We start from the raw sequence: 104,979 nt of genomic DNA on the forward strand, positions 1-104,979 counted from the left end.
CCCTGATGGGAAGGCACCCACCCAGAGCATTGTTCGGGGCTCCCTTTTATTGTCAAACTTCTCAGAATACAAAAAGCTCATTGGACAGAAAATCCACTTGGCAACTATTGATTGGTTTACAGATGCATGCTTTTCCGCATGGACACTTCATGATGAAGATATGTGACTCTCTACTAGTTACTATTCTGCTGCATGGAATGTGATGTCTACGCGTAAATTCCATAAGCAAAGGATTAAGAGGAAGGAATGTGGACTTTGATTAATCAGTGTGGTTTGCCAACTGAGTAACCAATTAACTCCACAATGTTTACATTGAATTAATTTAGTTTCGTGTTTGCTTCTGTGTGTTTACAATATGAAATAGGTTTCTAATGATTCCTTGTGTTTGCTGGGGTTTAAAGGATTTTTTTGATATCACTTGCTGGCTCCGCCTCCATCCAACTTCCACCCCTTCGATCCATTAACCAGTTACTTTGTTGGAGTCCTGGTTTTGTCATTGTATGATTTCCTATACAGCATTTCTAATACAGTTACACAAATTTGTAAATTCTCCCCACAGTACCAATATGCAAACATTCCCTCTGTGTTTCTATTTTGTTAGCATCCTCCCATTCCTCTTAAGAATTTGTTTTCTCCACAATATAATTATTACTCAGATTTGGGGGTTGAAGTCTATTTGAGGTCATGGATTTCAGTGATGGGATCCTCCTGGTTTAAAAACTTTGTTATTGCTAACCTTCTTCTTACTTAAGATGACCAACTTTTTTACAATGAAAAGGAGGACAAAACACGTTCTGTTGTCCAAAATGCTAAGGTGACCAACTTTTTTACAATGAAAAGCAACAATAATACACTAAAATATGATATATGCATAATAAAAACATTTGCAACATTTTATATTGTAATTATGCTTACATGCCTGTTAATTATTATTTAAATGAGTACTTTGAATTAATATTTTTTGTCAATGTATCATCTTCTAACAATATATTGGAAATATCTGAACAAGAAATATCCTTCATATTGAATTTTATGGCAAGTGCTGCAGCTAGAGTATCAACATTCAATCTCGATTTCTCACTTGTCGAAAAATCATTGGCAATTGAAAAAAACTCTTTCAACTGCTGCATTAGTTCCAGGGCAGCACAACGTAAATTGAACAAGTATAAATAAATGTTCACATGGAATATGTTCATTTTTGTAATGGCTGAAAATATCCACCCATCTTTTATCAATTTCAACATGTTGATTTTCCCATTGTATTAATTTTTCAGAATTTAAATATACATTCAATCTTCTAATTTCTTCAAAGAGACAATTGTCGTCTATTTTAATGTCTAGCATTTCTTTAGATAAAAATTCAACACAAGATTCAATATCTGTTCAATATACTTGTGATGAAGTAAAAAAAACACCATTAAAAACTGTTTAATAAAATATGTCACATAACACGCAACAGATTAGCCTTCAAATATCAAAAAGGAGGACATGTAGGAGGACACTTTTCGAGGGAGAACAGAACTTACAAAAGAAGGACTGTCCTCCCTAAAGGAGGACGGTTGGTCACCTTATCTTACTAACATTTACACCAGTGACGTGCGGTGACGTTTATGACTGATGAGGCTGGTGACGTCATCAAACCACGTGGTTGCTCCGATCGCAGGGGCGCAGCCCAAACGGAGAAATTTCTTCAGCTCCAGCCTCAATCAGCGCAGCCGCGGTCCCCTTCATCTTGCCTCAGGAAGGAGGGGAATGGGACCACGTGTGCAGGGGAAGGGGATCGCGGCTCTGCTAATCTGAGGCTGTGCGCTGAGGAGCCGCCTGCACACGTGGTCCCATTCCCCTTGCAAGGATCCCGGGCTCGCCCAATGCAAAAAATGCCTGGGTACCGTGTTTCCCCGAAAATACAACCTGTCCTGCGCTCACTGACCTAGCATTATCCCGAAAGCGCCAAGTTACAGGAGCCGGGGGTGGGGGGAGCGCTCACGTTGCTTGCCGCCTTCGGTATACCGCTAGGTTGGGGAGTGGCGTTCTGTCCGGCCAGAGGGGAGAGTTGCCGGAAAACTCTCCAGCCGGGAAAAGCGCCATTCACTGACCTCAGCAGCCGCCCCGCAAATCCCCTCTCCAGCCAGGAAAAGCGCCATTCACTGACCTGAGCAGCCGCCCGACAAATCCCCTCTCCAGCCGGGAAACGCACCATTCACTGACCTCAGCAGCCGCCCCGCAAATCCCCTCTCCAGCCGGGAAAAGCACCATTCACTGACCTCAGCAGCCGCCCCGCAAATCCCCTCTCCAGCCGGGAAAAGCGCCATTCACTGACCTCAGCAACCGCCCCGCAAATCCCCTCTCCAGCCGGGAAAAGCGCCATTCACCAAGCCCTTGCGCAGCTCTCCCAGGCGACCGCTGCTGGCTGTTGCTGCCCGCCGCCGCCCCGCTCCGCTCCGTGCATAACTTCCAAACTCCAAAACTTCCAGCATCGGCCGCTCTAGGAGTGCTCTCTATGGTGGGCCGGCTGCTGGACAGAGAGTTTTCCGGACAGTCTTCCAGCAGCCGGCCAACCATAGAGAGCACTCCTAGAGCGGGCGATGCTGGAAGTTTTGGAGTTTGGAAGTTATGCACGGAGCGGAGCGGCGGGGCGGCGGGCGGCGGCAGGCAGTAGCAGCCAGCGGCGGTCGCCTGGGAGAGCTGCGCAAGGGCTTGGTGAATGGCGCTTTTCCCGGCTGGAGAGGGGATTTGCCGGGCGGCTGCTCAGGTCAGTGAATGGCGCTTTTCCCGGCTAGAGAGGGGATTTTCCGAGCGGCTGCTAGTGAGCATAGTTACCTCATGGCTGCTTCGCCCCTGAGGCTGTTCCCGGCTCTTCGGGAGCCAGTTCACAAGAGAGCAGCCGCCCGGCAACTCTCCCCTCTGGCCGGACAGAACGCCACTCCCCAACCTAGCGGTATATTGAAGGCGGCAAGCAACGTGAGCGCTCCCCCCACCCCCGGCTCCTGTAACTTGGTGCTTTCGGGATAACGCTAGGTCAGTGAGCGCAGGACAGGTTGTATTTTCGGGGAAACATGGTACCTAGGCATTTTTTGCATTGGGCGAGCCTGTGATCCTTGCAAGGGAAATGGGACCACGTGTGCAGGAGGCTCCTCAGCACACAGCCTCAGATTAGCAGAGCCGCGATCCCCTTCCCCTGCACACGTGGTCCCATTCCCCTCCTTCCTGAGGCAAGATGAAGGGGACCGCGGCTGCGCTGATTGAGGCTGGAGCTGAGGAGCCTCCTGCACACGTCCCATTCCCCTTGCAAGGATCCTGGGCTCGCCTGATATAAAAAATGGCGAGATCGGCACACTTGGGGCTGCTGCTGAGATGTCCAGGGAGGCTAAACCAAGCCGCGCGCCTCTCCCAGCCACTTTCACGGCTTCCTGGAGTAATTCTTTTTTATTTTCATGACGAGAGTGGTGAGGCTCCGCCTCCCCTGCCTCTCCTGACTGCACGTCACTGATTTACACCCAATTCCTTGCTTAATGTTTCCAAAAGGGTTCTAAGGTTACACAGAGGATAAATATGGTGTTTCTATTGTTCTTCTTTTTACAGGAATAATTCTTATTTCTCTTACTCCACTTGTGAGAGTCTTAGTAACTTTTTCACCTTCTCCCTGCCATTTTACAAAATTGGAATCAGAAGTAGTATTCAGACGGTTTGCATTGGTTTGGGTGAACCATTAAGGGAAATTTAGTCTGGTTCACCGAAGTGGTAGTGACCTCTGGCTGACCCTGCCCCCAGCCCCCCACTCGGTTGCCCACTCACCACTTGCTTGGCCCACCCACCCGGTCCCTGCTCATTCACCCCACCCGCTCGCTCCATCCACTCACTTGCCCTACCCACCCGCCCTGCCCACCAGCCCCACCCAGTCACTCCTCACCTCCCGGGCAGCATAGCACACTATGTAGCACTTGCGCATGCGCACAGTCTGCTCTGCATTTTGCCTGCCTACGCTGCCTTCCCATGTGGTACCTGCCCTGCGCCCCAACTGAGCTGCCTCCTCCTGCCTACAGATAAGCCTGCGAGTCGTGCCATCCCCCCATCCCCGGAGCTTGCCGCATACCCCCATTTCCACTGGGTTCACGTGACTGGCTAAGCTGCCGTGGCTGGTGCGGCTCCATTCAAGGCCGCACTGCCTGTGGCCTAGCTTGCCACGCCCCCCCCCAGCGTCCCCACCGGGTTTGCGACCTTACCTCCCTCCCACAGCTGGTGGCAGAGGGGAAGGCAAGCCAGCACCCACGAGGAACCGAGGCTTGGTGTAGTTTTGGAGCTTGTTAAGAAGGACAGCTTCTCGGCCCCAGCCATGCATTTTCAAGCCCAGGCTGCTTGGAGTGCAAAGCTATTGCAATAACCTGGGCTTGAAAATGCATGGCTGGGGCCGAGGAGTGGTCCTCCTTAACAAGCTCCAAAACTGCTCCAAGCCTCAACCCCAAAGTACAGTGTTGCGAAAGACTCTCTCTCTCTCCCAGTAAGAGAGTGTTGGAGAGAAAACAAGTTGCCGGAAAACACGTGGAGCGGCTCCATGTGCTTTCCAGTCAGTGGCTGCTTCTCTTCCCTGCTGCTCTTGCTGGGAATGGGAAAATGTCTTTTGCAGGACAACAAAATTGGAGTCTGACTTCCCTCCCATCAGGAAAGTGCTGCAGGCAGCAGAGAAAAGCTCTGCCACCCGCAGCGTTTTCCAGACTGGGACTTACAGGAGGACCCAAAGCGGCAACTCCTTGCTGTGCACTCCCCTAGGCACCGAGGGCTGCCTTCCTGTAGCGCTGCTGCTGTTGCTCTGGACCTTTCCTTCTGCCACTGCTGCTGTGGCTGGAGCTCGCCATCAGAATCGCAAGCAGGCAAGCTGGACTGGCCACATGACTGCCGGGAAGGCTGCGTGGATGACAGGCAAGCATGTTGGGGCCACCTGGCTGTGGGCCGCGAAGAAGGGAGCTAGCAGCCTATTCCCTTCCCTACGGCCCTGCCATGCTTGCCTGCCTTCCCCGCGGCCTTCCTGGCAGACTCCCACATCGACTTGCCTTCCAAGGTCTGATCCCCCATCCAGCCTATGATGGGAGACGCAGCCGCTGTACTAGGGTAAGAGGAGCGAGGCTGGCAGAGCTCCGGGAGGGCTGGAAGATGTCCGGGGGCTGCACATGCGGTCTGCATCTGCTCACCCTCCCGGAGTGCCGCTGCCACCTGGAGCTCGCCTTGGAGGCACCCCTTGACGTGAGCGATGTCAGGTTGGCCATGGCCACCCAGTTACATGACCAGCCAGCCATGCCCACCAAACAAGCAACACCCACCAAGCAAGCCACACCCGCAGAACCGGTAGTAAAAAAAATAATTAATCCCACCACTGATTGGAATAGTTTTTAAAAAACCAGGTCCTCTCACTAAAGTCCAATATTTTGCAAATAAATACAGCTTCTTCAGAAAGGGCCCCGTGATCCAATGGAGCAATTGCACCCAGTCTGCAAATGTGTCAGATGAATTCGCTGGCAGACAAACCAACCTTGTTAAGTGATAGGCTCAGCCTGGGAAAACAGCTACAGTGGGAGTGAAATAGATACGGTTTTCATTCTCAAGCAGTTCTCATCTTGGGGGAGGACAAGGTTGAAATTAGCTAAATTGCTGGCAGGGAGATTGCTCTTGACTCTGAAACAAAAAGATATGCAATCAAACAGGATTGCAGAAAACCCTACTTACAATCTCATCCTCAGTGCTACTGTGAGAGAAAGGCCTTGTTATGGTAATAAAAGTGTAAAAAAATATTTGTGATTAAGAATGTTCCAGCTGTAATCGGGAAAGGCTATGATAAGCAAGAGTTACAAAGTAGGTAAGAATGCACGCAATTACCTGCTTGTGTCATCTTCATATTTTAAACATCCAGGACATGAAATCTTTTAATATTTTTAAAATTATGACATAGGTCACATTTGCTAACATTTTGCAGTAACTTTTGGAGATTATTCAAAACAGGTTGAGAGCAGTCTGTGTTGAAAACCAAGATTAAAATATGAAAAGTGCCTTCTTGTCTCAGTTGCCAAGGTTAAAAAGCATTGTCTTAGACCAGTGGTGGGCAACCTTTTTTTTCAACTGAGCCAAATCTCACCAAAACCATGATTGAAATTTATTTTGAGAGCCACATTTTTAAAACTGAAAATACATAGGATGGTACACTGTTTTTAGTTTCAATAAGTTTTTATTGAGAATATTCTGCATGCAAGTATCCACATAGGTCGGGAGGATACAAATAACACAACTAATAAAACAAAAACTAAATAATGATATTATTTATCGATAACGTTAAATTCCGTAAAATTTGCCTTACAATGTAGAGAAAATTACATCCTGACAATGACTGACAAAGTCACAACCACTAATGTGAACATTGGCCTTGCATTTCCTTGGATAGTTTGAGTAAGTCAGGTTTGTATGTTGTTGTTTTTAATTTCATCTTTCTCTCCCACTTTCTTTTTTTCTTTTTCTTTCTCTCTCTCTCTCTCTGGCTCTTTGTCTCTCCCTCCCTCCCTCCCTCTCTGTCTCCCTCTGTCATTTTCTCTGGGTGTCTATCTGTCTGTCTCTCTCTCTGTATCTCTGTCTCTCTCTCCTCCTTCCCCCATCTCTGTCACTCTGTGTGTGTGTCTGTCTCTCACTCACTCTCTGTGTGTGTGTGTCTGTCTCTGTCTCTCCCTCTGCCTATTTATTTGCTGCCGAAGGGGAGGCGACAGTCACCGCACCGAGCTCCGACACAGCGACTCCCAGAGTTTCCTCCTGCCTGACGAAAACGAGTTTTCTCTATCAAAGAAGCTTTGCCTGAACATATGGTGGGAAATCGCCTCCCCCGCCCCCATTCTTCGGAACTTGGACATTCCTGTCGATCGGAGAGCCATTCGACGCGCTTAGACGGCGGATCGTGTCCTTCAGAGCGGGGGGAGAAGGCGGCTCCTCCCTAATCTCTCCCACCACCATCACCGCCACGCTTCCCGTTCCCCTCCTTTATGACAAACAACTTCGTGCGCAGAGAAACGCCGTCTTGGCCTCCATGTCCTGGAGCACAGGCGGATTTTCGCCCGTCCTTCTTCCGTCCACTTGTTTTAGCATCCCGAAAACCAGTGTGTCGTCCCCCCGACACACACACACCAGAGGCTGGCTAACCGATCGGCCCAGCTCCTCTCCAATGACCGGGGAAATCTGCGAGCAGCTCGTTCCCTTCCCGTACAACGCGGCTTGCACACAGTGTGCTTACATAAACACACACACACATGCACGCGGGTCGGATTCCTTCACTACAGCCGCCCCGCTTCTCTTTCTTCCTCGCCGCCTTCTGCTGCTGCTTCTTCCCCCTTGCGGTTTCCTCTTCTCCCCTCGCCGCCCGCCGGCCCCGTCCTCTCTCCAGGGGCGCCCTCCCATTGCCGTGAAAGAGGCAGGATCGTGCCCTTTTCCTCCTTACCTGAACTTTCTGTTTCTCGACCCCCGGAATGCGGGCGAGTCTGTGTGTCTGTCTGTCTGTCTCTCACTCACTCTGTGTGTGTGTGTGTCTGTCTCTGTCTCTCCCTCCGGCACACAGAAGAGCCGCATTAAAGGGTGTAAAGAGCCGCATGTGGCTCGCGAGCCGTGGCTTGCCGATCACTGTCTTAGACCAAGATAATTTAAAGAAGCTATAATGCACTTTTGCAATGTACTTTCACACACACACACATATCTCACTGTTCTAGAACTGATGTTGCTTGTCCAGAAGAAACAAACATATAAAAAATGCTTAGGAGTAATCTGAGGTATTTGCAACATGCACTATGTTCGTCACAAAGACGAAGCAGGGTTGTGCTCCGGGTGTGACATCACAACACACATCTAGGATATCAGGAATGGAGCTTTTCTCCTTGACCTCCTTGAAAGCAAAACAAGGCATGCAACTTTATTCATCTGACATTCAGTGGGCAATCCGATAGGTAGATATTTCAGTAAGGTCAAGCAATAACATCCAAACTTGAAAACCAGAATAGGCCACTTGGAAAGCTTTGGAAGAGTTTTGAAACAGATGTAGAGCTCCACTTCTATTTCAGGGGAAGATCTGCACCTGTATGGATGGACAACTGGGTTCTAGAGGGAGCTAAAAGGATGCCTGTGTTGAATCTGCCTGGAAAAATGATTGGGTGGGCCTCAGCAATCTTGTCTCACAGCAAAAATATGAAATGGTGCAGGGCAGTGGTGGGTTGCCAATCATTTTACTACCGGTTTGGGCATGCGCACAACACTTTTGTGCATGCGCAGAAGTGTCTGGGCGTGTGTGGGCAGAGCCTCTGATCACTGCTACTACCGGTTCGCCCGATCCAGGCCGAACTGGGAGCAACCCACCTCTGGTGCAGGGGTTCTGACTAGAGGAGCCAGGAAGAGGGCAGAAAACAAAAGGCAGTAGAGAATGTGAATATCTCATGGGGTGATGAATAATAGTACCTTGGATCAGAGGTGGCATTCAGCTGGTTCTCTTCAGTTCGGCTGAACCGGTAGCACTGACTGTGGAAGGCTCTTCCCACCCGCCCTGACGTCATGCGCAAGCACTGCATATGTGCAGAAAGCAGTGTGCATGCGCAGACGTGGTACATGCGCTCACATTTGCGAACCGGTAGGGAAGATAAGGGGATCCCACTGTTGTCTTGGATCAGTTTGTACATCCAAGTGCAGACTAAGATGATTAAAAGTTTGGAGACTAAAACAAACGAAGAATAGTTGCAGGATTTGGGTTTGGCTAATCTAGAGAAAAGAAGGAGTAGGGGAGACGTGGTAGTATTCCAGTATTTGAGAAGCTGGCACAAAGAGGAGGATCAATTTATTTTCTAAAGCACCAGAGGGGAGGGCAAGAAACCATGGGTGGAAAGTAATCAAGGAGAGAAGCAACCTGGAATTGAGGAGAAACTTCCTAATAGTGAGGACAATTAATTAACCAGTGGAACAGCTTGCCTTAAGACTTTGCTTCATCACTGGAGGTCTTTAACAAAGAGCCTGGACAATCACTTGTCCGAAATGGTATATGTGTAGGATCTCCTGCCTAAGCAGGTGGACTAGAAGACCTCCAAGGTCCCTTCCAGCTCGATTCTGATACTGAAAGACTGAATCTACTTAACAATAGAAGCTACACTCTTCTGGCTATGGTTGTCTTGACTGTGTTTGAGCAGATTCTTCCTGGTAGGCTATTCCTTTGTTGCAGTAAATTAAGGGACTCAGACTTCAGAACCAAAAGTAGTCTTTATTTGTGTTAGATTGGGTAATGAAAGGCACAAAAGGCTAAGATAACAGCAGCTCTTTATTTAGTCAAGTACAGGCATCCACTGAGTGAGAGGTCTGGCAGCTCCCTTTTTAAAGGGGAGCTGGCTAGCGCTTCAGCCAATCAGGTCTCCCTCTGTTCCCGCTTGAAAACAGAGGACCTGACTGGAAACTACTATTGTCCTTGCAACAACTAGAGGGGGGAGTACCTAACACCCCTCCCCTCTAGAATGGAACATCCTAACGAGTGACGTAGTCACGCAGGTAGACGGGCCTCTGGATCGACCTGCTGGACCTGCGCAGTTCAGACAGTGGGGTTTCTCTGTGCTGGGCGATTGGACCTGTTGCTTCTCCGGACTCGTTGGGTGGAAACTCCTGGAAGCTTTCGGAGGCCTCGGTTGGCACCGTTGGCGGAGGACTCGCCCGTGCTCCGTCGGAGTCAGATAAGTCCCTGGGTTTCTCTGTAGTGGTCTGTGGTTGGTGCGGCTCAGCCTGTGATAGTGTTGGTGGCGTTGGCCGGAGTGGGGAGTTCTCCACTCATCCCCGGAGTTGGTCGATGTGCCACCTCCAATGTCGTCTGTCCTCGAGCCTGACAGAGTAGGATCGCGGGCCCGAAACTCCGACGATGGTTGCGGGTAACCACAGGGTCCCCTCTGTGTAATTGTGGGCATAGACCGAGTCGCCTATGGTAAATGTCCGGATCTTTCCGGTGGAGTCGGGAGGTGTGTCGGAAGAGTAGTTGGGCTGCAGCTGGTCTAAGTGGGACCTGAGTTGGCATCCCATGAGTAGCTCCTCTGGGCTCCTGCCAGTGGTGGCGCTCGGCGTGATGTGTTGGACCAGGAGGTAGTAGTCTATTCGTGTTTTCCAGTTGCCCGGGCCCATTCTGCTTAAGACCTCCTTGGTAGACCTTACCATCCGTTCCGCCTGGCTATTGGATGCCGGGTGGAACGGGGCGACGAGGGCATGCCGGATTCCCTGTGCCGCTAGGAACTCTTCGAATGATTTGGCCATGAACTGTAGGCCATTATCCAACATGAGCACGTCGGGGAACCCGTGGGTCGCGAACAGCCTCCGTAGTGCCCTGATGACAGTGTCTGTGGTGGTGGATGTCATCAGGACTACCTCCAACCACTTCGAGAACGTGTCCACAACTATGAAGAAGGTTTGCCCGTGCACTGGCCCTGCGAAGTCTATGTGGACTCTGGACCACAGTGCTTGGGGTCACTCCCATTCTTTTGCCGGTGCCTCTGGGGAAGCTGGCCTGGACTCTTGGCATGGTGTGCATGTGGCCACCCACTCCTGAATGTCTCTGTCCACATTGGGACACCACACATAGCTTCATTCCAACGCCTTCATTCTTACTATCCTAGGGTGACCCTTGTGGAGAGCCTCCAGCACGGCTACTCGCAGTTGTTTCGGGATGACCACCCGGTCCCCCCACGATAGACAGCCCCGGATGGCGGACAATTGGTCGTGTTTCGTGATAAAAGGGTTGAGTTCTGTTTCCACCGGTCCTTTCAGCCACCCCCTCCACACCCAGTTCAAATCTGCTTGGTGATGGGGTCTTTTTCGGAATGGTGTGCGACGTCTCTGGAGGAGATGGGTCCCGAGTCTAGGCGTCGATCAGGAATACCACGGCCTCGGGTGTCAGGTTGGTGAGCAGCTCCGGTAGGGGGCATCGACTCAGTGCGTCTGTGTGCCCCAATGTAGTGCCCGGACGCTGGATGAGCTGATATGAGTATTCTGCCAGGAAGATCGTCCAATGGGTCATGCGGGGGGAGAGTGACACCGGGGTCGGGCGGTCTCCAGCCTGTAGTCCCAGTAGCGGCTTGTGGTCCGTCACCAGGTCGAAGTCCCTGCCGTACAGGTATTCGTGGAACCGCTTGACCTCCGCCACTGCGGCCAGCACTTCCCGGTCCAGTTGGCTGTAGTTCCGTTCAGCAGCGGACAGCGTCCTTGAATAGAATGCGATGGGAGCTTCTGTGCCATTTGGCATCCGGTGGCTTACGACAGTGCCAACTCCAGCACCAGTGGCAGGATTTGACTGTATTGGACCAGGAAGGAGTCTGCTGATAAAAGTCCCTTTACCGCGGCGAACACCTTGGCTTCGGCTTTCCCCCATGTCCACTCCATGTTCTTTGCTAGCAGGTGGTGTAGTGGTTCAGCAACTGTTGCTTTCTGCTTGAGGAACACGCTATAAAAGTTAAGGAGTCCGAGGAACGCCTGGAGTTCGGTCTGATTTTTTGGAGTGGGGGCTTCCCTAATGGCCCTGATTTTCTGGTCGGTCAGGTGAATCCCGGAGCCATCGATCATGTAGCCTAAGAACTCCACTCTGGGTATGTTTATTTTGCACTTTTTCTTTTTTAAACAGAGGTCCTTCGATCAGATTCTGTCCAATACAGCGCGAACCCTTTTTAAAAGTTGCACTTCATTTGCGGCGGATACCAATATGTCGTCAAAATGGGGGATGACTCCTGATATCCCTTGCAACAGTCGTTCCATGATACTTTGGAACAGCCCCGGGGCAATACTAACTCCAAATTGTAGGCGGTTGCGCTTGAACACCTGAAGGAATGAGAGGTAAACTTATGTAAAGACATGTGTAGGAAGCTACCATGATCTCAGTAGCTGGTTATCTTGGATACCTACAAGCTCACCTAATTAGCAGAACCAGATGTTGGAATAAAGGAAAGGTTACGCACAGACATATGCATTACAGCTATGGTCTCGAGTAGCCTGTTATCTTTTAGCCCCTATCTCACCAAGTAGAGACGGGCCGTATCAGGGAGTTATGTGAGATTCAACCTTGGCCTGAATAGCATTCTGGATTCACTAGGGAAAAAATGGGGGAGTAAACCAAAACAATATATTGTTGCTCTGTGCTTTGCTTGTTAAAACTGTATAAAAGCCAAATAAACTCTGCGAAGGCAGACAGACATTTTTGACACCACTGCTTGACGGATTTCTGAAATCTACATCTGGTGCCGAATCCCGGGAACAAAGACACCCTTCGGGAACAAAGACACCCTTCGGGGGAGCAACAGCCAACATACTTACCTCCCGTCTGGAACAGACCCCAAAGCGCGCTTCGTCCTACGGGACCCCTCAGAGGTAAGTATGGGTTACAATCTGTCTCACCAGCAGCAAAAACATGTTCAAGAACTTAAATTCTTGTTACAGAAGTCAGGTGTTACCACACCTGAGGCAGAAGTAAGGAAGCTAGTTGGTGAGATAGGGAAACATTGTTTTTGGTACCCCGAATGGGGAACACTTCATTTATGTGACTGGGAAAAAATAGGGCAAACTTTACATCTTGAACCCAGAGCCCCAGTAGAGATCTTACAACTATGATTACAGTGCCGTCATGCAGTGGAAAAATTTGGCTCTAAGGTTTTGGCAGAACAACAATTGACCACAGAGCCTCCACCTAATTGTGAGCAAATAAAAATTCTTCCCCCAAAATCATCTTTAATTGGACTTTCAGCTCCTCATGGAGAGGTTAATTCTGCTGCTTCTCCACAGTCACAGGAACAATTAGGAAAAGAGAAGGGGAAGAAAGAAGATATGTTTTCTGTCTGTCCACCTAAATTGATTCCACAAGATCATGAAGTAATTGGCTTAAAGGATTGCTTTTCTTCTATCCTTCTTTGCCCCACTTTGCAGGAAAAGTTTGACTGTACTGCTGGTTAGGAAAAGTCCGTTTTCTCTGTGCCTGCCGCTTCCCTTCCCCCACCTTCCTCTCTTCAGGAAGAGTCTGTGCCAGTTTATGGCAAGCCTCAGCAGCCCTTCTATAATATCAGGCAAAAGGCTACTGAACCATATCCTCGTTTTGTTATCAGATTGTAGGATGCTTTAAAACAACAAATAGAAAATTCTGAGGCTCAGATGGAGTTGTTGATGTTATTAGCAAAGGAGAATGCTACTTCCAAATGCCGGAGGGCAATTATTGGTCTTGGGAATTATCCTGATTTGGTAGATATGATTAAAGCGTGTCAAGATATAGGAACATCTTGTCCAACTAATTTGGAATTCCAAAATCCAGGGAGGGTAATAATAATAATAATAATAATAATAATAATAATAATAATAATAATAATAATAATAATAATAATAATAATAATAATTTCTTAGCCGCACCCTCTCCCGAAGGACTCAGGGCGGCGTACAGTAAAACACATAAAAATACAGATATGGATAAAACATACATATAATATAGACGTATACAAAGAGGAGGTGGACAAATGGATGGAAACAATTAAAATCGCAATATTAATAATCCCCTAAATAAATTAAATAAATTACAAAAATAAAAAACCCGTCAGGAGCGATATGATCAGACTATGGTTGAGCCAGGCCAGCTACTTGGAATAGGTGGGTCTTGAGCTTTATACGGAAGGAGCAGAGGTCAGAAGTAGTCCTAATATCCGGAGGGAGGTCATTCCACAGGGCTGGGCCCGCCACAGAGAAGGCTCTACTCCTAGGCGCCGCCCCTCGGCACTGTCTGGTGGACGGCACCTGGAGGAGTCCCTCTCTGTGCGAGCGAATTGGTCGCAGGGATGTATGGGGCAGGATACGATCCCGTAAGTAACTAGGTCCTGAGCCATGGAGCGCTTTAAAGATCGTTATCAAAACCTTGAAACGCACCCGATAGACCACAGGAAGCCAGTGCAGGTCGCGCAGGAAAGGTGTTACATGGGAGTACCTGGTACTCCCCATAATTACCCGCGCGGCCACATTCTGGACCAACTGTAGCCTCCGGGTGCATTTCAAGGGAAGCCCCATGTAGAGAGCGTTACAGTAGTCCAGGCGAGACATCACCAGCGCATGAGTGACTGTGCGTAAGGCGTCCCGGTCCAGTAGGGGGCACAATTGGCGCACCAGGCGAACCTGGTGGAATGCCCCCCTTGCCACGGCTGTCACATGGTCATCCATGGACAGCCGGGCATCCAGGAGGATGCCCAAATTGCGCGCCCGCTCCACGGGGGCAAGTTGTACGCCCCCGATGGCCAAAGATGGAATTAATTGGCTGAACCGGGGAGCTGGTACCCACAGCCACTCCGTCTTGGAGGGGTTGAGCTTGAGTCGGTTGTCATCCATCCAGACCCGTACGGCTTCCACACACCGGGACATCACTTCGACGGCCTCATTGGGGTGGTTCGGGGTGGAAATGTACAGCTGAGTATCATCAGCGTACAGATGATATCCCACCCCGAAACCACGGATGATCTCACCCAACGGCTTCATATATGTGTTGAACAGGAGTGGCGAGAGGACCGACCCCTGTGGCACCCCACAAGTAAGGGGGCTTAGGGTCGACCTCTGCTCTCCTGCCAACACACGTTGCGTCCGGCCGGAAAGGTAGGAGCCGAACCACCGCAAAACGGTGCCCCGGACCCCCAACCCCTCCAGTCGGCGCAACAGGATACCATGGTCGATGGTATCAAAAGCCGCCGAGAGGTCTAATAGGACCAGGATAGAGGAACAACCCCTATCTCTGGCCCTCCAGAGATCATCTACCAACGCGACCAAGGCCGTCTCCATGCTGTGCCCGGGGCAGAAGCCGGACTGGCACGGATCTAGATAATCATCTTCCTCCAGATGTCGTGGAAACTGATAAGCCACCACACTCTCTACAACCTTCGCCAAGAAGGGAAGGTTGGAGACAGGACGATAATTGGCCAGCTCCATAGGGTCCAGGGAAGGCTTCTTGAGCAAGGGTCTCACCACCGCCTCTTTCAAGGAGGCCGGGAGAGACCCCTCACTCAACGAATTATGTCTGCAACCTCCCACAGCCCTTTCCATCAAGGGTTGAAGCTAAAAGCAAAATGTCCAAAGTTATTTCGTTGGTTGATTTATACATTTCTTAGTCCTTTTTTGATTCAGATTTATGTTGCAGAATTGAATCCTTTTCATAAGCGTTATCCATTGGCTTTGGTAAATCATTATATGGATGATATTTTTATTGGAGCCTCAAAGATACAACCTAATTGGCTTTCAGAAATAAGAAAATGATTTAAGTGTTTATGAATTGCAGATTGCTCCAGAAAAGGTATAGCTTCATGAAATGTTACACTCTTTTTTGCTCCAGTTTTTTCTTTGTTTAAATGTACACGAAGGTATTTTGCTAATTAATTTATGGCAGTTGTTGGGGACCTTTACTTGGGTTCCTCCGTAATTTTTCTCTGCCGGCATATGACCAAAAGAAAACAGTCCGGTGATCTCATTCCGATGTTTTTTCTTTTCCACATCCCTTGCCACAGTTGAAAAGATTCATGAGATTTTGAGCATTCTGTTTGTGAATCGTATAAATTGTTAGTTAATTATTTTGATGTTTTTTAAACTGCCTACAAGAACGTTATCTGCATTAGAGGACAAATAGATCCCTTTTAAAATGTTTTTTTCTAGGCCGCTGCTGAATCGATGGCCTTGGGACATAGAAATTAGACTGATTTAATTAATATTATTTTTCCTATTCCAAAATCTGATTTTCAATTTTATTTTCAGAATAATTTATCTCTTCAGTGTGCTTTAGCTGACTACGTGGGCTGTATTTCATATCATTTGCCTAAAGATCTTCGGCTTGCATGTTTAATGACTTTTCTTTTCCTATTCGTCTATTGCTTTCGTTTCTCTGCTTTCACAAGACTGTTTTTTCAGATAGATGGTGAACGAGAGGAGCAATTGCTTATAAGGACTCTCATGAAAGTTTCCTACCCTGCAATACAGTTGTTCCTGCAACACTTAAAATTGTTTGTTGCTATTTTAGCTTTTCACATATTTTCTCAACAAGCTTTTAAACTACATTTCTGACTTTCATTATGTGTGTCAACTTATTTTTGATTTTCCAGGTACTTACATCATACCCAGAATGGATTCTAATCTTATGGCTTTGTTTTTAACTTTGTAGCAACTATTATAAGACTGAAAGCATTTATGTTTTGTTTCTCACATACGCAATCATTTGTTTTTTCCAGGACCTTTTTTCTTAAAGCAACAGGTATGCAACTCAGATGCAGCTGTTCATATTTTACCTACTTTTTTTTTCAGATTCATTTTTCGATTACTTTTTTTCCCCATCAGAATGCCAGAGGGCTGGCACAAACTTGCCAGATTCCAATCGACCAGGCCAAGCAGATTGTTTCATCTTGTCCCCAATGTTCTGGGGCATCCCCCTCTGGGGACACGGAAGTTAATCCCCGTGGTTTGGCCTCTAATCAACTATGGCAAATGTATGTCACCTATGGTCCTTCTCTGGCTCCTTGGAACTATATTCATGTTTTTATTGTTACCTATTCAGGAGTGTTTTGGCCACATTTTAACGAAGGGAAACAGTTAATCATGTTATTTTTCATCCTTTTTCAGCCATTACTGCCTTGGGCAAACCTTTCTTTTTAAAGACTGGCCTAAAAAATGGCCTGGCCTATTTTTCATTGGCTGTTTGCAATTTTGTAGAAATTGAAACATTGCTTTAATTTTTGGGCTTTTTTTTACAATCCCAAAGGTCAAGCCATTGTAAAATATGCTAATTGGTCCTTTAAGGACTGTCTTCTCAAACAAATAAAAAAGGAGGGATCTCGGGTACCCAACAATTTGGCGTACCCAAATTTGGCTAATTTGGCATGGGTAACATAACAGGTTTAAAAAGTTTGTTTGCCTCCCCCTCTAGGGGGATGAGGATATGCTATGCTTGCTTCTACAGGTCTTTGTGGATTCTAGCACGTGGTGTTTGTCTAGCTAAGGATATCGTGGTACCAGTTCCCAAATCCAGTTCCCGTCTGAAAAGAGAGGACCTGACTGGAAACTACTATTGTCCTTGCAACAACTAGAGGGGGGAGTATCTAACAATTTGTGCAAAGGTTCAGAGCAAGATTGCCAAAGCAGACATCTAAACATCTGAACACCAACTTATAGAAAAGACAGTTCTTATATATCTTTCAAAAGCAGCAGAACACGGGAATGTAACATGTTGGGTTCATAGTTCCTGTTACTAAATATCTTGCCTAAGTTTTCCAGCAACTTTTTGTGGTTAGCTGTACTCTTGACTCATATGTGTGAACTTTAGCTGAACTTACAGTTAAGCTTTTTGAAATTTCCTGTTCTTGTACACTTCTCAAAAGCAAGTTTTCATTCCTTCTTTCTTTCATCTCACTTTTGTATCCTGATTCATTTTATGTCCTGCCTCACCTTGAGGTTGTAGCTTGGTCTTTGATCAATAGACCATCTCTGTAGGAGGACTATGGTTTGCTTATATAACTTTCACCAGAAGGTGGAGTTTCATTGTCCTTGTCCCAGTATAAACAAGTCTCTCTGTGACCATTTAAGGTCATATTCTTCTTTGGTGTGGATTTCTGATTACTTGTTTATACATATTTCTTTCCCCCAAATCCATACAATTCATGCGCACAATATTCTCCATTGTACTCTGGCCTCTTCTTCATAAGGAGTAATGTGCTTCACCATTAACCTTTAAGATAAGCTCAGTAACGTTGTTTGGATGATCCACTGTCAGCCCAGAAAGTTTCAAAAACATTTGAACAAACTTTTCAATCACTGTTTTCAAATATATTTTCCTGTTTCTAATACTAGAATGTTGAAAGACCCTAATCTTGCATTTCTTTTCCTCGGTCCATTTTCAGAAAGGATAGGACTGTGATGGTGAACATGTGCACTCGTCGGGGCCACAACCTGGAAGAGGAGCTGCCCAGGGGCCATGCACACACCAGAAAATGAACTTCTGGTTTCCGCCGTGCGAATCCGCACTGGCAAGCTAGTCTTTTGGTTATTCTTCCAGTTTCCAGCACTGCTGCACATACGAAGGCCAGCTGATTGTTATGTGTGCATACGCGCAGGGACCCAAAAGAGGAATGGGCGATGCAAGGCGATATGACTCCGCGTGCCACTTCAGGCACACATGCCATAGGTTCACCATCATAGAGCTAGGACATACTTTAATAGACCTTGTTATCAATCAATAACTAACACCTAACTCTAAGTCAACAATCACATGAATAGAACCACCTTTTCTTAATAAGTTATCCGTTATGCAACTATCAAAAAACAACAACACAAATCACATAGGAATCAATCACCACAGTGATAAAACAGGTCTACAGTCTTTTCAGGCAAATAAATCATCTATTAACAACACGATATCCATCACTTGAATAACAACATTTACCTAAAGGATCAAAGCTGTATATCACTTCACTTAGTTTGATATTATGAAAGTTAGACATGCTATCTCAATCAGTAAGGATGATTGCAGACCACACACATCCTACTCAGAAATCCAGGTTGAAGGACAATTCTTATAGGTTTTTTCCACACAACACTGTACCCCCTCTGTTCTGGCCCTCCTCCGTCCAGTAATGAACGCCGACACAGGCTTAGCTGTTCGCCACTCTTTATTTACAGTAATTATAATTCCTGTTGACTGAAAGCCCAAACACGACTCACAGGCAAGACGTTGGCAGCAACCCAGACTCCAACAGATACAGACAAGAGCTTCTCCAGATTGTTACGAATGATTGTGTCCTGCAAAAGGACTCCTCCCAAAGTCTCTTCTTATATACTCTCTTGGGAGGGGCCAAGCCATAACCACCTGGGCTTGATTATCTCTTATGAGTCTGTCTCCGTAAGTACTGCCTCCGTTTCTCCAACCTCCGTTGCCTGGCGTCATGGACCAACTCCCTTTGATCTTCCCCACTGCTCCATGTCTCAGGTGCCTCCTGGTGGCCAACCAGCCTCTGGTTCCTGCTCTGAGTCAGAACCCTGCCCAGAGTCCTCCACATCTTTCATAGCCAACTCATAGGGATCGTTACTATCTGAGTCCCTCAGCAGCTCCAATGGATCCTGCTGGGCCACAACACCCCTCCATGGCCATCACAACTCTAGAACGGTAGAAATGGGTTTATACTTTGGAAGCAAGTTTATTCTTTGGGGAAGAGGCTTTATAGCAGGGCCGTCAAACTTGTGGCCCATGGGTTGGATGTCCCATGCCCACGCCCGGTTTAGCAAATGGGAAAAAAGTCCCAAAATGTCACATGACAGTGCCGTGACGATGCACATTTGACACCCCTGCTTTATAGGAACCACAAGCTGCTACTAAGCAGCATCTTATTGGAGTAACATTGATTCTTGGCTAGCTTTTTCTGTCTTATTTTTGAAGAAGGAATCAATGAAAGTAAATAGAATTGTAACTATTTTATGTTAGGTTGGCAACTGAGGATTAACATAAAGTCTTTGTGGGAAACGGATGTTTAAATAGGAAGTTAAGAAGAAGCAGATGATCAAAATTCAAATAAAAATAAATACAGTTACTAGTTCCTTGATACTTCCGTAAATATTTAATGCCAAACAGTTGCGGACAGAAAAATATATGCCTTTTGCTTGGGTGATGATAGGCAAGTCTCTTGTTTTAGTTCTCTTCTATTTTATAAAATATGGAAAATACATTGATTTGACTAATCAAACAAAGTGTCCCATTGTTAATGTCCTAGTCAGCAAATCAAAAAGAATCTAATGAATCTGTTTTTCTTTCTTTCCTTAGTGGAACGATAAAGGTACAGTCAAGTTTCCAACAATTATGCTGTTGGTGACATAGAAATGAGGAAACAGACAGGAATCAAGTTGTTGGGAAGGCACCCAGAGCATTGTTCGGATCACGTCGGGGTCACCAGATGTTGGTAACGTAGAAAAGCAGATGCAGACAGGAGTAAGGTTGTGATGGAAGGCACACCGAGTATTTCCCCAGTGCTCCCTTTTATTGTCAAGCTTCTCGGAATAGCAAAAGCTCATTGGAAAGAAAATCCACTTGGCAAATACTGATTGGTTTACAGATACATGCTCTCCTCATGAATAATTCATGATATAGATATGTGACTCTCTACGAGTTAATCTTCTGCTGTATCAATGTGTCTATGTGCAAATTCCATCCTACCTTCTTGTAAGCAAAAGATTAAGAGGAAGAAATGTGGACTTTGATTGATCCTGCAGTGCGGTTTGCCAGCTACTGAGTAACCAATTAACTCCACATATGCCATTGTAATAATTAGAATTGTAAGAGAAAATCTCTTTTGGAAAACCAAAATTGAATTCTATCTATAGGTGTTTCCCATCATGGAATGAACTTGTTGAAAAGTTTAGGGGGCACTGTTGTTCCATTCCAGAAATTTAGGAATTTGTCACAATACTTAAGCTATTTTTAGATCACATTATTCTATGAGTCAGTGTCTTGTAACTTATTTTAGTATTGATTCCCACTAGGGAATCCTGGGAGTTGAAGTCCACAAGTCTTAAAGTGGCCCAGGTTGGACAGCCTCTGCTCTACCGTATTACTTGGATACATCAATGTTTCTTTCTTAGGTCTTTTCTGTCTTAAGTCCCCTCTCTCCAAGATTTCTTTTCTTTTTTTCTGTTAAAGTAAAGCTCTTACACCTTTTTTTACACTGCACTTTATCTTGCTGGTCATCTGAATTCTTCTCTTTTGGACCATCCACTCCTGAAAAAATACACGCCTTCTTTCATTTGGCTGATGTACTCCATTTGCTGATGATTGCACAGCTCTTCTCCCACACCTGTACCAAGTTGCTGCTTTATTGGCAATTCTGCTGTGCTGACACCTGGGTGGAGGTGTTGCAGCCAATCTCGTTACCAATTCAGGCCACAAGGCCACAAAGGGTTGGAGAACTAAGGTTTATTTGCGCAATGGTTCAGAGCATTAACATGACAAATTCTGAACCCCGGGCTACATGCAAGGTGTTGCTTTTATATATTTCGCAAAGCCAACACCGCCCAGGCGTTATGCTTCGTTAGCTTTTTATCAGTGCAAAACATAGTGAAAGGAGAAGTCCAACAAAAGAGAACTTCAATAACTGATGAATTTGCTACAGTTCCACATATGGGTCTTATCTTACACCATCTGTTAGTTTTGGTCCACATCCCTTGCACATACCATATGTTCGGTTACAGAAATTATCTAGTACATAGGTCATTATTGGTTACATTAAGCAAGGTCTCTTTCCTATAAGCAAGTTGCAACATATAAGCAAATTAACTTCTACATTTTATAGTATTTTCCCACTCCGCCTCAGAGGGAGGGGGGAAGCTCTGGTTGGAAGGAAAGAAAACAGCACAGGTGCCTGCAATTTTGTTCAAGTAGCCTCCTTTTCCACAAAGCTATACAGAACCCATGTTCTATTAATTCCCTAAATTCCCTGATGGCCTGGAACCCTTTTGTAGTTTGTTTATCCAGTGCAGTGGGCTAATTATTCACGCTGAGTGGAAGAAAGTGGAATTCAAACATTTTATTTCTGCACAGATGAGGCACATCTGCTGAATACTTTCAGCAAAAAGAAGAGAGATGAGAGTCAGGTTTACATCCGATTTTTATACTGTTTGCACAAGGAAGTACAAGATTACTTTACTCATTGGTTATGCACTACTTCCTGGGTGTACTGGCTGCACAGACACTTAGGTTCTGGTACCTAATACTCTTGGCATGATCTCTAAATTGGTCATTTTAATATTTAGAGATCGTATTTATAGGATACTGATGGTGAACTTTTGCTCATTTCTGAACCCCTCATGGGATATTTTGCCCATAGCTTTTAAGCTGAATGTCACGCTACCTTTCTTTATTCCAGTAACAGGCACACTTGCAACATTTTCTAGAACTGTTTTCTTACCACATCCTTTCACACTTGTGCTGATTTTTATCTTTAGTTAACACCTGTCGCCAAGCTTATGTTTATGTGATCTGGGTTGCTGGTTGTTGAATCTTAGCAGAAGCTTCTGTTTAACTAGCAATTCACTATGGAGTAACTTGAGGTATAGCTCTGACAGATGCTCTTTTAGAAGCTAAATTACCTGGCCTTCACTGACCAAGCTTTCACTGGTCTAAAGTGCCAGGTCTTCATTCCCAATTTTCTTTTTTTGCTCTGTAGGAAGTTATCACCCAGCCCTCTCCCAGAAAAATGAAACCTCATAGGAAATATTGAAAAGGCAGAATATTATATTTTCCTGGATGTGAAAAAGGGAGAAACACATTTTAAACACAAAGTAAATTCCTGCAGCTTCCTGCCCAGCCTCCTTTTGTCAATGGGCCATTAAGAAGGCCAAGCTAGTCCACTTTACATAATAAAGAGTTCTCCTCTTCAGCTCCAGAGTGATGGGATTAAGGCAGGATAATATTGCCTTTTACTCAACTGACCACATGGGATCGCATCCTACTACACACTTCCCTGTGACCGATTCGCTCTCACAGGGAAGGACTCCTCCGGGTGCCGTCCACTAAGCAATGCCAACGGGCGGCGCCTAGGAGTAGAGCCTTCTCTGTGATGGGCCCAACCCTCTGGAATGACCTCCCCCCCGATATCAGAACCACCACCGACTTCCGCTCCTTCCGACAAAAACTGAAGACTCACCTGTTCCGTTTAGCCGGCCTGGCCCATTCATAGTTTATTCTACCCCCTGGCAGATATTTTAATTGGGTATTTTTAGGGTTATTTAAATATTGTTTTTAACTGCTTTGCTTTTTTGTACAGTTTCTTATTGCCTCCTCTTTTATGTTTGTATTTATGTTTGTATTTTCTATCTATTGATGTGTTTTATCTGACTGTACACCGCCCCGAGTCCCTTTGGGGAGAGGGGGCGGTATAAAAGTCTAAATAAAAGTAAGTAAAGTAAAGTAAAGTAAATCTGAGAACTCAACCAAACCTGGATTCAAAACTCAGCCTAGAGGGTTGCCCTTGCCCGGGCCCATGTGAGTCTGACAACCAATCAGAATACATTTCTTACACAGGAACAGGAAACAGATAGGTGGGGCCGAACAGATTATAAAAAGCCCTGCAAGCCTTTCTTCACGCTCTTCTCTTTTCTTCCCTTCCCTTCTCTTCTTCTCCACCAACATTGAAGCATGTGATCACCTTTTCTGTTCAGGACTCAAGCCATGTGGTCCTGTCCACCATTAAAACCATCTTTCCAAGCAGCCTCCATGTCTCCAGTGTCTTTTTCCCCACTTGGAGCCGAACCCAGAAGGACATTTCTTCCAACAGCTCCTAACCTTCTTATCTTGCATGCACAGTGACAGTCTCATATAGATGACTTCATAGTCATGCTTGTCCAGCTTTATCTCTCTCTCTCTCTCTCTCTCTCTCTCTCTCTCTCTCACACACACACACACACACACACACACACACAGTATATCAATGTTGAATGCTGCTGCTTAATCTTCCCCTGTTTTTTAAAGATGCATGATGTTCTGAAAAATATTAGAATAAAGAAATAAGAAACAATGTCTATGGAGATTCTCAATTATCCAGGTCATGGTTATCCCAAAGGTGCTTTTTTTCAAGAGGCAACTGGACTTTCTGGTTTTTCTTTGAAGACGTTTTGCTTCTCACCCAAGAAGCTTCTTCAGAGCTGGAGAAGCTTTTTGGATGAGAAGCGAAACATCTTTCAAGGAAAAACCAGAAAGTCCAGTTGCCTCTTGGGAAAAAAGCACCTTCTGAATGTCAGGGACAAAATGCAATAATCTTTTTTTATAAACCCAAGAAGATAAGATTTTACTCTGCATACTTTTCTACAAGCTATTGTGGTTAAATCAGGCATCCTTGGAGCTGCAGAAGCTTCCTATCAGTTTACTTTTTACCCTTTTCTTAGTACTTTCAGCCACATCAACTTCTGAGTGCACATTCGTAAAGGCCGGTCAGATGTGACTGATGCAAAAACAACACTTCACTATTTTCCACAGCGTGTTCCGTTGGGCTGATGGAAGAAATTTCCTGGTTCCTTTCCCAGCTGGGAGTCATCACCGATGCTAGAAGAAAGATTATGCCGAAGCCAGCTGTCTGAAATCTATGATCTTTAATTGGGGAGGAAAAAAGCGGGAAAGCAGGAATGCAGCCCACATGTTCGGTGTCTGCAGACAAATTGTACAGATATTGGTTTCCCAGTTTTTTTCTCTTTGTGTGAGTTTTTGTGTGAGTTATGGGTTACAAAGGTTTCTTTATTTTCGGTGATTGCTTCGATTTTGGGTTCTTGTCTCTTGATCCAATCTTGCCTGGTATCTTGTCCTGGGGCTAATCTCATCAAAAGAAGGGAAGGGAGTTTTCCTTGTGGGTATTTGTGAGTAAATGTCTACCTTTGTATAGCTTATGTAAATGATCATGGGTAATATTTACCTTTTTGTATAGATTAGAATCTATGCCTTTGTTATTTCTAATGGTGGTTTCTGGCAGTTTCAGGGCTTCCCTTCTGTTTTGTTATTCCTAATCTTTGTACTATATTTCCTTTTGTGATTAAATGTAAGTTTGGTATCTGGTTTCCTCTGATTATGGCTTCCTCTCCTTTATACAATACAATACAATAGTAGAGTTGGAAGGGACCTTGGAGGTCTTCTAGTCCAACCCACTGCCTAGGCAGGAGACCCTATACCTTTCCAGATAGATGGCTATCCAACATCTTCTTAAAGACTTCCAGTGTTGGGGCATTCACAACTTCTGGAGGCAAGCTGTTCCACTGATTAATTGTTCTAACTGTCAGGAAGTTTCTCCTCAGTTCTAAGTTGCTTCTCTCCTTGATTAGTTTCCACCCATTGCTTCTTGTTCTGTCCTCAGGTGCCTTGGAGAATAGCTTGACTCCCTCTTCTTTGTGGCAACCCCTGAGATATTGGAACACTGCTATCATGTCTCCCCTAGTCCTTCTTTCTCTTAAGCTAAACATACCCAGTTCCTGCAACCATTCTTCATATGTTTTAGCCCCCAGTCCCCTAATCATCTTTGTTGCTCTTCTCTGCACTCTTTCTAGAGTCTCCACATCTTTTTTACATCGTGGCGACCAGAAGTGAATGCAGTATTCCAAGTGTGGCCTTACCAAGGCATTATAAAGTGGTATTAACACTTCATGTGATCTTGATTCTTTCCCTCTGTTGATGCAGCCTAGAACTGTGTTGGCTTTTGGGGCAGCTGCTGCACACTGCTGGCTCATATTTAAATGGTTGTCCACTAGAACTCCAAGATCCCTCTCACAGTTACTACTATTGAGCACGGTACCACCTATACTGTACCTGTGCATTCCGTTTTTGTTGCCTAAATGTAGAACCTTACTCTTTTCACCATTGAATTTCATTGTGTTTGGTTCTGTGCCTCCATTTTAGTTCTAATTTGTAATAATCCTGGTTATATCTCCTCATAATTTACTACAGGGATTCAGCACCCCCAGGCAAAACGCAGTCTTCTTCTCAAAAGTGCATTGATCAATTTGCAAGCAAACTCCAGAATCAAACCATCAGCAACAATACTGATTATCTTAAAAGACAATTATCATGTAGATAACATTGAATTGAAAAAAAAAGTCTAAAAGATGGTTTGAGCCTAAAGCAGTGTTAATCTACAAGATAAAAGACAGAAGTTTCTGCACAATGAAAACTTTTGCAATTCAGTTAAGAGGATGTGGGTGCTAATTTGGTTGGTGGGAGAGAACAGGGAAGGAAGCAGGCTCTGATCTCAGAATATTGAGTTAGTGGTGTGGCAAAGAAAAGAGATGAGTAAAAAAAAAACATTATGGCAATTAAACTTTCTAATGAGCCTCCTGAGAAACAAGGCTCAAAGTTAATTTTAAAATAAATTTTAAAATAAGAAAAGATACCCAAACAAGATAAAAGATTATTGGTTTAAAATCCACTAGAACAATATTTCAAACACTATGATACTGAAAGAAAAAGCCCAAATCTCCAATAAAATCTTACTCCAAGTTTTGGGAGAAGACAGAGATCTTAGCTAGCAAAATGGAACCCCAAACATGTGGCTGTACAAGGCACAGGCAGAAAAGAAAAAAGAATTATCATAGCTAAATATAACTTGCTGAAATAAGTTTTCTGATGAGATAGCTATCTTACGAATAGATCAACACAGGTTACAAACATTTGTTATGATTTGTAGTTAAGGTCTGTCCAAGTTAAATTTTTTGGCTGTTCCACAGCTTTGCATAAGCAGCTGTTGTTTTGAAATGTCTTGTGACATTAGCTTTGCTGTGGTAAATAGTGCATAAAACCACTATGTGAGCACTGCCTGGTGGGCAAGGTTTAGGAGAGATATCCTTGTACAGAATAAAATCTACTTTTACAATTCCCACCTCAGTGTGTTTAATTTGGGCAAGGGGCACACCAGGCAAAGGTTCTCTGTGTTGAGCTGGGACAACACTACAAGCAACAAAAGAACGAAGAAAAAGGAAACAGAAACTCAAGCAGATCTAATACTATGTTTTTAGCAAAAGCATGGGCCCACTTTTTTAAAGATATGAAATGGGGAGCCGGAGCAGGGAAGGATTCTGGACTGAAATTCATGCCATTATTGGAAATTAACAAATCACCCCAATCACCCCAATCATTCTAAAGTTAAGTCTTAACTAAAGATTACTCTCTTTTTTTTTGGAAATTTTGGGCTTAGACAATTTAGAACTTCGCCGTCTTCGGCCTAAGTGTAGTACATAAAAGTATCTGCTACAATGTCCTACCTGTCAATGACTACTTCCGCTTCAAACACAACAACACACAAGCACACCATATATACAAACTTAGGTAAACCGCTCCAAACTTGATTGCAGAAAATACGACTTCAGTAACAGAGTGGTCAACGCCTGGAATGCACTACCTGATACTGTGGTTTCTTCCCCAAACCCCCAAAACTTTAACCTTAGACAGTCTACTGTTGACCTCACCCCATTCCTAAGAGGTCTTTAAGGGGCATGCATAAGCGCACCAGCGTGCCTACCGTCCCTGTCCTAATATTCCCTTGTATTCGTATTCATTTCATGTACCGTATTTTTCGTAGTATAAGATGCACCGGAGTATAAGACGTACCAAGATTTTGAAGAGGTAAATTAAAAAAAAAAAGATTTTGCTCTCCCTGGCCCCCAGGAGCACTCTGCACTCCGTTTTTTGGTGGAAAATGGAGGGTGCAGAGAGTTTGGGAGGCCTGGAAAGTTCTAGGGGCCGGGGAGGGCAAAAACACAACACAAGGGGGCTCGATCTTCCTAAAGGGGAAGGCTTTTATCGATCTCAAATCCACTTTTTTCTACTCCTCCCATGGCAGGGCAGGACTAAACATATCTCCTCACACTTTTTTCCCCTTCCCTCCGACCGGCGACAACGCGGAGCCACTTGGCCCAAGGAGCAGCAGTTGGCTCGCTTCTTCTCTTCAGTAAGGAGGGAAAGACATGTGTGGGCTGCTGAACGGCTCGACCGGGAATGGCCCATTGGGCGAGAAGGGGTGGGGATCCCTTCCATTTGGATTAACGGTTCCTCGCGGTGTCACCTGAGTGGCAAAAGGGAAGCCCAAAGTAAACAACCCAGCAAGTTTGCCTCCTTGAACAACCGGGCTTGTTCACAGCCCTCTTGACAACCCTGCTTCCTTAGTGTCAGGGCAAAAGCAGGTGCCAGGCTGCAGGGAGACTCCTGACCTGGCGCTCCTGCATTCCGAAGTTTCCTTTCCATCCTGCACTTCTTCCACTAGCCAAGATCCCAATGATGCCAATAGCTTTTCCCGGAGAGAAAGTGAAGATTTAGCATCTTGAAAAAAGCCTTCATGGCGAGGAGACTGGTCCTCTTTCCCTCCTCCACCCCACCCACCCAATTCCCCCGGATCTGTCATGCAGTGCTTATTGCTATTGCTGCTATTGCGCCCAGCTACCATATCTCTTTGCTGCATGACAGATCCAAGCGGATTGGGTGTGTGTGTGTGGAGGAAGGAAAGAGGTACGATCTCCTTTCCACAAAGGCTTTTCCCAGGATGCTAGATTGGGAAGATAAAACCTGGAATGGGATACAATCAAGGTTGATTCAAAGGCTTTGGCTCCTCAGATTGCTGTGCTGCCACTCGAAAATGCTATTACTGTGATCTCTGCTGCCTGGAACCGCCCGAGAAGGGGCAGGTAAAGCGGGCGCTGCAGAGATCGCAGTACCAGCATTTTGGGTGGCAGCACAGTGATCACATAAGCCAAAGCCTTTGAATCAAGCTTGATTGTACCCCCAGGTTTCTAACTTCCCAATCTAGCATCCTGAGAAAAGTCTTTGTAGAGAGGAGATTGTTCCTCTTCCCTTCCCTTCCCTTCCTCACCTGCTCCCCCCAATCTCTCTGGATCTGCTTATTGCTATTGCTGCTATTGCGCCTAGCTACCGTATCTCTTTGCTGCATGACAGGTCCGGGCGGATTGGGGAGGGGGTGGAGGAAGGGAAGAGAAATGATCTCCTCTCCACGAAGGCTTTTCTCAGGAGCCAAAGCCTTTGAATCAAGCTTGATTGTACCCCATTCCAGGTTTTTAAATTCCCGATCTAGCGCTCTGAGAAATCTAGCATCTCTGAGGCACCTTTTGTTTACAGGAGGAGGAGGAGGGTGGCATAAAGCAGCGCCTCATTAAACCAAAGCCTCTGAGTAACTGGGAAAGAAAGCCGTGCTTTTCGGGTAGCAGTTTTCAGCAGGTTCCAAGCGCGCTTTCTTTCCCAATTACTCAGAGGCTTTCGTATACTCCATCCTCGCCCTCCTCCTCCTCCTGCAAGCGAAAGGTGCCTCAGAGACTCGGCAGGCAGCTCAGGGGAGACAATGGCCACAATGACTTCATTCCCCAGCAATGTGAGGAGCCGCTACCACCTCCGCCACCGCCTAAGCCAGTGATGGCGAACCTATGGCACGCGTGCCACAGGTGGCACGTGGAGCCATTTGTCAGGGCACGCAAGGCGCTGCCCTGTCAGCTGGCCAGCGCGCATGTGCGTGCTGGCCAGCTGAGTTCACCTTTTTAAAAGCCATTTTTCGCCCTCCCCAGGCTCCAGAGTCTTTTAGGAGCCTGGGGAGGGCGAAAAGAGCCCCCCCGCCCCCCAGAGGCCCCCCAGAGGCTTCAGGGACTGTCTGGAGGCTTCCCTGATGCCTTCGGAGCGCTTAAAACGACCCTCCGAGCAAACCGGAAGTCACTTTTTCTCGAAGGGTCGTTTTAAGTGTTCCGAAGTCACTTCCGGTTTGCTCGGAGGGTCGTTTTAAGCATTCCGAAGGCTTCAGGGAAGCCTCCGGACCGTCCCTGAAGCCTCCGGGGGGGGCGAGGGAGGCTCTTTTCACCCTCCCCAGGCTCCTATAAAGCCTCTGGAGCCTGGGAAGGGCGAAAAAAGCATGTAAAAATGGGAGGGGTTTGTGCCTGTAGTGTGCGCGTGCGCACTGGCAGGTCACGCATTGCATTATGGGTGCGGCACGCTCGTACACGACCCCCCCTGTGCTCCCCCCCTCATGGCACACGAGCCAAAAAAGGTTCGCCATCGCTGGCCTAAGCCTTCCCAGGAGCCAAGCCGAGGGAGCCCTGAAAGTAAAACATCTCTCCTTTCCAGCCACCGCAATCTTTGCAATGCCCGCTTCACCTGCCCCTTTTTCAGATGACCCAGGCGGCTACATTTGGAGTATAAGACGCACCCAGAGGTCATCCTCTTTTTGGGGGGGAAAAGGTGCATTTTATACTTTGAAAAATACGGTAATCATAATCATGTCTGTACTTATATCTGTTATCTAATTCATACTTAACGAAATAAATAAATAAAAAATAAATAAAATAATTTCTCCAGCCCTTGATTGTGAATTGTGATTCTCTTATTGACAGGAGAGGATTTCTCTTAAGGGAGTCCTTAATGCTCTCTGAGCTTGCTTGTTTTCTTTCGGAAGTTTCATTAACCAAATTAGGTAACATCATCAATGCTAGTAAGGAGTGCAGTTTTCTATCAGTTTTGTATTCTGGTGCCTTGCCCTGTCAGTGGTGTGTATGTGTGTGTGTGTGTGTGTGTGTGTGTGTCTTAGAGATTCTTTGCTGTTTACCATCCGTTCTAAGGCAGTTTCTTGATTAGGGCATTGTTTACTTGATTGTTGCTCTGAGATTAACCTTGGAGTTAATCTTTGCTGATATGGGTGTTGATTGCCGGTGGAGAAATGTATGGGTCTTTTTGTTCTTTTTTGGGCTCGGTGATAATCTCTTTTGCATAGTCTATAGATGTTGATAATGTCTATGTGTCTATTGATTGCTGATTTGTCAGAGTTAAGAAATTCCCTGACATTTTTGGACTTGACTTGGTCTAGGATGGTTACCTTTTCCCAATTGAAATTCTGGTTAAATCTGTCTATATGTTATGAAATGAAATAATCTTCATCATGTCTTCTGACTGCTACTTGATGTCCATGGATGTGTTCTACAGACTGCAGTCAGAAGACATGCTGAAAATTCTTTAATTTCACAACATATACATTTTCTAAGATAACAATTTGACATCCAAGACTAAGGAGAACAGGTTATCTTGCTTGTAACTGAAATACACACAAATAATACTGATCAATACCAATACATTTGGCTCAGTCCACCTTGTGAGTACCTTTATATACCACTTTGGCTATAAAAGGACTTTAGCTAATCCCAAACTGAACTAACAACATTGTCTACCACCATGATACAAAAGCTCTTCTGACTTCTCCAAGCCATCTGAAACAGTTGTGCTTATTCTCAGTTTAGCTCTCATCACAATTCCCTTTTACAAGGTAGTGTGCGTTCTTTGAGCCCGAGGGCTCTGGATGTTTGTGTTGGATTGGAAGTGTCTTGGCAATAAATCACTGTCTAACATTGGATCAAGAAGGGCTTGGATATTTGCTGCAGACTATTTGTTACATAAGCGGAAGGAGGATATGAAGCCTTGAGAATGAAACAAGCTGTACTGGATTAGTTAAGAAAAAAAGTGAATAGTTCTCTGAAAACTGTGAGAAGTTGACTTGGACAGGAAGAAAGAAATGAACTTGGCAAGATTTCCCTTTTGTATCCCCAGTTTTTTATTCTTTCCAGATTTGGCAACTTTAAGATGTATGAACTCCAAATCAAGAGTCGCCTTGGACAACAAGATGGGCTGCATATACCTTTCATAAATAAATAAATAAATAAACTTACAGAATTCTGCAGCCAGCACACTTCTGGGAGTTGAAGGCCACACATCTTAAAGTTGTCAAGTTTGAAACTAGTTTGGGCTAGTTCAGGGGTGTCAAACTTGCATCATCACGGTGGTGACTTCCTCCCCTTTGCTAAACTGGGTGTGGGTGTGGCCAGTGCATGATCCATCCGTCCCGTGGGCCGCAAGTTTGACAGCCCTGCTCTAGAGGATTGTTTTTTGGGTGAGACTGATTCAGCTTTGTAACCCTACTTTATATTTTGCTCTTAATCTCAGCTTGATGCCCTGCCATTTCCAATAAATGCTTCTAGACCAGTGTTTCTCAATCTTGAGTGCTTGAAGTGGCTAGCTGTGCTGTAACTTCCCTTTTCTCTTGTCTTCCTGTTAAAAACTGGTTCTTTTTTTGTTGTTCTTAATGGTTTTACTTACGTTGCATTTCCTGGTTTCTCTTCATGATTTATATCTTTTTAGGTCCTACAAAAAAAAGTTCTTTTCTTTCACACTTGTGGTTGGCAGCCCACAGCCTGAGGGTTAAGTAACATAACCTAATCAGTGCCATTATGTTTTTGTGATGATATCTCACATCCTGAAGATTTCCTGCTTGCGTTTTGGATGCTAACTTTTTGTTCTTTCAAGTCTTGTTCCAGGCACTGTTGGTCAGGTCCAGCTTGAGCTTTTAGTTGCAAAAGTTTTATCAAAAGTATGCAAGCTAGATTGTATTTTATCTAGATGGCTTTTAAAATCTGTTTTCTAGTTTTTAGTCATCTGTATCTTGGGAGCATGCCTATACTTCAAAGTTCCTCTTTTGTGCTAGCAGTTACCCAACAAGAAAAGCAGAACTTTCCCATAGCCATTCTTTCCAGATTTTGTTCATCAAAAAGAGAAGTCCTATTGCATCTTCAATGTGGTGTGTAACCATTTATATTGGTTGCAAGCATTGTCACAGCACAGTGGTCCCGAGGAGGGAAGGGAAATGCAGCTGCAATTGAGATATCCTCTTATTCGTACGTGGTTTATAGACAGACGCTTTTGAAAAGATATATCTCTGTTGGGCTCCATTTTGCCTTCTGCATGTGGAGTGCCATGATGGAGGAGAAGTGCCAGGGTCAATGTGTTTTAATTTATGTCTCTTCTCTCTGTGGTTATTGGTAACAGGCAAAATTAATGATCTTCTTGTCTAGGATGTAAGGCCTTAGCATAAATTTTATCTTTAATAAGTGCTGATTTTTTTTTTAAAAAGAAGTTAATACTGTATATCTGTGTTTATCTTGTCGATTTATCAACACTGAACAAGCATATATAGCGGGGTGGGCAATTAATTTTCCTAGGGACCACAAGAGAAACTGGGACCGCCATTTCCCTGCTGCTGCTGCCCCAAAACCACTGCTCCACCGCCTGCCGCCACTGCTCCGCCCCCTCACTGCCACCCTACTCACTGCGGCTGAAGCTGCACCACTGCACTGCCCTTTGCCAGGAAATATTAAGTTTAATATTTAAAGTTTAATTTAAATTTTAAATTAAAATTTAATTTAATTAAAATAAATTTAATTAAAACAATAGTAAACAATAGTAAAAGATTGAAATTAATTTTTAACATTGCTTAATTTAACAGATTGTTTAATTTTTAGAATTCTAGCTGACATTGTATGTTAAATAAAATTAAACATTGTTAATCACATGAAGCTGGTGAAGGAGGTAATCTGATGATTTTACTTGTCTGAAGCTGGCTGTGAAGATTGAAAAAAATGACTTCTCATTTGGTGAATGCTGGAACTTAGGGCAATGCTGAAAAAGGGGATTTTTGATCGGTCCTCAAACTTGTGGCTAACCCTAACCCCAAAGTCACATGATTACGATTGGGGGGTGGTGGTGAGTGGCAACCAGCACACATTTATGAGCATCATAGCTTCCTAAGTTTACAGGATCATCATTTTGCAATCTTCACAGCCAGCTTCGGACAAGCAAAATGGAGAAATCGGCAAGAAGTCAGAAGTCATTGTCACGTGACGTTCCACTTCATGATCTGTGTTGATTTGCTTAACATGTCAGGAGAGCCACGGTGGCACAGTAGTTAGAGTGTAGTACTGCAGGCTACTTCTGCTGAGTGCCGGCTGGCAGTTCAAATTGGCAGTTCAAATCTCACCAGGTTCAAAGTTGACTCAGCCTTCCATCCTTCTGAGGTTGGTAAAATGAGGACCCAGATTGTTAGGGGCAATTTGCTGACCCTGTAAACTGCTAAGAGAGGGCCGTAAAGCACTGTGAAGCTGTATATAAGTCTACGTGCTATTGCTATTGCTAAGTCAAGTGCAGTCTCATGACTTTATGACTGAATTGTTTAGCAACAGAGTTGCCAGTTTTCCTCTTTTCCCAAATCTAAGCCGTGGTGACGCATTGGTTAGAATGCAGTATTGCAACCTAATTCTGCTGACTGCCGACTGCCAGCAGTTCAATTCTGACCAGCTCAAGGTTGATTCAGCCTTCAGGCCTATCTGCTTTTAGGTTTTGACTTCTTAATATAAATGTCAACTTTGAAACGGACCAGGCCTGCCACAGCCATCTATCAATTTCTCAGCTGCTATATAAGTATTGGGGGGGGGGGGGGAGATGTTTGGAATGTCAGACCAGACAATAACAATGCATCTAATGCAGGGATCGGCAACCTTAAACACTCAAAGAGCCACAAAGGTCCTAACCGGTAGCACCCCGTTCAATTCTGGAGCCGACCGGAAGTCTGCTTTCCTCATCAGACTCTCCTCCTAGCACGGCGTCTTTTTTCCTCTGCCAACCAGAAGTCCGGTTCCCCCCACCAGAGTCTCCTCCTAGCGTGGTGTTGGTGACGTAGAAATGAGGAAACAGACAGGAATCAGGTTGATGGGAAAAAAACACTTGATGGGAAGGCATACCTGAACACTCAAGGAGCTCCCATTTATTGTAATTCTTCTCCACACAGCAAAAGCTCATTGGACAACATAATACATTTGGCAAAAGCTGATTGGTACATAAACGCATGGTAGCCTCGTGGACAACTCATAGCATAGCTACGTGATTCACATGTTTACTGACTGAATTCCTGTTGCCTGCTATGTGCTAAATCTATCGTTCCTTCTCTTAAGGGAAGAGATTAGATAAGGAAGAAGTATGGACTTTAGTCCCCCAGCGTGGTTTGCCAACTACTGAGTAACTAATTTCTCCACAGCGTGGCATCCTTTTTCCTCTACCTGTCCTATCTGAAAGCCCTATCAATTGTGGAGCCAACCGGCGATAGGGAGCCACAGCAGAGGGATGAAAGAGCCACATGCAGCTCCAGAGCCATGGGTTGTCGACCCTTGGTGTAATGGGAACCACGATTATCTCAATAGGTCCTGGCCAGAGACTGAGTGGAGTTACCAGGGAAATGCCAGAATACCTAATTGGACAATGTGACCCGTGACAATGGGGAATGGAGCTAGTTATTTTTTAATTATGTTGAAACCGTGGGAAATAGAGTTGGTTTTGTTTTCATTCATGTCCAAATGATGTACTCAAAATAAGTTCTTTGAGGAAGTTTCATGTCTCGGAGTGCTGAATTGGTTGAATTCATTAGTTGGAACCTTGACAATAAAGATTGTTGGTAACGTAGAAAAGCAGATGCAGACAGGAGTAAGGTTGTGATGGGAAGGCACCCACCCCGAGAATCTCTCCAGTGCTCCCTTTTATTGTCAAGCTTCTCGGAATAGCAAAAGCTCATTGGAAAGAAAATCCACTTGGCAAATACTGATTGGTTTACAAATACATGCTTTCCTCATGGACACTTCATGATATAGATACGTGACTCTCTACTAGTTAATATTTTGCTGCATGGAATGTGTCTATGTGCAAATTCCATCATCTCTTCTTGTAAGTAAAGGATTAAGAGGAAGGAATGTGGACTTTGACTGATTAATCAGTGTGGTTTGCCAGCTACTGAGTAACCAATTAACTCCACAAAAGATATTACAGGAAAGGGTTCTTAGCCTTTCCATCATAAGTAATTGGTTACCAGGGTCTTACCTATCATCTTGACAAGTAGACATTTCTAAAGATAAAGGCAGATAGTCTGGTTTCCCTGTCATCATATATGCCTAACAAGTTAACCAGCAGAATAAATACAAAATATCAGAGCTATAATTACATTCTAAATAATAAGCAATACATAAATTTAAATGAATTAAAGTGGGCTTTCTCATAATCTCTGCTGTTGTTCCACCGCGGCTCCTCAAAGCTGAACAGAGAGGTGTTATCATCTTGCCTAGTATGTTATGGTTTTTTTATTCCGTTTAAATCTACTTGCTAAAGTAAACAATAAATCTTTAAATCTCTTTACTCAACTGGTGTGTATGTTTTGGTCTTTTAAAAAAAACCAATTATTCGGCAATACGCTTCCTTGAAGAATCTTCAGAATCACAGCAGAATAATTTTGGATTAAAAACAAAACAAAACTGGATGCGAGATTTAAATTTCTCAACTTGAATCAAGAGGAGACACTGTGAACAATACAATAGCTTTATTTGAACTTTTGGAAAAGTTGGCTCCTTGTACTCATGTAGGTAGAGTCACAGAAGAGCAATGATACAAAGGAGTACATGAGTTAAATACAGTTCCTAAATCCATACCCCCATAACTGCCCCTCCATCATTAATGGTCAGTTATAATACAATACAATAGCAGAGTTGGAAGGGACCTTGGAGGTCTTCTAGTCCAACCTCCTACCTAGGCAGGAAACCCTATGGGATGATTTTGGGGTGCACAATCTTCCCAGAAATTCTATCCCTTTGACAGTTGCTATGTCCTATTATTATTTGCACTATTAATTTTAGCAGGACAACCGGCTTCCTGACCTTTAATGTGCTAATGGATTTATAGCCTTTTATAGCCTTGTTATTTCCTTACAGCTAACATTTGCACGCAAGACCTTGCATAATTTGCCAGCAGCCGGCTCCTTAGGTTACACAGAGGATAAATGTGGTGTTACTATTGCTCTTTCTTTTACAGGAATAATTCTCATTTCTCTCACAGGGAAAGGAAAGAAACACTCTTGCTGCTGTTATTCTACAGATATTGCAAATTTAGCTTCAGTCTCTCCCCCCCCCCCCCTTTAGCGCCCTTGCTTTCTTCTGCCTTCGAAGTGGGGAAAGGAAGTCACCTACCAGCGGTTCCCAAATGATTCGGAATCCGACATATTTTTTTTAAAAAAAACACCCTTTACTGATTTCAAACAATATTGAGCAGGCTAGTCAGAAGCTCCAGAGGCCGGATCATCGACGGTTCAATTCCCTGGCTGGGGGCTCTTCTACCCTCCGTCGTGTTTTCAGTCCAAAGGCTTCTCTCGGCTTCCAGCAACGTCTCCGCAAGAGGGGGAAAATAAATAAAATGCCCTCAGCAAAACATGGACGTGTCCTCACAACCTCTTTCCACGCTCATTCCGGTTTTTAAGTTATTCTTTTCCCCAAGCTCCTGCGTGTCGCTTAACATCCGCGGACCTGCGCGGTATTCAAGAACCGACGATTTGGTCTGGGCTCAGCCCGGTTCTAAACCCGCCCGCCCGCCAGCCTCTGGAGGGGTCGGGCTCAGGGCGACCTTCCTTTTCACCGCCCCCTTTCCCAAGATCGCTCCAAGGGAGGAGGAATGCGCGGCCGCGGCAGCAGAGAGCGCTCGCGGAGCGCGGCAAAGATGAGGGCTCCGCCAGCGCCTCCAGGCTCTCCCCGAGGCGGCTTGTTTTTCTCCTCCCTCGCCTCGTGGGCGGCCCCACCTGAAGCTTTGGGGGCGGTACAGCGAAGGGGACCTTTTCGGGGGCCGAACCTCGCTGCTCAGTGCAGGAGCGGCGGCTCGCAACGCGGAGAGCGGGACGCTTTCTAAGAAGCCGCGGCTCCTTGTTTTCATCGCCTTTCCTCGGCGCACGACCGCCTTTCCTCGCTCGGCCGGCGGAGTCGAACCTTCCTCGTCTCGGCGCTGGGCTGAAAAGGGGCGCGCTCCCTTTTTGGAAAAGCGACTCTCGCCGCGGGAGCCTCGGACGGAGAATTCCCCGCCACCGCCGCCGCCCTTGTCTTTGGAAACTTGGCCTCCGGGGGGGAGGTGTAGCTGGGCTGGCCGTGCCCGAGCGCGCCCTCCTTTCTACTGCGTCGGTGGGGAGCCCCGCTTGGCGACCAAGGGGGTAGGTAGGTGGCGCCTCTCAGCCCGGCGAGCTTCCAAGGAAGACCCGAGGCGAGCGGTGGGGAGGCCGGGTTTGTGGGAGAAAGGAAAAGGCTTTGGGGGTATCGGAAATGACGAACGGGGAGAAGGAAAGGCTCACTCTTTTAATAGCAGCGAGCGGGGAAGGAGGCGCGTCGCTGCCGGGCTTGCTGGCCCTCCCTTAGCCGTCCCTTAGCGGGGCTGCTCCGTCCCTGGTGCGAAACAGTAAGCCGGGCTTGGGAATAGCAGAAGAAGAAGAAGAAGAAGAAAATGATTTCAGGCAAAGGAAGCCCGAGCTGATTCCCCCCCCCCTTCCTTCCTTCCTTCCTTCCTTTCCTTCCTTCCCCCCCCCCCCCCCCGGCTTTGCTGCTTCTTCTTAACTTCCCAGTTAGAAGAAAGTGACTGGGAATCCTGGATGCTGATTTCGCTGATCTCCAGAAGTGGAAGAGTATAATTGATTGGAACTCTTCTCTCTTTTTCTCTCTCTCTCTTTTGTTTCTTTTTGCCCCTCCGCAGTTTGTGGAGAGAATTAGAGAGCCGGGCCAGGGGGCCTCTGGCTTTACCTGGAGCAGAAGCCTGCAGACCAGCGAGACCACCACCCCAGCTGGAGGATTACTGGTGCCTGAAGGATAGAAATGATGTGCCTCTGAAATTTGGTGCTGCTTTGGAGAATGGGTAGAAAGTGAGTGGCTATATATATATATCCGGTCAGTTATACTCTTGCTTGAAAGGTTTTCCCCTCCTGGTGTCCCTTGATTGCCAGGAGATGAAATAGCTGCAGCCCTAGTAAACAGGTAGTCCTTGACTTAAAACAGTTCTTTTAGTGACCGTTCAAAGTTACAATGGCCCTGGAAAAAAGTGAACTTATGATGGTTTTTTCACACTTAACGACCATTGCAGCATCCCTATAGTTACGTGATCAAAATTCAGGTGCTTGGCAACTTGTTCATATTTATGACGGTTGCAGTGTCCTGGGTTCATGTGATCCCCTTTTGCGACCTGACAAGCAAAGTCAGCGGGGAAGCCAGGTTCACTTAACAACGGTTTTACTAACTAAACAACTGAAATGAATCACCTAACAACAGTGGCAAGTAAAGTCATAAAATGGGGCAAAACCCACTAAATTGCTTCACTTTAGCGACATAAATTTTGGGCTCAATTGTGATCATAATTCGAGGACTACCTGTATCTGGAGGATTGGGAAAAGTGGAATGGAATATGAAGTTACGTGGTGCCTTTGCAGCTTAAGATACATAGCTATATAGTAGGACGTTTTTAAAGAAAGCTGAAAGAACAGGTTGACCACTATGGATCTTGTTTGAATATAGTACATCTAAGAGCGTTATGCAAAGTGATGAATGGAAAGCTATGAAAGGTGGAATGGTTTTGTAAGCTATTTGGACATAAACTAAGTTGAGGAAGTTGAATGGCTCTGAATATCCCCCCCCCCCCACGCCCCCTCCCCAATGATGAAGGGCAAGGCAAAATTAGCAAAAGCAATTGGAAGACTCCATTCCAAAAATGGGGACCAACAGCCGGGATCCCGTGAAATCACCAAGGGAGCTATTCTTGACTAGGCATGAGGGGAGCTCCAGCTCGGCTATTTCCGGCTTCTTTGCTTTGCTGGATGGAGAATCTGTCAGAATTGCACAAGTGTTCAAATGAAGTCAGAGACACTGATATGAACTTGTAGTTTTACATAAATAAATATATCATTTATATTAACAGTAGATAAGATAGGGTAGACAGGAACAAAGTAATGTCATGAGATAAATCTAAACTCCATGCAGAGCACACAGAAGAAAAAGGAGGGAAAAGGGGAAACTCCCCCTTAACACCCACAGTAACCAATCACAGTGTAGATTGCCTCATGCTTGAGCTAGCACTCTCCAGCCAGTTGTAGTTGAACGACGTTCCAACTACATCTGTGTGTTTTGCCTCATGGTACACTTTTACTGTTCCAGCTACTAAATTAAATATCTTAACCATCAGTTGGATTGACCACCTGATTCAGGCCTGAACCTTGATCATTTGAACGTGATTTTTTTATTCAGATAGACTTAAGTCTTTTTCTTCTGTGTTTCATAAACTTGTTTTATGGGATGCAACCTTATTCTTAGTAAACATTGAGTCACATTTAGATTTAGAATTGCCCTGAGGTAATATAGGTGGCCAATACATTTTACAAATAAATGCTTTTTTTTTTTTGATCCGGTCAATGTAATTACTATAGAAAAAGAAAAAGTGTGTTTCCTCAGGGAGTCAAACTATACAAGGTGCTGGATGTCATGGTAGCTTTGTACACATGTGCAACATCAGTTCATGTATAAAAAGGGTAAGGCTTCAATCATTGTGCCCCCACTATCTTGTAAATTTTAATATGCCCCTCCTCTGTATATGATACCAATGTGATATAGTAGAGCATGTATATCGAAGCCTGATAAAATGTTACACTGAACCTTTAGTGTCTGCATTATTAATGCTTTGCAGAAATTGGTCTAGATTCTTATCTCAAATTATAGTAGATGTGGACTGTGAGATAATTCAGTGTCCTCAGTAAAGAATAATCTTTGATTGTTGGATATCTAGAAGTTTTTTGGGCTACCCAGGTCTGTGGAATTATAATTATAATTTTTCTAGGAAAATAATTATTTTATTGGATTATCCACCCTTGTAATTAGTTTCATCACAACCATATCATAGTAAGTAAACTTTCAGATGAAGTTTAGTAAAGTTGACTATTGGCAATAACCTCTAGACTTACCACGGTCCAAATATTTGCAGCCAGATCTAGTTACCTCATATAAACACACTGTGCTAGAAAAATAAATGCTGAATATTATTTAACAATTTGATCTGGTTGTATCTTTTCCTGTCCTCATCGTAGTCCAGCAGTGATAATTGGTGTAGAAATAATTGTACCTGTAGTTTTTCCTGCCGTTGACATTTTGTTATTTCCCTTTATGGGTCTATAGCAACCTACCCAACTGGTGTCCTCCAGGTGCACATAAAATGTTTGTGCTGCCTGTGGTTGATGGGAAGGTATGTTTCTGGGAAAAAACACCCCACCAATTTGGAAAAACCTTAAAGCTGAACATAGCTTCTACTATTATTTTTTTTGTGCAAATCCATTTCATTTACAAGGAAACAGAGATAATCTGGATAATCAAAACACTTACCATCAAAAATACTCTTTAAGTGATGTTGAATTATTGCTGATATTTCTCTGGAGACTTGATAGTGTCCCTCTCTCACAGATGTGACTCCTCTATCATCTTACTAAAACCTTGTTTCCTCCTAATAATAAACATGAATTGAAAGCAAGACCATAACCGCCTGTACTATACTGTACCTGTTATTTTAGATACATTACAAACGTGCATGTTTAGAAGACTTTCATTGTCTCATTTGGTCTTTGTGCTCCATAACAAATTTCATTTTGAATCGCTGTTAGTCAAATATGCAAGAAACTAGTAGGAACAAGTGAAATTCACTTTTTAAAAAAATCATACAATTGATCCTGAATTTTTTGAATGGGAGTGTGTGTGCTGGGGAGTTGAAACCATATTTAGATGATAAATTTTTATACTTTGAATATTTTGTCCCAGTTCTTTGCATCAGTGTTTTAAAATATGCTTTGCTGCTTTTAATGGGAGTTACTTTCAAGGAAATATGTGTAAAATTTCAGGTGCGCAGTACAGATCTCTGTATGTTTTCTTGAAAGTCAGTCCAACTGACTTCACTGGGACTTATTCCCTATGGTATGTTATGATTGCAGCCTTCAGCTGCTAATTATAATTGTTCCTCCATTTATAGGAATGCCGGGAGTTATATGCTTAGAACCAATTTCATTTTCTCAGTTTATTAAATTATAAAGTGTTCAGCTAGATCAGTGGTTCCCAAACTTTTTCAGTCCACTGCCCCCTTGGTGCTACAAACTGATCCTCGGTGCCCCCCACCCAGTGGTGGAATTCACATTTTTAAACTACCGGTTCTGTGGGCGTGGCTGGGGGAGTCATGTGACTGGGCGGTTTGTAACAGGAAAATTCAAAACTAACAATTGCACATATATTCAAAATCCAATTTAAAACCCTTTTTAGTTAATGTTCAACAAAATTGTTGAACATGATCCAGTGATATGAGGTTTTCAAAGTCTGGTAGTCATTTATCAAGAACCTTAGTAACTAGTAACTTAGTAAACTCAGTAAAATTTAGTAACTACTTCACTGTTCAGTAAATTCTTTTTTTTTCACAATTTTTTTATTTTTATTTTTCACAACAAACATAACACATAAAAATCTTCTTTTTTTACATACTGTAGAAAGTGTATCAGTTGGTTACAAAAGTCTTTCGTGCATCTCTTCCACCGTCATCAAGGATAGTTCATATTAACTCTAATATCTTAACTCAGATGTTTATACATATTACCATCATCATACCTCCACTTTTATTTGACTATGATTGTTTAAACGTCCTTCATCATAAAATATACCAAAATTTAGTACATAACCACATACTGGCATTTCATTTACTGTTTCTAAAATCCTCCATTAACACTGAATCCTTATATCCTATTCTAGCTAAACATCCATAATATTTAATAACAAAGTTTTCTAATCCTCCTTTCCAAATCACTGTTTATAATTTGCATCCAATTTCCTTATATTATACCCATACATGTATATAGATTATTCTCATTATCTTTCTTTATTTGACTATATCCTATATCATAACATTTCCCCCCTAATAATCAAAACTTGACTGTGTCTAATTTAGTTCTTTTTTATTGTTATTATTATTATTATTATTAACCTTTATATATAATCCAAAAGAGTTTCTAGCCTTCCCTCCATGGGTATCATTCAGTATTCATATCCAATTATTGCTTATCATAACACTACACATTGTATACATTATTATCATTATCAATTTTTTATTTAACTATACCTATTATCACTGAATTTCACTAAGTTTAGCTAGTTTTAAATTATACTCTTCCATCTATCAACCTGTATCTTTCCAGAAACAAAACAATCTATCTTTTGCCATTTGTGGAACTAGTCTTCTAAACATCTCCTTGATCAAGTCTGTATGGACTTCTCTTAGCAACTCCTTGCTTGTAAAGTCTCTCACGTACTCTTGATGCCCTCTTTCTGTTTCCTTGTTCAGCTTGTCTTTGATTGTCAGCAGTGTTATCAATATTTTTACAGATAGGATTTCATAGTCCATAAATTATTTAATTTTTTCTTCTTCTTCTATATCTTGCCCTTTAGAATGTATTTCCTCTCCATTTAATTCCTCTTTCAATTTTCCATTCTTTTTTTCAGAAATAAACCAATTGCCATAGATATCGACAGTTTTAGTCTCTTTATATTAATTTTCCACTTCGGTTTTTTGAGTTTCAATCACCTCATTTTGCATTTGAAAAACATCCTCAATTTTTTCATCATATTTTATTGTTATATGGTCCAAATACTCCAGTTTTCTCTCAAATCTTTCCTCTGTATTTAATAATTTTTGTAATTCTGAAAATATTCCTTGCAAATTTAAAGCCTCTACGTTTTCTTGAGATGCCATATTATCACACGCAGTTGCTCTCGCTTGGAAGGTCAACAAGATTAAACATACGTTCACAAAGACCGTTGTTTTCACTTGAATGTACTTCAAAGGGACATCTGGCTTTTTTTCTAAACACCTAGCCGTCAGTCTAAACAAAGAAAGTTCCATCTGGATACACACAACTCCGTTCGAAAAAGCTTCCCAGCATTCGAGCAACGCAACGCTGTTAAAAAGCTTCTTTTTGTAACTATTTTGTATTTCAAATTGGAAAGTCAAAGCAATCCGTGGGGAAAAAAAGAAAAAAAAGCTTCCGTCTTTGGATACACAAAAACTCAGAACAGCAATGCCTCCCAGCCTCCGGAGTGGGGTTTGTTTTTTTGTATCTTTTTTGTATATCAAATTAGAAAAAGAGGTCCAATCTTTAAATGCGTTAAAAAGAAAATACCTACAGCAATAAAAGAGGAAAAATTAAATCTGTAGTTTATAGAGTCACAAAGAAAGGTTAGAAGAAGAAAGCTTAATCCATCTGTTTGAAAAGGTTTGCATAGATTCAATCCATGTAAATAACATTTAAAAGTAAGATAACCACTGTCCAAAACCATTCCAAAATTCAATTTCGCTGCTAAGTTCTTCTATTCTTTGATTTAAATTGGTTTTTATGTTTTTATAGGCAGTCCCTTTTTTTTAGAACAATAAAAATTCCTCACCAGCTGGAAACACTTTCTCTTTCCACATCGTTCCGTTTTGAAGCCACCCCGGCTTTGTCAGCCATGGCTGGATTTTTTGTCACTGGCTTGAAGATCTTCTCTTGCTTCTTTCGGGGATTTTGCAATATCCCCAAGATCAGCAAGACATAATTTTCCTGTTCATCATCTCTTCAGGATGGTTTAGGTCCGTTTGGACCCCCCAGTGGCAAAAGTGTCGACTATGATCTCAGAGCATTGAGATCGCATGTCGTTTCGTCGCGACCGGCTCCTTGAATCCTACTGTTCAGTAAATTCTTAATGTAATGGATGGGCTTGATGACGTGATACCAGTTTCCGAATGTCTGGTTTTAAATCACTTAGCAGAGTGCAATGTTTCCCAACCTTGGCAACTTGAAGATGTCTAGACTTCAACTCCCAGTATTCCCCAGCCAGGTAATACTGGCTGGGGAATTCTGGGAGTTGAAGTCCAGACATCTTCAAGTTGTCAAGATTGAGAGACACTGCTCTAAAAGCATCAGAACTGTTTTCCTCTTCTCTCCTATTACGGTATCAGAGGAGCCTTTTCGGTGGTATTAACTCTTGGCTCTATTTTCCAGTAGTTTTGTGTGATGGTTTGTCTTAAAAGACACTTAAAAAGAGCAGCCCGTTTCCTACCAGTTTGCCCCTGGAGTTCATGCAAAACTAGCTTCGTCGTCGCCCACATCGAAATTCCCTTTGGCCATTGCCCTGCTGCCCCCTTCCCACCCAAGGAACACCACCCACCACCCCCTTTTTTGTGTCGCTGGAGGATTTTAGATGCCACACACACATATGGGGATCCCCGGTCCTGGGATTGCCCTTCGCGCGCCCACAGAAAAGAGGGCTCCCTGCCTGCGGAACACGATACTGCCAACCTTGGTGCACAGTGCGCGGATCGGTGGAGCGTGTGCCGACTGACTGGCTATGCCGAGGAATGTGCGGTATGCAAGAGGCCAGAAGCAACCATTCGACGGGACGGGGAGGGGGGAAGACGGGAGTGGCCCATGTCTGCGGCGGGCTCAGAGAGCATGCACATTCCAAGCCGTGGTGCTCGGTCTGGGGAGGGGGGAGGAAAAAAGCCTGAGCGTCATGTGCTGCGTGGGAGCGGCTTGGTGTCTTCCGATTTAGTTGTTTCGACTCCCTCCCCTCCTCTGCTCGGTTGCACGCTGTCTGTATGAGCGTCATGTGCTGCGTGGGAGCGGCTTGGTGTCTTCCGATTTAGTTGTTTCGACTCCCTCCCCTCCTCTGCTCGGTTGCACGCTGTCTGTATGAGCGTCATGTGCTGCGTGGGAGCGGCTTGGTGTCTTCCGATTTAGTTGTTTCGACTCCCTCCCCTCCTCTGCTCGGTTGCACGCTGTCTGTATGTTTTTCCTTTCTCTCTCTCTCTCTTTTGCTGGTTGGTGGTTGAGGCCGCTGATAGTTAGGATCGATTCTGCTGTTGCTTAAGTTGCCGCGGCGGACAGCAACAGCAGCGAGAAGCAGCAGCAGTAGTATCGAGTAGATCAACAAAGAAAGGACATTTATGGCAGGCTGGCCAGCTGAAGCTGTAGGCTCAGCGCAGCTCCTTCCCTGCTCCCCCCCTTGCCTCTTAGTGCCCCCTGCCACCCCCGTTGCCTCTTAGCGCCCCCCTAAGTCATCCCACCACCCCCTTTGGGAACCACTGAGCTAGATGCTCAATGTGACATGTTGGAAATTTCTCTAGTGTTTGCTTTTATATGGACTAATGTTTAAATTATTGAATACTAGTATCTGCTTAACAGTATACAAACTGTCCTATAATTTTCAGGTTAAGTTTAACATATTTCTACAGAATTTATTTTTAGAGGCTTAAAAACAATAAAACTTCCACCGGAACTATTGCATATAAAATATTTTAATATTTGTTAGACTACCATCTTAGGATATATATTTCACATTTCACTTTAGAATGCTGTTGAGAGGCGCACACCTGTTGGATTTTAACAGCGCCCTGGAACTCTGATAGAATCTGTTTTAATTTGCTTCATTTCTCAATCTGTTTGTTAGATTTATATCTTATTTTGGGTTCAGGAATTCAAGACAGCATTCATAGTACTGGTCCTCCTGTTTTCCATACAATAATAACTTGTCACGTGTGTGTAACATTTCTAAACAACAGTTCTTCTAAAGCACCTCCCAGAATAATACTCAATACTTACTGCTGTAAGTATTGCTGCCCAACTAAGCTACACATTCACACAATACTCAAATACACTCTCAATACAAGTGATCAGACTGTGTTAGAATGGGCTGGGAAGAAGGCTCAGGGTGTCCTCTGCCCTAACAAAAATCATCTGGCACTTCGGAGGTCTGGGTTTATTCCAGTCTTCTTTTTATATCCAACTTGTTTACTCTAAAATTCATGTGTCACATCAGGAACTTCACATGTTTACTCTCTGTTCTATGACCCCATGAAAAATGCAATCCATTACATTCCTTGCACTCACTAGTGTTCCAATTGTTATCATCAGTGATAAATCACTCATATGCACATTCAGGACCTTCCATTATGATCAGTATTACACACATTCCAGCAATGTGAGGTTCCCAGTGGATTCATGGAAAGAATAAACATGGCTATACTACAAGCCCAATAAGTCATTAAAATGACTTATGTTAATATATAACAGATTATATTTGTAATATATGCATAACATATAATATCTAACATCTTTGGGATGGGTATTACATAACTAGAGGCAGTCTCCATGGGGAAATCCTGCTCCTAAACAGCCATCAGGTATTCCTCAGCATGGAAGACTCTAGTCAGAGTTTCTATTCTTTAGGACGGGGTGCAAACATGGAGGAAAAGGTGTTTCCTCAGATAATGTCATCACAAATGGGCAGAGCTTTACAGCCATCTTGATAAAAACCTGCATATTTCCCTAAATGATTTTTTTCCTTTCTCAAACGTATTTAAGACTACTGTATATATGGTTTTCAGTGCAGTATGATCCCAAGGTTGAAAGATTGGAGAGAGAGTTGCTGCTATCCATAGAAAGTTCACATTGCTCACTAGAAAATCTGTTGGAACTAAGGCAGGTAAGAAGTTGCTTTATTAGCTGAGTAAGAAAGACTGGAGTTTCTATGGTATCGCATATTGACTGCTTGATAGCTTCCTTGACCAAGTGAAGATGATTTCAAATATATTGTTAGAGAATTCCAGAACTGGTGGCTAATTCCATCTGCTAGCCATGGATAATGCTGCACTGATTGTTGAACAGTTTTGATTAAAGTCTAATGTGATGGTTAGCCCACATACCAAATGATTTGGTGCAAGGACTTTGTTCCTATCAAAATGATGACACAGATTATTCATGAGGTAAACCTGTGGATATTACAGCTAGTTCTGAAGGCATTTTCTCTCTTGGAGAGGGGACAGCACTTGTCTTAATGAGAATAGGGCTTATACCTGGGATTTTTCATGAGATGTCAACAAGATTGGGACCTGATTCGGTCTACCTGTTCATTGCAGTGGGCAATAGAAAAGGGAAATATATTTTCTCCAGATCTAAAGACAACTGAGCAAGGGGGATTGATATCCCACGGTACTGTTATGAGAGATTCTGTTCTGTTTTTGATGAAAACCAACGTTATTCAAAGTATTTTGCAAGATGGAAATATTCAAGACAGGAATTTTAATGGTAGCTTAAAAGACAAAGTGGGCTTGTTTTAAAGTGGGTTTGGAGAGGGGATTTACTGAAAGTATACTATTTGGACAAGCAATTGTTTAGGCTCTGTTCTCCTAAGCAGGCAAGAGACCCAAAGTTCCAAACTTGGGAACTTTAAGACTTGTGGACTTCAACTCCCAGAATTCCCCAGCCGCTGGAGTTGAAGTCCACAAGCCTTAAAGTTCCCAAGTTTGGACACCCCTAATCTAGAAGCTGAAGCTGCTACAGAATGTGGCAGCCAAATTGTCTTTGTTGGGGAAAATTCCCCAGACACTTTTAGTGAATGGGAGACCATAATCATAGCTGTGAGTTAACTTTCATTGAAATACTGCGCAGAAGGAAGAATGCAAGATATGTAGAGAGAGCTGTTTATGGCTTTTATGATAGGTTTTATGGTAGGTTTTCATCTTCAGGCAATTGAAGCAACCTTCCCTGTTGGCTCATTTATAGAAATAGCACTTAGACTTATATACTGCTTCATAGTGCTTTACAACCCTCTAAGCGATTTACAAAGTCAGCATATTGCCCCCAACAATCTGGGTCTTCATTTAACCACCCTTGAAAGAAGGAAAGGCTGAGTTAACCTAATTCTAAGACAGAAGTCGCCTAGAAATTGTTAATTCAGCATGTGTCAGCAGTTTCCCAGACTCTCACTTCCTTTTTCTTGTGGCAGTTTCCTAATGTTCCTTGCTAGATTCTTACATTTTTAGCAACTTAAGCAATCTACATAATATGCAACCCCTCAGAGAGCATGAGAGAAATGAGAATTATTCCTGTAAAGAAAAGAGGAAGAATAACGCCATATTTATCCTCTATATAAGTTAAGACACCAGCTTTGGGACAGTAGCTTTGGAATTATGTAAGAATATGAGGTTTCAGGAAATAACAAGGCTGTTGATTTGATTAGTGCATTCCAGGCCACGTCAAACTAATGTTGGCAGGAAAACAGCTGCCATGCTCAAATTAATTGTGTTGTTATGATCAAGATGTAGCAACTATCAGGGGGATAGCATGCTTGGGAAACTAGTTGTTAAGATTGTACAGCCAAAACGTATCTGATGTAAACTGACCAATGATGATGGGTTGATGGGTTGGGTTTTTTTTGAAACTGGATTTAAATCTTGTATTCATATGTATCATTGCTCTTCTGTGGCTCTACCCACATGAGCATAGAAGGCCAGCTTTTGCAATAATAAAGTTCTTGTATAATAATAGTAAAGTTCTAATAATAAAGTTCTTGTATTGTTCACAATGTCCTGTTGATTCCAAGTGAGAAATTTAAATCTCACAGAGCAAACTCAAGTTACCAAACAGGGCAAGGATAATTTATGCAGTACTTTCTCTTCATTCTCCTTGTTTCCTTTTTTCAAACACTTATGTTTCATGTTCTAGACTGTGTTAATAGAAAAAAGCAAGCCTCTTTAAAGAAACTTATTGTTGTGTAAGATAGTGAAGAACAGTGTTCTATCTATGATGTCCTGGGGCTAGTCAGAAAATCAGAAATTATTAAGGGACTTCATAAACTCTATGCAATAAGATTACCCGGGACAGACTCCTTAAAGAAAAATAGGTGTGCTACTAATGCTGCATTATTTCTTAGCCATGAAACTATTACATCCGGATGGGCCTTTACAAAATGTCCCAAACCACAAGAATGTCACAACATCTTTCAACACAATGCTTATTAATGAACAGCTTCAAAATGGGTTTATTAAAGACTAAAGATTTCAGAATTAACAGAAAATGTCATACAACAAAAAGGTTGAAAGATGCTGCCAAGTCTTAAAGGAACAGTGGGCAAGTCAAACAAGATTTTCATCTTGTTTAGGAAATATGAGATGATGATCACTTTTCACTAGGAAATTCTGCTGCAAGCCGCACTGACACACATTTCAGCAATTTTTCTAATAGTAAAAGCTTCTTGAACAGCCTGCCTCAAGAAGTGCTAGAAAGAAGCATCTGTTGCTATCTGATGAGAATCTGAGGCTACCTACTTCTTGCAAGTGATGTTAACTGCATCCTGACTTTGTCTATTGAAGCTTCTGTAAATTGAATCTATGTGCTCTATTGCATGGATATGTTTTGTTGCGTATTGTTTTGGTTTTGTTGTAGACTGCCCAGAGTCGCTCGTTTGTGAGATGGGCAGCTATATAAATTGGATAGATAAATAGAATGGTTATGCATCCATCAGATTGCTATTGTGATCTTGCTTTAAAAATCTTTTAGCAGTGTTTCTAATTACAAGTAGTCCTCATTTTGCGACGACAAAAGGGATCAATGATAGGTTGTTAAACAAAATGGCAACCAAGTGAAAAATCATATGACTGCAACTGTTCAAATTTTACTTAAGCTTTCCTCCACTTTACAGCATCAGAAAGGCACGATCCAAATAATATGGTGAACCCAAATGGTGGGAAAAGTTCCCGAATTGAACACTTGAGAAAGCTGGGCAAAAGGGCAGAAGTTATATAGATAGTCCTTGACTTATAATCATTTTTTTAGTGATTGTTCAGCTGTGCTAAACAAAGGGACTTACAACCTGTCCCAGACATTTCTGCCATTGTGGCATCCACCATAATGGTCATGTGTTCAAGATGTGGGTGCTTGGCAACTCACCTGCACTTATGACTACAGGTGTATTTCAGCTTCTCCACTCACCTATCTTCTCCCAACTCTGCCCTTTTGGCCTCAGCTTACTCTGCATTCTACCACCCCAGCTGGCATTCTTCATTGTGGAGTTAATTGGTTACTCAGTAGCTGGCAAACCACACTTAGGATCACTCAAAGTCCACATTTCTTCCTCTTAATCCTTTGCTTATAAGAAGGTACGATGGAATTTACACGTAGACACATTGCATGCAGCAGCAGATTAACTAGCAGATCTATATCATGAGCTGTCCATGAGCATATCACAAGGATTCCATGCCTTTGTAATCCAATCAGCTTCTGCCGACAGTACAAGTTATTCAGAGCTTTTACAATAAAAGAGAGCCCCGAACAATGCTGTGGTAGCCTTCCCATCACAACCTTACTCCTGTCTGCGTCTGCTTTTCTACGTTACCAACACTTCATCAACTTGCTCCCACTGCTGATGTGATTGCCTGACCTGGCTGCTGGGCCAGACTGGGACTGGGCTTCACATACCAATAAATCCCAAAGCAGTCCCTAAAATTGAGTTTAACTTCTAGCGATCACCTTCAGAAAAATGGTTTGCTGTTGTCTTTTTCTGAAATTCTGGTTTGACTTTCAAGACTAGCTTACATCCATCCATGGAATTCCTTATGGAATTTTAACCTAGACTGCTTAGGTTTCAAGCTCAAGGTAATTCTTAATCAAAGTTAATATAATACATTGGGATATTTTTTCTATGTAGCTCTGACCAAATATGAGGAAACGTGCCTCAAGTTTTAGGAACCATAATAATTGTATTTTCTTTTTTTCAGAAAACATTGTCATGTGACATTAACAACATTGAAGAGTCAACAACGTCCAATAAAACCCATTCTTAGAAAATGTAAGTATTAGATTAATATCCAGTTATAATTACCATTATATGAGCTATATGACCATGAGTGGCTCAGTGGCCTAGAAGTGAAGACACTCGCCTCCCAAGGTTGAGAGTTCAATACTAGGCAGTGGCAGATGTTTCTGTATCAGGGTGCAAAGAGAAAATATTTGCTGTGAACTCTGCATAGGAGTCAGGAAGAACATCCTGCCAGTAAATGCTCAGTTCCACTCAGTTGTCCTGACTCCACCTCGAATAAGGGGATGAAAGGGTCATAAAAAAGTCTCTATGACTTATAGTACAGTTCCCCAATCTTTCTGGGTTGGTGGCCCGGTGTATGCGTGAGGAGAGATGGTGGTTTTGCACGATAGTCAGGTGTGCATGCATAGCTTCATTTGTGTGAGTGGTGTGCTCACACAAGTGGAGTGGGACGTGTGGGGCTGCAAGTGCCTGTGCCTGCCGCTCGTGTAAGCAATGCTGCACATGCGCTCACCCATCCCTCAAATGGCCCAGTTCCAAATAGGCCACAGCCCAGTAGACTGGACTATTGGCTTATAGAGCCTATATACATTAATTTCTTCAATGGCTCTTAATAAATGCTGATAAATGGCAGTTTATAACTTCTTTTGCATTATTGAAGCAGCATGAAATAAATCATGTGAAACCAGTAAAGCTCATAAAATGCTAATTTGTTAGTAGTAGTAGGTCTGACTTGGCTCAAACAAAGACAGTTCTCTGTGAGTCACATGTTTATTCAGATCTGGACAAAGATGAGTTCTTCCATTAGTCTGAGAAAGACCCCGAACGATTCCTTTAACGTGCTTTTATACTCTGCTTGGTTACATAAGCAGGAAACACAGCTGTCTGAAAGAAAGTAAAAAGTTACTAAAATATCTCTGCCCACATCGTATAGTGATAAGTATTTAGACCAAGTTTTATTTTAAGAACTTTTGTGGTTTCCCTATCATCCTTTTGTCCTTTATTTCAGCCATTTCAGTATAGGAATCTTGATCATCACAATCCTGATCAACACATTAGGAACTCCTGATGCTCTGTAACATAGCTTATAGAATTCTGCAACTTGTTTTAATTTTCATGCCTGCTACTTTTTGTAATCTTACCTTCCACACCACAGCACTGTATTGTTTCTTGATTTCGGAGATAAGAATAGGAAGTAATAGCTGTCACACCACTCCCATAGTTTCATGTTTGGCACACTGTAATTAGATGGTCATTATATCATAGCACTTGAATTATTTGAGCAAGCTAGTTGACATGGCCTCACACTCATAGATAGATAGATGATAGATACATAGATAGATGATAGATAGATAGATGATAGATAGATAGATAGATAGATAGATAGATGATAGATAGATAGATAGATAGATAGATAGATAGATAGATAGATAGATGATAGATAGATAGATGATAGATAGATAGATAGATAGATGATAGATAGATAGATGATAGATAGATAGATAGATAGATGATAGATAGATAGATAGATAGATAGATAGATAGATAGATAGATGATAGATAGATAGATAGATGATAGATAGATAGATAGATGATAGATAGATAGATAGATAGATAGATAGATAGATAGATGATAGATAGATAGATAGATAGATAGATAGATAGATAGATATCACTCACTCACTCATTACAAAACCTCCAGAACTGTAAAGCTTACAAACTTGAAATTCTAGGTGTTCGCTAAGAAAGGATTTTTGGAAATGACCATCAGATCATTAGTATTTCTTATACAGTAATTTAAACACTCTGATGCTAAGGGGTTCTACTCCCTCTCCCCACCTGAAAAGAACTCTGTTCCAACTGCCAGTTGCCTCACATTCCGTTATCTCATTTCAAACTGACAGATGTTCCACTCCTTCATCAGGAGAGGTCTGGGGTTCCTTGCAGTACTAAACGTCGGTACCTCACCAAAATGTCTATGCCTTCCACTTATGGAACTGCTTCCAAATTCAAGGCGGAGGGAGAGATATTCCCTCATGTGTTTCAATCACTGACCACCATCGAGCCAACAGATTGTGAACCGAATTTCTCCTGCACAGTATCTCAGCCCCAACTCACTTCATATACTAACCTCCTCAGTTCAGACAATCATCTCCTTCTACTGTAACTCCAGTTAAAGCAGTGTTTCTCAACCTTCCCAATGCTGCGACCCTTTAATATAGTTCCTCATGTTGTGCTGACCCCCAACCATAAAATTGGTGTCTCGGTTCCTAAGACCATCGAAAATATGTGTTTTCTGATGGTCTTAGGCACCTTGTGAAAGGGTCGTTCGATCCCCCAAAGGGGTCCCGACCTACAGGTTGAGAACCACTGAGTTAAAAGGAACAAAGGGAAAAAATGCAGGAAAAGATTTACAGATGCGATTAGGAAAACACAAGTAAGGGAAACTGCAAAAAAGTATCGTCAAAGTCATCCCGAAGTCAATAGAGAGACTGCAAAAAGGTATGCATCTAATAACCCCTACATTAATCATGCATCTACTTCTAAATACAATGAAAAGATATCACAAATCAGATCAAGCTTTAAGTGTCAATTTATCAAGCCTGATCATGTAATTTTGTAGTGCAGCACGGGTATCCAGCTAGTGAATGTATACATGAGAAAGCTTTCATGTCTTGTGATGTCAGGCCTGGGACAAGCTTGAGATATCACTAAAGAAAGAAAAATGCAGATGGTTCTTTGTCTACATAGGATAGCATATGAAAAGTAATTCACAAGAAAAGAGTTGCCTGCTCACATAAATTCCAATACTGCTAAAAACTCAACTATTACTTCTGAGAAAGAAGTGCTGCTTTTTGAAAAATACACTTCCGAATACTGATTCCTGAGTTTACGTGAGAGGAGGGAAGATGCACGTTAGGGATGCTTCAGATAAGATGTTTAATAAAATTCTGCAAAAATGCAAACAAGACACTTCCCTGTTTTGCCTAACACTCTATATGAGCTAGAACAGTTTTGAGGCTCAGTTCCAAAGCTTTGCATTCCTTCAACAGGTATCAGCAGCTTAGCAATTACTTGAGTTTCATGTGCTGGTGTTTTTTTTTTAGAGATGTAAATGGCCTGGATACTTCAGGGAGTCAGTAAATAAAAGGAGTGAAGGAAAGGAATAATATATTGAAAAGGATAGCTCTATAAAGTGAGAGGAAAAAAGCCAAATTGAGTTTGGGATACGGAATCGAAGGCCAAGCAAGTGGGGCTTTCTTTTACTTCCTTTTACTTTTATTGTAACCTTGTAATGTAGACTGGAACTCAGAAACTTTTTGCCTTGACAACAAAATGTCTATAACTTTTTAACCAGAAGATAAAAGGGGTTTTCTTTTGTGTGCTTGTAAACTTAATACAAAAAGCTCTTTCAAGTGTACCTTCTAGAAGTTTCAACCAGCTGAAATTGTATCTTTTCACAAGAGACTGTGATTCTATGATGCCTTTTCTCATGCCAACTTTTTTTTCCTTTTTCCTTTTAATACAATGCTCAGTTAAATGGTCAAGTGTGAGAAACACCTTAACCAGTCAGAAATGTAACACAGTCGTTAAGTGAAGGAGCAAACAGTTTATTGTAAAACACTTTCTTGTAAGAACGGGTAGCTATCCAAGAATAGTTTCCAGCAACTTTTTATTCCCTCAGCCCGAAGTGCAAGTCCCTCCCTTGCAATCCCATTTGAAAAGGACCACAAGTGCACAATTTCCCCAGAATGCCTAGTTCCCCTCTTTGTGAATTTCCCCATGTTTATCTTTCTCCCCACCCTTTACCCAATTCCCCCTGTGAGAAATGAAGCTCACACGCAAATTGTTGGAAATAACAAAATATTTTATTAGAACTTTTGCAAAAGCTGGTGGATCTCCAAGCGTACAAGCAAAAAAGAGATCACACCAGTTACAGATCTCAGTATTTTTTATACATTCCTATTTCCTGCCGCTTGTCCATCCTTCCTAGGTCCAGTTGATAGGCCCAGGTCAATCACATGCTAACGTCTGCCTATAACCTGCTATCACACCTAAATGTTTAAAATTAGTTAAGTTACCACCAAAACTTATATTGTATCTCACATACCCTTTCCCTATAACTACTGTGTCTTTCCTAAAATACAACCTACCCCAAAAGTAAGCCCTCCCCTGATTTTTTTGGGGGGGGGGTGAGCCTAATATAAGACCTACCCCAAATAAGCCCTAGTGAAGGGGTCACCTTGGCCCCTTAACCACAGCCCGCGGATCAGCTGATCCAGCGAGGACTGGGAGTTCTGTCTCTCTGGGTGCCTGGACATGTTTCCGGCAATGAGGCAAAAAACCATGCGGCCTATTGGAATCAGCTCCCCCTTGCCTCTAACCCGACTGCTGCTACTTTGAGAAAAGGAAGAAAAGGCAGGCAATTCTGAAAGATTGTGGGATGCACGTGCTTATGGTAGAAGCAAAGCGCAGCCTGTCCCTTTCAATCAAAAGTTTGTGTGTCAGAGAGAGAGAGAGAGAGAGAGAGAGAGAGAGAGAGAGAGAGAGAGAGAGAGAGAAACGACGGAGGGGAGTAACAAGAATTGCAGGCAATGCTGTTTGAAAGGGTTTCCTCTCCCAGCCTTATGGAGGACTCATCTTTGTTCAGATCTGATTCAGGTTGTGATTCAGAGAGAGCTCCGGCTTTGCCTTTTTGTTGGCATGGAGTCAAATTTAGTAATCCTAACTAACAGTATAACTGGGCAGGATGATTTCTTCCGCCCAATCAACTGTTCTTTTGTACTTTTTTATGCTGTACTGAATATAAAGGGAAATTTGAGCCTTTGTCACAGGTTCCTTCTTTTCATAGAGAGAAACCTTTTTGCTAGAGCAATAAAAGGTTATAAATGATCTTCCGCTTAGCTGACTAATTGGAAAGAATGTGCCGAGGCAGAATCTAGAGCCAATTTTGGCCCTCGGAACAGAGAATGGATAATTAGAAAGTGAACAGGCAAGTTAAAGGGGGAGGAGGGGAATAGGACTTTGTTTAATTTGTGAATGAAGCAGGAATCTAAATCAAATTGAATAGCCCTGACACTAAAATAATGTGAGGCTTGAGTGAATTTTCTACTTGTGTAGATATATAGGAGGCTGACTGAAAATGATTAGCACTCTAATGTGTAAATAGTTTAAGCCATCGAAAATTCAATATAAGAAATATCAATCTTAATTATGGTTTAAAATATCAATAATCATAATACTGGTGGTCCTTGAATTATAACCATAATTGAGCCTGTAAGTTGTGATGGTTGTTAAGCAAGGTGCCCATATCATCGCCTCACTTAATGATCCCCACAGTGTGCTTGGGTGGGGAAGGCCTAGAAAGGCCTGGTCCTGCCTGCCTGCCTGCCTCCCTAGTCCTCCCAAGGTTTCAGCCTCATGCTGTTCAACAAGCAGGCGCTATTCTCATGATCTTTGAAAAGCTTCTGTTTAAAGGACTGAATCCACTTAAAATGGAGTCTGCTTAAAAATAAAGCCTCGCATTGGCTGTCGGAACCAGCAGAAAAACAGAAAGATGTTTGAATGCTGGATGCAGGTGGTCCCTGGAGCTGTCTTGAGTGGCTGGGTTGGGAGCAGGCTGAGGCCTGGAAGCTGTAGTAGCCTCACATATGCCAGTAGCCTCTGCATCCATCTTGAGACTCTCTTGAGTGGTTAAGTGCCCACTTTAAAAAAAATGTATTTATTTGTATCAGCCTTTTATTGTTTTTTTCAAATAATTGAAGATTGCGAAAATATCAGCATCATGCCTTCCGCCTCTTTTACAAATGTGTGTCCCAGAATAATGTTGCAGGAGCCAATCTGGATCAGTCACTGGGACCAGATTTGTCTCACCAGATTCTGGTGAGAGAGAAATTTCCTAAGGATGGGCTCCAGCACAAGTCCGAAAGCTTGGAAGACTAAATTTCCGATTCCGGTGACCGACCCAGATTTGATCCCCCTCTTTTCCCCACAATAAAGATCCAGGAGGTGAGAGAGGGCTGAGAGAGAGTGTCTGGCTCAAAGTCACCCAGCTGGCTTTCATGGCTACGGTGGGACTTGAATTTATAGTCTCCCACTTACTGACCTAGGGTCTTAACCACTAGACCAAACTGGCTCTCCACTGGCAAATGCGCACTGGTAGACTCTGGAGCCGGCTTGAGGCTCTCTCAAGTGACTTGAGTTTCATGGATTGGGAGCAGGCTGAAGGCCTGTGGAGACCCAGCAGGGTGGGATATAAGAAGAAATAGGCAGGGGAGACCTTTGCAGCATCCCTGCAGTCAGTTGTTTAGTTGTACGGGTGATTGACTGCAGGGACTCTGCAGTGGTTGTAAATTTGAAAATAGGTTGTAAGTAGCTTTTGAGAATATCCATTGTAGTTTTGAATGGTTGCTAAGTACCTGGTTGTAAGTAAAGGATTACTTGCTTAGCATTTAGCTCCTTCATCCAGAATCAAGTATAACAATAAAAATATTTTGTGGGTGGTATCAAAGTGTTTGTTATGATAGAGAAGGCTCACTTCCTCAATAAAAAGCTAATCCAAATGTTAGAGATGTAACCCTAGTCTTGGCTTGGCAATGTATATAAGCCATGATTGTAACAAATGTATCTGTTACTTTAAATGCTAGAGAGATGTAATTGGATGCTAATTGCTTTAAGCAGCCATATAAGGAGGAAGGAACTATTACAGTCCCCCCATGGTTACTGATTCTCCTGATGGTTACTGACTGTTACTGTATGAGCTTTGTATTGGAAAGAAGACCGTGTATTGGATGGTGGCTAGTCTGTAACTAAGTTACCTGTCTACATGGTGAATTGTGAGTTGAGCAACTGTAACTTCAACGAGTTGTAAATAGACTGTATATACTTCAAGACTGCTGATAGTCTGTTTGGAGACTATTTATCCTATTTCTGTTACGCAGGTAAAGCTATTCTTTGTTTTACCTTCGGTGGCGGCTTATTCGTTACTAACTTCCGCTGCACAACTCTAGTCCCCTAATGGGGATAGACTTAACACCAAGTTTTGGGATAAGACTCAGATCTTGGCTAGCAAAATTAAATCCGAAGTGACAAGGCATAGATAGAAAGCAAAAATGATGAATTGCAGATATCATAGTTGAACATAAATTGCTGAAATAAGTTTTTGGATGAGATACTACCTTATGAATAGGTTAACACATGTTGCAAAAAACTGTTATGATTTGCCATTAAATTCTAAATTATAGTTTTCTTGAGTGTTATACAGCATTGCAAATGCTATTGCTATTTGGATACAGGAAATATCTTATGGCATCAGATATGCTCTGACTTGTGGTAAATACTATATAAAACCACTAATTCAGCATTGGTTGGTTTGTAAGCTTTGGGAGAGATCTTATGGGTATCAACGTTGTGATGTTGTTTGTATATACTAAAAATGAATATGCTGTTTGGGTGGCTATATAAATGTTTTAAACAAACAAACAGAAAAACAAATAAATAGGATAACAAATCTTATTATACAACAATTAGGATACCAATTAGATTTTTTTAAGAGGAGAAAAACTTCTAGCTTTCCCTTTTTGTGCATCTGTGCAACTTACAATATTTGTGAATAGGTTTTTTGTGCATCTGTGCAACTTACAATATTTGTAAACAATTAAGCTCACTAAGAAATCAAACTTTAAGTGACTATATTTACCATTCTATGTGAAGTATATATGGGAACCATTCTTGCTTAAATGTGATTAAACTACTATTGTGAATATATATTGTTAATTTTGCCAAAATCCGACCGTTGTGGAATGTGAAACTATTGAGATCTCTTAACTTTCCTATATTAGTGCTAGTGTTTAGAAATTCTTAAAATACTTTAATGTGGGATAGAATGATAGCAGAAATGTTCATTTAATTTATATGGGGCTGGGAAGAAATAGCTTATAAAATAGTGTTTTGATAAGGAGCTGTATGGTTTCATTTGATAGACCGAAATGAAATTGTATGATTTCTTTTTTCTCTTCTTAGATTCCTGAAAATCAAAAGAACTTTCAACACAATGGACTGGAATGTAGGGACAATCAATAAGATGCAAACACATGGATCCTACTTGATGCCCCAAGTTACTTCTGCTTCTATTACTTCCCAAACAAATGTCTTAATGCAGAATTTTTGTAATTCTGGAAATAGCCAAACCACAAATAGTCCATCAAACATGAAGCATATGTTGACAAACAAACGACAATTTCGAAATAATGGGGCTTCTAAAACCTTAAGGCCAGTATTTCCTAAAGTAGCAGTGTCTAAAACAAGTTTTGGACTAAACAATAATTTTTACAATTTGTCACCATCTTCACTTTCCACCGTGACAGTCCAAATGGCAGCTGATGTACAGAATCCAAATTTATCAAGGAACATGCATATCTCTTCCTCTGTGCCATTACAGGGAAGTACGGTTAATTCTGTGCAAAATACGCATCAAAAGACAAATGCATATATGGCCATGGGCAGTTTCAGTTATCAGACACCGCAGAATTGTTCAAATTCTATGGGAACCTCAGTTTATCAACAAGATCCCCTAAATACTTCATCTCCAAAAAGGGCCCTAACACAAATGCCCTACTATTTCATGAATGGGCCTGCTACCTCTCAAGCAGATGCTAGAGTGTCCCTTAACTCTGCATCAAATTATTATTTACCTCCTCAGCAAAATGTCCAATATCCTGATTACTCTTCGGCAAAGAAGTGCCCAAATTCAGCTATTCCAGTAACAATGCAATCACAACCCTATACTTCTGATCAAATAAATCCACCATATCCAATTTATTCTCATTATGATTACAGGAACGCAATCCAAGCTACTAATATAAATTCTTCACTATCAGACTTGATGGTCCCCATGCAAGTGAACCATGGACAATTTGTTCTGCAACAACCAACTGCAATTTTATCTAATGAAAAAGTTGAAAGTTGTCATAATTCTCTGATTGATCAAAATAGCAATTTATATTCTGTTCAGCCTGATCAGAAATCTCAACCTCTGTCATCCTGCACAGAAACAAATGTGGCAGGCCCCACTGCCTATAATGTAAGTGGACCAAAAACTACAATGCAGGTTTCTAATGAATCAGTAAAGTCATATGTTGATGTTGAAAATAATTTTTCTAACAGTATACCAACCACTACAACAGTTAAGGTTGCTGAACCTTTGCAACAAACAAATCAAACTTTGCAACTAGAAAAGAACATAAGTAATGAGAATTTATCTAAGGATAAATATAAAATAACTAGAGAGAGTTTATCACTAGATGTTCAAGCCTTGTATGAAATGAGAAATGCATTATTAAAACTTAAAGACAATTTTCGTTTAAAACAAAAAATATATTTATCTTCTCTACAGAGTGGGCAGACCTCTAATACGTCCATAAACAATAAAAATCATAATAATTCATTTCCTCATAATACCAACCCATCTGTAGAATGTACTGTCCAGCAAGTTCTCTCAGATAAAGTCACTCCAAATCAGTTTCCATCTAATTCACACAATTCTTCAGTTGTACCACAGAAAACAAAGTACCATTTATTGCCAATTCTGTGGCATATGCTGAAAGGTACTGATGATGAAAATATGTTACTTGCTGATGGTGGAGATAAATACCAAAATAAGCATTTCATTATTCAAGATAATTCATGTACTGATTCCAATGGTGATGCATTTGGAAATCCTGTTAATGCTAATGGAACTACTAAATTAAGCTATAAAATCTCTCCTGTTGGTTCTACTCAGGGAATAAGCATCATTCAATCTACTCATAATCAATTGGAGAAAATATCAGCTGTACCTAACAGTGACTTACTTAATTCTTCTAAACAGAATAAAGATTCAGAAAGTGGTGGTGTTCAGTATTTAAATGATAACATTCAGAGTTTAGTTCAGAATCCAGATGTTTCTCAGCAACCTTCCTCAATGAAAAATTCAATAAAAGAAGAACATCGTAATTCTATTCCTGCATGTCACATTCAGTATAGTGAAAATACTTGCCTTCAGAAACCTACGAATAGTGAAAAGATCGCTGATACATCTAGTTCTATCTCCAAAGGAGTTGAAGCTATAACTGGAACTCATGGTGTAGAAAGAACTTGTTCTTTGGAAGAACTGAAAACAAGCCTGGCTCTATGGAGAAATTGCCTCCCAAAATCCTTAAATGAACTAATAAATAGAAATATTGAATCTTCCAATGATGGGATAGATGGCAAGGTTACAGCAAATTTTTTGGAAAACCTCCCCAATATATTGACTCAAAATTACGACACTAAAACAGTTGAAAGGATTCAAATTCATGGTTCTTCATCTTTTGAAAAAAACCTTGATGGAGTAAATTCCAATTTGCCAAAAGGCTCTGAACCTCAAGTAGCTGTTGTTACTCCACGGATATTATCAAAAAATAACGATATGCAGAAAAATAATGAAATCATTTATCCAGCTACCGATATTGAAGAAGGCACTGTCCATACTTTAGCAAAAGTTATATCTACAAAATCAGATAGTAACGAGGAAAAAAGAACTATTTACTCACCTACAGATTCTTATAGATATTGTGATTTAAATGTGCATCAGGGAACAGACAAATCCACAGGAAAAAATAAAATAGTAAAAGTAGAAGTTGAAACAAATCACTCTTCTGAGTTAAATCAAGAGAAAACAAATTCCTCGCCACTTGGATTAAAACAATATGTCCTCAATTCAGGAGACCAACATCGATGTGAACTGATCACTAATCATTTAACTGCATCTTCTCAAAAATGTGTAACATCAAAAAAACATGGTCCAAATTTGTATGAATCCAACACTACTGCTGAAGTCGGGTTGAAAGATAGTATATTGCAAATATCTGGTGTATGTACTCTTGTACAGGGTGATGCATTTTATAATTCGCAAATAGCAGACATCTTTAATACTAGCCTTTTGAAACCTGGCAGAAAGCTTGAAACGTCAGGAGAACAAATGCCTTCTCTACCACACAATGAGGACGAATCTGGCCTTTTGAAAAATGATCCTGAAGTTGGGATGAGTTTTTCAGAGGAAGGCAGAGTTTTGCTACCATCAGAAAGTTTATCCAAAGACTTTGCAGGAAAACCTGAAGACATGCAAACATTAGGAAGCCCTCAGTGTGACAAAACCCCAGTGGAAACAAATGCAACCAACTCAGAGAAACAAAAGAACAATGACTTTTTAGAAGTTGCTTCACTTTCAGGAAAAAAAATCGAGCAAGATTTATCTTACAGTTGCAATACAGATTTGTCCAATGACAAGGTGTTTGAAAATCAGGAGAGTCTGTGTGAGACAAACAACATGTCCAGTATTAGAAAAGCAGGTGACTCAGAGCACACCCTGGATGAAGGCAAGGAAGCCCATTTGGGAAGCAGCACTGAATCCTCTGTAACGTTTTTGAACAATCAGCTAACTGAGCTTTCAAAAGAATTTCCCTACGGAATTGGTTATTTGAATATGGTAAAGGAAATAGAAAACAAAGATTCTATAACTATTCTGACAGAAAGAAAAGATAAAGAAAATACTATGAGCCATGAGAAAAGTCTTGTTCCTAGTGATGCAGTAGAGCAAATTAAAATAGTAATCCTAAATTCTCAACAGATGAGTGAAGTGTTTCCTGAATGCAGTCAACAATCTTCCAACAAGCTAGATAACCATGGAGGTGACCAGATGAGAATGGATTCAAAACATAAAGATATAGGACACTACGGGAAATCTAACCAGGATTTAAATGTTGACAGCAAAATTATCAGATCTGAAAGACTTGGAAAAACAGAACGGACATACTGCTGCTTGCCAGGATGGCTAGCTTCAAAATATAATGTGGAGCCTTGTTCATGCATGCTAGCTAAAGAACCTAGTTTGAAGGGAAAAACTGACCTGTATTCACAGACTAAAGAGAGATCAAAATCCGGTGAGTCTGATTGTAGCCTAAAAAATGAAGTACAGAATTCCATATTAGATGCAGGCAATAATATCTTTCTTTTGGGAGATCAGCGTAACAAAGCTTTAAACAAAAGTTTTGGATGTAAAGGAACGGAATCTCAAGTAAAGGAAGATAAACTACCCAAATCAGAGCAAGCAACTACTCCATGTTCTTTATTGGAAAAATCAAATTCACAAGAATCTAATAAGCGGGGTATAAAACATTCTCATTCTGCAGATTCCCGGTCTCTACAGAGAGAAAGAGTTGGAACTAATAAAATACACCAGAAGAAAAATGTTAGAAGGAATATCTCAAAAAGTGAAGCACAGTATCATTTAAATACAGACTTCAAAAAGATAATTATCAAAAAACTTGCCAAAAAGAAATTGGAGAAAAAGTCTTTTAATAAAACTCCGAAATCAAAAACAGATATTGATCGCCACAGAGGAATAGAAATTAAGCATAGTATCGATTTTGAAAAATACAAAATTAAACGAGATACTAGTGAAACACACATGATTAAAGGACCAATTTCAAGCAGGAATCTAAAGAGACAAATGATGAAGGAAAAAAACGTTAATGTATTGGAAACTCAGCCTAGTGATGTCATGCCCTCTTCAACATTAAATAGTGTTAGCTTTGCTTCTGAAAAACATGAAAATTCTGAGCCTAACTCTACCTTGGGCTCGCAAGAACATTCAAATAAAATGAAATTGAAAGATTTCGAGAAACAATACGGATACAAACAAGTACAATATAATGAACCTATTTGTCCTAAGCAGCCTGTTGAAAAAAATCTCACACAGCTTGTTAAAAGAATAAATCTAGAGAGATATGCATACAGAAAAGTTAAGAAAGATGCATGTCAAAGCTCACAAATTCACGATAATAGAATTCCTGCACCTCAGAATGAAGGAGATAATCCTTCCAACGTATTTGAAGTTCACTCTCCAGTCAAAGAAGGCACATTGGCTAGTAGTAACCCAGACAAGTGGTCTGTGAAATCACTTTCTGATAAAAAATGTTTTAAAAGAAAAAATAAACACACTGTTTTTCTGCAAAAGGAACAAAAGAAGAACTATTTGAACAGAGTTGCATTTAAACGGACTGCTCAGAAGACTATTCGTTTGACAAGCCTGGATTCTGTGCACTCCAAAGCTCTTTGGCATGTGAAATCAAGTAATGGAACTGAAGATTCTGAACCCCACCAGAAAGGCATGTCTGAAGCAGAGAGGCCACAAATGCTTGAATTCAAAATGTGTCCAGAAATATTATTTAGGAAGTCCACCTCTGAACAACAAACTTTAGAAGCAACAAAGCTTCCTGAAAAAAACAGGATACCTGTTACAGGTACAGTTGGGTTTCCTTTTAATCAGTAAACCATAATGGTATTTTCTTTTAAAAATATTACAAATGCAAGCTAATCCTGCATTTATATTGCTATGTCGAAAGTGTTAAATATCTATAAAATACCTTTTAATTTGGCTAGAAAGCTTTTTTTAATATTCTTCAATCAGTAGAAATCTGTAGCAAGATGCTAAAGATCTCAACACAACAGTAGCTAGTAGTATCTGTTACAGGTTTGGATTTCATTTGGCTATCATCTTGTTCTGATGAAAATTCCCTAAATTTCAAAAACTTAATATAACTAATAAAATATCATATATTTATATAGTTTGGGGTTTTAGCCACTAGGGCAAATATAGATAGTCCTTGATTTACAACCAGAGTTGAGCCCAAAATTGCTGTTGCTAAGTGAGGCAGTTAAGTGAATTTTGTTCCATCTTAACAATTTTTCTTGCCACAATTGTTAAGTGAATCACTGCAGTTGCTAAATTAGTAACAATGTTGTTAAGTGAATTTGGCTTCCACATTGACTTTGCTTGTCAGACGGTCACAAAAGGTGATCACATGACTGCATGACATTGCCATAAATTGTCATAAATATGAGTCAGTTTCCAAGCATCTGGATTTTTATTACATGACCATGGGGATGCTGCAATGGTTGTGTGAAAAATAGTCATAAGTCCCTTTTATCAGTCCTGTTGTTACTTCGAATGGTCACTAAATGAACTGTTGTAAGGCAAGGACTACTTGTATCTTAGCCTTTGGTACTATATGTAGTCAATCTGGCTTGCTTTTTTACATGCTCTTATCAAACAAGCTTCTAATTATTAATTACAGCAGTCAAAAGTAAAAGAGAAGATTGGTTAAATTACTGTCCCGTGAAAAGAAGAAAAACGGAAGAAAATGAAATTCAAGGTAACCATGTCTAAAACCTACCCATTTGATTTAGGAGGTGAACAGAAGTTTCATCAACACCAACTCAGATTGCCAAACAATACTTTGATCTTCCTTCTATTTCTATACTTTGAGTAACATCCCAGCAGATTGATATTTTTGGAATTACTTTTGCTAGACTAATCTAGCTATTGAAAATGAGATAGGTGGAATTAACGTAGTTAATCAATTGATAACAGGAGAGACTTGCAATCCTGCTTGTTGGCTTCTCAGAGAAATCTGGCTGGCTGCGGTGGATTAAAGATGCTTGGCTAAATAGACCTGCAGACCGAGCCAGATGGATTATTTGTAATTTGAATTTGAGGACTGTGCAGAAAACTTACTTGGTTTTATTTTATTATCTTCTCCAGGAGATAACGGTTGGTGTTGATTTTGGTAGTTGTTAATGTCATTCGGCTTTGGAAGCATAAAGCTTTGTGTTCCATGAAACCAGTGAAAAGCTGTGAGATTCCACCAGTGCATCCCACAGGCTTTACTGCAAGGAGAAAGTCCCAGTGTTTGCATGTCTACAGATAAGGGAAGGGATCAATATCAGATATGTGTGTGCCAGCTAAAAAGGAGATAATATAAAGTTGTTACAAATATATAAGGGCAGGCTCACAGTCCCCATAGAAGAGGAGGTGACAGAGTAGCTTTGTCCTGCTTGCTTCCACAGCTTTCAACAATTGAAACTGTTCCAGTTTTGGTTCATTCATACTATAATCTGCTTAGAATGGTCCCACTGAATTTTTGGTGTGAGAAAACAACCTCTCATATAAGAACAAGGAGACCATGAACAATAATAAAACATAGTTATTTGAAATACAATTGTATATAGAGTTTTGCAAAAGGATTCTCAATCATGAAAGATAGAAAGAGAATGTCAGATAGTTCTGAATACATGGCTTAAATATACTTTGGAGTAATAGTCCACCCCCTTACATACCGTATTTTTGGGAGTATAAGACATACCTTTTTTCCTCAGAAAAGGGGATGAAAATCTGGGTGCGTCTTATACACCGAATACAGCATTTTTTGCCTCCCGAAGCCCTGCCCCTTCATCAAAATGGCCATGCATAGCCTTATGGAGGCTTTCAGAGAGCTCCTGGGGGCTGGGGAGGGCAGAAATGAACAGGAAATGGGCCGCTTTTTGCCCCCCCAGCAGCACTCTATAAGCCTCCATAAGGCTATGCATGCAATTTTTTTGACAGAAAACGGGCCCATTTTCGCGAAAAGCGGGCATTTTTGGGAGGTTTGCAGAGTGCAAAAACTTTTTTCCCCTTTTGGAAAGCTCTTTAACTGATTGATGAGAATTACATTGGTCAAGTACTGTGCCAGCAGAAACACCTACCTATCTACTATATTTCTCTCTCGCTCTCTATTTCTCTCTCTCTATCCCTCTACCTTCCTACCTACCTAACTACCTACACACACTCTCCCTATCTACCTACTGTATTTCTCTCTCTCTCTATTTCTCTTTCTCTATCCCTTTACCTACCTACCTACCTACCTACCTACCTACCTACCTACCTACCTACTCTCTCTCCCTCCCTACCTACTGTATTTCTCTCTCTTTCTCTCCCTGTCTATCCCTCTATCTACCTACCTACTTTTTTAAAAAATTACCTCTTCAAAACCTTGGTGTGTCTTATACTTCGGTGTGTCTTATACTCCAAAAAATATGGTATCTGTGTTATATGATCTTTTGGTTACTCGGCAAACAAATTCCAGACCAAAAATCCCCTTATGGAATTCCCCTTGTCCTCATTTCACCATAATAGGACCATAACAAGACAATCCCATTATGGCAGTTTCTTGAAACTGACACTGGCTGGTTCCAGTAATGTCAGGCTAACCTGGTCTGGAACTTCTCAATCAACTTTATAGCCTTGTTTCTCCCCTAAGCGAACCCTTTACATAAGATCTTCTTTTAATGTGTTACAAAGGTGCTGCTTGAGTTATGAAAAGTGTAAATATGGAGTCTTTCAGGTTCTTTTCTTTTACAAGAATAACCCCATTTCTCTCATTTGGATACAATGCATTTGTTATCTGAATGAAGCAAAGCATACATTCTGTTTGCATGTTTCTTTTGTAAGACACCACCCTAAAATAACGCGGATGGTTTTGTTGCTCATTTTGCAGTTAATGATGACATCCCACTTGATGCTGCAATAAAAATATTGGAAGGAAACGAAGTATTCCATGGGTCCATGAAGGGTTCCAAAGCCACCTTTGAAACCTACCGGAAAATGCATCTAGAAAAAAGAAGCCAAAGCCTGGATAGCAGTCCCATAAGCTAGGAGCTTTCTTTTGTAAACAACACATTTTGGACTGCATGTGCTTATATTAATGTCCTGGTGACTCATGATGACTCAGGCCTGCAATAAGATGTGACTATAATCTATCTGACCTTCCATAATTTATTTCGTGCCTACCGGTATCTTAAGTATGTAATGATACTTACTTAAGTAGGTCGGTTTGCTAATTGTTGAATTCTGGAATGCGTTATAATTTCAACTGTTCAGAGATTTCGTTAGATACATTTAAGTTCAATATCCAGCCTGAGTTTCAGAAATGATGGCAATATCAGTTCAAAACGAGGCCAAATAGTTTGCATTTTTTATGTAGACGTTTTAAAGGAATGGAGCTGTATTTTATTAAATGTTGTGGAAATAATTAAAGCATTAATAAAAAATAGCAATAAGCCTTAGTAGGTTTATCAAGGAGCATTGGAGTTTATTAGCTGCTACCTGTTCTGTTGGGACATTAGAATCATACCAGAAAATCAGTCTTCACTTTACTGTACTGTAATCCATTTACATGCTGGGTTTTTGGGGGAAGGAGGGTTCCTAGGAAAAGCAAAAGGGCTATTTTTGAAATGGTTGCTATCATTTAAATGAAAATATATTTTAAAATTTTCATTCAGAACCCCTTTAACAAGCATTTCATTTGGACTCTTCCAGTTATTTTTACAAGACAAATCCCTCAGTAAGCTATATTAGCTAAATGTAACAGAAATGTGTGCCTAGAAACTTATCAGATTGAATGTTGTGCCTTTTATTGTTTGGCACTTTTGTTACTTTTTTATTTTATTTTGACAGCAATATGTATTTTCAGTAAATGTTTAGTCACTTTCAAATGGTATTATTTGTTTACAGAATTAAAAACACATTTATTTTTTACCATAAGTGGTTTTTGTGTATTTGTAAACAGCTGAAATTTTAAGTTGGTTGGCTAAGATTATAAATGACATCATTTTTTTTAAACAAAGTTTTATTGGTTTTTTTTAAAATTTACAGGGAAAAAGGTTATGGAAAGGTTACAAATTTTGGCAGTTGCGATGTGCGGTAGGTGCCCCCTCCCTCCATACTCAAAGTATACATTTACACAAAATTCATTACTAAATAATAACATATAGTCAGCATATAAATTCAATTAATAATTTCGGTCAACTTATGTCAAGCGGATTTTCTTATTCATTTTTGTGATATGAGTTTTCTCGGTATTGCCCCATCTCCCCCCGCTGGCAGAGCTCCGGCCCCTCCCGTGTCCTGTATATCTGTTGTAGAGTCATCTGGTTTTTCTAGGCGGGCTTTGTTTTTTTCCATAAAGGCCTGCGCCTCTATGGGTGTATTAATTCTAACTCTTGTGTCCTCCCAGAATACTAGCATACCTTCAGGCATCAGCCATCTGAACCACACCCCCTTCTGGTATAATTTATTCGCTAATTGCGAATAACTTTTTTTTTTTCCCCTCACTTTCTTGGGGATCTGTTTCAGAATGGTTATTTGCCTGTCTTGGTATTTCAAAGCTTGCCCCCTTTGTGCACTCAGAATTTCATCTCTTGTACTTTTTCTGAGGAACTTAATGTGTACCTCCCTGGGTACGTTGTGTGTTCTAGCATAAGCTGAGTTCACTCTATAAACCAAGTCTAGTTCCCACCCCATCTGTTGTTTCTCTTTCTGAATATATTCAGCCAAAATACTTGTCATAATGTCCCTTATGTCTTCATCATCTTTCTCCACTACATTTTGAAATCTAACCTAAAAGGACATTCTCTCAAATTCTATTTTCATCTGTTGGGTATCAATTTCTTTGTTCCCCTTCTGCACCCCCTCCATCCCCTCCCTCATCTCAGCCGTCCCACCCTCCAAAAGATCCAGTCTCTGTGAATTTTTATTAATTTGGGCCTGGTTCTCTTTAATTTCTTCTTTCATCTCTTTTAGTTGTCTTTTTATTTCCTCTTGTCCCTGTAGAAGTTGCTGAAACATTTGTTGAAATTCAGTCTCTGTAGTTTTAGGTTGCATCAAAGCTGTTATCGTTGATTGTGTACTCGGACTGGATGTTGTAGATGTAGGGGCAGAGGCAGCAAAGCCAGGCTTCCCAGGAGGTGGTTTTTTGGGAGGCATTGTTTGTGGAATAAAGAGTTCAGTCAATGCAGAGAGTGATCAGTCAGAGGGGTAGAACAGCCAGGAGAGTCCAGGAGACAGAAGGTCCAGGCAGAAGGGGATTTTTCTAGTCACACTGGCAATAAAGTTTTTCACGCCAGGGAGTCCAAAAGGTAGCAATCAACAAGAGATTTGTCTGAGTAGCACGGGGACAAAGACAGGAAGCCTGAAGTTTTAAAGGTGGAGTCAATTTTCACAGTTCATAAAGACAGCGGAAGTGTGCCATCTTGCCCTGCCAGCTTCGGGTTTAGAGGCATAACAAAGTTTTTAAAGTTTCCAAACTTTCCAGATCATCATTCCATTGTAGATTTAAGTTCAAAATTCGCCATTAGTAGGAGCGTGACATCATTAGTTGGCTCTCCCCCCTCCTCCTTCCCTTGGGGCTGAGAGCAAAATTGTTTCAAGCCGCCTATCTGAGGGGGGGGGAATCCCCCTCCCTCCAGCCACGCTTCTCCAGCCAAGCCGAAGGTGAAGTTTAGACTGCTGGCAATTTTTCCAAATTAGTAAAGGGAATGAGAGGGAGTTTTCGCCTCACCGCACCGCAGCCGCGTCCTTCTGCTTGTTTTTTTCTTCCGTTAGCCTCGCAGCGAAGACGCCGGAGCGTCCCCCATCATGCTCCCCAGTGCCTAGAGCGAGGCGGGGCCCCCCCGGTCGCCGCCGATCCAGGGGATCCCCCGCGGTGCCGCTCCTCCGGCAGGAGCCTCTACGGGGCGTCTTGTGCCCCCCAAGAAGTGGGGAGCCCACCGGGAAAGCGCCATCAGCCGCCGGAACCGGAAGTCAAGATTATAAATGACATCTTGTGCAAGATGATTCATCTCCAAAATCTATTTTTTAGTTCTACTTTCATAAAGGTTTGCTTTCTTGACTGAAAGTTTACAAAGCTTTTAAGCAAAAAAAAAAAAAAAAAACCCACACAAAGAAACACAACATAGTTAAATGATGTGTATGAGACTTCCAGTTTGGATGGTATAAGCACATTTCTTGCTATTCTCCTAATTACAGGATTTTTCAAATACCTGGCACCCAGTTCAAAAATCACAATATGTGTGCCAGAGAGAGTTCTTAGAATCTGTACTTTCTGGTAATTAAAAGAAAAAAAGTGACAAGAATGAATTATTTCAACAGCAAACAGGTATGTGATTACATGACTCAGCCTGGTATTTCCTCTGCTGGACACAAAATCACCAGAATTAAAGAAAGGTCACCATTATTTTTCCAGAATAGAAAACAACACAGAATAGAAACCTGTTTCAACTTTGTGGGATCATTCTCTGTCGAAAAAAAAAGGTAAACCACAGAGCTGCCCAAATCATGATGATTCTATTAATAACTTAAGTAAAAAGAAGTTCTGCACAGAAATAAACGGTTGAGTCCCAGTTTCAGTGTAATTATTGGCTTAAATTGCTCTGAGTAAAATGAATCCAGTGTTAGGCTGGGCCAACATTTTAAAGCTGCATCTTTCTATTTTTATTTTTCTGCTTCCTCAGTTTATACTTGACCCCTGCCTCTGCTCCAGTAAAATGAATCCTTCCTCAAAATCCCATTTCCTCCACTCTTTTTTAAACCTGCCTCTGTTCTTTTGTCATTGAATTAAATGTTCCCTACAGACTGTTAACTGCTGAAGTTCTCTATGTTAGTTTGCAAGCTAACTTGAATGCCAAGGGAATATCTTTAATGTTCATTTATAAAATATTGGATATTAACTGTAATTTCCTTTTTGGACTTCCAATATGCATTAGCTTGGTTCCAAAAATAGCGTTCAGTCCTATTCAATTCAGAGAGAACTGAAACTGATTGGTCCCAGTTTCTTTACTTTGTAGATAATATATATTCATATCTATCTCCTGCAGAGGATGAGGTCATGTAATAGGCTGTTGCTTCTATTTATTTGGTAGAGATTTTCTGATTCTTTTTTAGCTGTAGTTCTTTTTGGTAAATAAATCATTATTAAGTATGACTATATAATATTCAGATTAATAAATTTAAGAGTGGATTTTCACACCGATCGTGTTAAATAAACATAACCTGCATCGTCATTGATAAGAATTCTTGGAATTGAAATCCATACATTTAGAAGTTTTCAAAACTTGCAAACAGTGAAAAAAGGAAATAGCTGTATTATCTCCATATGTCACATATGTCATATATGACATATTTCATATTCTCACCCTTATCTTTTTGACAGTTCCTTTAAAATCCAAGCTATATGGGAAACTTTTTTTTAAAGTAATACCTATTCAATCACTTTATTCAGTGTGAATGATTAAAACCACCACTTCCTCTAAAATCTCATTGAATGAGATAAGAGTGATGAACAATGCAAAAGCCAGATAGGAAACCACTTTAAGCTTTAGTCAACTTCATTTTTTAAATTTTATTAAAGAGAAAACACAAGCTAAAAAAAGGAGTAAAAACAGCAAAGTGGAATAATAGGATTTTTCTATAAAAGAATAGAAAAAAATGAAAGAAAACTAGGTAGTAAAAAAAAAAAGATATATAAAGGAGTGGATCCCAGCCTTCATCACAAAAAGTACAAACAATTTTAGTAACTTTTCACCTCTTAAATTACAAAAATGATTGTGTCTTCCCATATCCCCTCCATTATTTGTAAACAAATCCATAAAATATTGTCATTTCCGTCTTGGTGTCAGCAATAATCCATGAAGGGTTACCAGAAATAGCATTTTATATATATATATTTCCTATTTCTTAACCATCCATCTCCCTCAGGGTTAAACATATATTTATATTTTAACCTATCAAAAAGACAAAACTTTATATTTCTCCCATTTACTTCTAACAATCTGTATCTTTAGTCCTTTCAAATAACGTCATATAACTGTCAAGCCTGAAGCTGATCTGGCTGTGGCCATTTTTCTTTTCTGAGAGTTTTTTTCCCTATCGGGTTTTCTTTTCACATGGCTTCGGGTTGACACAGTTTGGAGCTGAAGGGGAGGTAGAGCTAGGTGGGGTTTTGTAACATAGTTCTCCAGTGAGACATTCCAACGGCTGGCTGGCCAAAAGAGGAGGGGAGAGGTAAACAGGCAACCAGCCAGTATCCAGATTGGACAATGTGATTTATTGTTTTGAGAAGACAGGAGATTTTTACTTTTTAATGTGGTGGAAAGCACCGGAATATTCATAGCTGGCTTTCCACCAGATTGTGTGCCAAGATGGTATCTCCTTTTTGTTCCTGACAAACAGCCTTCCCCCTGCCTCAATCACTCCACACTAGATGTTACAGGGGAGGAAAAACGAGGCTGCTTCCTTACGTGTAGCCTTGACGACCTCTGAGCCTCCCTTTGCTCCATTCTCAGCTGTGGATCTGGTGGGGGGAGGAAGCTGTTCCTCATCAAAGTGATCAGTAGCCTTTAATCATCAGTGGCCTTTGGTAGCTGGTCTTCTCATGCAGGCGGCTATCTAGTTGACTGTCCTCCCCACCAGGGGTGGGTTCCGTCAGGCACTACTGCCGGTTCGCTTGTGAGCGCTTCACATGCACACTTGATGTGCACTGCGGGTGCATGCGCAGTGCAATTAAAATAGTTCTGCGCATACGCAGAACCCAAAAACAAGATGGCAGCACCTACAGCGCCCCCCCCAGAGAACCAGTTCAGGGGTGTGGCAGGCCTGGGTCGCTGCTGGTTCCAGCAACCTGGGCCACCAAACCACTACTGGTTCAGCCGAACCCCTCCAAACTGGTAGTGAGGCAGCAGGAAGAGACCGTACCTATATTAGCCAGTCAACCTTTAAGTATAGTAGGCCCCTGCTTTCTGTTGAAGACTAATCAGATAGGCAAGTCAGCATATTAATTGTAGCCAGCATATTAATTGACTAATGATATCTCTTCAGGCTTATTACAAATTTTACTGGAATGTGTTGCAATTAGCTTCTATGGAAGAACACAGGAAACTAATGTCTGTGTGAGGTACAATGCGCCGGAAAAAACATGTTAATAGAGGATAGCATGTCTAGCTGCTGATATATTCCTGCTGCTGGTATATCAGTTTTTCACTCCCTTTCCTGTAACTTCCCTGAAATCTTGCAAAATGCAATTTCTGTATCTTCTGTAAAATGTATGTTTTGCCTACGAACAAATATGCAATGTATACTCCATTCTTCCGATGAACAAATATCTGTATGAACAGGAGGATATTCTAGGAGGATATAAAACTCCTGTCCTGAACAAAGCCAGGACAGTTCAGAATTTGGTGTATGAACACGCTGAACTCAGATGCATCAATAAACCTGTCTTCTCTTGCACCTTCATGGTCTCACGTCCTGTCTTTGGCGTGCATTGAGGTACAGGCCCCAATCCGCCGCTACAGTAGGAACCCACCACTGGTCCCCACGCCAGACAGGCCTGGGACTGCATTGTCCTTGGGCTCTCCGGGTATTATGGGGAAACCATGCCATCCCTATTGGAGGGTCCAACTCAGCGGTTCGGACCGGTTCAGCTGAATCAGTAGTGGTTTGGCAGCTTGGGTCACTGGAACCCGCAGCGACCCAGGCCTGCCACACCCCTGAACCGGTTCTCCGGGCAGCACCTATGGTGCCACCATCTTATTTTTCGGTTCTGCGCATGCGTAGAACAATTTTAATCGCACTATGCACAGCGTGCATAAAGTGCATGCTGTGTGCACACGAACGAACTGGCAGTAGTGCCTGCCCGAACCCACCATGGTCCAACTCATCCTGTACAGCATTCCTAAAGACGGGGAAGTACTATAAAGAGAGCAGAGCAGAGCAGAAGTTCAAATACAACAACTTTTACCCAAATCTGGATCCATTTCATTGCAGCATCTCATTCTGTAGTCCTTAAAATCCTATCTGACCTTTTTTTTAATAAATATTTTTTTAAAATTTTTGAATAAACACAGACAAAACACACACAAAAATCCCACAAAACGATCTTCCATTACAAATTGTAGAAAGTGTTTTGATTGGTTACAAAAACCTCCGTGCATCCCTTCCACAGTCATCACCTACAATTCATATCAAATCATATATTTTAAATCAAATATATTTATATATATTATTATCATCATACCTCAACCTTCATTTGACTATAATTGTTTTTACGTCCTTTTATATAAAATATTCCAGATTTAAAGCAAAACCATATAATAGCATTCCATTAGCTCTTCCCAATATCATCCAGTAACATTACATCTTTATAACATGTTCTAAATAAAAATTGGTTATATTTAATAACAGAGTTTCTAAACCTCCTTTTGTAGTCACCATTTGCAATTTGCATCAAATTTCCTCTTATCGAACCAATACATATATATGCATTATCATTATCAATAAATTATTTAACTGTATCCATTATCACTTCATTTTATACATAATGCTCTAAATTTAACTAAATTTGACTTAATTTTGTATTATAAGCTTTCATTACATCAACCTGTGTCTTTCCAGTAATAGTGCAGTCTTATGTCTCTTGCCATTTGTGGCATTAGTATTCTGGTTATTTCCTTAGTAAGTTTTGTATGGACTTCTCTTTGCAACTTATTGCTTATTGCATATTTTGTATAAGCTTGAAACTCTCCATCTGCTTCTTCGATCAGCTTATCTTTGGTTATCACTAGTGCTTCTGACAAAATTTCTCTCCTCAGTTCTGTCAATTCTCTCTTTTCTTCTTCTATACTTTGAAATCTGGGGTAGAGCTCCAGTCCATCTATCTCCCCTTTCCATATTCCACTCTTTCCATTTCCAACCACGCTCAGTTCACTGTCAGTATCAACAATTTTCTTGTCTCTTCATTTGATGAACATCCTCAATTTTTCCATCAAATTTTACTGTTCTACGATTTATGTTCTCCAATCTCTTTTCAATTTTCTCTGTTACTTCTAATAATTTTTAAATTTCAAACATAATCTTTTGCAATGTTAAGGTTCTTTTCCATGTTACGCCATTCTTCCAACTTGTAAACACTGCCACTCTGGCATTCAAAACTTTTTATTAAATTTAAAACAAGTTCATTTATAATCTTTCAAGACAAGGCTTTGTTTTCACTCCACTCCAGCTGCCAATAAAGTTCCTGAAGAGCACCTGTATAAATAATCCATGCTCTTCTCACTATCACTCTCTGTAAACAAGCTGAGGAACCTTGAAATGCAAAGTCAAATGATCAAAGAAAAAAAAGAAAAGACAATATTTCCAAGCCTTTCAAGCCTCCAGCCTCCAAGTGGCAGTATTACTTCCTTTCCCTCTTTTATTACAGCCCTCTTTGTATTCCTTTTATATCTTCTTTATATTCCAGGCTTAAAGAAAACAAAATTCTTAAATGAACCAAAAAAAGCCATCCAATCCAGCATTATAAAAATAAGGGAAAAGATTTTAATCCGTAGATATAAAAAAAGAACATAAAAAGTAGAAGAAAAACTAATCTGTTCAATTTAAAGAATAGGAAACATTTGCAAAAGTTCCATCCGTAAAAGAAAATTTAAAAAAAGGATAACACACTGTCTAGTGTAGCTTAATTTTGCTGCTTGTTCTCTTCTGTTTTCAAATTTAATTTAGCTTTAATTTTTTGGAGGGGGGTGGTCTCTTTTATAATAATAAGATTTCCTCACCAGATGGACACACTTTCTCTTTCCGTTTTCCTCCCGTTCTGGAGCTGTCCCAACTTCAGCAGCTTCAATGGCTGCGCTTCTGTTGCCGGCAAAAAAAGATTCTCCTAGATCAATCAAGGACTTTGTGGTGTCCCTGAGATCAGCAGGACGTATTCTTCCCTGTCACCATCTCTTCAGGACAGTTTAGGTCCAAAAGGACCATCCAGCAGCAAAATATCGATTGCAATCTTGGAGCTCCAAGATCGCACATCGTGTCGTTGCGACGTCAGCTCCTCCTATCTGACCTTGATTGCTGAAAATTGACAGAATAATTCCCATTTTGAGATAGGAAACACATAAATAGCATAGTTCACAATCTTTTTCTAATAGTTCTTACAATTGCAATTTCCTGCTAAGGCGTCCACACGTTTCCAGGAAAAAATTGCACTCTAGCACTGACAAGTTCTATGTTGGATTAGAACAATTATTATTTTCAGGTTTTGGACAGGATGTGAAAGGTCTACAAAACTCCATACCAACAATTGTGAGACAGAAAACAACTAAGACAAGAATGGGTAAAATAAAAGATACACAATATGCCGAAAAGGATTACAGGATATTATTGTCAATTCCACTAGATGACGGTATAGTTGCTGCGTTCCGTACTAGGGAAATTTCTGTTTATGAAAGCTATTTTGTGTTAAAGGAAGGATGAATTTCTGAAGCATCAGAATAATCCATCCTGGCATTACGAGGAATTAGTAAACATAGCAGTGAGTGAACGTGTAAAATAAAGATTAAAAACACCCCATACGCTGTGCAATCTAAGTTAATGATTGATTTTTCATTTAATTGGCATGCAGGCTAAACTTTAGTCCTTGTATTTATGATCATTACAGCATCCCCCAGTCATGTGATCGATACCCGGGTACTTAATAGCTGGCTTCCAGTAAGCAGAGTCAACTGAGAAGCTGGCCTTAAAATGGCAAGTGGCAGTCACATGATGTCTTATTTAACAACCTAAGGGATTTGATTGACGTCTGTAGCAAAAGTAAAGTCATAACATCCCAATCCTGTGATGCTTTACTTAGTGTTGCCAGTCCCAGCTGTAGTTGCTAAACAAGGACTATCCATAATCCTTTTTCGGACACTATAACAAGCCTCAAATTTAAGATGATCTCATGCTGACAGGCTGAATGGATAGAAGTTATCTTTTACAAAAAACAAAAACTTCCCCACTCAGTTACATTTTGAGGGGAAACAATAATAGTAGAATATAATATACTGGAATAATATAATTAGTGGAAACTTGTTATTCTGTTCTGTAAACCTTTGCTTCAGCTAAACATCTGTTTCCTGTAACACATATCTACTGCATTAGGCCCAGTAGGCAAATTCACAATTTTTACTACTGGTTCTGTGGGTGTGGCTTGGTGGGCATAGAAGGGGAAGGATACTGTAAAGTCTCCATTTCCACCCTACTCCAGGGGAAGGTTACTGCAAAATCCCCATTTCCTCCCTATTCACCTGGGACTCGGGAGGCAGAGAATAGACTGGCGGAGCCAATCAGAGGTGGTATTTACCGGGTCTCCGAACTACTCATAATTTCCACTACCGGTTCTCCTGAACTGGTCAGAACCTGCTGAATATCACCTCTGATTAGGCCTCTGTAAAGTATTTCCTGTAACACATATATGCTGCATTAGGCCTCTGTAAAGTATTTTGTATCTGTCAAACATATGTTCCTGCCACCAGGAGAGATTAAGACTGAACCCCTATCAATCTTAATCTTGTGTTTCCCCTGCCATCCTGAGCCTGGCACCTATCTCGGGTTGGAGCTGCATACATCATTGTCAGGATTCACGCAGCGGATACATATGGAGGTACCTTGTTCCATTTTACACCTCAGCTCTAACATACACTTTTGTTCTGTTTTGTTAGGCGCCTAATTCCATTCCCCGTAGCAGCACGGGGCCTAGTAGCAAATGGGGAGAAGAGAACAAAGGAATACCCAAGGACGAGGTAAATTTGATGGGAGGGGGGGCATTTATCTTTTGTAGGACTATGAGGAATGTGAAAACCTAAATCAGGAGGTCGGAATTGGGGACCAAGCTGATGTTTCATAAGGTATAAAAAGGACGCCATACCTTCTCTAAGGTGTGCCTTTCCTTTCATGTCTCTTTTGTGTATGTTTGGAATGATTTACCCAGCTCTTTGCTTTGATCAAATTAAACCCTGATTCTTTTTCAAGCCTCCGATTAAGTTCTTCTTTTGGCTCATTGTTCACTTAAGCTCATTGCCAAACTTTATAATTCCTTTTCAAACATAGGAAAACTTTTTCATTTCCCTGCGGGGTCATTCAGAAGGTATCTTCAGCCTTTAAATGATTGCTGGTTTATGTTTTAGACTCAGGATATTTAAAAAATGGAATATTTTTATTGACAAGGCAAAGCAATCTTCAGCTTCTGTAAAGAGGATGGCTTTTCGCCAGAGGCCAGCAGAGCTGGCAGCAGAGTCGGACAGTGAGGAGGTTGGGGAGGAACATGGGCCAGTTCTGGGGGTTGAGGAAAGCTCAGACAAGGACTCTGCGTCAGAGGCAGAGAGAGAGTTAGATTGTGAAGTTTCCAAGAGTTGCACTACCGTATTTATTGGAGTATAACGCGCACACTTGTATAACGCGCACCCCTAATTTTCGATTAAAAATCAGTATAAAATTTTGTTTCACACCAAGCATTGTAATTGACAAAAAAACATTGTTGAGCACGTGCGGCCATGATAAAAATCATTTATTGACAACGTAAACTGGTATAAACACAATACCGAAATAAATAAATGCCGTCCATTTTATTGCTGATGCCGTAACGTGTGAGCGAGGCAAGGAAATGAAGCGGCGACCATACAGCGGATAATAAGAATTCTCACCCCCAGTTCGAGCCGCCCACTGTACGCGACGAGGGGACTTTTTTTTTTCTTCGCCCTCCCGTACAGTGAGCGGCTGCAGCCCGGAAAAGGCGCAGTGCGAATTTACAATTCGCCTGCGCCCACAATGGACCGGCTGCCACTGCCACCCCACCCCAGCCCTCGTTTATAACGCACACCCAAACTTTGATTTCTTTTTTTGGTAGAAAATTTTGCGCGTTATACTCGAATAAATACGGTAATTCATTTATGAGCACCGAGACAAGGTTAAAAAAAAAACCATTCAGTTAATAATAATAATAATAATAATTTAAATTTATTAGCCGCTCCCTTTCCGAAAAGGACTCGGGGCGGCGTACAATGGAGTAAAAAACATATAACATTTACATAAATCCATGACATACATAAGTACAAAGACACACATGTTCGGAGGAGGTTAACAGATACAATACATAGACAATTAAAAACCATTAAAATACCCTAATTACAAAACCCCATGTACAATCCAAATTCAAAATGTTAAAAAACAGACAGTCAGGAGGAGTACGAGAAAATTACGGTTGAGCCAGGCCAGATAGTTGGAAGAGGTGGGTTTTCAGTTGTACACGGAAGGAGCGGAGATCGGAAGTAATCCTGATGTCCCGGGGGAGGTCATTCCACAGGGCTGGGCCCATCACAGAGAAGGCTCTGCTCCTGGGTGTCGCCCCCCGACACTGTTTGGCGGTCGGCACCCGGAGAAGTCCCTCTCTGTGAGAGCGGATTGGTCGTAGGGATGTGTGGGGCAGGATGCGATCCTGCATGTAACTAGGCCCTGTGCCATGGAGCGCTTTAAAGATCATAATCAAGACCTTGAAACGCACTCGGAAGACCACAGGAAGCCAGTGCAGCTCGCGCAGGAGAGGTGTTACAGGGGAGAATCTAGTCCTCCCCATGATCACCCGCGCGGCCGCATTCTGGACCAACTGTAGTCTCCGAGTGCATCTCAAAGGAAGCCCCATGTAGAGAGCATTGCAGTAGTCCAGGCGAGACGTCACCAGCGCATGGGTGACTGTGCGTAGGGCATCCCGGTCCAATAAGGGGCGCAATTGGCGCATCAGGCGAACCTGATGGAACGCCCCCCTTGCCACGGCTGTTACATGGTCATCCATGGACAGCCGGGCATCCAGGAGGACGCCCAAATTGCGCACCTGTTCCATAGGGGCTAGTTGCACGCCCCCAATGGCCAGAGATGGAAACACCTGGTTGAACCGGGGCGCCGGAAGCCACAGCCACTCCGTCTTGGAAGGGTTGAGTTAGGCAGAAGAACAGCTGGAGCCTGTTCCCAGTGTGCGCGTGCGCAGAGCTGCCAGAACACAAGAACAACTAAGAAAGCAGGGTCAACTTAAGAGTAAAGCCAGACCTTGGAAACAAAAGAGGAACTAACGGGGAGTGGGCTTTTGCAGGAAACTATTCGTTCATTGGGTCTGGAAAATTCTGTTTGTGCCAAGTTTTGCTTTGCCCTGCGTTTTGGAAACTAGTTACAGTATCTGGCAACGCTCTAAATGAGATAAGGTGCGTGTGGATAAACATTCCTCTTAAAAGCCTATTTGATATGACTTGCTGACTGTGAATGAAAGGAATTCGCAGTTGTGTAAATAAAAGAGGTTTTGTCGGGAACAAGATGTTGCTTCTTGCTTTCTAAGGAAGCCTGAGTCAGAACACTTCTACTCAATCAAACTGTAGTGTTAAGGATGATGATGAAGGAATAAGCAATTCCCAGGTTAAAGATGGCATTGTGTAAAATATACAGCCACTATTCATTTTCAAACTTACCTGAAGTTATACTAAGTATCTATTAACTTTGGGGGAAGGTGAAAACCCTTGGGTTTAATCTCTTGTGAATATATAAACATGCCTGACAACTTTACGGTACAAAAGCCCACTAACTGTTGTGCATGTGGCCTCATTCCTGACTGCAATCAAGATTCTGATTTAGCCAAACCATGCCTGCAAGTCCTTTTCTGAGTGGAGCTGAGAGCTTGAACTGAAGGCTATGTATCAGGAGATGGGTGATTCCTTTTACAGTGCAACATGAAGCTAGAAACTTGGCTGATCATTCTATACCCATTAATATAGGAGAAGAACCATATAAGATCAACACAATGGCTACAGATCCCCTAGCAGCTCCATGACAGCAAAATCAATGCCTTGGTCCAACATTGGAATCAAAGGATAATTCAGTGGCAACATTTTTTGATATTATCAGCCTCAGTGGCCCACTGGTCAGAATGCAATATTGCAAGCAAACTGCACACAGCCTGGAGTTCAATCCTGACAGGGCCCAAGATTGATTCAGCCTTCCATCCTTCCAAAGTAGATAAAATGAGGACCCAGATTATTGAGGGCAATATGCTGACTTTGTAAACCACCCAGAGAGTACTGTAAAGCACTATGGTAAGGCAGGACATAAAATGAGATTTGGACATAAGAGTGAGATGATACGGGGTTGGACTGGAGGATCTCTAGGGTTCCTTCTACCTTGCTAATGTGAAGTAAAAGACATTTTCTAGTCTTGTAGAAGAACAGGAAGCTTAAATGTCAAACCACAAGTTTAGCTAAAGTTCTCATATAACCACATAGTCAATATGAAACGTAGCGCTTCCTGCAAGATACCTGTGACCCAGACAGAGGGGAACAAGATGTTATCAGCTTCTCTGCACAGTAATAACAGCCTAACCAATTAGAGTTGATTTAGCGTATTTCCGTGTTTTGCTGCTTTTGATGAACTTATAAAAACGTGTGTCTCCATCAGAACTTTGTTCAGATGTTAGATATTTGCTTTTATTATCAGAACCATTGCGCCAAATAAAACTTTTCCTGATCCTGAAGTCTGAGTCCCATGATTTTCTGCAACAATGGTATATAAGTCTAAGTTCTATTATTATTGCTATTTTTCCTAGGTTTAAACAATGCAACATCTGAGTAAGTCCATTGTTGAGAGGGTATGAGTTATGGCAGCCTTGCAAAATAATTCATTATTGTTGTGCCCATTTAGAGCTGGGGGTAGGGTGGAATGTAACCTTCTGAGGTATACTCTTTTTATTTTATATGTTTTTATCTACATTCAGGATATACAGGAAATGTAGTATGTAGTATGAAGCAGTTAAGCCAACAAGAGCTGTGAATTATGTTAAAGGACGTAGGTAAAGATTTACAGGAATAAGAAAGGATGAAATAGAAAAGGGGGGATTGAAAGAAATGAGAATTATTCCTGTAAAAAGGAAAACAATAGTAAAGGCATATTTATTCTCTGTATAACCTAAGACACTAATTGTGAGACATTAGATATGGAGTTGTGTAAGAATGGGAGTTTTAGGGGAGTAACAAAGCTATAAATTGATTAGTATTTTTCAAGTTAGTCCAGGCTAACATTGGCAGGAAAGTACCTGTCATGCTAAAATTGATAGTATTGTTATGATGAAGATGTGGCAACAATTGGGGAATTGCTTGTCTAGGAAACCACTGTTATGTAGCCAAAACCTATCTGACATAAGCTAACCAATGATAATAAGGGGCGTTAAAGGGGTGGGTTTTTTTTTCTTTGAAACTGTACTTAAATCTTGTATTCATATGTATCATTTGCTCTTCTGTGACTCTACTCACATGAGTACAGGGGGGCCACTTTTGCAAAAGTTGAATAAAGCTCTTTTATTGTTCACGGTGTCTCCTGGTGATTCAACTGAGAAGTTTAAATCTCATAGTGGGAAATGAAGTGATTGGTAGCCCTGTAAATTCTTAAGAGCTGCAGGAGATTGTGATAGACCTATGAAGACAATGAAGCAAGTCTACAACTTTCTTTTCCTCCTGAGTAAGGCCTCTTCCTCTCTTTTGGAGCAGGGCTTGATGGTAAAGCAATACAGATACAGCTGTTCAGCAATTAGTGAACTCTCAATATTGTAATAAAATCTTAATATGAAGATACTTTTCATGTGCATTATTTAAAAAGTAAAAAGAAATTCGAAGCTAAATCAGGAGGCATTACATAGCTGATGGAGGGAAAAGTATTAATTAATTAATTAATTAATTAATTACATTTATGCCCTGCATTCTCTCAAAAATGACCTCAATGTAGATAAAGGTAAAGGTTCTCGCACATAAGTGCTAGTCATTCCTGACTCTAGAGGGCGGTGCTCATTTCCGTTTCAAAGCCAAAGAGCCAGCACAGTCTGAAGACGTCTCCGTGGTCATGTGACCAGCATGACTAAATATCTAAGGCGCACGAAGTGCTGTTACCTTCCCACCAAAGACAGTTCCTATTTTTCTACTTGCATTTTTACATGCTTTTGAACTGCTAGGTTGGCAGAAGCTGGGACAAGTAACGGGAGCTAACCCCGTTAAGCAGCACTAGGGATTCGAACCGCCGAACTGCCAACCTTTCTGATTGACAAGCTCAGTGTCTTAGCCACTAAGCCACCAATGCCCCTTCAATGTTGATAGCAATGCCTTAATCTGCCTTTTCAATATTCAATATCCACCTGTGACTTTACTCCCAAGTCTACCCTGATTTCTGAGTTGTTCTTTTCTTCTGGCAGCTCTGTGCATGCGCATACTGGGAACAGATTCTAGCTGTTCCTTTGCCTCACTGCTGTCTAGCTCCATAGGCACCTGACCACCGCCAGATGGCCTCTGCCCTGTCTCTGCCTCCGACTCAGAGCCCTCGTCTGAGCCTTCCCCAGCCTCCAGGACTGGCCCATGCCCCTCCCCAACTTCCTCACTGTTTGACTTTGCTGCTAGCTCTGCTGGTGGGCCACAACAATACTGTTTTACAGCCCTAAGTGATTTACAGTGTCAGCATGTTGCCCCCAGCAATCTGGGACCTTATCTTATTGACTTCAGAAGGATGGAAGGCTGAGTCAACCTTGAGCAGGACATAATCGAAACAAAATACCTTTACATAATGTTTGCATAAAGGTTTCCAGATGAAGGGGAAAACTTGAATTAATTAACCAAGAGAACTAAGTCTCTCTATGTGTACAGAAGGTCCTGGATTTAATCTCTGCTCAGGACAGATCTGACTGGGAAAGAGTTCAATCTGATCCCCCAGAATGCTGTTGTTCTTAATGAAAACAGGCTTTAGAATGATGCGCTTATTTATCAGGCAAATGCAAATGTTGCTGAAACAGTAGAACAAACAGGAGTAGGCCATGCAAAAAGCAGGAGCAATGAAGGGAAAGAATGGGTTAATTGCATTAGCAACAATGAACAAGAAGAAGAAAACAGGGAAAATAAATCCTGAGAAGAAATCTTCCACCAATTCCCTTTAGAAAGGGCTTTGATCTTGACTTGGTGCCAAATATATGTCAAGGAATTCTGTGAAAACAAGACGCACAAAGCAAATCGGAGAGAGAAGAGGTTTCATGCATGATGTCATTTTGCCATTTGCACAAAGAGCACGCAAATGTGGGGGAGGGATAACACTCAGAGCTTTTCAAAATCAAACAACTCTTTTGTATTGTAAAGAAGGTGCCAAACTTGCTTAAAAACAGCTAGGTTTTCCTGCTCCACAAGGCACAGAAAGCAAGAAAAAATGCCAATTGAAGATTTCTGAGCTGCTTTTTATACTTCAAAATTCATGAAAACCCGGAATCGGGATGAATGCTAACCAAGTTTAGAGCTAATTGGAGTTGCAAATCAAAGATCTCCTATCTTCCTTGCTTAAAACCGACAGATTCCATGTGAATTCATTTGATCTTCTTGCATCACATTTTTTTTCTTGAGTTGTTCCATGTCTGAAAACAACCTTGATGCAATTTGGTGGGGCTACTCCTTGAAAGGAAATTGCTGCTGGCTGCCACTTGTTGCAAATACCCCTTTCCCTAACTATCACTGTATTTATCACATGTTAGTGATGAATTTCAAGGGACGTGGTGGCTCAGTGGCTAAGACGCCGAGCTTGTCGATCAGAAGGTCGGCAGTTCAGCGGTTCGAATCCCTAGTGCCGCGTAATGGAGTGTGCTCCCATTACTTGCCTCAGCTTCTTCCAACCTAGCAGTTCGAAAGCACGTAAAAATGCAAGTAGAAAAATAGGAACCACCTTTGGTGGGAAAGTAACAGCATTCCATGCGCCTTCGGCGTTTAGTCATGCCGGCCACATGACCACGGAGATGTCTTCGGACAGTGCTGACTCTTCGGCTTTGAAACGGAGATGAGCACTGCCCCCTAGAGTCGGGAATATCTAGCACATGTGTACGAGGGGAACCTTTACCTTTTAGTGATATATTCTTGCTATCCAGCTTGCTTCCTTTTCTCCAGAATTAGCTTGGCATTAGCAAAAGAGCAGAGCAGCAGCAAGCCAACTGCACTTCCTCTTTCGCAATTGTTGGAAATAAAATCCAGTCTGGTTCCAAGCAGGGAGAAAGGTCCTAGAAATAAAATGGAGGCTGACTGGTTGCAAGGAAAGAAAGTTTATTTCGATTCCAGAAACATTGGTAACAGCACCAAATGTTTCTGGGGTAGCAGACTCCTTATTTTAGGAATGGGTGGCTCTTTATAGGGTTCTGGGATGCTCTGGGGGTTGTGCAATGTAGTGAGCTTTGTGTCTTTCACTACTTCAATGGTAGTGATTTAATCCTATTTATGTCCTAAAGGTCCAGTCCTGTCCTTCTTAATCCCATCAGTTGGAGCTGAGGGTGTTTTGTTTATGAATAGATTGGCCCAGTCTTTCTTAATGGGCACAAAATATCCATCTCTAAAGATTTGAGGTTTCTGCTGGAGGCTATTAAGAAAGTCTGGGGCTGCTTTGTAGGAAGTTAGCACCCACCCCTCTTCTAGAAGAATGAAATATCCTACAAAATGTTGAAAAGGTAGAATATTATATTTCCCTGGATAAGAAATGGAGAAACATGTTTTAAGCAGGAAACAGACTCACTCTTAATAGCCCCCACCCCTTTGTCAATGCGCCATTAGGGGTCCTGAGCTAGTTTACTCTGCATAACAAAGATAGGATTAGTTTTCTACAGAAACTCACCACATGGCATCTGGGAACTCAAACAAACTTGGACTCAAAACACAGCCTAGAGAATTGCCCTTGCATGGCCCCATGGGAGTCTGACAACTAATCAGAATACATTTCTTACACAGGCACAGGAAACAGAGAGGTGGGCCCAAACAGAGAGTATAAAGCTAGGAACTTTCAGCATCTTGCTCTCTTTTCTTCTTTACCCAACATCTTGAAGCATGTGATCACCTTTTCCCCCAGGACCTCAAGCCATGTGGTCCTGTCTACCATTAAACCATCTTTCCAAGTAGCCTCCATGTTTCCAGTGTCTTTTCCCCCCACTTGAAACTGAACCTAGAAGGACATTTCTTCCAACAGCTTTCTGTCTTTAAGAACATGTTTTCTCTATTTCTCCTTTGGGGAAATATTCTATCCTGCCTTTTTTGATATTAATCTATATAAATAAAAATGTAATGTTTGTTTGTTCAACATCTGAAATCTCCGAAAGTTCTTCACCGATTGCTTTGAAATTTTGACACAACATTGCATTCAAATACGCGCATGTTTTTATATGCGTATATTATATAGATGTCACACCTGTGACAGGTAAAAATATGCTTTTCTGTAAAAACATGTTTTTTTGAAAACCAGCACCATCTGCTGGACGTCAAAGCAACACACGCTATACTAAATATTTCACGATTTCACTTCAATGTTTCCAATTGCATTGTTATATTGATTTTTATAGATTTTGATTTATTTTCATTTTGATTTAATTATTTCGTGTGACATTGCGTTGGAATTGAGCTGTGTCGTTTACCATAGCATTCATTTCGTGAGTATAGTATATTCAGAACAGTTCGGCCTCTCTCCAGCTTCATCCCAACGGTTCCTTTATATGTGTGGCAGGGATGTGCCCGCACTCTTTCCCCTTTCCGCCCCTCCTCTGACGAGCTTCAGCCATTTTCGCAAAGGGGAGCCAAAGCCCTTCGGCCTCCCCTCCTCTCTCTCCCCTCCCGCCGGGCCTTTGCTGTCTGCGGCAGGGCGCCATCTGCGCCATCCCATCTCCACCCACCCCTCACAGTGAGCCAGCTACGGCCTTGCCAAGGCAGCTCCGACAGGGTGGCGGTGTCAGCCTGAGGCGCAGCGGGGCTGGGGCAGGAGCTGGGTGCTGCGTGACATGGTGGCTGCAGCGGCGGCAACATCTCTGGATGGGGCCGCAGCCGGTGGGGGCTGTCTTGCATACTCGTCACCAGGGGTGGCTCCTTCCTCCTCCTCCTGCTCCTCAGGGGATGCTGGCCGCCTCCCCTCACCGCCGCCACTGAGGGAAGCCAGGTTGGGGGTGGCGGCTGCCTCCTCCTCCTCTCCTCCTCAGCCCGGCTGGGGCGGCACCTGAGGGAGGCATTGTCATCGTCGGTGGCGGCATCAGGCCTTCCTCCCGCCGGCCCCAATGCAGCAGAAGCCACAGCAGCAGCCTGACTCAGCAGCGGAGGTGTGGGAGAGGAAGAAAATGGTGCAGCCCGCAATGCTGCCTCGGCGGGCTGGCAGCAGCAGCATCAGCTTGGAGGACTTCCCACCTGGCCTGCTGGCCCAGCCGATGCCGCCTCGCCTGGTGTCCGCCAACGCCTCCGTCTCAGTCTCCTCCTGCCCTTCTGGGGCGCCTCCGCCGCAGAGCCTGGCGCTGCTCTCGCAGGGAGGAGGAGGTGTCGTGGGTCCAGCGGGTGCCCAATTGAAGAAGAAGAGCGGCTTCCAGATAACCAGCATGACCCCAGCACAGATCTTGGCCAGCGTCAGCTCCAACCACAGCATCACCGAAGATACAGACAGCTACGATGACCTGGACGAGTCGCACACCGAGGACTTCTCCTCCTCCGAGATCCTGGATGTCTTGCTCTCCCGGGCCACCGACTTGGATAGCCCGAGCGCAGCTCTTCTGAGGAGACGCTCAACAACTTCCATGAGGCTGACAGCCCTGGCGCTGTCTCCCCCAACCAGCCTTGCCCAGCCAAGCAGCCCCGAGGCCTGACCAACGGGAGCACCCACCCACCACCACACTACGCCCATGGGGACACCCCCAGCCTCCCTCCCATGCTGGGCTCCCCCTGCCCATGTCCAGGGGGGCCCCATCCAGCCCGTTGTTCTGGAGGCTGCCCGTCGTGGGGAGCTTGGAGGGCGCCAGGTCGGGACCTGCGGGAGCATCATCCAAATTGGCTCTTGCAGGGGCCACCGTGGCTCACTTCCATGCGGGGGCTGCCTCTGCCAGGGGAGCCGTGGCTGGTGCAGCGAGTGGCAGGGCCTGCCAGGTGGGCAAGACCCTCACAAACCTTGCCGTTTTTGGCAATGGCATGACCCTGCCCAGAGAATGTTTCTTTCTTCGCATGCTTTTGGTAAATATGCCTGGTCCAACGTCTTTCCAGCAATTGAAAATTGTTTCTCACATGGACAATTATATTTTGCGTGTTCTAGAGTCAGCAAACCAGACCATCTCTATATATGCACAGACAATGGAACAACAAAAAATATTGCATACCCACAAGCATTGTGAAATTAAACATATTAGAAACTTGCACTTTCTCTTTTCTTTTTTTCCCCATTTAACCTGACTGGGCCACAGTAACGCGTGGCTGGGTACAGCTAGTGTTAAATATAAGGAAAACGATCATTTAAAAGAAGAATGATCACGTATTATTATTTTGTACAAGGAAAAAGGAGTTGGTATTGTTTCTAAAAAAGCAAATGCTTGATATGTCAAATGGAACAATTATAAGCTGCCTTTGAAAACATGTAATTGGCAATAAGCTAAATGTCACACCACAAGCCTAGCAAACAAGACGCCAGCTGTAACTGCAAGTAGAGAACAAAAGGGACAGGCTTATGCTAAGTAAAAGATAGTGAAACTGTGAAGACTGTGAGGGAAATGGGGGTTGTAAGAGGGAGGGGGAGAGTAGACTGAGCACATCAACAGGATGCAGTGCTGAAGAACAAGGAGGAAGGGGGAAAGTGGTGGGCTTCAAATAATTTAACAATCAGTTCTCTACCCTAATGACCGGCTTGGTAGGCGTGGCTGGGTGGTCATGTGACTGAGTGGGCATGGACAACTTGATGTCACTCATGTCGAGGGGCGCTTAGCCTCGCCCGGCTTCTTGTGACCATGGGGATGTTGCAACGGTCGTAAGTGTGAAAAACAGTATGCAGACTCTGTAAACCACTTAGAGAGGACTGTAAAACACTATGGAGCGGTATAAAAACCTAAGTGCTATTGCTTCATTTATTATTCATTAAATGTATGGGTTGTTTTATATCACAATTTCATTTATAGTACTTTTCTCTATCACTTGTCACCAATTTGGCTGTTATCCAAAGGGTGTGGTGGAATCTTCAGCTAGAGTGGGAGGAAGTATAAAGAGGGGGACGAGCTTAATGTCCTTGTATAGCAGAAATCAGGGCAGACCTTATCTCTCCCCAAGTCCGTGAAGTCTTATCTAACTGTTCGAAAGAGATTGCGGTCAGTCTGGCGAGTTTCTAGTAGATAGGCACTGCAGCAATAAAGAAGTAACTTTGATCAATTCACAGTATCGCTTTGATTCCTTATGCATGACAATTTTTAAAAAATCATTTCCCTTACTGGTGTGCTTATCAAAGGTCACCCTCTATTGGCTAATTAGAACAACTCAAGATAAAGGGATAAAAAAACTTGGCTTTCCATGATGACAACTGTGATATTCCATATTGGCTATTTACAATAGCCACAATTTTATACATAATTAAGCAATGCTTAGCTGCACTAGATACTTGCTATAATGGAAAGGTGAAGTACACAGAAGATACATACCGGTCAGCCCCGTTTAGATTAAACACTTTCCATTTTTTAATAAGTATGTTCGGGATCAAAATATGAGTAACATAAAAGTGGTCTATTAGTGTATGAGTTGGGATGCCACCATGGTTAGAATGCAGTACTGCAGCCTATTTCTGCTGACTGCTGGTTGACTGCAGTTCAGCAGTTTGATTCTCACCGGCTCAAGGTTGACTCAGCCTTCCATCCTTCCGAGGTCGGTGAGATGAGGACCCAGATTGTTGGGAGCAATGTGCTGATTCTGTAAACTGCTTAGAAGAAGGCTGTAAAGTCTAAGTGCTATTGCTATTAGACAACCCCGGACCCATTGGGGCATTGTTTTAGAGAGGCTTCCTTACCTACACAAAAACACAGAATGTGATCACTGGTGGACAAAATGGAAGTGGGGCAGGACTTCTGACTTCCTGCCGGCTTCCCCATTTTTGTGGAAAGCTGGCAGGAAATTATGTAAATGATGAACACATGATTGTGGCTGACCACAACCGTGTGGTAGCAGTACGATGGTGCTGAAGTGGCCATAATTTTGCCACATTTCAACCAGTAATGGGGCGGGATTTTGGGCACGTGATATAATTCAACGCATTTGAGGCATGTTGATTAAAAAATGGTTGCCCTCTAATGCACTGTTTCACTCAATTGAAGGTTTCAAACAGACAAACAGGAAAGTTTTAGGAGTATATAGATTACAAAGACAAAAAGCCATCCTCTTAACTTTTGTGGAAGAGTGGATGTTATCAGATTTTCTTCATGAAAGGTCATGACAGCTCTTAATGTTAGGTCGCCTCTAAAAACAAAACAAAAAACAAGCTCCACCCCATATGAAGGCTAATATTTTCCTATCTGTGTCTGGAAATTTTTGAGGGTTTTTTTTCCTGACCAAGACTGGATAATAATTGTTAAGGTTTTGTTTATAGGTAGGAGTTGTATGGGAAAGAGTTTGCTGTATTTTAAAATTATCTGATTAAGGTTAAAATGGTTACATTGTTATCCCTGGTAATTTTGATTGGATTTATACTGACTAGATTTGAATGATGAGATTTGGAGGATTTATCTAATGGTAGAAAATGTGATATAAACATACAAAGGAGGAATTGTTATTGTTCTGATGCAGGAAACAAAAGATAGAGCCTATTGATCTACTGGGAGGTAATATGGTTTAGGTGGGAAGTAACAGGCCCAAGGGAAGAGACATGAACCAAAGTCTTCAGCTAGGATGATTTCATTGTGTAATAGAACAATTTGTAATTTTGCTAAGCAGTTGCCATTCGTGTAATACAACATTGCAAAGTTGGTAGTTTCATGAGTATATTTGGAACTAGAAGGATGAAACTGAGAAATAAGGAACTGAAAGTAACAGATGGATGGAGATTTCTGTTCTTAGCAGAAGCAAGAAACAGATTCCTTGCCAGGAAAACCCCCTCTTTATTTACCTCTTGTGAATCAATTGCATTCACCCACCAAAAAGTCCAGGCCATAGTCCTTCAAAGAGTTAACTGCACTAACATACCTTATCAGTTCCTTATAATAATTGCAAGGCTGTGAGCTAAGCCGAAAGGCTGCAAACTAAGTTCTGGCAAGCAGTCTTTGTGGCACAAAACACAATGAGAAAAATCTTCAGAAATACGAACTGTTGTCTCCTACGATAACCACTCTTCTTTCCTTCTATTTATTCCGCAGCCAGGGAGGGGCCATTCAGCATCCACGTGTGCTTTGCTTCCCGAGTTGACTCCTTGTCCTCCGCTGTTCACCTCTTCTAACTGCTCTGCACATATGTGCATCTGGAAAAGGGCACCAGCTATTCTTCCTCCTCATTCATATCAGCCTCCAAAGGCAGCTGCCTCTCCAGTGGCTGGGAAATGTCGGATGGCCCTGGATCTACCTCTGTGTCCAACTCAGAGCATCCATCAGAGCCTTCCCCAGGCTCCAGGACTGGCCCAAGTTCCTCCCCAACATCTTCATCTTCTAAGTCTGGTGGGCCACAATAGTTTCAGTTGTACACGGCTGTATGTGGAAACTAAATGGTCAGCAAGAAAGAAAAATTGGTCCTATGACTGCAGAATGCTGCAAAATACCATAAATGCAGGCCAGTTGTTGAGTGTTTCAAATGTGATTGGAACACTCAACAAGGTGACCACAGTGTGTGTGTGTGTGTGTGTAAGTGAGACAGACAGACAGACAGACAGACAGAGGAACAGAGAGAGGGAGTGAGAGAGGGAATCAGAGAGAGACTGACAGAGTCTGACAGAATCAGAGAGGTACTTTTAACTACCTGGCAGCGGCGTTTTGCCTTGGGGGGCTCCTCAGAACATCCCAAGACTTCGGAGGGAAGCTTACAACCCGGAGCAGGAGCAAAGCCCCTTTCCCAACTGGCCCTTCCTCCATCGGAACGCTTCGGAGGGAAGCTTCTGCAAAAGCCCGGGCGGGTGACAACAAGTTCCCACCGTTACGAAGTCTCGGAGGCTGTAATTTTCTGAGCTGTGCGCGCGGGCCTGTTTTCCACGGCGTAGAGCAGCGGCGAGATTCTGCGCGGCAAACGATGATTCCGGGGGCCATCCGGGAAGATGAGGAACGCGAGGGGGGACCCTGCCCCCCCACTGATGGCCTCCGGAATCATTGCTCGCCGCTGCTCCACGCCGTGGAAAACAGGCGCGCGTGCACAGCTCAGAAAATTACAGCCTCGGAGACTTCGTAACGGCGGGAACTTATTGTCACTCGCCCGGGCTTTTGCAGAAGCTTCCCTCCGAAGCCCGAGAGGAGGGAGGGGAGCGGGCACCCGGCACACAGAAGAGCCGCATTAAAGGGTGTAAAGAGCCGCATGTGGCTCGCGAGCCGCGGCTTGCCGACCACTGACCTAGGGCAATGTCATTTCCCCCCCCAACCTTTAATATTGACCCAAATGCATTCAAGATAGTTCTCATCATTGTTGTGCTATATTTCTGTAGAGAGGTAATTATTTCTTATAAATAGTGCAACTCCACCTCCTCTTTTATTTGGTCTATTTCTTTTAAATAATTTAAATCCTCCTAGCTGTAGGTTCCATTTGTCGATTTCATCCCACCAAGTTTCTGTAATGGCAACAATATCGTATCTTCCCACTTTTACTTGAATTTCTAATTCGCCCTGTTTATTCCTGAGCCCCTGAGATATTGGAACACTGCTATCATGTCTCCCCTAGTCCTTCTTTTCATTAACTAGACATACCCAATTCCTGCAACCGTTCTTCATATGTTTTAGTCTCCAGTCCCCTAATCATCTTTGTTGCTCTTCTCTGCACTCTTTCTAGAGTCTCCACTCCACTTGCCTTGTGTTGCTATCTTTTGTTTCTTTCATTGGGTTTTTCCAGGACACTGGTAACCCTTAATGGGTTTTTGCTGATTAGGGTGGATGCTGAGATTTTAAAGATTTGTTTATAAAGAGGTGAGATAAGGGATAAAGAGATGGTTGTGTTTTAAGATGTGGTCTTAAGTTATTAAAATTGTTTATATATGTTAGGATGAAGGGGGAGAGATTCTTTCTCCTTTATTTTTTTATTTTTTTATTTGATTTTTTTTGTTCTTTTATATCTTATATTAATTTTCTCTGTTTGTGTTCATATAATATTAATTATTCCTATTTTAAAAAAACCAATTCTTCTGTTTCCTCTTCCAGAGCTATAATAGCACCCTCTGTTTCTTTTTGACCGAACATCAATCTTCTCTTTTCCATTCACCCCAAATGTGTAGCAAAGAGGTGCTAAAATTGTTTTAACACACAAGGACACCTTTGTGAGATAGGTTAGAATAAGAACAAAGCTGTAGCTGCAACTCCTATGACCCAGCTTACCTCTATAAATGCTACACCATCTTGGCTCCTGGTGGAGTAAATTAGAACTTTTTTCTTTATAGTCCATGTCAAATAATGATATGCATTTCTCTTTCAACCAAAACAGAACTCAGAATAGGTTTTAGAATCTGCAAACCTATGGAAGGAACAAGGTGCATGCAAAGAAAAGCTTGACGCATCATTTCCCTTTAAGCTGTTTTCTGGTCAACGTGGTCTCCTTCAGATGCTATGCTACGTTCCCTCTAAGTTGCGCGGCTGCGCTAGCGCGCAGGTGGCAAGAAAACACCGCGCAGCAGTTTTCAACTGCCGCGCAGTGATTTCTATTGCCACAGGCTTTGGAAGCTGGGGAGGTCCTTTGCAGGCAGCTAGAATGGGCCGCCCGCAAAGGACTTCCCCAGACTTGCTTTGAGGAGCACGGGGCAACTGAAGCTAGTTGTGAAGCCCCAAAGCCCCCGCCGCCACCGGAAGAACTGCTGCCTGCCACCTCCTCCTCCTCCTCCTCTAACAGGCAGCACTGCCGGATTTGCCGCCCGGCGCTGCGGCTGAGATGAAGCCGCCAAAGCTCCAGCCGGCATCTCCGCGCGTGGCAGCGGCGCCTCCCCTCCACTCGGAGCACCTGAGCTCAGTCAGCGCTGGGTTACCCCTGCCCCCTCCTCCTCCTCTGCCGTGCTTTTGAGGAGCCATGAGGCTGCAGGAGCCAGTAGGAAGGCGGGGGGGGGGGCAGGGGAAAAAAAGCCTCATGGCTCCTCAAAAGCACGGAGGAGGGGGAGGGGGCAGAGGTAACCCAGCGCTGAGCTCAGGAGCAAATCTGGTGATTCTGTTGGAGGAGGAGGAGGAGGAGGAGGAGGAGGAGGAGGAGGAGGAGGAGGAGGTAGCAGCAGTTATTCTGGTGGCAACTCGTACTCGTCGGCATCTTCAGCAGTAGCCCTGCCCACAATGAAGAAAGCAAAGATGGAGCAGATCCACGCAGATGACGTCGCTGCAACATGACTGGAGGAGGAATTCTGGGAGTTGAAGTCCACAAGTCTTAAAGCTGTCAGATTTTTTTTCTAGGGGTGGAAGGGTCTTGTAACTTGACAGCTTTAAGACTTCCATGCTTCAAATGCCAGAGTTCCTGAGCCAACAGGACTGGAGAAGGAATTCTGGGAGTTGAAGTCCACAAGTCTTAAAGCTGTCAGGTTTGAAGACCCCTGGGGTTTTTTTCCCTAAAGGATTAGGGGTGCAAGGATCTTGTAACTTGACAGCTTTAAGACTTCCATGCTTCAAATGCCAGAGTTCCTGAACCAACATGACTGGAGGAGAAATTCTGGGAGTTGAAGTCCACAAATCTTAAAGCTGTCAGGTTTCAAGACCCCTGGGGGTTTTTTTCCCTAAAGGGTTAGGGGTGCAAGGGTCTTGTAACTTGACAGCTTTAAGACTTGTGTGCTTCAAATGCCAGAGTTTCTGAGCCAACATTTTGGTTGCTAAGCAGGAGCGTTGTTAAGTGATACTGATATTATATAACACTTTGAATTAAGCGTGTACCTTGAAGAAACATAACTTTGAGTTTCAAATAATACTGATTTCGTTGTTGTCTTAGGTGACATCTGTGAAATGTACATAACACATAACACCCAGATTATTAATTGATCAGCTGCAGGGATTCGCTTAACAATTATGGCAATACAAATTGTGGTAAAATGGGGCAAAACTCACTTAACAAATATCTCACTTAGCAACAGAAACTTTGGGCTGAATTGTGGTCATAAGTCAAAGACTACCTATATTTAGCAGAAAATCTTCATTTCAAAGCCTCAGAGAGAAACATCATGTAATTCAGAATACTGAGAATATTTTATGTATCTCCCTCCCTCCCAAAAATAAAAATAGACCTATCAGGTGGCTTTTCAAATTTGGCATTCAGAAGATTTTTAATATCCTTTAGATTATGGGTGTCAAACTTGCAGCATCATGTTGCTGTCATGTGACATATCACAATGTTTCTCCCTTTTGCAGAGCTGGGCTGGGCATGATGTATCCAGCCCATGGGCCATCCCTGCTTTAGATAAATAAACTATTTCTGAAAGTGTTTAGAAGCAAGGTTAGAGAACTTAGTGTCCTTTAAAAGGCTCTTCTGCAGTTGTGAACTTAAACCCCTTGTCTGCTGGCACTGAAATGGGTGGGGGAATCACTGTCCTGCAATCTCCTCATGAGAAGCAAGCCTCCAGAGCCCACATGGGTGATCTCCTATTTTCTCCATGTCCAGAGAGCTTCCAAAGAACCGCTCTAGTCAACAGATAGGCAACATATTAAAGATAAGATAAGGTGCCACCTTCATTAACCAGAGAGCCCAGCACAAGGAAGACACAAGCTTTCTGGTGTGGAGATTAATATTTAAGTATGTGATTTCAGTCGGCCTCATCTCCTGGTGTTTGACTTGGCCTGGCTCTTACTTGGTGAGGGATCAGTTATTGTCTAATTTTGAAGGTCACCTGTACTTCCCCAAACAGAGGTACATGCAGTATGTATTGTTGCTGTGGATGATTTGGCAAGGAGGTTTAGTGAGGTGCCAGAATTTTTACCCCATGAACAGGTCAAAAGTAATTCATTTCTTTTTCAACTTATCTATTTGCACTTCTACTTGTACTTGTCCCAGTGTAGAAAACAGACTCAAAGCTGAATCTTCTACCTAATATTAGTGCTAAATTCTCCCTGTTTGTGGGCTTTGAGGGGAGCCAAAGCTGCTTTGTAGGGGCAGTGAAGCCAAGAGGGGTTCCCTGTGAGGTCGCAGAGAGTCACAGCTCTCTTCCCTGACCTGGGGTTCTTTTCTCCTCTCAACCATGGCAAGGAGAAGAGACTGCCTAAAGATGGCTCCCAGAAAGCTGGGACAACCAAAGAACAATTAAGACTGGTGCTGGAGCAAAGTAGGTGAACAATGACTGGACTGGGGGAGAGGATTCTTTTTTGTCTTAAACTTAACCGCAAGGAATAATTTAGAACTATTTGCTCAGAACCATTTGTTAAAGCGGCATCTAAGCATTCTGAGAAAATCCCAGACCGGATGGGAAAGACCCAAGAGAGAAAAATAATAAATCTCAAAACATACAGAAAATTGGACTCTTAAACTAGGAAGATGTGGTACTGGGAAGGAATTTTAAAATGCTGGAATCATTTACTTATAAAACGTATTCTCCTTTTATAATTGATTTACAACTAAAATGATGACTGACTAGTGGCAACACTGAAATTTAAGAAGAAAGTGACATCTGCTGATGAAAGGAAAAATTACAAGTTGGGAATACTTATATGAAGGACTGTGAAAATATCTACTGCATTATCCCCAATTACTCCATGACTACTGGAGTTTCAAATATGAAATAAGCTATTTAATGAAAGGGTACCTTGAATGATATACTAGAACCGTGATAGTGAACCTCTGGTACGTGTGCCACAGGTGGCAAGTGGAGCCATTTGTTAGGGCACGTGAAGCATTTCCCTGTCAGCTCCAGCACACATGCGCACACTGGCCAGCTGACTTCAGCCTTCTTTTAAGGCCATTTTTCGCCCTCCTTGAAGCCTCTGGAGTGTAAAAAACTGCCCCTACAAGCAAACCGGAAGTTCAGGAATGGACTTCCTGTTTGCTTGTAAGGCCATTTTTTGCCCTCCAGAGCCTTCAGGAGGCTTCTCTGACAGCTCCAGAGAGCGAAAAACGGCCCTACGGCCAAACCAGAAGTCACCATTCCCAAACTTCTGGTTTGGTCGCAGGGCTGTTTTTTTGCCCTCTGGAGGCTTCAGGGAAGATCCTGAAGATCCTGAAGCCTCCAGATGGTCTCTTGGGGGGGTGAGGGAGGCTGTTTTTCCCTCCCCAGGCTCCTAGAAAGCCTCTGGAGCCTGGGGAGGGCAAAAAAACTGTGCCAAAAATGGGGGTGACGTGCACGCATGCGCACTGGGGTCACGCGCATAGCATTATCGGTGTCAGCACACCCGTGCATGACCCCCCTGCACTTCCCCCGCTATTGGCACATGATCCAAAAAAGGTTAGCCATCACTGTACTAGAAGATTGAACCTATAAAGGGAAAGTAAAGAGGCTTCTGATAACCTCTGGGATTATTAAATGGAATTGATTGTTTACATATGTGATACATAGAACTGTGATTAGTACACTCCACGAAGGGCAATTTAAGGATTGAATAAATAGTTGTTGGACTGCTGGACAAAAGTCGGACTTTTTAAAATAAAATAAGATGATTTATAAGGAAGAAATGAGTGGAACCGTGAAGGAGATGGATTTACTTTTTCAAAACACAAAGGACACTATGGACAAAGAATTTAAGGAGTTCCATTAGTTATGGAAAATACTATATATAGGGATGATGAGTAAAGACCAAGACATCCAGGAAAGGGAAGAGCCAACAGTACAAATGGAGGAAAAGACTGAGCCGAAGAACCAGAGAATAAAAGTAGAAGACAAGGAGGAGATAACAATGAAAATAACTGTGACTGATGAATTAAATCAGGGGGAAATATATTAAGAGAGTTGAAAAGAGAATTGGAGATACAGGAAGATACTTTCAAAAGGGAGACAGGGGTCTGAGCAGATATTTTGGAAGCTAGGCAGTGGAAGAGGGTAGAGATGGGAGAAATACCTAGATTGAACAGCCAAAAAATAGATGCAGACAGAGACAAAGATCCAAGAGAGGAATATGGGAAGCAAGTCAAAAAAAGCATAACAATTGAAGTATTGAAGCGCGCAAGAGATGATGGATAGATAATTTCTCTTTATTGTTATTGTTCTGATTTGCTTTTCTTTCTCTCTCTCTCCCCTTTTCTTTTTTAGGTAAGTGACTTGACTAGAAGTTAGGTAAGATAGAAAGAAAATGTCTTTTAATAAAGGGTGACATAACTAAAAGTTAGAATAAGAGATAGAAATAAGAGAAAGAGTAATGTTAATATATACATTTTTATATAATAAAATAAGAGCAATAACAAGAGAAACATGGGATACTTGAATAATGAGATTGAAACTTAATATAATTATATATTACTATTAGAAATATACAAGTTGGTTGAATGTAATAATTATGATTAATTTTATTAGTTTCATTTGTATTAGAATGTATGACAACCAGGTGCCACACTGTTCACGCATTGATGTTGACTGGCTAAAGCATATGAAGAACGGTTGCAGGAAGTGGATATGTCTAGTTTAATGAAAAGAAGGACTAGGGGTGACATGATAGCAGTGTTCCAATATTTAAGGGGCTGCCACAAAGAAGAGGGAGTCAAGTTATTCTCTAAAGCACCTGAGGACAGGACAAGAAGCAATGGGTGGAAACTAATCAAGGAGAGAAGCAACTTAAAACTGAGGAGAAATTTTCCGACAGTTAGAACAATTAATCAGTGGAAGAACTTGCCTCCAGAAGTTGTGAATGCTCCAACACTGGAAGTTTTTAAGAAGATGTTGGATAACCTTTGTCTGAAGTGGTGTAGGGTTTCCTGCCTAGGCAGGAGGTTGGACTAGAAGACCTCCAAGGTCTCTTCCAACTCTGTTATTCTATGTTTGTAAAAAAATAATAAAAAATAAAAACTTTAAAAAACAAAAAAAATATAAAAATCAGTCAAGGACACCTGCAGATTGGGAGGGAGGGGTTAAGTGTAGAATGGGTTAGAAGGTGCTTCATTTAATTGAACCAACTGGGGGTTGCCTTATGCCTCAATGGAGCCTCGGGCAGTAGAATGATTGATCATGTGTCATCAAGCCATTTTCAACTCCTAGTGACTACATAGATAGATTTTTCTCCATGATCTGGTATTAGAATGAGTATGTATTTGGCTGATGTTTCCCTTATACTTCTCTGTGAGTACTTTATGTCTTGTAGTAAATAAACATCCTAGTAGTGAATCCTAAAAGAACCTCTTAGGTTTGGCTGGCCACTACTAGCAAGACACAGTGTACAGGCATACTATAAATACAATATCAGACCGATTCAAAAAAAGCTAAATATGTCACTTTTTGCTTTCCCATCCCTACTTCACAAGCACAACAGTTAGCCCCAAGGTTTTCCCTATGATTGGAACAGGCAGTATTTATTCCATAGCAACCAGTTTGTTAAAATAGCAGGTGAAGCCTATAGGCTGTGCTTTCATCCCATGCTGATGGGTAAATGGAAATGAGTCTCTGCTTCTATTTATAACACAATTGGAGCTGTACTCACAGTTTAAACAAAGATGAATATATATATATATACAGATTTAAAGCAGCACTGTAATTTCCCCCACTGTACCATAAAAAAAAATGGATATGAATCAGAGATACAATGACAATGCAAAATATGCTGGTGTAGAATTGTTTATTTCACCAAAGCTAAGACATGTGCATGATTTTGTAGTGAGGCTATAGGGACTGACTTTGAGAATTTGAGAACTCTTTATTTTGATGGTTTTTGTTTCATATGGCATTTTGCACGACCTACTCTATACTATATTTCTCTGGGATGCATTATATTAAGGAATGGCTTGATGATGTGTTGTCAAATTAGCTAACATATTTGCTTTACTTCCATAAGGAGGAAGCAAGAGGACATGAAATATGGTGAAACAAAGTATATGTCAGGCCTGTAGCCATCTTTCCTTTTGGATCTTTGGCCTGCCACAGTTTCTATTATTCTACTATGCATTTTCTATTGTGGGAAAATGGGAGGGGAGATTGTATGGAGTTAGATGCTATGTAGCCATAACATAATTCTTTCTAGAAAGCCAGGGTCATCCTTTGTCTTTGGACCTCTGCACATGACTGGAACTGGATGGGTGCACTTGCCAGCATGGCAGTGGAAGATTGGACCATGCGATAGACTTATGGTGTGGGGGCAAGATCTTGAAGTTTCAACTAGGTGGGGAAAACCGGGAAGCTTTCAGATTCGGGTTTTCCCAGATGTGCCAACATGTCTCTCAATAAATTGGAACTTTGAGCAATACTTTGCCTTGGACTCTGATTTACTTTTGGATGCTATTTGGAACCCTGACAGTATATCTGGTAACTTAGATAAGTGGCTGAAGATCAAGATTGTAAACACCTGCAAAGCTGAAGCCGCCATGGGCAATATCATGAGATGGACTACATTGATAAAGCTTGGACTACATTGATAAAGCTTGAACCAAGACTTCTTCCGTTTGCATCAAAGGACCTTCATTAAGATTATGTGAAGGGTGATGTCTAAAAGGAAGGAAGATGGGCATAATTTGGGTGAAGTGATCTTCAGATAAGGAAATGTGTGTATGTTGTAGAAGGTTAGCACCCACTCCACTCCCAGAGGAATGAAATATTCTAGGAAATATTAAAAAGGCAGAATACAATATTTCCCTGGATGAGAAATGGAGAAACTTTTTTTTTTAGGCAGGAAACAGACTCACTCTTAAGAGCCCCCATCCTCTTCAATAGCCCACAGAAGATGTCAGCACTTAAGAGATAAAGAAATAGCTAGGTCTATTCATAAGCAAATGCCCTCACCCAAGATCCAACAAAGGTAGGATTAGCTCTCTACCAGTAGTGGGATTCAAAGATTTTTTACTAACAGTTCTGTGGGCATGGCTTGGTGAGTGTGGCTTGGTGGGCATGGCAGGAGAAGGATACTGTAAAATCTCCATTCCCATCCCCACTCCAGGGGAAGGTTACTGCAAAATCCCCATTTCCTCCCAATCAGCTAGGACTCAGGAGGCAGAGAATAAATGGGGGCAGGGCCAGTCAGAGGTGGTATTTACCAGTTCTCTGAACTACTCAAAATTTCCGTTACCAGTTCTCCAGAACTGGTCAGAACCTGCTGAATACCATCTCTGCCCTCAAGCAACAGAACTCACCACATGGCACCTGGGGAGATTACATCACCCAGCAAGATTCAACCAAGCTTGGGACTCAAGACACTACAAAGTTACTCCTGCATGGCCCCATGGGAATCTGACCACCAATCAGACTACATTTCTTACACAGGAACAGGAAGCTCCAAGGAGTGCCCCAAAAGAGGGTATAAATCTCTCTCTCTCCCTCCCTCTCTCTCTCCCTCCCCCCCTCTCTCTCCATGTGCTTTTTCTTTGCCCAGGACCAAAAACCCCATGTGGTCCTGTCCATCATTAAACCATCTTACCAAACAGCCACCGTGTTTCCAGGGTCTTTCTCCCCACTTGGAACTGAACCAAGATGGATATTTCTTCCAATAATGTGAATCGATCTGGAGCCTAGCTGAAGGGAGTAAGCACCAGTAGGAAAACCCAGTTCCAAGGATGTGGTTAAATTGTTTGAATAACAAGAAAAGGCAAGAAGACTTTGTAGGGTAGGGTGACACTGAGAGGTTCTTTCAACACTGTTGTAATGTAAAATCTTGTCTAACCATCTCCTGCATCTGTATCCTTTCTCCTTGACAGAGGAAATTAAACATAGCATTGTAGAATCATGGATCTTAGCAACCCATTTAAAATGCACCACACCTGGTAAGACCATTCATCCAGAGGTGGTATTCAGTCAGTTCTGACAGGTTCTGGAGAACTGGTAGTGAAAATTTTGAATAGTTCAGAGAACCGACAAATAGGTTGGCACCGTCCCCGCTGCCTCCCAGCTGATCTTTTTTTATTGCCCTGAACAGGAGAAGGGAGCTGGAAAGCATGTTAGTGGGGTGGGGAGGGAATGGGGATTTTGCAGTAACCTTCCCCTGCCACGCCCACAAAGCCACACCCACAAAGCCATGCCCACAGAACAGGTAGTAAAAATTTTTGAATCCCACCACTGCATTCATCCAATGCTTTATTGGAGTGTATTGCAGAGAGGAATCCTGAACAGATGCTCTGAATCAGGAATGAATGCAGGCTAATTCTGTTCTCTGCCAGGAGTTCAATCCTGATCAACTCAAGGTTGACTCATCCCTCCGAGGTTGGTAAAATGAGGATCCAAATTGTTGGGGGGTAATGCAATGTGTTGGCTTAGAGAGTGCTATAAAGCAGTATGAAGCAGTATATAAATCTAAGTGCTATTGCTATCTGAGTACTCATAAATTACTCATAAATTTGAAGGGATGCAGAATGAGAACCAGATACTGGGATTTTAGTAAGGGAGCTCTTTGACGGTGAGATGTTGGCTTGTCCATCCAGGCTTGTTTATTCATCATTTGCGGGAAAGCAGTTGATCTGTTGAGTTGTCCATTGTAATGGCAAATTATGTAATAAGCACAGCAATAAACAAACCTTTGGGATTATCAGGCTCAAAAATAATGAAGGTTTTCTTGAGTGTGTAATTCAGGATTGGGAATATTCCTGTGATCTAACAGGAAACACCTTTGGGAATGAAAGAAAAGAAGCCCTATGGCTAAAAGAGAAAGCATCTTATGAAGAGACTAATAAGGCACTGGGGAAACCAATCTCCTCAAAGCAAAACATCATGTTTTATGATGGCATAAATACTGATAGTCACTCTGTTTCAATCCGATCCAATCAGAATACAGCTGGAAGGGACCTTGGAGATCTCCCTATCCAAACCCTTCCTCAAGCAGGAGACTCTATATTATTTCAGACAAGTGACTGTCCAGTCTCTTTTTATAAACCTCCAGTGATAAAGCACCCACAGTGTCTAAAGGCAAGCTGTTTTATTGCTTAATTGTCCTCACTGTTAGGAAGTTTTCTCTTTAATCCCAGGGTGCTTCTTTCCTTGATTAGTTTCCATTCATTGGTTCTTGTCCTGCCCTTCGGTGCTTTGATAAGTAAGCTGACCTCCTCCTCTTTGTGGCAGCCTCTCAAATATTGGAATATTGCTATCGTGTCCCTCCTAATCCTTTACTCTAGACTAGCCTAACCCAGATCCTGAAACTGTTCTCCATATGTTTTAGTCTCCAGGCCACTTTGCACTTCTTCCAAAGTCTCAACATCTTTTTTGTAATGTGGTGACCAAAAATGCACGCAGTATTCCAGATGTGGCCTCACTAAGGCCACACCTTACATATTTACTATCTATGTATATATTTTATTACTTCCTTGCATCAGAAGAAATGAATTATGAGCCACAAATATTTCCATTTTCTATTCTCTCCTTTTAATATTTCCATTAGAAATAACGTCACCTTTGGCATTATTGACTTTGCAGAACATAGAACAAACAAAACAAAACAAAAGAACACCGCTTTGAAGTCGGTCAGATTAAGTAGGTTTAAACAATATGCCATATTATTCACAATTGCATAGAATATAAGAACCTCCATGAACGGATCAGATTGAGACTCATTTTACTACTACATCATCTCTTTCTCATAGGGGCCAAAGATACCTCATGTGCTTGTAAGCAAGAGGTGTACTGTAGATGCATCCTTTCCCTCTTGTTGTTTTCCTGCATCTGGAATTCGGAGGCATCTTTGCTTCCAACCCAGAGGATACATTGCAGTGGTGGGTCTCAAAATTTTTTAGAACCTCTTCTGTAGGTATGGCCTGCTTTGGGGGAATGGCTGGCCAGCCATGTGACTGGGTGGGAGTGGCTTGCCGGCCATGTGACTGAATGGGAATGGCTTGCCAGCCATGTGACCAAGTGGGAGTGGCTTGGAAATCATATAACTGGGTGGGCATGACCAATTTGTAAAATGTGGTGAAACTCACTTAACAACGCTTTTGCTTAGCAACCAAAATGTTGGCTCAGAAACTCTGGCATTTGAAGCACGCAAGTCTTAAAGCTGTCAAGTTACAAGACGCTTGCACCTCCAACCTTTTAGAAAAAAACCCCCAGGGGTGTTCAAACTTGAGAGTTTTAAGACTTGTGGATTCAACTCCCAGAATTCCTCCTCTCGCTCTTCATCTTGATGATGTGCGGACGGGCAGGGGGAGGGAGCTGGATTCAGTTCTAAACGGTGCTGTAGATTTGTGGAATCTCTTCTATAGAAGAGGTTAGAACTGGCAGGAACCCACCCCTGATACATTGAGTCTTTAAGACCAGCAGTGCTTCTCGGGCTGTTTATTTTATTTATTTAGTTAGTTAGTTTGTTAAACATGTACGAGATAACAGGTATAAGTATAAGCATGAACATGAACACAGGAAATGGGTACGAATAAATGGGGACAATAGGACACAGATGGTAGGCACGCTGGTGGCTTATCCACGCCCCCTTACAGACCTCTTAGCAAAGGGGTGAGGTCCATGCTAGACAGTTTAAGATTAAAGTTATGGGGGTTTGAGGATGTAACAACAGAGTCGGGTAGTGCATTCCAGGCATTGACCACTCTGTTGCTGAAGTCGTATTTTCTGCAATTGAGTTTTGTCGCTATTGTTTG

At 42.4% G+C, this 104,979-nt stretch overlaps 1 protein-coding gene across 2 annotated transcripts; it reads left to right on the plus strand.

Moving 5' to 3' along the window:
• The first annotated feature begins 35,721 nt into the window (after nucleotides 1–35,721).
• RESF1 (retroelement silencing factor 1) lies at nucleotides 35,722–68,314 on the plus strand. Of its 2 annotated transcripts, none has more exons than XM_081956642.1 (6): nucleotides 35,722–37,404; nucleotides 37,934–38,099; nucleotides 50,834–50,904; nucleotides 58,897–64,196; nucleotides 65,031–65,108; nucleotides 67,269–68,314. In XM_081956642.1, the coding sequence occupies exons 4-6, from the start codon at nucleotides 58,928–58,930 to the stop codon at nucleotides 67,424–67,426; spliced, it is 5,505 nt and encodes a 1,834-aa protein (XP_081812768.1). In that variant the 5' UTR covers nucleotides 35,722–37,404; nucleotides 37,934–38,099; nucleotides 50,834–50,904; nucleotides 58,897–58,927; the 3' UTR covers nucleotides 67,427–68,314. The 2 variants fall into 2 exon arrangements, with proteins under 2 accessions (XP_081812768.1, XP_081812769.1); XM_081956643.1 differs by having other exon boundaries at nucleotides 35,722–37,400.
• The last annotated feature ends 36,665 nt before the right edge of the window (nucleotides 68,315–104,979 follow it).

The sequence above is a fragment of the Natrix helvetica genome, assembly GCF_964273705.1.
Source record: "Natrix helvetica genome assembly, chromosome: 6".
In the NCBI taxonomy this organism is placed as follows: domain Eukaryota; kingdom Metazoa; phylum Chordata; class Lepidosauria; order Squamata; family Natricidae; genus Natrix; species Natrix helvetica.

What these genes read in the sequence shown, in the direction of transcription:
- RESF1 (XM_081956642.1), top strand. Translation starts at nt 58,928, where the DNA reads ATGGACTGGAATGTAGGGACAATCAATAAGATGCAAACACATGGATCC. An exon ending in AAACAGGATACCTGTTACAG is followed by an intron (nt 64,197 to 65,030) that starts GTACAGTTGGGT and finishes TATTAATTACAG; the next exon opens with CAGTCAAAAGTAAAAGAGAA. An exon ending in GGAAGAAAATGAAATTCAAG is followed by an intron (nt 65,109 to 67,268) that starts GTAACCATGTCT and finishes CTCATTTTGCAG; the next exon opens with TTAATGATGACATCCCACTT.